Source organism: Apus apus, chromosome 3, assembly GCF_020740795.1.
Source record: "Apus apus isolate bApuApu2 chromosome 3, bApuApu2.pri.cur, whole genome shotgun sequence".
NCBI classification, from domain to species: domain Eukaryota; kingdom Metazoa; phylum Chordata; class Aves; order Apodiformes; family Apodidae; genus Apus; species Apus apus.
This window is the reverse complement of record NC_067284.1, coordinates 72936107-73080285: the sequence shown is the minus strand read 5'-3', so window position 1 is coordinate 73080285 and position 144179 is coordinate 72936107. Positions and strand designations below refer to the sequence as shown.

The following is a 144179-nucleotide window of genomic DNA, read 5'->3' as shown; positions in this document are numbered from 1 at the left end:
TTTTTCACTGTCAAGCTATAAATTTAACTTAAGAAACAATACAGAAACAGAGAGCTTTAAATATAAACATTTCCTTCCCTTAGGAGTTGTACAGAGGACATCAACACGTGACTTCTGAAGATTTAGTGACATCTGGCTTCACATTTTTACCACATATGAAATTATATTTGGCATATAAAGTTCTCCTGTGATACTGTTCCTCTTGCTAAGCCTTTGGCCTGGTTTCTGTCAAAAGGACTTCAGTCCTGTCTGCTCTCTTGTGTGTGCTTTGGCTTTTTTTTTCTATTTGCCTCTTACCCTCAGGACAGAACCAGTCTAATCTGTCCCTTCCTTCCTGGATGATCCTGAGCATGGAATCAAGCAACAAAGTAGAGAACCTGCTCTTTCCAAAGAGTAGGGACCTCCTCTCTCTCCACTCTCCTGAATGAATGAAGGTAACTAACCGTTGACTTCTGTATTGAGCATGTCTTTTTCCCAGTAAGAGTCACATCATGGGTGCGTGCACATGTGCATGTGAAAGGTCAAAACATACTGTTACAGAAGATGCTTGTTTTGGATGTTAGAACTAGATGCAGGGGGGCACTGAGTTTTAAGGAGGTAAAGAAGGGAAGGAGCAACTGTGTAGGAACATGGTAAGTCAGGCCGTAGAAAGGAAGGTTAAGAGTGAAAACCAGGATGGGCAGGTAGAGTGAAGAGCGGGTGAATAAACTAAAGGAGAAGCAGCAAAAAACAGCAGTGAGCTGGGCAAATAGACACTTGGGCAGAAATAGCAGACACCCAGATTTTGGAGTTCAAGGCATGGTTGTGTCCAGGAGGATGAGGCCTTTCCCAGCTGCTGTTGTGCATCTCTTTAGATGATGGGATAAAGGAAGGACTTTGAAGGCTGCAGCTGTTCCTTGCTGATTTCAGCCTTAAATGGCTGCTTTGAGGAGGAATAAGAGTTTAAATTGCTGAGGGAGAGAAAAAAGAACAACAAGGGAGAGGGAAATAGCTGAGCTTCAATGTGACTATTTTATTTCAGGCTGCTTGCCAACACATACTTTATTTATTTTTCTGGTTACTATTGGATAACATTAAGCCGTGTGTCAAGTTGTGACCTGTTAAAGATGTTCAGAAGGCTTTCAGTCCTTAGCAGGGAAAAGATTTTGCCACTCCCCAGGTTAAATATTTAAAATGGTCACAAGCTATATGTGAATGCAGTAGAGGATCCAACTGGAGGCTGATAAAGAGAGGTGAGAAAAAACTGGAAACTGAGCTGTGCAGAAACCTGCCAAGTGTGAATGTCATCACAGCCTAACATCACTTTGAAATAAAACACATTTATAATGAACTCTTCTGGCCTTAAGAAAGATTTGGATGTCTTGATGCCCTAGAGCGTGGCAGATCAGTGCCTGGGATCCTCTTCTCAGCTGCTGCCACTGTTTCCCAGTGGTAGGGAGGCTGTCTGACCTGCACTACCTGGCCAGCTGAGGCACAGAAGTTCATAAACCCTGTGAAGCGCCTGGGACCTTGACTATGACTAATCTTGACAGGGAGCCCCTTTCAAACTGTCTCACCCCAGATATTTTCTTTATCCCTTAACCCATCACCTTTAAGAGTGAAGAGGAAACTGATGAATGCTCACTGGATACTGTCACTAAGCTTCAGGGACTAAGGGCTCCAGTGTAAAGGTGCTGCAGCACCCATATGCCTGAGGCATGGGGTCTTCTGTCAGCTTTCACTACTACAGCAGGAGGATCCCTGAACCAGTACTTCAAAACTGCTCTGCTGGGCAGCCTGTGGAGCAAGGGATGGATGGGGGAAGTGTGTTATCCATTCTTTGTTCCCCATTGTCAAGTAATAGGGCACAGGCAAGTCAGCTTTCATAACTCACTACAGATGATCTGATATTTAATAAGAGTTGCTGGGTTTGCTTTGAAAAAAATTAACATGTTGCAGGATTGTCATCTCTGGAGCCAATCACTTGCAAAGAGTATCCCATTTCAGTTGCTGACTAACACACCCATCTCTCAGTGGCACTGCTTCCTGTCCCCTCTGTTTAATAGTCAGATTCATTTTCATTATTACTATTCCTTTAGCTTTACACAGTTCACTGCTGAAACTTCAAATAATCACCATCTGGAATATCACTTTGGCTCTCTTTTTTTTTTTTTTTCATAATACTGGGAACACATTTAGTTTTGTGTTTCATTTTAACTCTGCCTTCAATTTATTTTATTTTTTTATTATTTTTATTTTGGTGGTGAGTTGCTGGAAGATTGTCAGCTGAGTTTCTCGGTCAATTGCATTAGCTTCTCATTCTGATTTAAAGGTACCAAATGCTAAAAGTTAACAGGTTGTGTCACAGCAGAGATGTTGCAGTTATTTCAACAACCAGCAATAATAAAGACCTTTTTTTTGTCTTCCTAATGCTTGCAGTATGCTTGTGATGGACACTATCAAGATAGCAAGATTAGATATGATCTTTCAAAGCTGTTCAGTTTTGTTTCCAGATCTCTGTAACTTCGTCTCAATAATGAAATGCCTTTTCCTGTGCCACCCCCCTGAGAAGATAATGTAGTTTCATGTCTCAGCAATTCTAAAAAAATATTTTTACTTAATAGTAATAATGTGGACATCTGTATAACTTGTCTTTCTATAAGACTGGTTTCATTCTATGATTCTTTTATCCCTACAAACACAAGAAGTGCATTAGAACAGACTTGCCTCTTCACCAAAGTGCTTGATTAAAATCAGCTAAATCTTTCTTCTCTTTATGATTTCTGTGCATGCAGAGCAGAAAGCTACACACTCATTCAGGACCAGGCTCTGTCTTCCTTTTCACAGTAGTAAATCCAGATATCTCTACTTATTGCCCTGGATTTGTGGTTGAGGTATCTCAGGTCAAATGAGACCAGAATTTTTGCTTTAATGTGTAGCCAGCAGTGCAGTTCTCTCATTGCCAGAAAGATAATAATTTTGTGTTTAAACTATATTTTGAGAATGGCTACAAAGATGGCCTTATCTTTTTTCAGTGTGCTCTGTACTGACATTGATAGTTAAGCACATTTTACCAAGTATTGCAGAAACTCATACACTATGACTAAAGACAACTTATTTTTTTACTTTCTTTTCAAAATTGCATTTGAATGCATTTCAAATATCTTTGACTTTTTTGGCCATCTTTCATACAGTATAGAATTATGGTGTTATGGCAGCAGGTTGGTACCTCCTGGTGCAGCCGTACAGCTCTCTCTGATCTCAGGGATTATCTGTAGATCTCTCTCAACATTTTTTCCCCTTCCTTGGGCCTAAAATTTGGCAGATTCATACTCTGCTCAGTGGGCTTTCTGTAATATGTCTGAAATGTGTTTTTTATGAAGAAGTGAGCCAAGAAAGGGACTTAGAAAATACTGGTTTTCTTTTCTATTCATTTAACACTGCTGTGTTTGAGATTCGCTGGCAAAAAAAAAAAGCAAAAACCTAGTTTGCTGATGTGAATTCTGTGATCTGCACTAAATATGGTCAAAATGGAAAAGTCTGAAAAGGAATTTTCATTCTCCTTGGATTTTCAATAGTCTATCCTTATTCAACACTGTAGATATCGTTCTGGGCTTCTGCGTATAACTTAAGGAGATTCTGCCCCAATAAATGGAGCTTTCCTTCATCAAGAGGGCCTCCAAAGGAATCTTTCCTACTTCCCTGTGCTTTTGCAGGTCACTCACTCCACACAGGTAAGCTCCCTCTTTTGGAGGGCCAGAGTTCTTTGGCTTACATGGAGGGTGGCAGGGAAGTTGGAGAAGGCTGGCTTGTGGACCCCTTGGCATTTGCCATTTCAAAAGCCAGGCTGGATATCTTTCTACTGGAAGTGGTGAGCTTGCTTTGTGAAATCCAACTGCTTCTGTTATGTCAGAGGAAGATAATATGACCTGCCATGACTCTTTCTGCATGCAGGGCTTATGAATAAATGAAGAGATACAGAGAAAGAGCCCGTGCTCTTGGGGAGTCCTCTCACACATGAGGAACAGTAAATACGTTCAAATGCACAAGAAGCACAGTTAAGAGAGGCACAAATGACCTTCAAATTATTATTTCCCAAGATCCTTGCTTTCTACTTTTTTAAGGTAAGGGTTTTCCATAGAATTCATCTGTAATTTGAACACATCTGACACCTCTATAGCTACATTTAGGAAATCTGAAAAGATTTATTGGTTTTGTATAATAATTGCCTTCTGCTCCTGACAAAACAGTACTGACACAGCACTGACACTGTGGCTGCGGGATTCCTGTGTTTCATTCATTCTGTCACAACACATTTTTCTAACTCTGAAATTTTCTTCAAAGTTTCACTGACTGATCTCTTCAATATGCTACAATATAGAGACACTGAAAAACAGTCGTAGATTCTAGTATGATATGTTGGCTTGCTAGAAAGATTTATTCTTTCTGTCAGATATTTACTAAAATTAACATATGAGTTGCATTATTTAAAAAAAAAAAAATTGCAATAATTTCAAGAAAGCCTCTTTTTATAGCTTCCAGGCTCCTAAAGAACATAAGTTTTCAATAAAATAATGCTTTATTTTTCTAAATGAGTTGGTTTTGCTCTAAATGCCAAAAGCTAAGACATGAGAATGTGAAAATCTTTTTCTGTTTTGACTGGCAAAGAATTCCCATTTCTTATGATACATGATTTTACAGCTTTGTAAGGTGATATGAGCCACTATTATTGCTAACATTTCTTTTGCTTCAGAGGAAAAATCAGCAGGGAAGAATATGGGGCTTTGCAACAGAGAGCATTATAAGTATATTAATTATCCTGGCACTTCTAATATTTCTTCAGATAAATTTGTCTTATTGTTACAGCTCCATGGCAATTAAATGCTAGTCAGCTTTTCAGTGTTCTAACATGATTTTTAGGATTTAGAATGGCACCACATAAAATTGTCTCTCAGCCCAGTGTATATTTTTGCAATAAAGCTCCTTGTGTAGCTAATTGTTTACCTTGTCTGTTATTTCAATTTTCATAGCATAGCAGTACATCTATCCTTTCAGCTCCTACCCTGAGGATCAGTTCTGTGTAACATTTTTCAGTTCTTACATATAATAAGCCTGACTATTTTTTTGTATTAGTATTATTATTATTTCCCTCAACAGTTTCATCTTCTTCTAGGACAAAGCTTGTCGTAGGGTACACCACAGTTTAAAGAATGTCTGATTATGCATGCTGTCTCTCCTAATGCTTTGCTTTTTACTCCCTCAAGGCCAGCTGAAGTAGAAGGTTCTCAGTCTACCCAGGCTGTAGGAAGGAAACCGGAAGAGATCGGGACCCCAGGGGGAAGGTGCTACAGCAAGTACAAGGGGGTAACAAATTGACATGTTCCCAAGGCAGGATTTGTCAAGTGTGACAAGACTCAGCAAGCACAGCAGATGCCCTGTGTCACACAGGACATGCAATCCTTGATGGAAAGCACAGAAGAGGTTGCAAAAGAACTGACCAGGCCTTTGGATAATTGGTGCCTCCCTGTGTCCATTTTTTCTAGTCCCTACAGCAGAGAACCAAGATAGATAAACTTGCTAGCTGGCCAGTTTAAAACAGACAAACAAACAAACAAACAAACAAACAACTCACAACAGAAAACAAACAAAAAAATCCCCACAAAGATGCAAAAACCAGACACTCTTATAATTGACTCCTGCACATGCAGTAGCTTTGGTCAGAGTTACTGTGCAAACTGATTTGCCTGCGAAGATGCAGAGCCCAAGTGGCTGTGTGTCACAGATCAACTCCTAGGTTAGTCACAGTAGTGGTACTACTGCTGGCAGCTCCAGCAAATTAGGTTGCCTTGCCAGCAACCAGTATGGCGATGGCCAAAATGAGCAGAAAGTTGATGGAGCTGTAGCCCTAAGCCAGGCAGAAAGGAAACAGCCAGGATGTTGCTGATGACAAAAGGTGGGCATTTGGCACAGCTGTCATAGTAGTTGCTTTCTTGGTAGTCTGTGGAGAGCTCTGACATATAATGTGCACCAGCCATGCTGAAGCCCTCTGGCAGGGCATGTGCTTCAGGTGATTCTTGTGGCATGAGGGGAAGTTCCCTCTGAGGGAGTTCCCACAAGGAAAGAGACACCCCCAGATAGGCACTGGATTTCATGTTGGGGCAGTCTGATTACCACCAGCAGATGATCTCTGCAGGACTAGCCCATGACGTCACATGCCCATATGTCATCATCAGAGATGACTAGGGTATGTAACAGAGTGACTTCAAAGGGAAAGCAGGGACTGTCAGGGAAAGACTGAAGGGTGATTGCTCCTCTAACAGAGTTAGACAGGGCAGTGAAAGATTGTGTAAGTGGACAAAATGCCACAAGCTGCACTTGGGGCATGCCCATGTGAGCATGGCATTGCAGTCACACAATCCTTTCCCTGCAGCTGCTTTTCCTTCAGTCTGGATGTCTGGGCAAGCAAATCTTGCAATTACTTGCCTTTACAGATTCAGTCTTGGTGTAGGGGATTCCTGTTGAGCTCAAAGAAGTTTTGAAGTACAGAGCAAGTGAGGTATGTGGGATTGCTGGCTCAGTGAACCATCACCTTCACTATTGCTGAACTGCAGCCTGGAGCTACTGGAAAAACTGAGCTTTTCGGTATAGAGCAGTGTAGTAAGACACAGGATGTGCTGTGCCTGAACAGCTGTAACAACCTGAAGACCCTGGCAAGTTAAAGCCAAACATCTTATTTTGGCATTGCTAATAACAAGTATTCAAAATTAATGAGGCAGCACCCCAAAATCATAAGTGTGTGGGGGAGATCTGTTAACATTTTTAGGGGTTTAGAATTCATCATTTCTCTTTCCCATTACACATGACATAACATTCCAGGACTTAGATTTAGTAACTCCACATCATCTTAATATTGGAAGATACATAATAAAATTATGTGCTTCTAGAGCAATGATTAATATTTCAGGTTATTTCAATTTCATTTCATTTTACTTCACTTCTTTCATGAAATTGCTTGAGTCATATGTCATGAAGCATATTTAAATAATTTCTGGAAAGAAATCCATAAATACAGAAAATTGCATTGAGGCACACCAGTCATATAACTAGTACATTCTTCTTATCACACAATGGCTTGAGTTCTTACAGGAGTCTACTCAAGTTAAAATAGTGACAGCCTTTGGTGCCACTGAAATCTCATAAATTCTTAATCAAATGACCCCACAGCCTTTGATTGAGTGAAAGTAGTCAGGTGACATCAAAACTGGCACTTTTCACTGTGGTTTACATACAGATGATAGACACACTATATACTTACAGTTTTCCATTGCATGTGACAGCTCATGACCTCCTGGGTTTCCTTTCAAGTGCAAAAAAACATGAAGGGCTGGTAGTTCTCCTAGTGATCTATTTAACTGAGACAAAATAAACCCTTTTATTCCATACAGAAAATATGAGCTTTGAACTTCACATGTATCCCATTTTCCCAGCTACACAGACATCTTGGGAGTGATCAGGACTGAAAAGAGCTAGGGATCTATGCCATTGTAGCTGACCTAGGCAGTCCAAGACATCTGCATTGGGCTGGCAGGTGTGATAAAGACTTACAGGAGATCTAAGCCTTGTTGCAGTAGCAGCTGGAGGCTGGTCAGGATCTAAGAAGAGACTAGATGCTCCTGATTAGGCAACTGAATCTCCTAGTGTCTAACATTCAAAGCTGCACCTAAACAGGATAGTTGACAAAATCCATACAGTGTGTTGCCCACCAACTGCTGTGTCTGTATATGCAAGTGATCATTTTTAGAAGAGTTGTCAATTTTGCACTTCTGCATTTCAGGGACTGTGCCTTATTCAGCAGCTAGTGTTGATCAGTTGCCTCTCTGGCCTTTACATTGTTCCCATTAATCATTCATGAAATCTTGCAAAGATGATAGAAGGCACAAACAGGAGACAGATACTGAGCAGACACCAGAACTGGTATGTAGCTGAACAGGATTAGTTAGCAGACACAAGCAGCGATACAGTAGTAAGTCCTCAGACAAGATGCTCACTTTTCCCCTGTAATGTCCCATGCCAGTGGGCCTGGTGCTTAGCATGGTCATGAAGATGAAAGAGAAGTAGCTGCTCAGCCAGCCTTTGGCGTGTTCCTGCAGCAAGCTACCACACACCTCCAAAGAAGCTGTCCTGTTTTCAGCTGGGATGCAGTGAATTTTCTTCCTAGTAGCTGTTATAATTCTGTATTTTGGATTTAAGATGAGAATAATGTTGATGGTACACTGATGTTTTAGTTGTTGCTGAGCAGTGCTTACACTAAGCCAAGGACTTCTCAGTTTCTCATACTGCCCTGCCAGTGAGGAGGCTGGGGGTGTGCAAGAAGCTGGGAGGGGACACAGCCAGGACAGCTGACACAAACTGGCCAAAGGGATATTCCATACCCTAGGATGTCACACTGAACATGCTGAACAATAAAATGAGGAGGAGTTGGCCAGGGGGCAGATGCTGTTCAAGGATTGTCTAGGCATTGGTCAGTGGGTGGTGAGTAATTGCATTTTGCATCCCTTGTTTCATATATTGTTTTATCATTATTGTTGCTTTTCCTTCCTTTTATGTCCTATAAACTTTTCTTTGTCCAAAAGAGCAGCAAAACTCCTTTTGACTTAGCAGAACAAGAGTTTCATCCATGGGGAAACCAAGGAGTAGCTTTGCATTTCCATCCTGAGTATCTCTTATCGCAAGAAACTGGAAAACACTCCAGTTCCTCAGTTGTTCAGCAGAGGCTGCCCAGGAAGCAGTCTCTTTTTTCCCTGCAATGATTGATGAAATTGGCCAGAAACTGACCTATTAAAGCTGGAAAGTTACTCCTGAACTTTGAATATGTCCCTCTTGTTCCTAACTAATTTCTGCCAGCTATAATCTTTTTGCCAGCTATAAGCCATGCACGTTTAAGCCATGTGTGTCTAAGTACACATGGCCAGTACAGTGAAACTGCAAATGGCTCATTAAATCAGTTATGGGTCCTTTGGTCGCTCAAGAGATCTGGGGCTTTTCAGTCTAGAGAGGAGAAGACTGAGGGGGGATCTAATTGATGTCTATAAATACACAAGGGCTGGGCATCAAGAAGGCAGGGACAACCTCTTTTCACTTGTGCCCTGTGATAGGGTGAGGGGCAATAGACTCAAACTTGAGCACAGGAAGTTCCACCTCAACGTGATGAAGAACTTCTTTACTGTGAGGGTTACAGAGCACTGGAACAGGGTCTCCAGAGAGGTTGTGGAGTCTCCTTCTTTGGAGACTTTCAAGACCTGTCCGGATGCCTTTCTGAGTGATCTGCCCTAGTTTTTTGGTCCTGCTCTGGCAGGGGGCTTGGCCTTGATGATCTTTGGAGGTCCCTTCCAACCCCTAATATTCTGTGATTCTGTGAATCTTGTTGAGTTGATAACTTGAAATAAAGTACATAGAAGGTAACATGAAGCTACAATCAACCCTTTGTAATACTTCTATATTCTTTTCATTTCACTCATGACCATTTAGGTTGCCTGAATCAGTCCACACACACCTATCCTAAAGTGCTAAATTCACTGAATGTAAACACTTGCCAAACAATCTGGGGGTATGAGGGCAGGTGGGGCAAATGCTACAGACATCTGTGGTTGTGATAACAGGAGTTAAGTACTTCGCTCCATCTTCAGTTTCCTGATGACAGGCGTGGAAAACAATTATCAGTTTCCCGACTTAATTCTGAGTTTATTGTCTTGGGAACATTCCTTGCAGATGACAGGAAGAGAAGAAAGTATCCTACCAGATGTACGTCTAGCTCTTCCACTATTTATCTCTCCTGCCAATTTGGAAATCAGTTTAGTTGGTTTATTAAATAGTACAGCTTGGTATTTAAAATACCATACAGCAGGACTGGAAGAACTACACGCTTAACTACAACTATGTTACCCTCCTTTGTTCAGCTTTTATCTGACAAGGTCATTATTTAAAGAGTGTAGGCACATATAATCTTCAAGACATGATATGGCAGTAAACTGTTCTCTTTTTAGTATCAGCTGTAAAATCTGCAGGGTGGCTGACAATTATAAATATCTTAGGAACTGAGGTAAAAGATCCCTTTTAATACTGGATTCAGATATCTATATTCTGTGTTGGAGGTTTGGTCTTTCAAGCAGGAGCTGAGTAAGCAAACAAGTGGGAGCACACAAAATGTTTCATTCTTAAGGCTCCAATGCATCTTCCTCTTACCAAAGAATAATCACCACTGGTAACTCCCACCCCCTTCTGCTTCTGTGTCAGTCAGAAAAAGCTAATCACTGTCTCTCAGATATCTGGGCAGCTGGAGAACTTCTTAAGCATTTTACAATAAAACACAAACTCCTGCCCCTGTGGTCCCTACATAGCACAATTCAGTGAGGAATGTATTTTTCACAGGACCTGACATCCTGTATTGGTCTGTGCTTTAAAAATACCTTTGATACAAGCATTTAAATAGGTTCATTACATTTATTTTTTACTGGCTCTTTACTGAGACAAGGCATTGCATTAATTAAAACTCATGCTATGCCATTATCTGTATATGATACAAAACAGAGTACAGGTGCACACTTCTGAATTAGCTCAGATTACCTTTATTCTGACGAGAATGAGTGCAGTGATCCAGGATGGAAGTGAGAAATGCACCAAGAAAGGCAGTATAGTCCTTGTCCAAGACAGGTACTTACAGGTTGGTAGTCAGGCACAAAGGGGTTCCTGCCTCCGCTGCAATTTGCACATCCAGGGGCAGCCAAGAAATGCAAGCTGTAGGGGGGAAAGGGAGAAAAAAAAGGTAGGAATATCATTAAATTAATGGGAAAAGTCATATATATCTGTCACTCTATCTGAGCAAAATAAATACAAGTTTTCCTGAATTTTGACAGCATTAACAAGACTTAGACATCTATAGCTGGAAGGGATTTCTTGGTATCATTTACTTCATTCCCCAGCACCAGCACAGAATGACATATATCAAGCTGTTCCTGACAGATGCTTATTTTTTTACAGCTTCCAATGCAGGTGACTCCACAATGACTGCAAGCAGCATCCCCTCATGTTATTTCATTGCCCTTCTCCCTAGAAATCTTTTCTAATATCGAATCAAAACGTCTCTTGTTACAAATTAAGGTAATCAATTCTTTGTACCTGCACTGGACATAGCCAACAGTTGAATCAGCTTCATGACAATCAAAAACATACTCAGCAGACTGCTATATTTCCCCTTCCCTGAGTTTCCTCTTTTCTTTTTCAGTGTAACTTCCTTCTGCCCTTTCTGTGAGCTTAGGATTTCTGAGCTGCCTATCATCTCCATTGCACTTCTCTCAGCTCTCTCTAGTTGTTTTTTTTTTCTTTTAAAACCCAGTGCCCAAAACGGGACTGTCCATTCCAGCTGTGCAAGAAAAATCCAGTGGCCAACAAACTCCAGAAATAATCATCTTTGGCTGATGTATGGCCCTATTATTAACATTTCCCAGAACATCCTTTGTCTGTTTTGCAATCCCGCCACATAGCTGACTCACGCTCAACTTGTGACCCTGTGACCACAAGTTCTTATCTGCAGAAAAGACTGCAGCAAGCCCTGTGTAAGGGTCTTGAGCTGACTCTGAGGGACAGACGAGGGTAGATCACATCATGTTATGACAGTTGTGAGGACATAGAGCCTCAGGGTTTGTATCCACCAGCCACAACCAGACACAGGCCAAGTGAAGCACTATCATTTAGTTTGCACCAAGACCTGGGTACAATTAGTCTCAAACAAAGGCTTGATCCTGGCACTGGTTTTGAGTAGATCCTTGCATTCATCAGATCATTTAATTAATCAAAAACAGACTGAAACAAACATAAATGGAGTCCACGGGCAGAAGGCAGCAGAGAACAGAGATGTCAAGTGCATGCAAATCAGTTTATAAATTTACAGGGCATGGGTCTCAAGACCTTTACCCTATTACCTTTACCCTCAGTATGCTGCAAGAAGAACAGAGAAGGGAGTTCACAACACTCATGGTGTGCATTTCTTCAGGTGTCTATTTCCTGCCTTGCTTCTACCTTCATTCACCCCATCTAACTGGTATCGTGTCTAAGCCCCTTCTGGTCTCCTCTGCAGTCTGGGAAAGGGTGAACTACCTTCTGAGCTCCAGATTCACCCCATCCCAAAAGAAATGTCTTAGAGACAAGGCATGAATCATCTCTCAAAAGGGCTGCCTCTCTCTCTCTGTTGACCAGCAAGGAAGTGACCAAGACAGCTTTAGGCCAAGTGTCCAACACTTTGACAGCCATGGAAAGGCAATCACAATTATTTCCTTAATGATGGGCCAGGCTTTCTAGTCTAGCTGATTACTTTTCCAGGAAAGCACTCATAATCTCTTCCATGCATAGCCAAATGCAGTGTATGTATGAGAATCCATAAAGTTTCATTTAAATGCTGAATATCCTCTCTGTTCTCTGTCTTCCACACATCTCTGCCTCTAGCTCCACTTATCTATAGCAGATTGTCTTTTCCCAGCCATTCCTGGCAATATCTCAATAACCAGCAGCTGAGTCACATTCATGGAGTCACAAGGACAAGACAAAGCCATCAGTTAAAATTGTATCTCCTCTCCCTGGCTTTCATTCAGCCTAGCAGAAACTGACAAAGGGTTGTCATTTTTTTGCCTGACCACATTTCTGGTAGCACGTAGAAGGAAGCACAATTCGCTATCGCAGCAATTTTTCCCTTTCACACTTGGCTAACCACACTGTACATTTCACACAGATCTTTTCACTCAGCTGCAGCAAGTAATGGTCCCGAGGTACCAGAAGTCAGAGAGTACAGTGTCTCAGCTTTGTTACAAGCCATTGAATTCTATGCTAAAACTATACACACTTCACTTATTCAAACAAAAGTTTTGGTAGCAAAATCATGAAATGCAAACTGTTAACAGAAAGGCTTTGCTGGTAGATTTTGGCAGAGTAGCATATGTAATTATACAGTACACAAATATGTAATTTTGGTTCCTTTTCTGCAGAAGTTCATGCAACAACTGGAAGGCCAACATCATTCCCTAGAAAGAGGGATAATCAGCAGCTAAATTTGGCATGCAGAAGGCTGCTGCTATGGTTAGAAGCTGCATCTAATCTAGAATAGGAGAAGAAAAGAATTTTCTCCATCCAAGCTGTGCTTGGAAGATTTATCTAACCCCATACTTGTTTCCATGAAAAGCACTGTGCATTTGCCATGAGTGGATACACAGATGTCCACTTCCTGACATGGAACTGATCTATCAGTTCCATTGTAACATCACAGGAGAGACTAGGAATTGGCAATCACGAGAATGGAAAGTCTTTCCGTATCCTGGTCCAGTATATTTGTAATTTGTAACTGGAAAAACGCAGTGGTGTGATATTAATTAGGTGACGGTTCAGAGCACCACTAGCTTTTATTACGGCTGAAACTTCTTTGTAGTGACGTTTTGTGCTCAGTGGTCTAGTGTTGGTCTACGTTTTCAAACACTAGATGGTGCCAAGGGTCCACACATGAAGAAAAGCTTACTAAAAGAAACAAAAACGTTCCATTTAGTGGCAATACTGGCTTAGTTTGGTCTATGTGTAGTTCTGTGGATTAGTTCAAAATCTGCTGTTAAAAATGTTTCCTTACCTAAGAAGTGACAGAAAATAATTCTGTACAAGATGATAGTAACCCAAGTAAACTCAGAGGTAGTTTAATGCAGGAGTTCACAGCAATTCAGAAATGAAGTTTCATTACAACAATGTTATCAGCATGGGCAGGTTCAGATGAATCTAGTTCAAAACCTTTTCTCTGACAGTGACTGGTACAAAGTTGCTTCAAAAAAGTCTGTAAGAGCCCCGTGACAAGCAGATTGTCAGAGTCCTACTCGCGGTCTTAGCCTGGTACCTAACACTTACAGGTTGGCTTAAGCTCTAGTATATGAAGCCAAACTTTGCAAAAAAGTGTTTCTAATTAAAAAATCAGTTGTTCTTTATAGACATAAAAAAACCTAGTTGACCTATCTCAGAACTTAACTACAGACACTGATTGCAAGATTATAAAGATGCAAATGGCTGAAATCGTATCTGCCCACATAATAACAAAGATGATAAAAATAGTTCAACTTTTTCTAGATGTAGTGCTTTCTAGAATAGTAAATTTCATATTTGCTCATCTGATAGTCTTACTGATCTCACTATGTGACCGAAGTCTAGGAAATTAGAAACAAATTACTGTAACTTTAAATCAGAAATGCATGATTTCCACTGCATGCTGCTTTGCAGCAATATTTGGGAAAAAAAATCTGTAGCCATTCTGCAAGCATCATACTTCCCTGAGGCAGTTTGCATGAGACTGTCTGTGAGATAATAATAATGATAGTTTGCAGGAAGACTGTTATTAAATTACTAGCAATAAAGGACAGAAAGAGAATGAATATTTGACACCTCATTAGCATTTCTATTCTGATACTCTATTGTTTCAAGTTATTAATGCTGTTCTCTTTTCCCAGTCCAGATTTTTGTGTTTGTACACTGTTGGAGTTCTGTGGGAAGAGGAATTTCTGTCTGCCAAGGATATGCTAGAGGGTGCATCTTAGGGGACGGGCTCACTCAGTTCATGTAGTTATTTGTCAGAACAGATGCTAGATCCTGGTCCTGCAATCAGACGGATTATCATAAGGAACCTCTCATAGTTATTAATGTAGCTGGACAGAGAGTATTTTCTCAGTGGAGAAGGTCCTTCAGACCCAAGTATTTAAGAAAGATCCTTGGATCTGTGATTCTATGATTTTATGAATCTATGATCCACTCCTGATGTAAAATTGTTCCCTGGAAACTGATCTGTGATCATACACAGTGCTGTGTCTCTGTGTCTTTTATGGAAGCATCATGGATGTAAATAAATGAAGTTACTTTTAGATCACTGGTCTGCAGACTACAGACTACAATCTCTTACAAGTAGGCTGACAGGCTTACAAAGTGAGGCCCAGTCCATAGACAATAGAACTGATGTGATACAGCACACCATAAAGCCAACTGAGCAAACAGAAGGCACCATATCAAAATTGCTGGTACATCTTGCCTTTACCAGAACTATCCTGCCTCAGCAAACTTGTGTACAGAGGCTGGGGGAGCTGGGGTTGTGCGTGCATTGGACAAACATAGTGAAGGGAAAACAACAGCATATTTATGCCTAACTGGTGATGATGTTTAGAGACACAACAAAGATTATGGGAGTTGTGATGAATTAAGACAGATCGAAAATACGGAGTAATCTGGGTGGCGTCATCAGCTGGATACAAGAGGAAGAGATGATCAAATATAAAGTTACAGATGTAGGATGTTAAGCATGCAGGTCATACTCAGACTGCAGGTGAAAGCTGGAAGATCTATCCTCTGAAGATGTGACATTGGAAAGGATTTGGCAATGACTGAGGCAGATTGTCTGCTGAGCATTAAGCTTCTGATCTGATTCTGTAGCCAAGAGCACTAATGCAATCCATAAATGTACCTATAAATCAAAAGTGAAGGGGCCTATTTGACATTTGTGTGACTGATCTCCACTAAATTCAGTGCTAAGACACTGAAAAGGTTTAGAGAAGACTCACAATTGCCATTACAAATTGGAAAACATTTTGTAGTGAAATATTTCAGGAATGTGCTTTTCTTTACTTATGAAACAAACTGAAGTCCATAACCCCCTGTCAGTTCCTGTGTAGATCAGGTTCTGAGGATGGGGCCATTTTCAATCTCATTTTGACAGTTACGTTTTGTAAAATTAGGTTAAATATTCTTAGAAAGGACCATGACAGGAGATTAATTTTGTGATACAGACTACATCAGCATTTTCAACCTACAATACAGAACTACTATAGAGTATTAACATGGCTATAGGTGTCAGAACTGTGTTCCATAACTTTTTTTCCCATCTTAAAACTAAACTTGTTATGTGATACAGATCATGCCAGAATTTTCACCTCCAAAAATGTGAATTTTATGCACATATTCACCTAGGAAACTCTGCTTATGTATCAAGTAAGTAGGAGTTAAGCTCAGGCTATGGAATAATGAGATACTGAATCAGATCACAGCTCATTTACCAGTTTATAAACATTAACAAATTTTATAAGTTATCCATATCTGAATTTTTCACGTGGAAAACAAAACAAAACAAACAATCAAAAAAACCCCAAACAAACCAACAAATCTTAGTAATTACATATTTCATAGTGAAGTAATAAGGTCTAATCTACTAAACTGTACAGTGAGATGAGATCCTCAGCTAGAAGATGTTAGGAACAAGCAAGATTTATTTGAAAGTACAGAAAATTATTTGAACAGAAAACAGATTTGGGTAAATTAATAGGAGGAAAATATACTCTGTTTCACTCCATTAGGAGGAATGGCATTTTGCCTGGAATATGAGTCATGGGGAACATTATATTCTGAGTGTAAAACATGGCTAGGCAAGAAGGAAAGGGGAATAGCAATCAGGAGGACAAACTGCAGGAAGAACTAAGTAGGAAAATACTGAAGTGTTAGCAAGACTGCATGAAAAACTACTTTAAGACTAAAAGCTAAATTAAATCTTATTAGTTTGAAAGCCATTCAAGTTCAAAGTCTCAAGGATTCTGCTAAGGGAACGAATCAGGTCTCAAAGCATTCTCAGTCTGAGAGACCTGGCTCTGGAAAGAATTTTCAGTAGAGGTCTGAGCTCTCATGAGTCATTGCAAAACATTCATTAACACTTGTAAACCCAAATAAACACAATACTAACAGAAACTTCCAGCTCTCCCACAGAGCAATGAAGGATTAGCAGAAGGAGCCTGGTCCAAAACAAAGCTTTCAAGAAAGTGAAATGTGAGAAAAGCCAGAGATGCAAAATTAAAACAATATTAATTGATTTTACAAAGAATCCCTCAGAATTAGTGATGCCATTTCCATCCTCTCTGGTCACTTGTAGACAGTTTATTGGTACTTAGACATTTTGGCAAAATGATAGTAGCAATGCTGGCATCTCTTCCCCTTACCCCTTTGACACAGAGTAGTGTCTCAGCTTGTGGTGGCAGCATTTTCCATTTGCTCTTTTTTCGTGGACTAGAGTCACTCAGACCTCATCTACACTGGACCCACAGAGAATTGCTGTAATCATCACCAGTAACTCTGTTCAAAAGTATGGACACGAGAAACACAAAAGCATGCCAGGACTGAAATGGGGAAAATGGTGGGCATATCTGTGTGACAGCAGGACAAAGCAGACAAACTGCCAGTGCACAATTACTACATTTTATCTGCACTGCTTGGCAAGTGAAGTCCTATGCAGTGTCATTAACAGAATCCAGTCTTAATAAATGTCATTTGTGTAGAGTATTCGCAGGCCCTGGTTTAACACATCTGTTACTGACATAACACAAGTCCTGCTTTGAGTCATTTTTTATTGAATGTGCTGATACAGACTGCAGCTAGAGCTGCAGATATTACTTCCACGGGACTTTTGGAAAAACATTTATTGCAGTGATAACCTGGTGAAATGATGCACCTAATATTTTTCACACATTGCATAGCCTAAAATATGTTTGATAATTCAAGTTTGCTTTGCTACTATAGTTAAATCTACTCACTTATGCTTTCAGCAACAAAATAATTCACTCTTACACTTCTACGCATTCTGCCTACAATTTTTTTATGGCTGTGCACATGCCCTCTGAATTTTGCCTGGACAATATAAGAAGATTATTACCGAGGACCTCTCTTGAGGCTATCAGTTTTATTTAGATTCCATTCAGACTTCAAATCTATGTCTAGGCTTTGGTTTCTCTGGCTTGATTCAATGCCCACTGAAGCTAATGGAAAGTTCCTACTGACCTGAGAGGAAGTTGATGGAGACCTTTTCATGTGTCTGGTTTGATATGACATTAAGGTTCTTTTCTGCCATTACATTCCTCATATTCAAAGTGGGTTAGGAACTGTCATAAAGTACAGGACTGTTTTCTGAATGCAGAGATGTGGGGGAAACAACCAACCAACCAACCCAAAAAAAACACAAAAAAACCCCCATTGCTTGTGAGGGTCTGTCCCAGCTCTCACTGAAATCAGCAGAAGCTGATTCATTTACTGCAGTGGAAGCTACGTTAGAGCTGAACATCAGAACTACATTTATTCCAGGATTTATTCCAGAAAGTGAAAACCTAATATAAAAAACCAGATGTTTTTGCACTTTCTGGGTCTTTATTGAGTTGCAGAGAAGGTAGGATCCCAGTGCGATTCACAATTACATGAATTTCATTAAATGCAATCCCTTGACTTAAGTTTCCAGGGTCCTATGAAACTCTCAGCTTTCATCTCAAATTAAAAAAAAAGGACAAAAGGAAAAAAGTGAGCGAACTACCTTTAAGACTACAGAGAAAAGTAGAAAACCATAAATCCTAAGAGCTCAAACATAAGAAGGCCAAGTCTCTCCTCCCAAAATTACTTGTGGTAAAATGCTATGATTTCTAAATCAGTTTCATAGTTTGAAGGTCTGATTCACTTTGAAATGCTTATTGTTAATGCTTCTGTCTCATTGTGCTGGATAATTATTCTCTGTGCCATGACATTTCCCAGAGACTCTCAACAGAGCCAGCTCTCCCATCATGCCAGAGGCCATCCAAAAAGTCAAAATTTAAGAAGTCATGTAGCATGCCAGCAAAATTTAAAAATGCTGTTCAAACTACAGCATTATAGTCTGCCTCAATCCTTGTAGAAAATCAAACTGGAAGAGAAGTTAGAAGAATTTCCACAAAAATATCTAAGAACACATCTGGTATTTTTTTTTCTAGAGAGAAGCCTGTGTCATATACAGAATATAGCATAGCTTTGGCAAATATTCATACATGCAAATGCGTATGCATATACAAATAGCTAATGCCAAGGCTCTGTTACTGCCATGAAAATGATTACTAAAAGCCCCATCTAACTCTGTATATGGTCTACTGCTCATCCACTGTACCCAAATTTCTTCAACACAGACACTTTTGCAAGAGCAATTGCATAACATACTGGCCCTAAAACATCCAAGTACTTTATTATCTCTGCATACCTAGTTATCTTATGCTACTCTGGTGTTCATAAGAAAACTGCTTAGTGTTTTCACAGGAACAAATTTGTGGTATCACCTGTGAATTTTCAGTGAATTCTGATCCATAAGGGGCATGCAGACCCTCTGGCTCCTCCTTTCCCCCCCCCCGCCTCCAGATCAGGGGACCATAGAAGAAATTTCAAGGAACTTTCTGTGTGTTAATTATTTTTCTTTATCTGTCCGACGAACACTTAAGTCTACAAGGCATAATGTAATGTTTTAGGTTCATCTTTGCCGGCAAACCTTGATACAACACTAGTGGGAAAAGGAACTTCTGTTTATGACACCTAGTTTGTTTTGTAACAGTCAAGGTACTAGAAATCCACTCCTACAGCCCCCTTCCAGCTCATTTCACTGGCTGACAACTGATGCATGCACAAAGCTTAGCAGGACTATCTAAATATCCATTCATGCCTTACTTTTATTTTCTGTACATCTCTCTCTGCCATCTATAGTCTAAAAGGTATCTGATTTTATTTCTCAGGCAAGGCAGGGAACGAGAAGGGAACATGAACTAAATCCACAGACGGTGTAAAAGTTCAGTTTGAATGTTCCACTGAGACCCCAAGAGCCTCATTTCATTCTGCAGTGGGTGTCTGTGTTTCAGCCATGCACAAAGCTATCTCCTGAGCCAGGTAGAGAAGGGCATTCACACTGTGTGCTTCCAGCCTGCAGAAGCCATGCCAGGGGAAGATGTGTAAGATGCCCATATAAGATGGGATGAATCACACTCTGGAAATACATATTTCTCTCCACTGACAGTATGAAGAACACAAGGTTATTAGCTCAGACCAGACATCCAACTTCCAGGTAACGCGTGATGAATCACTCTATTTGGTTTGTATGGCCAGGCTTTGGTAGTGGAAGGGCTAGAAGGGTAGCTTCTTTGAGTAGCTGCTAGAAGTTTCCCCCATGTCCAACAGAGCCAATGCCAGATAGATCCAAGATGGACCCACTGCTGGCCAAGGCTGAGCCCATCAAGTCGAGTCTGTTTTGCCCTTGACAGTAACTGATGAGTGATCTCCCTGTCCTTACCTCAACTCACGAGACTTTTGTTCATATTTTCTCTCCCTTGTCCAGGTGAGGAGGTGAGTGATAGAGCAGCTTGGTGGCACATGGTGTCCAGCCAAGGTCAACCCACCAGAATCACCACAAAAGAAAAGGGAAAACGACAGCAGAGCAGCAGTCTAGTGAATACACAGGGAGACCAGGCTAGATAGCTCATGTGTATACCCCTGTTGATATCTAGATTTTGACATTTAGATGTTGACATCTAGATTTACTCAGATGCATCCCACTTTTCTAAACAGGCAACTCCCTCTCCAATTTACTTGCCAGTCTGCAACTCTGAGTGCAGGCTCTGTCTTAGCTCTGTTTCTGGCTGGAGGTATACATCTGCCTCTCAGAGCAGCTTCCACCTCTTGAATGAGGCAGTCCAGTCTTCATGATCAGTCTTCAGGATTCATGTCTGTCATAGTGGCAAGGTTTGTGTCAATAGTTTTTGGTGTAGGCCCAGGACTTTACACACCCTCTGCAAGTATCCAACGAATCTAGCTCTTTGTGTGACTTTTGCAGCTCCTTCCATTTCTGAATTTGGAAACACCCACACCTCTGCTTCACTCTGTGACATAAGCCTGCACTAAAACAGGGATTTAGCAGAAACAGTAACAAGAAAGCAAGAAAACTTTTCTAAAACAAATTAGTATCTAGTAATCCAGATTCGTAAGGCCAAAATCCCCAGGTTAGCAAGACTAGTAGGCCATGCTTACTTTCAGCAGCTAAATGTGAGTTCTTGATGGATTGCTCTTCTCCTTGTGGGCTGCTACATTGTCCCCATCTGTCTTTCCAACTGCTTTGCTCTAAGCACTTTCATGCATTCTTATTCATAAGGCGAAGGTGACAGGAGGCTTGTTATTTTAAGAGTACATGGATCTTCAATGTCCTAATCTGATTAAAGTAAAGTGGGCATCCATACCCAAGTACTCCTCACCCAAGAATCAGGAAGCTGCTTGAGTATTGGGAAGGGTCCCCCTGTATGAGGACCTTCCTGTAGGACTAAGGGTGCTCATAATTAGTTGGTTAGTTGGTTTGGGGTTTAATTTTATGGAAAACTGTGAAAGCTGGTGAAAGTTCCTCACTGTGTAAGAACACTGTTCTTGTTTTGTAAGTTTTATGAAACAGGAAAATTTTCTGTACCCAGCTTTAATCTTATATGGGTGGATCAAAGGTTGTAGAGAAACTCTGAGGGAATTAGAACAACTTCATTTTCCATAGCATGCCAACAAATTAAAACTAGTCCTCTGTAAAAACACAGAATGTCTTGGGTTGGAAGGGGCCTCTAAAGGTCATCTAGTTCAACCCCCCTAAAATAAGCAGAGACATCTCCAACTAGAACAGATTGCTTAGAGCCCCATCAAGCCTGACCTTGAATGTCTCCAGGGATGGGGCTGCCACCACCTCTCTAGGCAACCTGTTCTGGTGATCCACCACTCTCACGTTAAAGAACTTTTTCCTAATGTCCAACCTAAATCTACCCTTCTCTAGCCTAAAACCAGTACCCTTTGTCCTGTCATTACTTGCCCTTGTGAACAGGTCTTCCCCAACCTTCTTATAGGCTGCTTTCAGGTATTGGAAGGTCACTCTAAGGTCTCCCCAGAGTCTTCTCTTCTTCAGGTTGAACAACCTTTCTCTCAGCCTGTCTTAATAAGAGAGGTACTCCAGCCTTCTGAAAATTTTCATTCACTAATAGTGTTATGTTAGCTAAATGAAGAAAAAGCATCACATGCTGGGAGGTTAAAAAAAAAAAAAAAAAAGTTTAGAGCTTAAGATATTGAAATCTAGAGAAGAACTGTAAAATATAAACAAATAAACATAAACCATCCTGGGTATATTTACCTTATCTCTTCCAGTGTATTACTTGTCAGGACATTAGCTTTTGTGATCTGCAGCATTAATTCTAGACTACTCTCTAGGTAATTATGCAGACAGATGTACTAAAGGCCATAATTGTTTCAGACACTGTGCAAACACAATGGTGACACACCCTGCCCCAAAGAGTTTTCTGTCTAAAAGATGTACCAGAATGGAATTATTGAATTGTCTGCAGAGACAGAAAGGACTTCAGGAGACAGTACAGTCCAACTCCATGCATTAAAGCCAGCTGAAGTGTGTGTAGGCCAACCACTAAGGTATTCATCCATTTTCTTGAAAAGCTGCAATGAAGGCAATTATACAGCATCCTTATACAACCTATTTTAACGTTTTCTATAATCAAATGATGAAAATAAACCATTCTAATTTGCAACAAGGAAGATACAGTTTTGACATAAAATGCATTGCTGCTGTAAGGATGAAGAACAGCTGAGCACGACATTTTTATAACATCCATTAATGCACTGGAAAATTGTTAAAATCTCTACCTGTAACCTTCTCTTTCTTAAGTGAACAAACTAATTCCTTAAGCTTTGCTTTAAGTTGTGTTTTCTAAAATATGACATCAGAACAAAGTTTTCCAACTCAGTCTTTAAAAGGACAAAGTAGAGCAGAATAATTACTTTCTGTGCTTAAAATATGACAGCCCTATTCATTCATCCCAGAATGACACTGTTTAGTTGACTCATTTGTAAAATACTGTAAAATACTTTTGTTCCCACATACTTTTCTGCTGTACTGCTACATTTCTATATATACATCTACAATTTCTCCCTTCTGTGCTAGGCTAGTTATCCTCTTAAAGAAGAAAATTAGACTTGTTTGTTTAATGACAGTTTGGGGGTGGGGAAGGTTGTGGGTGGACACTTACCTGTTCCTTATCTCAGCTCTCACATATTCATTCTTCAGTGTTTTATGTCAGAATTCTCCAGGGCATGAAGTTAGGCTGATGAGTCTATAATTTCTGACTTGTCTTTGGAGCTGAATGCACGCCATTTCTCATTCACAGACCTTGTAGATATCTATGAGATGACTGCCAATGGTTCAGAGATTAATTTCAGGTAATTGCTTGAGTAAAAGGAAAATCAATAATGTCATACTTCATATGAGTGGCAAAATCAGAGAGCGATTTCAGATTATTGTACTGTTTGATCCAGAACAGCCACTGCTATACATAAAGATGTTGTCTCAAATTAATAGATATGAACAGATTCTACCTTGTTCTGATTTGGCCAGTACAGAGGCTCACAGTTCCCTCTGCATACCAAGTGGGGCAAGCCTGCTGTGTGCTCACTGTGGTGTGCACAGCTCATGCTGGTACTGGGAACCCTACATCAGTTTTGCTAGCTTTAGAATTTTCTTTGCAATTAACATTTTCCAAACACAATACAAGATGGATTTCATAATCACGTGGGTAAAGTGCATATGTGTAACTAGGGAAAGCCTGGATGGTTGGAGTGGGAAGATACATGAACCAAGACTCAGGAAAATAGGCTGTTTAGCAGTGCTCAGAGGCAGTGGGGAATTAGTTGAGGAGATAAAGGTGTTTGGATTTTTCCGGCTCAAATTGCTGCAAATACATGAAGCCAGGCTTCACTCAGTAAGGTCTGCACCTTCTGATGGCAAGTTTTGAGAGAGTTGTGTACAGTCTCTCCACAAAAGAGATAAACTTCAATATCAGTCAACCAAGGGAAAGTTGTGATAATAGGATTCTTCCCTACCTGCTCCCTTGCTACTCAAGTTCCTGTAAAAAGAGGTAATTTTCCCTGTCAGAAGTTCCTAAACCTAAGGACATTCTGTTCTAGCAGGGCTGCAGAGGAGGACTCTCAGAGCCTCCTCTTGCATTGGTTTTAATGTCAGATATAAAAAAGGAGTGAGCCATCTGGGGCTGCTGATGCCACCATCCTGGGGACACGCCAGGGCTCAGCAGGACATTCAGACTGGAGGGCCCCTAGGAAGTAACTGTCATTTCCTAGCTATGAACCTCTTCAGGACCTTCTCCGCCCATTGTCTCCTGCATTACATAAAATACGCCTTATAGGTCTGACCTCTAAGATTTTAGCACATGCCTGCCAAGGCCAGGAATAACAGCCATTCCTGATCCAAAGGATTGAGCCAGGGGCTGGCTGATTTCTTCTTTTCTGAACAGCACCATATTCCCACTCCTTGAGAAATTATATTGACTTAATGAGATATCAGCTTGCTACAATGGCCTATTTTAACTCATGGGTCTTCCACATCAGATGCAAAAAGAATCTTTTTAATTGAAAAAATGGCTTTCTTTTTTCAAAAGGTCCTGCTTCTAAAACCGCTTAGGGTTTTTATTTCCTTTTCTCCATGTTTAATATCATGGATTATGAACAATCTGAACTTTACTCCCACATATTATACTTATATGCTTTAAAATCTTAATTTTCCTTTGGAAATCCATTTCACACATTAGTTCTACCATTGCTATTGTTATTTTTTTTATTCTGGATATTCACCTAGCGGTAGGTTAGAAAGTCCTCCTATTACTTCTTTCATTGAAAGTATGCCAAGAACAAGTGTTGTAGTAGGGGTCCTTAATGAGTCAGTATTTAAAGACCAACTAAAAAAGCTACCTCCATGCAAAATCAGCAAGTAGTTACAAACATACTTGTCATTAATGAAACTAAAATCATAGAATCACAGAATGGTTAAGGATGGAAGGGACCTGAAAGATCATCAGGTTCCAGCCTCCCTACTATGAGCAGGGACACCTCACACTAGACCAGGCTGCACAAAGCCTCATCCAGCCTGGCCTCCAGGCCTCCAACACCTCCAGGCAGGGGACATCCACAGCCCCTCTGGGCAACCTATTCCAGTGCCTTACTACCCTCATGGTGAAGAATTTCTGCCTAATACCTAACGAAAATCTACCCTCTCTCAGTTTAAAATCATTACCCCTTGTCCTATTGCTACACTCTCGGGAAAAGTTTCTCCCCATCTTGCCTGTAGGCCCCCTTTCGGTACTGGAAGGCTGCTATAAGGTCTTCCCAAACATACACAATTTTCCTTATCCTCCACTCAGAGAATCTATTCCAGAGCCAGCTTTTAAGATGCTTACCCTTCAATTATGTGTAAGTTGATATTAAAAACAAAGGCCAAATCTTGAAAGTGTTTACATGTATGTATTATCTCTGTTCACATGGAATTTACCTGGGCTAACATGATTATAGCAATGCTGGTGCCAGAGTATTCGCTAAACCAGGTAATACATCAGGTCAGAAAGTATTCACAGACAGTGCTCTTGTGACCAAAAAAGAACCTAGGAAGAGTTTAAAAAGATGAACATTTAGTGTGTGATGAGAAGAGATTTGCAGAGCTCCTCCTTTGTACTTAGTCTGACTGTGCTTTCCCTTCCTTTTGCTAAGGTTCATCTGGCATTTACCTCTGTTTTTCCCCTGGCAAGCTGCTCAGTTCTTTAGCCAGTATAAGGCTATGATAATCCTGTAACAATGTTAATAATTGGTAAAGGCATTTTCTAGTCAGTACTGCAGCGATGACTTAAGGGAAGAATTTAAATGAGGAAAATGGGAGATCAGCTGCAGGGAAGAAGTGCATTCAAAAGAAAGGTGTATTATGGAAAATGAGAACTGCTTTATTCAAAAAATCTTCTTCAATAAATTGCATCTTCTTTTGCTCTGTTTCTCTAATACTGGAAAATTCCTTCCTCTCAAATAAATGTTCATTCTTTTTTATCATTGCTTTCTGGGCTGCAGCCTCTTATTTATGAAACTGAAAATAATAATTTATCCAGTGCTTTTGCTGTGACTCTCACTTCATTCAGGGACCATGGCTTCTGCATGTCAACTTGATTTTGCTCTCATTCTAATTCATATGTTTGGGAAAAGGTTCCTCTGCTGCTGTGTTGTGTATGGGAGGCCTATTTTCTCATCCCCTCACCTCAGCACACTCAGTACTTGTAAACTTGGGACTCCAATTTGATTTTTCAGACTTTGTTTTGTTTTTTTTCTGTATAACAAATCCATCTCATTTGTCAAAATATTTTAAAATTCCCTTATGAGTACTGCAAGATTTCACATTTAGAAGGGCATGTCACTGTGCCTTGAGTTGCAATCTGTAAAACAAATAGTTAAACAAATCAAGCCTAATCCCAGAAATTTATCAGATTTCAACCAGGACTGAAATGGGTCAGAACCCAAACTTAGTGAAATCTCAGCAAGACTCAGATCCAGGTGAACAGTTCAAGATGGAAAACGTATCTGAGGCACAGATCTGAGCCCAGAACAGAATCCTCACTTTCTTGAATGGATGGGAAAAGGGCAGGTCTGGATGCAAACCCCCACTTCCTCTTAGACCTACTGAGTCTTCAGAATAAGCCCATAGGTTAACTGCAGGGTTTTTTGTTAAAGCCATTTTCAAGGTCTGGATTGTACACCTGCATTTCCCATTTGGCAAATTTCAGCTCTTTGGGCTGTATGGCTCATTTGCTGCATGACAACTGTAAATTCCTTTGGAGCAGAGTTTTCTGCTCTAAAGTCAGATATTTCCTTTCCAGTAAAAGCTCATTTCTGTCCTTTTGAGTACACTTAGTAAAGCTGTCTTGATGAAGGTCACAATGAGAAGATGATCATCAAGGATATTGGCAGGTTTTATAAGCACCACTTACTATCCTTTTTCTTCTAAGTTATTTTCCAACTGTTTTATGGAAAAGATCTGTTTTTCACTCTTGGATGCTGTGTTGAATAAAAGGATATAAAACTGGAGACAAAAGTAAACAGAATAAAGGAGGAGTGAGTTCTTAATGTCCAGAGAGGTTAAGAAGAATAGAAAATACTTATCCTTAAAGGGATATGTAAAACAGTAGCTTCTTAAGAAGATAGTCTGAGGAGCACGAAATATGAAAGCAATTGTATCTGTGGCATAAAGAAGTCCAGAACTAGTCACTTGAGATATCCACCAAAAGTGGCAAGAGTTACATTTATTTCTGTAGCTAGGTAGCTGGAAGCTGATGGTCAATGAAGGGGTAAAGCTGCTGCTCTCCTTTAGGAATTTTTAATTTCCACTGAAGTGAATTACTACAGCAGGAGTAATGCTTGTGTAAACGCTATCCAAGCTACACCAAGGAAGTATCTCTACCAGAAACTTAATCCAAATTTTACATTCACCGGCTTAATCTTGAGATCCTTCCACAACTGAAATTCCCACTGCATTTTTTTTGCTAAAATGACATTTAAACAAATCAGACTGTTACTTTCTCTTCAGTCAAACTTCCCTTTTTTTTTTTTCCCTCAGCCGTACACTTTATCTATATACACACTGTTTAGCTAAAACTTTCTCTATTATGACCCCAGTACTTACTCCATGCGAATCTTTGGCAGCTTGAATCATTTGTCATGTGCGAAATTGTACCTGCCTGCTTTCCTCCTTACCAAAAAACCTGCTGTGATTCAGACATGCATAAACTGTGCCTGAAAGCAGACTGATTAACAATTTGAATCACTGTTTTTATAATGATTTAATTTGGCAAATGGAAATTCCTGATTTGAATAGTTTATAATTTTCAATTCCCATGTTTTTATTACTTCCAAAAAAAATGTGGTATTCTCGTTGATTAGCAATCTAGTGCTCATTTGCAGCAGAATGTAGCCTTTACATTAAAATGAGTCATCTTTTTGCTAATCAGTAAGACACATTCCCTACATACACAAGCACTTACTTAACATGACATATATTTATTCAGATTTCTAATGCTTATATTTTATGATGCTAGAAAAACGTAGCTGCTATTTCTTAGAGTCAATTTCTTTTTGATTCTTGATTATGTTTAGCAATGTTTAAGTGCCAATTGGAACTCAAATATAGTAAAAAGATTCAGAATACTAGTGTCTTATTAACTGAATAAAATTAGGTTAAATTCATAGCAGAATAAAAAGGCTTGTCAAAACAAAATTTCCATTTAAAGTCTAACCTTATCTTCATTAACTAAACGATTGTTCTGGGGAATTCCACCCTTCACAATGTTGCAGATATTTTTATTCTGCAACTGGAGGGAACTGAGTTTCTCAACTTCGTAGCATCTCAGCTGTAAAGCATCTCTACTTGTGCACTGTTGACCTCAACAACTACCATGCTTTGTGTGTCTGACTTATTAACAACCTTTTCAGAATTTCAGATGCAGTATTGCATCTCCTATTGGTATTAATAGGAATATATGCAGGCTAGAAGACCACAGTTCAAGAGCTCAGTGTTTACACTTTCTGACTTCCACCTATACTGCTGTAACCATGGTCAGTCCCATATGCCTGACACAGAAATCGTCTTCAGTTCTTTCTTTATTCAGACCTCAGCTTTCCTTCTAGGACCATTCCTACGGGTCATTCAGAACTTATACCCTTTCTTTTTGCAGGTACACATCAGATACTTATGAAGAAAGTGGCTGCACTACCCAAGTGTGCAAGGTAACTGGACGCATAGAGACAACCAAATCTATGGAATACTATAGTTAAGGTGCAAGAGACAAGTCTTATTTTCAGAACTGAGACTGCATGGTGGTAAATCACTCAAACAGACAGATTCACAGCTAGGCCTGAAGTCTTGATACTGTGGTCATGCCATGCCTCCTTTGAGCCATGAAAAAACTGACAAGAGTGGAAAGACCTTCAGGGAGCAGCTGCAAGGTACAGGTGAAACTCCATCTCAACCCCAAGCTCTGGGAATACCTTCTCCTTCTCATAGAATCACCTTGGTTGGAAAAGACCATCAAGATCAGAGTCCAACCATTAACCTAGCACTGACAAGTCCTTAACCAAACCATATCCCTAAGTACTAGGTCTATGAGACTCTTAAATACCTCCATGAATGGCGACTCCAGCACTGCTCTGGGCAGCCTGTTCCAATACCCAATAACCCTTTCAGTGAAGAAATTCTTCCTAACATCCAATCTAAACCTCCCCTGGTGCCACTTGAGGCCATTACCTCTTGTCTTATCACTTGTAATTTCATCAAACTGACTGCCCCCACCTCTTTACAACCTCCTTTCAGGTAGTTGTAGAGAGTGATAAGGTCTCCTCTCAGCCTGCTTGTCTCTAGGCTTAACAGCCCCAGATCCCTCAGCTGCTCCTTGTGAGACATATGCTCCAAACCCTTCATCTGCTTAATTGCCCTTCTTTGGACACGCTCCAGTAGCTCAATGTCCTTTCTGGAGCGAGAGGCCCCAAACTGCCAGGATGCTGTTGGCCTTCTTGGCCACCTGACCACACTCCTGGCTCATGTTCAGCCAGCTGTCTGTCAACACCCCCAGGTCCCTCTCTGCTGGTCAGTTCTCCAGCCACTCTTCCGCAAGCCTGCAGCTCTGCCAGGGGTTGTTGTGGCCCAAGTGCAGTAGCTGACATCTGGCCTTATTGAAACTCATGCCATTGGCCTTGGCTCATCGATCAAACCTGTTTAGATCCCTCTGTAGAGCCTCCCTATCCACAGGCAGATCAACACGTCCGCCCAGCTTAGTGTCATCTGCAAATTTAGTAAGGGTGTGCTCGATTCCCTCATCTAGATCATTGATAAGATGTTAAACAGCAGTGGCTCTGCTACTCGTGACTGGCCGCCAAGTGAAGGCGAATGTCTTTTACAGGCAACAGGAACAGTGCCAATGATAGATTGTCTGTGGTTTGTTTATACCAGTTTTGAAGATTATGACACTGATCTCAAAATAATATTTTTTAATTAGGAAATTAGGGTTTAGATAATATGACTTTATTATAGTTTATAAAGTTATTTGCAGCTTTTTCATGGCAGGACTGTTTCATAACGTGGAAATGCTATCTTTTCTGACAGTATTTCCCAATCCAGCTTCTTGAAAGCTTGTACACAAAACATTTGCCATCATCTGCAAGCAGAAGGAGATTGGCAGGAGAGTGTTTTCTGTGAGAGGTACTTAATTGAGGAGTTGGCACCTCACCCTGAACTGAAATAGCCTCAGGGGCATGCTGCAAATATTTTCCTATTGCCCAGACCTCTCAGTGGGGAGGGACTTGGCAGGAAACTAAGGTCTGTACTAAGAGTAGATTCTGTGATCTCTTTTGTTAAGATCTAACCACCAAGTGTACATATCTTACTGGCAGCTGATGATGACCCTGCTGGTCATCTGCTAGGTTTCCCCGACTAGTTTTGTAAGGAAATCAGGGATACATGTGACTTTCAGACTGGTGTCTCTTTCTGGATAGAAAAAAAAGATTTCTCACAAGAGGCAGAGGCTATCAAATAATAAGCATATTCCCTACATTTGAAAAAATGGTCCATATATCAAAAAGCCAAAAGTAATGTTTGCCAATGACACTACTATATTCCTACTGTACTCTGAACTGCTATGAACACACTGTGATATTGGAGGTTACTTTATAATTGTGATAGCAAGGCTGATAATGCACTGGAAATAGATCACGCTGGTAAAATCACACTTTGCTTTGGCTGACAGATGGCTCACAGAAAAAGCAGAGGTTTTAATTTGCTGACCTTAGAAGATTCCCACTACATTTATAAACTACATGGATTAAAGTAAGTGGGTGCTGGTGGAAATCTGACCTGACAAAGACTGCGCTGGAGGGAAGAAGCAAATAGGTTCAACTATAGCTGAACTGCAGAATGTGAGGTATGTACTTCACTGACTTACCCTAATAGGCATGGGAGTCCCTCGTGCCTTCTTTGAATGCACCCCAGAATTGCCAGAACAGTCGCATAATCTAAACTGCAGTAACAGCTGAGTATTAAAAAAAACAACAAACAGAACAAAACCAAAAAACAAAAACCTCCAAAATATATTGAGAGAGAATTCTACCAAGAATAATATAGTATATGGTAGCTAGTATATAGGATATTATAAATAGGTGTGGATGTCTAAATAATTTTAAATCAGTTTCCATATGGTGTTGTATTATTATTTATATTCACTTAAATACTCAGAGCTTTAGAGCTGCCAGCACAGTACTCCTCATTAGCACTACACTTACTGACTTCTCAAAGCATTAAAGCAATGCTTCTAGCACAAGAGCTCACTTAGTAACTTGAGGTACCTGGAGTGCAGTAGGACCATCTCAGTGTTAGTTCACAGACACGGGCAGTAACAGCAAGGTTTACAAGATCTTACTTTTCTCCCTCTAATTTAAGAGCAGCTTATGAAACCTGCTGGGGTGCCCACAATTGTAGAAGTAAAATAATTGCTGATATTTAGACATGATGCCTGCTGTTACAAAGTCAGCAACAGCTACACACTCCATGTGTATCACAGTCTTCTCCCTTTTCAGAGATTTTAGGGGATATTTTGAGCCAGCTCCCAAAGCTGATTTTGCTAGTGACCCAGATACCATGACCTTGGTGAAATAATTTGCAGCTAGCTCTACAAAAGAGACAGCAGAGTTCCACTGCTTCATTGTTAGGCCAACCCACATGCAAAGGAATCTTCAGCCTTGAGATGGGCACTGCAGCTTCCTGCACAAAAGCCTTTTGTTGTTGGGGGCTGAAGAATTATATCCTCAAAAAGCAACAACCTGAGTAAGAAGCTACCTAAGCTGTGTTAAGCTCTTAGCACCTAAAGGTTGCTAGGTATCAAATTCTCAAGATGAAGAAGAGGCACATGTCTTCAGTCAGACTTTCATAATGTACTCTATTTTAGAGATAAAAGGCAGATCATTCTTACAGGAAAAAGGAATACACAGTGGGTGATATATGGGTTTTCTCATTAACTAAAACACGTTTAAATATTGACTGCTGAAAACCAGCAGTTCATTTCCGAGCTGTTCTCAGAAGTTAAGAATGATAGTCCTCTGAAATTTTATCATTATTTATCATATTTTAAACTAAGGTTGAACATTTAATAAATCATGTTGTGGACACATATGGATGGTATTGCTCATTCGACAAACAGCATGACAGTCACCAGCATCAGTCTTGCAAGGAAATCCAAAATCTAAGAAAGAATTTCCCCATACTGATCAAGAATTAAATGGAAACAGATTTTCAATCAGTTTGATGGCACTAACAGTAAAAACAATTGCCAGACACTGATTACCATATGTGGTATGTTTCTGTTGTGTTTGTAAAATTGTAGAAGAGAAACAGCTATTTCACAGTTTGTTCTCACTTCTCGCTTGCACCCTGCAGTCTCCTAAAATACTTGCTAAAGTATTTCATTCATAGCTACCCAACAAAAAACAGACAAGGTGTTCTCTCACTGTTCGCAGCATAATGCCACTGTAACATTTTACTAGCTGGAATCTGAAATGACCTACTCATCCCCACACAAGAAATCAAAACCAAACCAACTCATCCCAACTACTACAGAAGACTAACTTAGCTACATATGCCTGAAGACACTCAGGCATTATCCAGATTTCAGTAAGAGCTGGATGATCACACCCCTTGGAAGACCCAGATCCCTAATCCTTGCTCCTGAGGATTCTGTGCCATTTCAAAGAATTCTATGGGTTATTTTCCAAAACAAGCTTTGGTCAAAAAAAATTCCAACAAACAAAAAAAGGTCTCCACAGCCAGCATTCCCCTCTAAACAGACAGAAGATACAGGACTGATGTAATCATCTTCTTCACTGCCCTCTGTCCTTTCTGGCTGTCAGAATTAAGATGCAAGCTAAAATTCCCATCTGGTATGGGAAGACAAGCATGCCACAGTGCTTCAGAAACTTCTTCCCTTTGGAAGGCATAGCTTACTGGAAAAATAGTGAGGCAATTATGTGCCATTTCTAAGTCACTAGCAGAAATTTTGTTCAGTGGACTGCAATGATACATGGGATAGGTGGCTGCAGAAAGCCATTCTCCTCCAGAACTGCCCCTTTCCTCCACACAAATGCTTCTATATCCTGAAATTAGGACTCTTAAATACATAGAAATGTTACAGGGGCTCCTGTGGGATTCAAATAAGAGGACAAAGCTATTTGTTTAACCCCCAAAAAATACTTTTAATCCTTTTCCTCAACCTAAAGCAATTTCCTAGAAGAGACTGGGAAAGGGCTGAATGGGGTGCTCCTGGGGTGTATTAGAAAGGGTGTGGTTAGTAGGTCAAGAGAGGTTCTCCTCCCCCTCTATTCTGCATTGGTGAGGCCACATCTGGAATATTGTGTCCAGTTCTGGGCCCCTCAGTTCAAGAAGGACAGGGAACTGCTTGAAAGAGTCCAGCGCAGAGCCACAAGGATGATTAAGGGAGTGGAACATCTCCCTTATGAGGAAAGGCTGAGGGAGCTGGGTCTCTTTAGTTTGGAGAAAAGGAGACTGAGGGGGGACCTCATCAATGTTTACAAATATGTAAAGGGTGAGTGTCAAGAAGATGGAGTTAAGCTTTTTTCGGTGATGACCAGTGATAGGACAAGGAGTAATGGATACAAGTTGGAGCATAGGAGGTTTAAGATGAATATCAGGAAAAACTTTTTTACTGTAAGAGTGACAGAGCACTGGAACAGGCTGCCCAGAGAGGTTGTGGAGTCTCCTTCGCTGGAGACATTCAAAACCCGCCTGGACGCCTTCCTGTGTGATGTACTCTAGGTGACCCTGCTCTGGCAGGGGGGTTGGACTAGATGATCTTTCGAGGTCCCTTCCAACCCCTAGGATTCTATGATTCTATGATTCTATGATATACTGTACCATGCAACGATATACCATGCAGTGCAAACATTATAGTAAGTCAGTATTGCACTATCAGCCTGTTTTGATATATGGCAAATAATGAGTCCTCAGTTAAATGGATGCTGCGTTCCTCGTGTGAAGGTAATTTATTTATCACTACCTGGAAATTCCAGCTCAGAACTCTGGTCTGCCACTTTCTGAGGAGAATACAGAACCAAAAAGATAACACAATGCTGTTTCTTAAGATCTCTGGGATCACTCTTTACAGATCCTTATGCACAGGGAAAAAATAAGCTGCTATTGTATTGCTATTTACCTGCTAGTGGCAAGCTGATTTTTCATTAAAGCTTTATTGGAAATAAACTTGCAGTAACACTAATCAGAACAAGTGGCATCTTTTTATATACTATCACCAAGATGCCACATTTTGTACCTTATTCTTACTGTGAAGTACCTTATTACAGACACTGATGTGAGCACCTGTTCTCAACAAAACCAGCTCAATGGGAATTAGGGCCTACCATTATATATTTGCACCTCTGAACCAAACTAGGAGCAATACCTGGAGAAAGAGGTACTATTCTACATCAAGAAGAGTAGCAAAATCTGACTGCTAACCTGAATTTTAATAAAACATTCATCTTTTCTAGATGCTTGTGGTTTTTCCTATAATTTTTTTTTTAATACCTGCCCTTTCTTCAGGGGTTTTCTCTAAGTTTTACCACTCCAATAAACACAACATTTTTCACAAGCAAATGTACTTTGAGATATAGTTGTGTTTTTCTCAATCCACTGTGATCCAGTTGACTGATTTCATAGAATCATAGAATAGTTTGGGTTGGAAGGGATCTTTTAGTCATCTAGTTCCAAAACCCCTGCATGGGCAGGACACCTTCCACTAGATCAGGTTGCTCCAAGCCCCATCCAACCTGACCTTGAATGCTTCCAGGGAAGGGCATCTACAACTTGCCTGGGCAACCTGTTTCAGTATCTCACCACCCTCACACTAAAGAATTTCCTCCCAGTGTCTAACCTAAATCTCCCCTCTTCCAATTTTGGTCCATTACCTCTTGTCCTCTCACTACAAGCCCTTGTAAAAAGCCCCTCCACAGCTTTCTTGTAGCCCCTTCAGGTACTGGAAGGCTGCTATAAGATCCCCTGGAGCTTTCTCTTCTCCAGGCTGAACAGCCCCAACCCTCTTAGCCTGTCCTCATAGCAGAGGTGCTCCAGGCCTTTGATCATCTTCGTGGCCTTTCCATGAGCTCCGTGTCCTTATTATGTTGGGGGCTCCAGAATTGGACACAGTACTCTAGGCAGTGTCTCATGAGAGCCGTTTGGCTTCTCATCAACCAACACTCTCAAGCCCTTCTCCTCAACGCTGCTCTCAATCCATTCTCCACCCAACCTGTAATTGTGCTTGGGAATGCCCTGACCCAGGTGCAGGACCCTGCATTTCACAGAATCACAGAATCCTAGGGGTTGGAAGGGACCTTGAAAGATCATCTAGTCCAACCCCCCTGCCAGAGCAGGGTCACCTAAAGTACATCACACAGGAATATGTCTGGGTGGGTTTTGAATGTCTCCAGCAAAGGAGACTCCACAACCTCTCTGGGCAGTCTGTCCCAGGGCTCTGTCACTCTGACGGTAAAGAAGTTCTTCCTGATATTCACATGGAACCTCCTATGCTCCAGTTTGCATCCCTTGCCCCTTGTCCTATCACTGGTCATCACTGAAAAAAGCTTGGCTTCATCATCCTGGCACTTCCCCTTAACATATTTGTAAACACTGATGAGGTCGCCCCTCAGTCTCCTTTTCTCCAAACTAAAGAGACCCAGCTCCCTCAGCCTTTCCTCATAAGGGAGATGCTCCACTCCCTTAATCACCTTTGTGGCTCTGCGCTGGACTCCTTCAAGCAGTTCCCTGTCCTTCTTGAACTGAGGGGCCCAGAACTGGACACAGTATTCCAGATGCGGCCTCAACAAGGCAGAACAGAGGGGGAGGAGAACCTCTCTTGACCTACTAACCACACCTTTTCTAATGCACCCCAGGATGCCACTGGCCTTCTTGGCTACAAGGGCACATTGCTGGCTCATGGTCATCCTCCTGTCCACAAGGACCCCCAGGTCCCTTTCTCCTACACTGCTCTCCAGCAGGGCAACCCCCAACCTGTACTGGTACATGGAGCTGTTCTTCCCCAGATGCAAGACTCTACACTTGCCCTTGTTGAATTTCATCAAGTTTCTCCCTGCCCAACTCTCCAGCCTGTCTAGGTATCTCTGAATGGCAGCACAGCCTTCTGGTGTGTCAGCCACTCCTCCCAATTTAGCGTCATCAGCAAACTTGCTGAGGGCACACTCTGTTCCCTCATCCAGGTCGCTGATGAAGATATTGAACAGTACTGGTCCCAGTACCGACCCCTGAGGGACTCCATTAGTCACAGACCTCCAACTAGATTCTGTCCCATTTACTACAACTCTCTGATTTCTTCCTTTCAACCAGTTCTTGATCCACCTCACTACCTGATCATCAAGCCCATACTTCCTCAGCTCATCTACAAGGATGCTGTGGGAGACAGTGTCAAATGCTTTACTGAAATCAAGATAAACCACATCTACCGCCCTACCATCATCTATCCACCTAGTTACTTCCTCATAGAAGGCTATAAGGTTGGTCAAACATGACTTTCCCTTGGTAAAACCATGCTGACTGCTCTTAATGACCCCCTCATCCTTGATATGAGTTTGGTCTGTTGAATTTCATGAGGTTGGCATGGGCCCATCTCTCAAGCCTGTCAAGGTTCCTCTGGATAGCCTCCTTTCCCTCCAGCATGTCAGCTATACCACACAGCTTGCTGTCACTGGCCAACTTACACAGAGTGCACTCAATCCCACCACACACATCACCAAGAAAGACGTTAAACAGCATGAGTCCCAACACTGACCCCTGAGGAACACTACTTGTCACTGATCTACACTTGGACATTGAGCCATTGACTGCAACTCTTTGAGTGTGACCATCCAGCCAATTGCTTATCCACCAAGTGGCCCATCCATCAAGTCTGTGTCTCTCCAATTTAGAGACAAGGATGGTAGTGTCAAATGCTTTGTGCATGTCCAAGTAGATGACATCAGTTCCTCTTCCCTCATCCACCAACTCTGTAACCCCATCATAGAAGGTGACCAAACTCGTCAGGCATGATTTGTCCCTAGTGAAGTCATGTTAGCTGTCATCAATCATCTCTTTATTTTCCATGCACCTCAGTGTATCTTCCAGGACGATCTGCTCCATGATCTTACTGTATGAGACTGACTGGCTTGTAGTTCCCTGGGTCTTCCTTTTTTCCCTTTTAAAAAATGGGGGTTATGTGATGGTGAAACTTACATACACACAAGTGTGCACATAAACACATATAAAATGTTAAGGAAAATTGTTTGAATGGATCTTGAGGGAAAAAATCCCATATGAAAACGATGTTCTACTTGTTTTCCAAATAAACTGATTCCTTCATTAAAGGGGTTCCAGTGTTAAACTCTTGTCTTAGTCTGCCCTGGTCATACAGGTATGAAATGTATTACACACACAAAAGACACACAGAGACAAGCCACCTTCTAGCAAAATACATATGCTGTTTTTTTAAAATTACTTCTAACCCCAGCCTGACACCAACTTCCTCATCAGCCTTAGACAAATCAGCTGAATAGTTCTTATTTATCTACCTTACATGGCATTGTGAGGGAAAATCAATGTTTACTGAGTGCTCAATGACAAAACTGTGTGCTTGTGCCCCACACATTTACTGTTGCTAGTACTGCAATTTCCACCCTCAATCTAAGCATTGATTATTCATTACAAATATAAAGGGAGGAATAAAGTCAGTGCATATGGCACTTCATGGAAGAGCATTCTTTATAAAATTGCATTTCACAGCTACCATGCGACAGATGCACTTGTCAAACTTGGCTAGTCTATATATTCACCTCCAAACAATCTTCATGACCTTGCCATATATAGTCTTATATTGGAAAGGATTTTAAGCTCTCATTATTTGCTTAAATAAACATGACCTGCTGTTACTGAAAAAACCCCAATCTTGACAAGCAAAAAGGCATGGAAATTGCAAGCTAGTTTATATTCTTAATATTTGTATGATCATTTGTTTTTAACTTAGCTAAGATAAATAATTGTTAAAGTTTTCTCTTTTATAATTAATGTATGTGACAGTCTTTAAAATATTTTTTCTTCATGTACCATAATACCTGGTTGTCCATTTTTTTCGTCAGTGCAACTAGCAATGCTGCACTTACTCAAAGTTCAGCAGTATGTGTGCTAGCCAGGAGCAGAGAGGTTGTTATAAAAGGAAATCTGGATAAAACAAGAAGAAATGAGGGTGAGTATTATCAGCAATAATACTCTGCAGGCTGCAGGATGCCATACAGAGCAAGTGCACAATTTCTCCATCTTCCTCTTCACTGCAGTCCTATCAAATCTATGTAAATCTACTTACCTGCCCATTATTCCTAACCTAGGCTGGGAAATATGCCAGTTTGGTGAGTTTCTGAATTTAGATTTTACATGTTCTGATGAGAACAGCAGCAATTAATGTCACAAATAGCTCTTTATCCAAACAAGAACTGATTTTAAGTTTAGAATAACTATTCTCTCAGTCACTGCTTCAGGTTCTTTTCAAATTCAGGCTGACACTCTGCATACACAAAATATGCCTGCCCTTTTAAAGATTTATGTGAAAACCTAGTAAGTAGGGACTAACTGAAAACAAAATAAAATAAAACACAAAAAATCTGAAAATCAGTATAATAACTCCTCGCTTAGATCACTTTTGCTAATTTCCCACCCTTTAGGAAACAATTATTTTGGATCAATGAAATGTCACATCATCACTTATTCAAAAGGAAGACAGAGATTTAAGATGGCAGAATCTTTGCTTAATCCAATTAGTATTTAAATATTTTAATCAATAAAAGATGACAATTGGACTGTGTTAGATGCCAACTCCCTTTCATCACACATAGTCTCCGTTGTACTGATGTGTTACTGAACATTAGTAAACATATCAGAATACTAAACGTCCACGACACAATCTGGGAGCTGTATGAACATAAAATCTTTACCTTCTGTGGCAGCAAAAGGCGTAAGAGAAAACTAATAGCAAGGAATGCTTTCCTGAGGACTGGTCTGACAATGATATATTTAAGATGCTGGTAGTAAGACCTACTAGCCAGCAGCAAATGGCAACTATGCATTCTGTGCATTTGCATGTGACCTGGAACAGTTAACAATACTGATATTTAATCATCATAACCATGATGAGGCAAAACACCCAAACCAACCTCAACATTTGTTTTCCCAATACCACTTGGCAGACAAGCATATAGTAAGTCCATTTGCTGGAAGTGCTTATGCTTAATGAATTGCTAAAATTGCTAAGTTCAGTCTGCATCTTTCAGTGCAAAGGGAGAGAGAGAAAATAAGTAGTTTCTAGAGGTTTTCTACTAGAAAGCCAATCTGGAAATGTCTGCTTAATTAGTTATTTGGCCATCAACTCAGTGGTGCCTGAAAAATATCTACTTGCTCTTTCTCACAAACAAATGGCAGCCAGACGAAAAACTGTTGCAAGTATCTTTGTGAACTATGTAAGAGTAATCTTTATCAGCAATACCCAAATGGAGAATATTCCACTCAGATCTTTCTTCAGCTTCTTGGCAAGGTTTCAAACAAATTCTTCTAGGTCCCTGTTCCTCTTGCCCTTAAGCGGGTGAAGTAAGCACACCTCGTCAACAGAGAACACGTTTTCCACAGGCATTGTCCAGACACCATGAACATGTGTACACCTCATGCACACTCTGCAAAGTGAGCTATGGCCCTGACCCATAAAAGTCTGTAAAACCACAAGTCTGGGAGGAAGACAAGCAGTTCAAAACCAACTGGTCTTCACATAAGGCATATTCATAATCCTCATTAAAAGAAACATTTGGCTGTGTTATTTCTAAGGGTTGTCAGCACACCTTATCAGATTGTCCAAACAGTTCCCCTAACCAGGAGAGCAAAAATATTTTTGCTTAATAGTAAACCTCAGCTGTGACGTAGTAATATCTTCATGCTCTCATGATATTCAGGGCGAGTTTTCCTGCCACTAGTACCTTGCCAGTTTTTTTTTCTAAACCAGTGATCTGATAAAATACCGTAAGCAAAACAGATACCTGCATGATCCCTTGCTGAACCAGTGATCACAGAGATCATTCTATTAAGTAACTGGCGAATCAGTGACTGGGCAGCAATATCCCAAAAAACGCTCTTGGATCCTCCAGCATCCAAAGCAAATGACAGAAGGGGGCCCATCTTGAGACCATAGATACTTACAGGAGATCAGAAAGCCCAATTTCAAATCAGGAAAAACAATTACTTGGTAGAGGGTTTTGGTTTTTTTAAGATTCTATGGGCCCCAGAATCTTATTCTCAGTGTAGAGGCCCTATCACAAACCAAGTTTTGCCGTATCAGATTTAAAGAGCCATAGCTCCTGCCCTTGGCTTACTGTTTTTCAATGAATGATGAATCTCTCTTGCTGGGGATTCTTCCTGTGTCTGGCAAACTCAAAGCTTTGTATTAGGAAAATATAGCAACATGGTTTTTTGCACTGCTTCAAGCAGCTGCTTAATTCTAATTTTTACTTTATTTTTATTTTTGCTCATACTTCGCAGGTCCACTGACAATGCAAAGGCACCAGTCATCCTTGCCCAGAATTTATGATGGTGAGGCTGGCAGAGGGTCCTGGCCTAAGTGTCGCTGGGTAAAGCAATGCTCAGCTCATACCTAACTGGAATATTTGTACAATCTGAGGCACCGTGGTGAGATGGACTGATAGTGATACCAGAGCAAACACATACATGCAACAGACTTGCCATCTGAAACCTGTACATCTACTTGGCTAAATAAGAGACTTTGGTTCAAGTCTGGGCCATTCTCAAGAAAACCTGAATGCAAAGTGGTAACTGACATCCCTGTGCATAAGACAAAGTCTTTCTTGATATCCTTCTGATAATGAGGGAAAAGAATAAACCTAAGAGGGGAAAAAACATGACACATTTCTAAAAGTAAATGTTTAAAATAGTCCTAATGCCTTGGAACAGTATTGCCAAATTACTGTCCTGGATGGTCCTTTCTCCAGCTTCTAGAGCAGAAGAAATAGGGCTAAGAAACAAAAAACCCAACAAAACTAAACCCCCTCCCCCAAACAAACCCCAAACAGTATGGAGAAGAATGTGAGAACACCCTGACACAAAATGGATCCTTCAACAGTTCCTGTTCAATTTTCATCTGACTGGCCGCTACAGGCACAGTAACATTTGTATAGCTAATCTGTTCTTTTATCTCCATAATCTGCATAAAAATGTTGCTTACACTTAGCTGTGGAATAGCTCTCTGGCCAATGAGCATGCACAACTAGTAAGGACAGTGCAGGACTTCAGCAGTACTGAGGAAAACTCTAATCCTACTAAGTCAGGCAGCACAAATCTCTTATGTAACTTGTGATTTAGAGGGCAGTCTGATCATCTGGGAACATTAATGTGTTCTTCTCAGTACATTACACAAAAATGGCAACTTTCCATTACAGATTTTTTTTCCCCACTGCATATCATCTCAGGAAAGGCAACCCATGCTAATAAGACATTTTTAGTTATCAACAAAAATGCTTTTATATGACAACACAATTACACTGAAGGTATATAAGGTTAAAATCTAACTTGAAGTGCTTCTTTGTCAAGATTGCCTGGTACAGTGGTGCACTTCAGAGATGTAGGAAAGGGCTTGTAATCTAAAGCAACAGGTCTCCAAAACAGTGCTTAGAAAATGGGCTTTTCTGAAAGTTGACTGTTACATCAGCAAATTTTACAGGTGTCAGAACTGAACCTGTCATGAGGCTAAGAAGGTTTGAGAACTACAGATGGAAGACCCCAAGCATGTACAAAACCTTTAGAACAACGAATCACTGCTTGTACCCATGATTCTTTAAAAAATCACAAAACCAAAAGCTGCCTTCCTTTTTCAATAAAAATACATTCTAACATGCAAAAGCAGCTGCCCCTTAATAGGAAACAGGTGCATACAAGCTCTATTCACAAAATAACTATGAACAAAAGATTATATTATTTAAATCCCTGTTATTCTTAAAACAGTTACAAAATTATGTAACGGTACAATTCAGTGCCAGTATTTACAGAGTGCAACAAACATTCAATTCATACCATGTATTCAAGAATTATCCAGTCATGCTTTTGAAATGAAGATACCGGTGAGATTTAGGAAGGCAAGAAAACAAGTTTTATTTACAGAATAGCAAAAATTAATCAGTCTTGTAGAACACACCCAACAAAGGGTGAAGCCTTCAGAGTACCGGAAAATCTGCCACCTGAAATCACTACACATTGCTGACAACCACCTGCTGCAAAACTTGTAGCCAATTACAGACATTTTCTTTCATCAACACAAAGGATGTGCCATAGAGTTGTACACTCATAATATAATTCCTTGATGTGCTTGGAAACAAGTGGCCACCACCATAAGGAAAAAAATGTGCAGGCTGCCACCTATCACCAGCTAGCTAATCCACATTGCTCCATCCAATCATTAAGGTAGGTGAAGCTCTTAACACAAAAAGCAGCAGCATTTCTCTCTTCTTTTGGGGTATCCAGCTCATTCCACTATCTTGACACAGGTTCTTAGTAAATAAAACATGCTGGAAATAACTAGTTTTAGCACCTGCAAGATGTTAGCACATCTGGAAAAAGAAATTTTTGTGACAAATGCTTAATAACGGATATTTAAGGGCGACAGGAAAGGTCAGGCAACCCCTTTTAGAGGGCTACTTAGAGTGCAACCACAGCATGGAGGAGCTAAGAGATTAACTATATTCCCAGAAAGAACAGCCATTTTTCTGGACTCCATTAGTTATGCAGTTGTCTCAGTAAGAGATCTGAGAACAAAAGGAAACCTAAAAGAGAGCATCTATTCACAGGGAAATTCCCATTGATAAGTTTTTCTGTTACAGTTGAAATAAAGTTGCAAAGGCATAAGAGATGCTAGGAGGAGTAAACATCTAAATAGGTCTAGTTAAACCCCACCATGAATTAAGAGTACAGTTCGTTTCCCTTAAAATGTACAGTGAACACTTACACTCTCCATAACAGAAACTGCTTTCCTGTGCAGAAACTAACCAAAGGACCAAAGAAATGCAGAGCTGTGATCAGCCTCTCATATTCAGAGAGGCTCACTTCAAGTCTCATATCAAACCAACGCTTAAGGTAACCTGTTTTGATCTTTCAGACTTGACACGCATATAAGCAATATATATAATAGAATTCAAGAACCAGTTTCAAACCAAGTATTTAAAAGCCAGACTAACTTAGGGACTTACGAGATTGAGACATGGCATTAGAAATTGATGCTCATTATTTTATTCCCTTAGGCCACCAGATGACATACAAAAAACCTCCTTAGAGGCTAATAAGGAAATAGCTAGTCAGTCTTACTGCCACAATAAGAACAGGCAGAGTAATATACTAATTCCAGTACTTGAACAATTTGTGATTTAAACAACTGTACTGTAGGCAGAAACAAAATTCAACAGGATAATTGCATTAAAAGCTGAAGAGCTGAATTCTTAGAGGGGACAAAGTAATAGTTTTTGGTTAGCATAATTATAAATACCTAAAAAGCATAGAACTAAATGAAGATACTACTTTAATGAGGCGATACAAGATCATATTTTATACATTTATAAAATATTACTATCATACAAGCAGGAGACTCAAGATACAGCAAAAGAATACAGAATTAATCTCAAAGATCCATGTTATGATGGTGTGGAGAACGGCATGGATGGTAACATAGCTTCAACCTATCCACTAGGATCTCCTCATTCACTTCGAACTTTATCAGTTCCTGCAAACCATTTTCTTTAAATATCAGTTAACATCAGTGCTAAAACAACAAAAATCAAATATTCTGTACATTTCTAGGCAAACAATAAGGCTGTCTTTACCTCTTATCTCATTCCAAGTAAATCTACTATCTTCCATGAAGTAATATTCACAATTTATTTTAGAGAAAAGCTACTGTACAAAGACACAGAAGTTCATAAGATTAGTCAATACAATTAGACAGAAGTTTGCTTGTAGTTCTTCGTATCCAAGACCTTCTTGCCACACATTGAGCAGATGCCTATAAGCACACAAAAGGTGTGTAAATTATTTTTAAATCGTTAAAGTTTTTATTCTAAAAATAGTTGCTATACCTTTGTAAAGATCATTTTTAAAAAACTACTTAAGTGAGCTCTCACTGACACTCTATCTGTGCATTTTCTCACCAGGCATTGCAAATTCAGAAGTAATACTATGACTTCTAATGCAAATTAGTTTTTGCAGCATATGCATAATACTGCCACTTAAAAAAAACACAACCAGCCTATATTTTGAGAGCATTATGATTGACAACACCACCCAAAGGCTCTCCAATTTTCTAGAATACTGGAAGAGAGCCAGTAAAGGCTCCCATCTGGCAAACAGATAAAAATGGTGTATTATTAAACTTTGTCAGCCCTGTGTCCAAATTGGGGCCCGAAATGGACAGAAAGTAGCTAGGCTAGGAGAATATAGTCACCAACAAATTGACTACTAAATATAAAATTACAACGTGGGGAGCTTCAGATCATTGAGAAAGTTGAGAATAGTATGGTTTTACGAATTAAGCCATTTACAGAGTAACAGAAGTGAGAAACAATGGATACCAAGAATACTTGAGAGTTGAAGTGAAGATGACCACTGATGTCCCAGAGGACTCTGACCTAAACCCTAAGAGTGGTAAATCAGAAGATGAGAGCAGCAAAAATTACACAGCCTCTGAAGGGGCAGAGGGGCAGGTTGTCTCAACATTTCCCCTCTTCTTCTAAAGCATAAAGGCACCAAATATTTTGCCTGGTAGGTCTACATCTCATTTTTCAAGACCATTCATCAGCAGACAGAAAAAAAAAAAAGGACTGTGGCAACTATTCCTATTAACTCTCTCCAAATTGTGTGCTTTTGTATACTGACATCATGTGACTGGACACATATCTAGGACTCCCTTAGGAAAGAGAACAGCAGGAAACATGCAACACGATTTACTTTGGAGAGCAAAATCCAGCCCACAGGCTGTTCACTTCCGATCTAAATTGAGGAGAAATTAACTCTAGGATTGCTTCGCCATTTCAGATATGCAACAATTGAAGCACTAAGCCATATAACTGCATTTGCTTCAAGAAACACACCACAACCACATCCTTGGTGGTCAGAACTAGAACCTAATACACCTAGAGTTCTGAATTCTATGAAGAAACCATTCTAGAATGATACACAGGCAGAAAAAGAAGAAATCCTGAAGCCCACCCAAAAAAGTCGTAAGTTTAAGAGAGTAACGTTCTACCATATAGGATTCAGGCAGGCATCTGGTGAGCAGCTAGGAACTAGAAAAGGCAACCCTCTTGCAGCAGGCTGCTAGACACTGACTCAGGGGCACAGTACACATTCATAGAACAATTAAAGTAACTTCATAAGCAAAACTTACTACTGGTTACCTGTAGCTCTACATGCAACAATTGGTTCACCCCATGTCTTTGTGCTATGTGGGTTCCTCAGTATTAATAATGTAACTGAGTTCATGTTGCTGTTTTGCCCCTCCAGGGATTATATATTTGAGCCCTTTTGTTTACCTAGTCAAAATCACAAGACTAGTAGAAGTTTTATATCCTTAAGTCTCTCCACTTTAAATTGATATTTTTTTTCCCCCTCAGGAATCTCTGAACAGTTTGTAACAATATTGGAGACTTATGAATACAGGAGATAGAAGTTTCCAGGTACAAGCAGAATTTCTGTGCAGAAATCCACACATAGCTCAAAAGTACAGATTTTATGTATTAGGACAGTGCAATATCCTTCTTTCTAGGTATGATGATTATATTTTACTTTTTCATTTATCCATTTCATCTTAAACCAAGCTTGACACAGAATGCATCAAGCATGTTCACAGTTGGACCACAGAAATGACCTTTAAATGACTTAGGATATTGAGTGCTTAAGAATACATGGAGGCACAAAGACAACTATGAGCACAATTTTCAGAGACATTTTCTTAATTGCTTTTACAACTCAACCTCTTTTCTTCTCTTTGTCTTTTATGCCCTAGGTATTCTACTTTTAATAACCTAGCCTATCACTTCACCAAGATCAGAAGTTGGACTTCTGGTTGTTTGTGTGGGGTTTTCTTGGAGGTGTGGGGAAGGGGGTGGGGCAGAGGAGTCTGGGGTGTTTGGTTTCAGTACTTTTGTTTGGTTGGTTGTTGTGTTTTTTGTGGTGGTTTGTTCATTGTTTGGTTCTTTTTGAGGCCACTATTTAGAGTTTTAGCTATTACAAAAAGGGGAGAGGGAAGAAGGGCATAGAAAAGGGACTGCAACGAGCGAGTTTTGCAAAATCTCATTTTTTTAAAACTAAGAAAATTCAAACTTGCTAGATGACAGTTGTCTGTGCAGTTGCACAGATAAGCTTACAGTTATTATTCCAGTTCTACTGCTTTAGATACCAGACACATTCTAAAAGAAGTAGAACCATAGAATTACTTGGGTGGGAAAGGAACTCTGGCAGTCTCTAGTCCTGCCCCACTCAAAACACAGCCAACTCAGCTGAGACAGGCTCACAGCTTTAAGTCAAGCTCTGCATACCTCCATCAGAGATTGCACAACCACTGCAGGGGCCCTGTTATTTCAATATTTGACTACCCTCACAGTGAAAATTGCTTTCGTGGTACAAAATTAAAATTTTCCATATTCTAACCTGGGTACATTGTCTCTTATTCTATTACTGCATCTCTCAGAAAAGTCTGACTCCATCTTCTCTATACTTTCCTATCAGTAGTACCAGGTAGCAATTAAATCTCATCTTAACATTCTTTTCTGTATGGTGAAACAAATTTAACAGTTCCACTTTCTAATTTCAAACCAACCTGAGGCAATTTGGTACTCAGTGCAACTCACCTTTTTTATAGGCACATCCTTGACAATAGTGAGACCCTGGCTGATGGACAGAACTCTTACAAATCCGACATATTGCAAATTTGTTCTTTCCATAAGGATCAAACCTGGGAAAAAGGAAAAGCGTCTTATTTACATACCTTGAAATAAAGTATTTCCTTTACCTCATCCTAAAAAGTCTGAGCCAGAGGGCATAGACAAGAAACTCCAGCAAAACTTTTAATTTAGTAAAGGAACATACAAGGATTATTTCTAATAATGATGACAAAGGGAAGACTTGTTAAGGAATACCAGGAGCCGGTAAAGGACTCACAAGATCGTTGAAGAGTTACAGATGTAACAAGAACTGAGGTAAGAGGACTCTGTTTTGGGACAACAGGCTGCATAAAATATACAGAAAGGCTCCCACTTTCCCCATGAAGAGAGATTTCTTGCATTACAGACAAAAACTTAACTTTATTAAGACACAAGACTATGTTGAACTTCAACACCTTCCAGCAGTGCCTTGCCCCACTGCGTAACAGAACATCCTCCGAACTTTACAGAAATGCTGAAGTGATTGTACCAGCAATCATACCAGAGAAAACAACTCTTCCCAGCTCCTCTCCTAACAAAATAACCGAACTCTGGCAATTTCAGTGAGAACTGCAGTAAAACAGTTGCCCATGCCTTATCATTCAGCAGAAAGCACACAAGAAACATGTATGGACATACTTTCACCAACTAATCAAATGTCATAATCCACATAATTATTCTTTTTTTTCGAGTGTATTTTGGGTAAATTTTGGCAGTTGCCCAGGAATGCAGGGCATAGGCCTCAGTTACAGCAAACTGACTTTTTTTGGCAAAATCAGAATTAAACACTCACCTTGCCTTCTTTGAGGTCAATGCCTTGTTTTCATTTAACTTGCGGCCACCGCTTTCTAGAAAAAGAATAAAGAAAACACAACCCAATAAACTTCCCAGTTCCAAGCATACTTCAAAAAGCTCAGTTTACAGCTTTTAACACACGTGCAAATTAAGTGACAACGAGATAAAATATACAGCACAGCACCGAAGTGCAAGACAACGGAATACTTTATGCTGAGTTCTCTTTGAGTCTTAAGATTTCATATAAGGAGAAAAATAGGGGGGTGAAAAAGACAACCAAACGAATTCAGGGTAAAATTAATTATATTAGCATGGGAGGAAAACTACAGGAGTTAAAAATTAATCTGATTAACTACTTCAAACGTTAGCCTTAAGATCGTAAGACAGCTCAGGTGGCCCACGGGCTCTAAGATACTTGAAAAATAAGTGCTAAACATCCCAAAAATACCTGTAGTGTTTCTCGCGCCATCTTTCCACGTATCGGGAGTGATCACCGTACCGAGCTTCTTCTCACCTACGTAAGAAAACATCAGAAAGGAAGAAAATAAAAGCTACGCTGCGTTACTACCCGCAACAAGCGGTGCCTGCGGGAGAGTGACAGCTCGCAGACGAGACGCTCCCGGAACCCCCCCCCGCCCCACCACAGCCCGGGGACCCTGAGCAGCTGCCGCTCGGCTCTGCCCGGCCCCAGGGCCGCCCGGGACCACCGAGGGCCGGACCCAGCGCCGGGGCAGGAACCCCAACCCCTTCACCCTCCCGAGACTCACACTTCTCGCACACCATGGCGGGCCCCCGACGCCACCAACCGCCACTTCCGGCCTCCGCCCCGGAGCTGACCAGACGGTTTCCGTTGCCGGGCGGCCGCGCGTGCGCGCCGCGGCGCTGGCGTCGCTGCGGTGAGTGGGGGGTGGGCTCGGTGCGGCCCCTCCGGGCCTCGGGACGCGGCCCCGCCCGCCCCGCCCGCCCCTCCCGGCCCCTCCGCGCCTCGGGACCCGGCACCGAGCGCGGCCCGCCAGGCAGGCGGCCCTGCTGCTGCCTCCCGGCTGGAGAGGCAGCGGCGCGGAGGGGCCCGGCCCGGCCCGGCCCGGCCCGGCCCGGCCCGGCGGCAGGAAAGCCCGGGCCCCTGTGTCGGGAGGAGCCCTCGGCGTGTGCGGGGCTCGGGGCCGGCTGCCCGCCCTGCGCCGCGCGGTGCTGCTGGCTGTGCCCGTGGGCTCGGGGTTCGGAGGAGCGGCGTTCGTCTGCCCCCAAAGAACCGGTTTCGCCCCCGGAGCGAGCTGAGGGCTCTGCCGGGTGTATGGCGAGGAGGAGCCGCGCGTTCCGTCCCGCTGCTGCGGCGTGTCGGTGACGGGGTGCGGGTTCGCTGTCTTGCAGGCGGCGGGGCGGTAGGGAACGCGATGAGAGAAGCAGGAATCGGGAGGCTCCTGGCTGCCAACCTCCTCCGTGGCTTTTCAGTTATTCTGACAGCGGTTGTGCCGGCTTTCTTCTGGGAAGGATTCACGGTTTTGGGAACACACCTCACGTGGCTGTGTGTTTGTTCTGTTTCTGTTAGTACCCTTAATATAATCTTGCACTTAGTCCTTAAACCAAATCAGTCTTCTAAGAGAAGTTCATTTGCTCATAAGGTAAGATTTTTATTCTTAAATTGCCACCAGACAATACAGAGAGGAGGCAAATTCTTTAGTGGAAATAATAACATGAAAAAGAAATAAGATAATTTTTATTGGTGAATGCTTGTTTTCCATGACTGGGCTGAGTGTAGCACCTTTCGAAACAAGTTATCCAGTATTTTCATGATGTTAAACTTTCTCTACCTGTAAATAACCTCTTCAGGTGAGCGATTCTTGTCAATATATTGTTGTTCTTAGTTCCAGCCACTGATCTTCCAGGCAAAAGTTGGCAGAATTGAATGGGCACAGAACTCATTTCATAATCCAGCCTTATGAGGAAACACTTTTCTCATATGCTATAAGTAGTTGTAAGTTTCTAATAACTTTGAAGGAAGATAAATAGTTTTTAGAATTTGTGACCAAAAAAGAGACTAGCTCATTAGAATTTAAACAAAGTTGCTGGGTTTTTAAAAAAATGGCATGGAAAAGTATAACAATGGCTACTTTTCCTTGATCGATGGAGTTTGCCTACAGAAGAATCTAAATCTGGAAGAAATTTTTGTAGGTAGAGTTTGCAACGGGACCATTTAAGGTCCTGATCCCAATGCAGCGGGTTTGAACAGAGCGAATTTGGAGCAGCACACAGCTTGTTCAGGAGTGGTGGAATACAGCAGCATTTGGAAGTCAGGTGGATAGTCCTGTGCTCCCAGCTGAGTCAGATGATGTGGTGGTTCTTGGAACAGTTAAACAAACATCACTTGGAAGTAGTATCTGTGTATGCAAAGCTTCTGTCTAGTTTTGCTGACTGAACAGGTTATGAAATACACATCATCGTTATGAAAAACAAGTATTTAAACCACCTGTGAATTAAAAATGAAGCAGTCTTAATTTCTGTTATAGGTGAGATTTCATCCCAGTCTAGCATAAGTAATAAATATTGTTTAAAAAGTGTTCAAGTGAAATTATAGATTTCTATTAGTGACCTGATCAGAACAGACCTACCCAGAACTGTATCAAGTTGGCTGTGCTTCTTTGTCACATAGTGAGTACCCAGAAACTGTTGTTCAACTGGATAAAAAAATTATGTGTTTTGGAGATTGATATAAAGTCATGGACATTTCTCAAATGGATTTAGAATTCAGGATACCAAATTCAAAATGCAGTAGTTTTAATTTCATGTAATTTTAAGTATTGCATTTGATTCTGAGTGTCCTCTTTTCATTTTTTTTCATATCGCATATTTTCTTGCTTTTAAATATTTTTTCACTATCTGTGAAATATGTCTTTTAATGAATGGACATTACACGCAGATGTAAAACTAAAACATAAAAACATCCAATAAAATTATCAGTCTAATTTGTAATTTCCAGTTATATTTTTTGTATGTTTGCCTTACTATAATAGGGTACATGAAAAAAGTTTAGATGGTGTGTGATACTTTTCAGTTAATTATTTAAAGTATTAAACATAGGGAAAAGTGTTTTGAAATAGGCTATTATCATGCTGTGCTGTAGCTGAAATGAAGGTAATAGGTAGAGTACAATGCTGTTGGTAAGATAGAATATATCTATGCTACTTATATTCTCTTTTCTTTTGAAATATTATTCTGATATATTATTGCTCTTTTTTAGATATCCAGATTTCTAAAATGCTGTATGTACTTTTTCATGTCTTGCATACTATTTCATGCGATTATTGTTCTTTATGGAGCACCTCTCATAGAGTAAGTCAGAAGAACCTATCTTTCTCTACACATTTTAAGGGGCAGTTCTTGCAGATATTGGTATAAGTACTTGTATATTTCCTGGTACCTTGGAAGTTAAAGGATAAGCTCCTGGCTGGGGAAAAAAGGGTGGGATTTTGGGTTTGTTTTTGGGTTGTTTGGTTTGATTTTTTTAAAAACTGGTTCTTAAAATTTCTGTATATTTGAAGATGTGGTGTTCCAGACAGCTACAAACAACTCTTTTTACTTTAATATTTATGTTAAACTTAAAGGTACAAACATTTTTCCAAGTTCCATGTAGTCATTTTCCCCATAAGATTCTAAAATACGCATCTTGCATATCTTTCATCCTCTTGCTATTAATGTTTTAACCTTTAGGAATGATTAAAAAAGGGGAAGAAAAAAAAGAGGCATGAAGCAGCCTGATTTCAGAGAGAGAGACCAAATTAGTGACTACCAGTGGCATTGTGTAGTTTTGTTTCGTGGTTGCTTCCACAGCATCAAACTAGAAAAAATAAGCAGAATAATGAAGTAAAAATCCAATCAGAACTAATGTTCTTTATGAGGTACACTTGTGTTTTTTAAAATGTGGCAGATTATCAGGTATTTAATATCACTATTGCATTTCAGTCTGTGTTGAGGTAACAAACAGCAGAATTCTTTCCAACATTCTTTACTATTCTACAGAGTAAGAAGAAAGTACTTTTTTTCTTCTACATAAGGTTTAAGAAAGCATGCATCCTTTCACAAGTTGATTTATAGGGGTGGTTTTTCTCTAAATCTTGGAGCTATTAGAAAATCAGTAACCACCTCACTTAATTTTGTAATATTCCTTCTTTGTAGGTCAGTGACTGAGACGTTTTTGTTTGCTGTTCTTCTGTCTACCTTTACTACTTTACAATGCTTGTGTATGCTGGGACCAAACATACAAGCGTGGATACGGGTATTTAGTAAAAATGGGTAAGTGCTATTCTGAAGTGTCTGACTTTACCCAGAACTATTTCTGTTCTGGATAAAATGTATTTCTGACAGAATTGATGTAAACAATAGGTCCTGGGGTTGTTTGTAAAGAAAGGAAAACTTCCGGAGTTATGTGTGTTTTTCATTACTTGTGATTACAGGCTTAAGAAAGCTTTTCTAACAAAATTATTAATTATTTTTAAGACATTGATCCAGACACTAAATCTCACTTTCAGATTGAGTAATGTTTCAAATACACATTTCACTGGTGTGAAATTGTTATGCAGTCCAGTATAATGGTTGTCAAATAAAGACCTGAGACTGAGCTATGCAGGGAGGATCTTGTACACAGTTCAGTAGTACCTTTGTACATACAGCTTTTAAAGTAGGAACAACCAAAACAAACATTATTTCAACAGTAAAAATTTTTAACTTGAATATAGTGGTAAAGATGATACATCATTTGCTGTGGTCTTAAGTATGTCATCTTCACCTATGCTCTTCTTCAAATTTCAAAGAAAGCTGTTTTCAGTGTCAGACATTTCAAGCAATTTTTTTCAAGAGAATCTTTTAAATGAGTTTTTTTTACCTCATTCTCACCTCAGTGACAGCCATGACATTATTCAACCCTGCCCTTGATAAGTGCTAGACTTTAATAAAAGCATGGAGTTGTTAAGCCAAAACAAATAATTGCTGATTCATTTTGTCATCTTTGGAAGTTTTGCAACTGGAAATAATAGTTGAATCGAAGTGACAGATGTTTGACAACAGTCTGTCTTTGTGCCAGGTTAGATTTTGAATGCTTGTCAATTTATTTCTTTAATAGTCTAGATCTTAATCTTATTTCAGCACAATTAAGGCTTAGGAAACAGAGTTTTCTTGTTTTGACATTTTTGCTGTGACAATTTGTACATACTTCTTACTAGTGAGTCATGTGACATTACATGAATAAAATACCCATTTAATAATGATGTTCATTTAGACCGGCCTTTGAATGAAAGTAGACTACAAATAAATGTAGTAACAAATATTTTAAGGATTGTAGCAAGCTGCTCTTTAAAAAATAATCTTGTGGGTTTTGATTTGACACCATGAATGAGTTGCAGCATCATGCATTTAGGAATGAGCTGAGTGTAGATGTGATGTATTAAAAGGTTATCTCTTACTTACCCGTGTGGGATGAAGTGGGACTGGTTGAACAGAGAAAATGGATGGTTAGGTTAGGTCAACACAGCCCTTTGCCTTGAAAGAAAGAGTTCAGCTAATTGAATTGCAGTGAAACAGCAAGCTGGAAAGTCTGATTACATGTATGCTTAGTATGAGAAAGGAACGTGTTTAAAAATATCTGAATACCATTTAGACTTCAGTAACCAGTGACATTTATTTTTGTTACTCTTCTTTGCCTGTGCAGTATTTAAAGATCAAAATGTGCTTGTGCTATTGCCTTTGCAGTTAAACAGAGAAAGACTTCTAGAAAAAAGAAGTTTATCTTGATATATCAAGTATAAATAAGTAACATGTATTCCCTAGCTGTTGCTCTCAATAGGTCTCTTCAGCGTTTTAGGGGGTCTACTGTGAAAATAGAGAGGCATGTCATGTCTTGTTATAGGTCTGTTCATAAAGTCACATTCAACTAATTTGTATGTAATCTGTCGCATCATCATAGCTATGGTACAACTGAGTCAGTCCAACTGTAATATTTTGGGGATAATCTCACAAGTGCTTATTTTTGCTGCAGAGATACTTAGCTTTCTCTGTTTCTGCTTGCAGCGCTTGGAAGTGCAGTCACTGCTAGTAAAATCATTTCTAATAAGGTTACTACAAGGTCAGTCTTCAGGTGCCCATGCCTTTAGGGGGTGGATACTATGTGCTGTCTCATGATAACATGTAATCTGTGACACTGCAGGTTTGTTGTTTGCATTATAAAGTGATGGGGTTTTGCCAGAGTGGAGGGGAGATGTTGGCTGGATGGTTGGGGTTCTTTTGTATACAGGAAACAATGGCAGAAGATAGAGTTCAGGCTCAGACAGAAAATTGCACGTGCTCCACGTTTCAGACTGAGTAGTATACTTTTGAATTGGAAATGTTGATTTGATGGACAAAATAGATTTCTTTAAGTACTTTATTTAAAAAAAAAATGAACAATTCTTTCTTACCCACATATTTATGTACACATAGAATGTATGAGAAAAGTAAGTTTATGTATTTTACATCATAAAAACTTCAATTCTAAGTAGGCTGTAGATAGGGGTCTTTTCACTAATTCTGTGTTTGGGAAGGGGTAGGCCCATGCCAGCTATCTCTGGACTCTTGTGTTCTGACATCTACTGTTGTGACCAATATAATGACATGGATCACATGCTATCATGTGTTGCTGTAAGCAGATAGAGGGAAACTAAAGCTATAGAAAGGGTTGTCAGCACCAACAGAAGTAGGTGACTATTTTTAAAATGGCTTTTTCAGTGACTGTTAGCCAAAATAGCCTCCTGCATAAAAGCCTTTAAGAAATCAGCTTTCAATTGCTGATTTTTATTGTTCCTTCTGGAGACTGTTTATTTCAATCCCTGGTCTGAGTAGCTGTGTTGAAATTATAATTGCTATAATAGCAATTATAAGATATCACCTGGGTAGATGAGAGATTAATGGGTTAAAGAATACCTGCAAAAATCCCAATAGGTGACATTCCATAAAGAAAAGAGAATAATTAAACCATTGTTCCTCTGGGATAATATTGGAGGACAAGTCAGGTTATATTTGATTAGCCACTGTCCATACTGCAGAGTGGTTGAATTAGCAGCTCAAATGGTTGCCAAACTACCACTGGCTGTTTTTCACTTGGGCGCTGTGCCTTGCTAATTCTGTTGATCTGCTTTTGGACGCAGTCTGATATCTCCATATGGTGCAGCAGTATGTGTGTAGATTTACCAGATAAGATGTCTTGTGGGGTATAAACATACCTCAGTTGGTGTGTTTGCTGGCCCTTTTACTGCTTTAAGGCTGAGGTGAATGTTCTTTTCCCCGTGCTGCCTAACAGCTCTCTGCTCATTTATTCAGCTTCTGAAAGTTAACTTACAAGATTTTCTATGTGCAGACTCCCAGACAGTTTTATAGTTAAATCAGAACCTTTCCCATAAAAAATATCTCGAGTTGATAGGATTGTGAATTGAAATGAAATGTTAAAAGTTGAAGAGATGGGGTTATTGTAGAAGAAACATTTATGCTCAAAATGTCGGTGTCGCATCATAATTATTATAATCTGTGTGACCTTTATTTTGCAACCTATTAAAAATGTTTGTTTTACATTTGTGAGCTGTTTGGTCAATAGCAAATGCAGCAGTGAGTTATGTGTCCTTAGAAGCAAAGTCAGAAATTTTAGAGTCTTAAAAACACAGTGAAGGGTTAAAGCTTTCACATCATGCAACCTAAATAGCACATACAAAGTTCAGAGTTTACGATCCATCTAGGCTTCTAGCCATAAAAATGCACATCTTTTTTCTTCTGTTAGCTAAAGCTTTGTGTTTATAATCTGAAATGCAGCAAATTAAGATTCAGATCTCTTACTGCTGTGGTGCAGGGATTTCAGCCAAGTTCTCCTGTCTCAGAACCGCACCCTACTGTGTTCTGAATTTGTGTTCAGAATTGGTTTCTTAATTGGTACCAAGTACTCAAAAGTTCCTGGCTTGAGGAAAGCAAAGCAATCACTTGGTAGACTGATGATGGACAGTAAGTGCTTCTCTATTAATTAGAAAACCAACTTTTCCAGAACTTTTGAAGTCAGTAGTGTCAGAAGGTTATAAATCAAGAACTGAAGTCATTAATATGTCTTGTGATATGTGCCATGGTTGGCAACGCAAGAATTAGTTCTTCAGGATGTGATAACGTTATCCTGGAGCCAGTGTATTTGGACCTCCTGGATGCAAGGTTGCAACATGCAGGTTACATTTATTTGCAATGTTTCTTTCTAGCTGATGGAAATTTGCTTTGGAATATTGACATAATGCACTTCTCTTTTAAATTTCAAATGGTCATAGTCATCAAATAATAACAACATGATTACACCATAGAGTACTATGGGACTGTGCTTGTGCTTTGCTGTAGTCCCATGCTACCCTTTCATGTCTGCTTTTCCTTGCAATGCACACAGTATCATTGTGATATTTTCATTTGCTCAGCCAAGCAGTGTTTCAAGCTCAACAGGAGTATTTCCAGATTAAATAAGTTGGCTTTTGCACTAAGGATCTCGGGGGGGGGGGGGGGGGGGGGGGGGGAAGTCTCCTGAATATTTGGTATGGAAAGATTGTGATTATAGCTTAAATATGCAACTTACTTTTTTACATATAGTTTGTATCTTTTTGAAGAAACCTGTGTGCTATTTATCAAATATGCTTTTTTATATCTGTTTGTAGTCTTAAAAATCTTGGGAGAAATCAGATCTAATATTCTGACATAATTTCTGCTGATGTTGAAATCTTGTAACACTTTTTTTACAGAGCTACATCCATCTGGGAAAGCAGTCTACAGATTACTACCATATGCAGTATACTGGGAGCTTGGTTTGGAGCATTTCCTATTCCTCTTGATTGGGATCGGCCTTGGCAGGTTAGTATGTGCACCTTTATCCTAAGTATAAAAACTAATTTTCTGAATATGCACACAATTCTGAATATGCAGACAATTTCTCTAAAACTGTACAGGTATATTTGACTTACTAGAAGCTACTCCTACAGTGCTATGCCAAACGTGTCATTGGAAGCATCTGTGCTTACAGTGTAAGGAATTAAAATGCAAATTTTTTACCTTCATTTTAATAGGTTCTTTCTTTCAGATTTATGAATGTCTGTTGCATGCAGATTTAATAATGAAATTGAGCTGTAGAGAGTATTTTGGTAAGAAGAAGCAAGACAAGGAATTATGAAGATGGCTCCAAGTTTGCCTGCCTTCAAGTCTGGTAGCTTTTATTGTTTATGGGTAGGGCCAGAAAGATGCTTTCCTAGTTGTTTTAGTTCCTCTCTGTCTTCCATAAAAGCACTTAACAGAATGCACTTCAAGTAGATTTGGATTGATTTGTGGAAATGGTGTGGCCAAAGCACTGTACTGAAAACCTACCTTCTGATTTCAAAGGAAGGCAAGCATTAGCTTTGTAGATGCACAATAAAGAATGTGCAGCTGGCATTGCAGATTGTGTCTTTACAAATTCAAATGTCTGTTCTATTTTCTTAATATTTTTGTTGGCATGGAGAAATTTTTCCACTAAACATACCTGAAGCCTGTAATTGCCATAAAATGATGACACTAGTAACACTTTTTTTTAAATATCCTCAATGGACATTCTCTTTCCTCAGATTACCAAACTTACACACTCTCAGCTGAGTAGTGTCTACCAGGCTTGTTCTTAAGCAGCTGGTTTCAGAGATTTGTTTCAGAAATTGGTATCAACAGGCAACACAATTTTCTCTCTGGTATTATAGAGCCATTGTGGCTTACAGCTGCAATGAAAATTTGTCTTCCATAAGGAGCTAACAGCCTGCTTTTATGCCACCAGTCTTTCTTTACAACAGTGTAATGAGATATTAAATTTTCTATTAAAAAACAGTGATTTTAAGTAAAACCATCAAGTTTTCTTCCCTAAAAACCACTTGGTTTTACTCTTGCAAGATGTTTCACCATAAATCTGACATAGGCATTTGTCAGCACTAGTTGATTGTTGGTAGACTTGAATGTAACCCAAAAATCAAGGGATTAATTGAAATCCAATCTCATATCTTCTTGCAAAGTCTTATTTACTCTCCTGTTGCAATGAGAGGCAAGCAATTCTATCTTGCTCAGCTAGGATTTTAAAATGACATGTCACATCTGGCAGGTTTTATTCCCAAAAATCTCAGATTTTGCTAATATGTGTATAAAAAATTTATGCACCAGTGATACAAGCTTATAGATACAACTGTTAAGTCAGTAGGCTCTGATTAACAAAACAAAGACACTAGTAGATTAAGACAGATACTTTTAAGTACAGTTAATGTTTTTTACTTTATTTGTCCATTCCTGTATCTTCCCATAGCAGGAAACACAAGTTTAGTAATGAATGATCTGGCAGCTTTTTGTGTTTGAAAACTCTTCCAAGTCAACAAAAGCCAAACATGACTGATGAAAAGTTAAGCTCTGTAGTCTGTACTTAGACATCTAAAAAGATATTATATGGCTCCTCAAAGAGGAAAGCATCTGCAGAAACCTCAGATACCATAACTTGTCACTAGCTGTTTCTGGGCATGAACGCACTCCAGAGAATTTAAGCAGCAGCAGAAACTTTGTCTGCATTTCTCTTTTCCTTCACCATCTCTACCCTCATTTCTGACATACTCTTGATACTACAGTTGGCTGTGGAGAGTTTCTGACTATCAGCTCCTACATCAAACCAATTTTCCTGTGCCTAGATCTAGAACATTTGGTACTGTGTTCTTTCCCTTAAGTTCCCCTTATTTTCCCCCATCCCCACTTCTCCAGACCTTTTACCTTATAGGATTTGAAACACTGGGGTGGGGGAAGAAATCTTGCTTTCCATGTTGAGTCTGAACTGTTTGATCATTACTATATTAATCATGTGAGCAAATCAAGAGCAGCCACAGAGAAGTTTCCTTCTCAGTCCTGCAGACTGCCCCTTCAGCAGTCGTTGAAAACGGCAGTTCTAAGTACTCATTTTTTAAGATCTGCTGTTTAAGGGCTAATGAAAGAAGCTCTTGATAATTTGAATTTTAAAACTGCATTACATTTTATCTCAGCAAAGCAACACAGTGAAGCACCAAAATGGTAACAGATCTTCAAGGCAGAAATTAACCTCTTTAAAGTAGCTTCTTAGAGATCCTGTTTGCAACATTCAGAAGTTTTCAATCACCTACTGATAATATTTTTGTGAAGTATTTTTGTCAAGTGATTACAGAAACTCTTAGTAGATTCTTTAGTTGTAGCAATGAAAGAGGAGAGGTACGTTCTATGTTGCCTTCAGCCTAAGGCAGGGGAAAGAATGGCCCTCATAAAGGATTCTGCTGCTGTTGCAGATCTGTTTAGTTTGGGAAGAAAACCTTTAGTGCAGATTGCCTGTCTCCTGAGTGACTGATCTGTCTACTGATTTATTGAACATAAAAATACCTGTACATAGTGCAATTGCACGGAGAGGTCCTTTATTTAAAAAACAAACAAACAAAACCACAAAAAAAAAAATCTCCCCAAAATACATAGATTGTCAGTGTTTTGTATAGAACCTAATCAAGCTGGTATGCTTACGAACACCTACAGATTAAGTCTCAAGCAAGATCTGAGAAAAATAACGTAGACCTTAATGTAGGCTTAAAAGTAATCAGAGCACAGTCAAAACCAAATTACTGCTAGACATCTGCATGAAGTATTAAGCTGTCATGATGTTGACATCAGCTGTTTCTCATATTAGCCTAAAAGCAGAGAGTTTTAGGATTACAGTTTTGGATTTACCCTTCTCAGATCCAAAGAGGGACTGAAATGGAATAGCTTAGTCTTTGGACTCAGACCAGCTTTTGAGATAAGAACAGGTTTCATTAGTGATTGTTTTCATTTTCATATTTCAGACTTTTTGTTATATAAAAATTAAAAAAAATATATATATAGCAGTGGTAGTGGAAATGGTTCTGCTCTAGAACAGAAAATGTGTTTTAAATCTTATTTATATGGGCAAGACTAAAGTGGCATTATTTTAGAGTGCAGCAGTAAGGCCTTTAAGCCTACTTGTTGCAAAGTCTGGTTCTGCTGTTCCTATTGCTTTTTCTGGTGCTTGTGGTGTAACTGTGTTAGGGAAACACAGCTGCATTTGTATCTTTAGCTTCAGACAATTCATTATTTAAGGAGTGTTGCAGACAAGGAGAAGAATTAGAGAAGTACTACAAGAATTGGATGGGTCAACAATAGTTGAAATGTCATATGATAAAGCAAGCCAAAGTGTTGCTGCTGCTGCCCTTGTGCTGTTTGTAGCCCTGAAATGTCAGAAGTTGGCAAAAACATCTGACATCCAGAAGGTGCAGAAATACACAATGAGTTTGTAATGAAAAATGCTACTGCTATTGATTTACCTTCCTTAGAACAACCTGAGGCTCACACAAAACATTAAGCACTGCGTCTTGAATTTGTGTATTTTTCCACTCAATCAGGATTGAGCACTTTATCAAATCCACTTTAAACTGTAGACAATTTCAAAGTGTCAACAGTCTACTTTTAAATTAACTGCAGTCCTGTTCAGAGAGTGGAGTATGTAAAGCCACTTCTATGAAGTCAGTTTTGTTCATAGGAATGGCTTCAAATGCAAATGGCCTGTAGTCACCCACCTGAAACAAATGAGTTTGAAGGAAAGAAAGAAAGCACCAAGGATGCTATGATTCCAGTAGAGTATTGAATAAAGCTGCCTGCACTTTTCCGTGAGGCACCTGTAGTCTGTATTGCCACACTGATAGATAAGGCAATTCTTGTGATGTCACTTTGTTGCTGTTTTGCAGCCTTAAAAGAAAAAACAACTAAGTTCATTTTTTGCTAATGTTTCCCAGCCCTTAGCTGTCTGTATTGGGACTAGCATCTTTTTCCTGTGATCTTAACAGTAGAACTGAAAAATTATATGGTAGTCACCCCATTACATAATGGTTGATTTGCATCAGTAGAAGCTAAGAATTTTGTAGTACCATTATCTGTATCTTACCTGATCAGATTTTTGTGGACTTGGTATGAAGTTCATCATCAGGAGTTCCAATTCATAACATTTGGCTAAAACCAAAATCCTACTTCATCCCGAGTTACTCCTACACCAAAGGAGACATACTGGTTCTTTACGCATACCTCTTGTCACACACAACAAAACCAAGACAATACAAGTGTCCTGAAAATCTTAAGTTTATTTTCTATGTTTACGTTTGAAAAATAATGCATACAGGGGGTATTCAGATTAGTGGGCCTGTCTACATTTTAAAATATTAATGTAAAATGCTTTTTTTTTTTTAGCGTACAACAACTTTTACACTAAATATTAATAGGAACAGAATATTGGTTAGAAATAAAATTACATGAAATATCTGAATATTGTTTCCGAAAGGAAATTAAAAATATGTAAAGCATATTGTTAAAAGTCAGTTTGTATCCTGATCATTCATTTTTTTTCATTGTTCTGTTATTGTTCTTTCAGTAACTTTTTAGCATAATTTGGCTATCCCTATTGCCCCTCTGCTAGTTTTCAGAAAAAATTATTTTGTAACTATGAAAAACACTTGGTCAGGGACGCCTGCTCTATATTTGTTCCTGGTTATAGTTCTGCAGAATTAAGTCAAAGGTGAAGATACTTGCCTTGCAGGGACGCAGGTTAGTCCCTACAGTAAGTTACATTTCTGTTCTTAGAGCAAAACAAAAACCCACTAAAAAGCCCCAAACTTCTCAAGACTTACTTGTGCAAGATGTATTTCAGTTTATTACAAGTGTCCGGCTGGTAGAATAATTTTCTAATGTTTTGAGATTACTATCTAATTCTTAAACAATTTTAAAAATAGTTTGCAACACTTTACTGTGATTATTTAAATAAGGCTATTCTAGACGATGTTCAAAATGTTTAAAGAGTGGTACTCCCATCCCTAGCTGCCTCTGGCCCCCTGATGCACGGTGGGTATTTAAGTGTTCTGGTTAGTTGGGACAATTCTAACAAAGCAATAGAAAATAACTTCTGTTGCAGTTGCTTGGATTTTTCAGACTGCCTATTTCAAGTTGATGGTGTGCTTTTAAGAACCACATGTGATTAGGATCCTGGGTTTATGTGTCATCTGAGAAGTGGCACCTTCCAGCACACCACCACTGAAACTGAAGGGGATCGGTTTAGGTGTTGCTAGACACATTGTGACACAACCTTTCTCTGCTCAGCCCGAGGTCATTTAATTGCAGAACAAGATGGCATAACCAAAGCCCCAAACCTTATCAGCATACTTCATAAGCGGTGGAACTAGTATTCCAGGTACCCTATTTGTCATTGACAAGAATTGGATTTTTGAAATCGTGCAGTTCCTGGGTTTACTGTGTATATTGATAACAGACTTTTAAAACATTATTCCTGGGTTTACTGTGTACATGCCCCCCCATCCACCTGTTTTTCTGTAGCATAATTTTGATCTGTAGTATTGTTACGGATGATAAAAAGTGAGTTTGAAACAATATTCTCCTTACAGTGTTTTCGTATCATTAGGTAAAAGTGAAAGTGTTGTATTCCCACTTTATACAGGATATTGCAAACAAAATAAGTAGTGCTCATGTTGATTGATTGCCATATAATTTAGCCAATGTGACTGCAAATATTAGCCTAGATACCTCTCACACATTTGTAACCTGAAAAATATTCTGGAGAATCTTGGGAACAGTTCTTGGTGGCTACTCAAGTAACCTGAAATAGGACTATAAACTTCCACACTACTTTGTTACTCTTAACACAGCTCAGAGCTTCCTTCTTGCATTCGCTTTTGGATCTACTACCTACTGTGAACGTTTTGTTGTAAAATAAATTGCTTTATGTGAGCTGAAGGGACAATATCCCGTGTTTCAGGGCTTTTCTTAAACAGAGGTAGAAGCTTGTTCCACTTCAGTGTGGTTATCATTTTTTATTTAATGATATGTTTTCTTAATGTAAACCTTAATGGTGAAATCAAAGGCAGTTGTTATAACTTCAGAACACAAACCAACAAAACCAACTTCTAGTTACAAATTCCAGCCTGAAAAAAGCCCTCACACTTTCTTCTCAACATGTGCTTGTCAACGCACACATTCTGTACAATGTGACAAGACGCTTTCAGTTAACATGTGCATGCAACCAAAATAGAATTAAAGGCATGTACTGAAATTTTAAAGACAGTACAAGCTAAACAATCAGGAATTTAAGGCATGTTAGAAACAGGGAGGGAAAGTAATTGTGCTCATTTATTAAGTTTTAAAATTAAATAAAAATTATTACAGAGCTTTCTAATTGACAGCCACAAATAGACCTTTTGAAATAATAAGCATACAAAAAAATTGAGTTTAGGAATATGGAAAAAGCAGTCATCTAAAGAATGGGACCAGTTTACTAAAAAAAACAAACAAACAAACAAACAAAAAAACCCAACAACAACAAAAAACCCAAAACTAAGTATAGCAGATTGCCCCACTCTGTTTGCATTTGTAGAATTAAAGTTCCAGCAGTCAGCTGCTTACTTGATAGTATCTTTAAAAACTTTATTAGGGTGTTGCTGCTCTGGACTTTTAAGAATCTGGCCTTTGTGTCTTTACCAATGTCTAGGTAATTCTCATCACATGGAATGCAAGTTACAGACTTGTAACTTGCATGACAAAACTGTCATGCAGCCAGAATTCTGGTTTAACTAGCTACATGCCTAGCACAGCAGAGCTTAGGTGCCTTGCTCGGATCCTGCAACATGCTCTGCTTTCCATGCAATATGCTAAGCATTCTCATTTCAGTTCATAGGTGTTTCCTAAGAGTGCTGAGGAAACAAGCTTATTTGTGTCCCGGAAGTTTGGCAATTCCTATTTTCAGTCCTTATTCTTAAAATGAGTTCTAATGTATACTAGAAACCTTGCAGTTCTGCAATGTCTGTTTAGCTAGCCAAGATAAATCTCTGTCAAGTCCTCTTGCTGCTGCCAGGTGAAAAGAAAAGGCAAAAAGAAAATTTATACAAATAGTAGAAGACAGGATTATTTTGTACTAACCACTGACTCATGCTCTGTCCCTTAAAATGCAGTTTTTGTTCTTGTTAAGCATGTAGGTGGAGATTGTTTTTGCCAAGCTGCTGTTCAGATTCCTAGTAATCCTATACAAGTTGTTAAAATGGCCCTTTTCCACATGCATTTGATATGTAAACTGACTTTTCTTGTATTAGGCTGTGGGGATGGTAGTTGATGCCTTCCAGCTGTTAGGACAGACAAGGTATTTCATGACAGTTTCCTGAAGAATGTTCTGTCCTGTCTCCTGTGTTCCCCACACTTTTCACTCTAGATCAACCTTATTGCCTCTCAAAAAAAAAAGTGCAGTTAGGCGATGTTGCTGACCATCTTATTCCCCTGCTCCTGATCCAGCCTAGACATGACATCAGTGCTGGGGTAGAATATGTGAGCTTTCTAATGGCAGAAGGGAGCATAAAGTAGGAGAAACTGAGCTGATTAGTTCTCAGGGGACGAGAGGGGTGTAGTACAAGTTGCATACTTTAAACAAGAGGAATGGAATATCTTAGAACAGGCAGACAGATACTAGCTGCTTAGTTTTTTTATCACTTAGAGGCAGTTCATACCAAGTCAGGGAAACTAAACCAAGTTTGAGATACTATAAAAGACAGGGCAAAATCAGACCAACTAAGCAAGTCAAATTCATTAAAAAAGGTCCAGCGGAAAGAAATTTGGTCTCAGAAAAACAAGGCCAGCAGCTAATGTAAAGTAAAGCAACCCACTTTCATAGACAGACAAAAGGCATACGTAAGGGTTGTTATTTTAGTGCACCTTAAGAGCCACATCTTAATCTGTCTTTGATAACTTGCTGCTTTAGATATATATACCCATGGGTGCATCTAGCCATATGTAGCCTGTAGGCCAGCAGTCAATAAAAGGTGCAGAACTAGTATCATTACCAGTTTTTAGGGATTTTTTTGCCCTGCCTTGAGGGTTAGAGAAAATAGCCTAAGTACAGCAATGCTCTCAAGTCCAGGCTTTTAAGTCCTGTGCCTAGGGAGTTTTCAAAAGGCCAATCAGACTGCCTTCAGAAATACTTTGGGCCATCTGACCAGCACAGTAAGAATGAGAACCTGTGCTAGTACCCTTCTGGAAGGGATGAGGTGGTGTTTTCTTTTGTATCTCATTCATAGACAGCGAGATGGAGTGGTTTATGGTTTCTCCCCTTTGCTCCCTGTCTTTGCCAGCTGCCATTGATGAGAGTCAGATTTGAGAGGTCAGAGATTCATGTGTTAACTGAGACAGCCTGAAACTTATCTAAGGTAACACTTATTTTTAAAAAGAAAAAATGAATGTTTTGGAAGACAGAGGCATATTTAACATTAAAAGTTATGTAACTATTTGAGAACCATGTTCCAAGTTGCAGTTAGGTAAAAGAATATACAACAATCATCAGAGATTCTTTTAATCGTACCAACAATCGTGTACTATACACAAAATACGAAAAGATACAGGGTCAGTGGGTCATTTGGGATATTGACTCTCTAGTTAAGAGAACATGAAAAAATTCAGAGTCCAGCATCTACCCATGTTTCTGAAAAGCAAACAGGCAACTACAGATTCACCTAATGTAGGTATCATTTAATGAAGGATCCTTGTTCACTCAGAGAATTGGATGTAAAAAGACCACTGTGTTATGAAGCCTCTGTCCATAGCTTTGTGGATACTGGAGTGGTATTTGACTTCGCTAGTGGATAAGAAAGTACAACTCCTGTTCCAACTGAACATTACTGACTGAGCAGCTGGGCTTGCACATGGTTTTTTTTTATTGTTTTGTCCTTTAGACATATGTAATAAGTAAAATGCTAGAAATAACTTAATTACATTTAATCTAAAAGTTGAAAAGATCCACCTGAAGCATAAGTTTAGCCAAGGCCACAATCTCATGTGAGTTTTAAATATACATAATATCTTACCATGCCAAAGCATCTCAAGGCTTTATATAGAAGATCTACAATACTGCTGTTGAATGAATGAAAACAAGCAGTCTTTGGTTTGAGAGGCAACAGCCAAAATATCCAGCAAGAAAACAAGTAGCAGAGACAGAATGTCCAGAATGGAAGAATGAAACAAGGTCAGTAAAGAGTACCTAAGGCACCTTGTTTATAGTCATCTTTGCTACACTCCTTAAGACCTCCAAATAATATATAAAACTGCAAATGCTAAGGAATGTGAGGATGAAACAGCAGAGGACAAAATACACTACTCTTATTCCTAGTTAAAATTCCCATGATCAAAGGATGTGAATAAATAAAATTTTCCAAGTGTGTAATGAAGTAATGCGAAGAATCCGAGCTAGGAAAACAAATGGAGGAACCAGTACCATTAAGAATAAGTTAATTTGATATTCATTAATTGCAAGTCAAAATGAAATAGAAAAGGCTGGACACTGAGATGTGGGTATTTTCTTTAACATCTAGTGCATTCTTCAGTCTCAAGTACTATAGAGAGTGGAAATACCCCTCTTAATTTAAAAACTAAAAAAATAGAAGTGCAGTCTGTACTTGCTTCAGAAATGTGCACTGTACAGCCAGAAGTGCAAAATTGTCCTTGCAAAAAAAGCCAACAAACCAACCATGCAAAGGAGAATTTTTAAGATGGATGAGAATTCAGTTTATTCTACAATAGTTTTTAATCACCAACTTAGTTGAGACTTTCATCAAACACAGTATGTAGTTGACTAGTAATATAAGGTCTATCTCTGGACAGACTTACTAAGTTTTATTTTGCCCACTCCTCTCCAAATCAATACCAATTTAAAAAAATTAAAAAGGGACTGGGGGGAGAATCCCATTACTCCTTTGCCTCAATACTACATGGTTTGTGAAAGTGAGTCAACTGCATTGAGTCTGTTCCCTGTTCTTATACTAGGAAATAGAGCTTACCATTAAAGTTCTCTTTAACATAACTGGCTTACTATATGTTTGCTGAACTGGGTGCAAGATATTCAGTAAGTTTCCGAATGTATTTTCCCTCCCTACTGCTAGACAGAGAGAAATTAATCCCTTTTCAAGACAAAAAGAGAAAGAAAACCCTCTATCCATCTCAGTCTCTGGCCTTATTTGAATATTATTTAATTTATGCACACCACTAAAAGTTTGAGAATGCTATAAAAGATTGGCAGGAGAGATCACAGAGGAATCTGTAGGTTTTCAAATGTGTGCAGCAGAACAAGAAGTTAGGTTAGCTGAACACATCAGGGGATATACAAACACTTGTACATTTTTTCACAAAGCTTTGGGAATATCAAACTAAAGTCTGCAACAGCCAGAAGCCTGGTTACATTTTAATGCATATTAATTAAAAACTGTACAACAGCATTTAGTGTTAATGAAATGATTGTTACACTTTTGGCATTTTTAGGAAAGCATGTCAAACTTTAGAGTAAGACTGTACTGTCTTTCAGTACCTAGATTACACTGAGAATTTGTGCTCACGAAGTACAAAAAAACCCACAAACATTTTCCTCATTGTCTGCTTTTACCTTATGTTCTCCCCTCAGGTATGGCCCATTTCCTGTTCCCTCGGAGCTACCTTTGGCTATGTGGCTGGTCTGGTTATTGCACCTCTGTGGATACACTGGAACCGGAAGCAGCTTACATACAAAAGCAGATAACTGGAGCAGAGAGAGACAAGGTATTTCTTTGTGCAGATTCCATACAGACTGTGCAAAAGTTGTTGTTTTTATAAGAGATATATATATATATATATATGTATGTATGTATAGTCAAAGCAGGAGACTATCCAAAACTATTTAGAGTATTTCAGGCCAAGCATCTCCTCTCAATAAAATCACTCAGATGCCATTTCAACATGGTGCAGTTTTTGCTTCCTCGAGACTATGTAACCCTGAGAGATTGTACCTTCCAGTCTGAATAAAATACTTGTAACAGACGTGTTGGCTTCTTATTTCAAGTTCGTTGAGTTTGATTTTAATCCTCTGGATTTCACTGGTTGCAGAAGGCAGAGTCATAGTTTTACCTTTCAAACCTGTAAGAAGTTCGCTGTGTACTTAATGCATTGCATTTAAATTCAGTAGAATTTCACAGTAAGCCTGGCCATTGTCAAATGTATCTCACGTGATCAGACAGCAGTTTATGCATCTTGAGCCTATTCTCTTCTTCACTGTGTGTTTCTTTGGAGTTAGAATGGCTATAATAGCTTCATCAAAAACGGTCTTCAGTCCTTTCTGTGTTAAAGCTGAACACTCCACATAGCAGTAGGCTCCTATCTGTCAAGAAAGTAAGTTAATAGAATAGCAATGTATTCAGCTGTTCAGTTCCATCTGCACACTTCTGCATATTTTTTCTGTAGTGACGTCACAGTGTTTGACTGTGATCTGGAATTTTATCTGAATGTGCTTCTCCTTCTAGGAGAAAAGATGTGTCTTTTGGCCAAAGATCTGGAATGTATTTAAGTTGTTTTCGTTTATAAAGGAGGCGTACTAAATAGGCTCTTTGGATTGGCAGTGGGGTTCTAAGGTAGTTTTGGTAATTAAACAGCAAAAAAGAATTATAGTTCCCCACCAATTTCTGTCTGAAAAATAAGCATCCTGACAAGCATTATCCATGCAGTGTGTTAAAATGGTAGTACAGCATTCTCAAATAATTTCTTAACGATGCTTGAGCAGATGTCCCTTGTAACCTTAACCACTCTGCAATTTTACTTCTCTCTGACTGATGCTTATGTAGCTTGTACAAGTGTCTGCACAGAAAGTTACAGCTATTCCTAACAGGGAAGTGTTATTACATAGGTCTGCTTGTTAGCAGTATTCAACAATGTATGTAAATATTGCTAACTGGTTATCAGTCATATGCTTTCATACTCTGACTCGTAAAAGAAATGGGTGGTAAGGGAAGAAAGACTCTATTTGAAATATATATTTTTTTTCTTCTTTGCTATGTGGTTTCATTTTAGGAGTATGTTTACCTCTTTTGCTAACTTCTGTCCTTGCTCCACAGATACCGGCTTCTCTTTCATATCATTCAGTCTTGACAGAGTTTTTGGGTCATCACGAAGATCAATCTAGCAAGAAAGATTGCAGTCATGTTGGAATACATTTTTAAACAAAAGTCAGCAGGCTATATGATACCCTCCTTTTAAAGCAGAATTATTTATTTAAATGAATATTACATGTATAAAAATGGACTTGTGTCATGAATCAGATTGTGGACCCTTCCTGATCCAAAAGCCCTGGAAACTTAAGCTGTGAAGGAACAAATGTTTATTCTGTAATTCATCACTTCAATTATCTCAAGAATACCAGAATGTATATTCAGCAGTGGCAGAAAGATTAACACAAACATAATACCACTTCTCCCCTTGCTCCTTTGCTTCAAATATCGGATATGAGCAATAGTTGTAGACCCAAGGAACTCCAGTAACATGGGTATGAACAGACAATTTTATTCCGTAAGTTCCATGACTTTCTCGAAAGTCATGGAGAGGTGCAGCCAATCTTGCCACCCTGTTTACAATACACATTTTAACAAAATGCATGTTGCTTATTAGAGAGCATCACAGACCTAGGTTTTCTGCCACTTTGTAGTGTCATTCCTCCAAAGCCAGCAGGAGATGCTGCTCAGGTCCTGTCGTGCCTGAACTTCTCAGCCCAAAGAAAAGGCACCATACAATGATCTGAATTGTTTAAATAAAGCAGAACAGAACCAGATATACCTGTGTTCCTACTAGTAAAAAGGGAACATTAGGTGCATATTCCTTCAACTCCGGTACCCACTCTTCCTTCACATTTTGAAATGAAGCAGGATTTACCACTGAGAAGCAGATAAGGAAGACATCGGTCATAGGATAAGATAAAGGTCTCAGACGATCATAGTCTTCCTAAGAAAGAAAAATTCTGTTATCTGCAATATTAAATTGTTGCTTGTGTTTTGTTAATTTCAACAGTTATAGTCAGAAACTATTAATATTTCAGGAATTTTGTTGAAGCAAACTTTCTGAATGTTTGCAACTATTCCAGGTTAGTTAGTGTGGCTGTCAAAGCAGTATCTGCATAGGAGGGTAATTATATGTCAATACAAATATTAAAAAACCTCTGAGTTAATACTGGTAGAAACTTACATATAAAAATACACAGACTATCCTTTTAAAGGTTTTCACTTAAAAGAAAAAAAAAAAGAAAGGCTTATGGTTGAAACATACTTGCAGATACAAGGTTAGCATTTGTTTGACCAAAGCATGTATGAGTGCTGTAGAGCTATCCAGGTTATAAAAAGCTAGGCTAGATTTAGGCTATTGAGCACACTGAAGTTAAATGTTCTCTTATGGATCATATGTAGAGGTGATATTCAAGTCCCTCTTTAGAATTTTCTTTCCATCTCCTAGAAATCTTGCTGTCTTCTTGCTAATGATCAGGGCAGACAAAGTAAGCATCAGATACGACATCTTTTGTCCAGACTTTTCTGTAAGCAGAAATTCTGTTCTGTGGGAAGGTACAAAAATGAAAGATCAAGAAAACCCCCAGGGGAATATTAATGTCTTTTTTTTTTTTTTTTTTTTTTGAGGGTAGGTGTGGTGGTAGAGAGAGGAGCTAGTGTGAAAAGATTATTATTTTGGTCATTCAGAATCATAGTACTGCCAGGGTATACAATGCCCTGGCAACAGAGGTCCCCAGGAATATTGTCCCTATTGTAAACCAGAGTTCTCTCTAGCAAGAGAGAAAGTGCATTTTGCCATATATTTTAGCTACAAGCAGGAGGCAAGATGCCCCAGCTGTCTCTGCAAGGCTTCCTTTGGCCTAGGACAGTGAACTAATGCCCTACCATTCCTACTTTAGATTTTTGTTTAGCTTTTTTTTTTTTTTTTACGTATGTGTTTTAACTAAGACTGAGCCCAGGCACTGCAGAGACAGCAAAGAATGCTTGGCTTTAGGCATCCCCTTCTGCAATAAATACCAGCTTATTATGGCTGTTGCAGCAGCCTCCCTCTTCCTCATGTGAGCTCCCCATCTTAATTAAATCTCACAAATATTGGAATGATTTGTTCATTAAATGTAGAGACAGAAATGTAATTCAACTCCATGTTTGAAATGAGCCAGAAAATTAAATTTTTGTTTCTGTGGCAACAGTCACATTACCAGATTATAAACCTACAGTTGCACCCTCAAAAAAGCCCTTCATTGATTAGTTGTTGAGTTTGAATGATGATGTCACTAGGATTTCAGGAAACTTGAGAACTTCCTCAGAACAATTTCTGCTAGACCCATCTTTTCATTTGGAAGTCAACAGGAATAGACTCACTATCCTCATTGTGAAATGGAAATGAGACAAGCACTGGACAAGGTTCTGCACTAGCAAGGAGGCCAGTTGGCCAGTACTCTTCAGTATCTACATGCACAACATTCTTATTTGTAATCAGTATTCTCATATGTCATTTTGATTATATGCTCTACTGCCAGTCTTGTGTGCTCCACAGTTTTGTCAATAAGCTAGAGCATGCTTAGCTGCAAACATGGGTTTCCAGTTTCACAACCACAATAACTGAAGCTACTGTGAAACTACATTTGACGGGCCTTTTGAAGATCAGTTAGTTCCCTGCTGATGTCAGGCTCCTATCCTGTTTCAAAAGGAAAAAAAACAAACTAGTAACCATGTCTTTTCCACATCTGTGGACATTCATCATGGAAAGCATAAATAACTCTAAAAAAAAATCACAGCAGCATCTTGAAGCTGTTTAGCATTCAGTTTTGTTTTTTTTCAGCATGTATTTTATGTTTCACTTCTCGTACTGAATATATTTAGATCCTGCTCAGGGTTGCAACTCTGTTTTCTAGGGTGGAGATCAAAATCCTAAAAGAAGCTTCCCAACTGCATATTACACTGGTCCCTGGAGTACAAAATCTGCATGCAAGAACACGCAGGCAGATCTGTCAGTAGCTCTCAAATTCAGCTCTTCTGAATCATATGCAGGGTATCACTGAAGAGGTTTTCTTAAAAAAGTAAAAAAATTTTAAAAAATTAGTTTAAAGTCATTTTTTATTTTTAGTGTCAAAGAGTTGCCTTCACTACACTTAACATTTTCTAAAAATCTCACACCTGGGTTACAATAATTAAAATAATTTCTGCATGCAGTGCTGGAATGGAGAAAACCTTTCATTGTCACCAGAAATTGCAGTTAGTCCATTGGCCTTAAAATACCTCGTGGTTAATCCATTTCAGATGGCAGACAGACCTTTTATTCATAGCAAATACTAATCATTTGGTGATCTGAGAGCCTAGTTACATTTGCATGGTTTACTTCCAAAATCATATTTAGTATATTTTCAATCCTGTTAGATATAAATTTAGCCACGTCTTGGCTTGGCACCTTACTTCCCACGTATTCATGCGCAGTCATCTGGGAGTGAGCAATGTTACCACTTTTTAAGGTGTGTGTGTGTGTGTTGCTGAACTCTTTCCTTTCCTGTCCCCACACCTATTTATATACCTTTTGATTTATACACTGTCCCATCTGCACTGGGCAAGCTGTGGGTCCATCCTGTGTAATTTAAGAAGTTGAACTGAAGACAACAAGTACAGTGTGATTGGATACATCATGTACCACGGCCAAAGATGTATGTGGTGTTCACTACAGTGACTTCACTGCGTTTACGCTTACTTAAATTAACAGGGAACTTGGCTACACCCACCAATCCTGCCCCTTGGAACAAATCAGTGCTGTCAGGCTCTAATTTGAACCTTGCCTGTGCTAGAAAAACTAGGTTTGTATCGATGCTAATAATAGCAGGTAGTTCTAATAAAGCCTCATTGTTAAACTGGTCCTGCATCCTCCTGAAGAGACCCTGGCTGAAATGTTACCAGCATCTGTGCTTAAAGACTCCTTCTACTCCCCAACAGCCCCCTTAGAAAAAGCAATCAAACCTGCAAACTTTCTCTGATGTTTTGGGCCCTAAATAACTGCTGTACTCAGTAGACCAAATGAATTTAGACTGAGAATTAGAGAAGCCTGGAAGAATCTGATTGCTTCAACTCTAATTTATTTCCGGAAGCTAGTGTAAGGGAAATAAATGTGGTTTATTCTAAAATTAAATGCAATGGCAAAATCTAATTATATGAGCCAGTCAACATAAATTCCTATTTGACTGCATGTACACACCACACTGTACAGCAATTAGACTTCCAATCTAATTGGGGGAGGCACTGCATGTATATTTAGGCATTAAAAATATTCAAAGAATTGAACTGGAATATTTTAAGAATGTGACTAAGATGGGTAAGAAAGTCACTAAGGATCAAAATATGCCATACAAGTATCAAAACTCCAGGCTAAAATAGTGAAATGTCTCATTATCCAACATATGCTGGACTTTAAATTGTTTGCTGTTTGCTGAAGCAGATAAATACAGATAGAAAAATATGATGAAAATATGAGTTGTAATAACTTTAGACAAATTGGACACAAATACGTTGGCTTAATTACTGTTATATGGAGCTGTGATCCCTATAAAAGATACTACATTGCAGCAGGACCATTCATCATTTACCGGCATCTCCCTGATAACAGAACATACACAGAAAAAGAGAAGAAATTGATGACTTGATTTGGCCTCTCACCTACAAACTGGGAAGGAATGAGATACTTTGTTTTGTTTTTTTAAGAGGGGAGGATGGAAATTCATACTTTGAAATTTTTGTTTCACCCCAGTTTTAATATTCTGCATCTAAGTTTAACACTACTGTTGTCTTAGCACCTTAAAATCTCTGCTTATGTCCCTTTTTCCATGTTGCAGTACCTAACAATCCTGCCTCTCTGAGATTTTCTGCTGCCTTGTACTTGAATACTGAATCACTGATTTTCACTGTATTTTGGATGTTCAAGTGGATATTTTTTAAGATGTCCAGAATTTGGCTATTTCTTTTCCTGACATTTACCTGCTCAAAAACAGAGATCTTGAAGAACTTTTTATACGCAGTCTGAAGAATGGTATTGCAGTTGTGCAGCATTATACTCTTCCTCATTTCAAGGGTTTATTCAGACTAAAAGCAGCATGGCAGCATGCAGTGCCATACGTTAAGCTGTACAATTGATTTTTATCTAATCCTTTCGCCATGGATATCAGCTGAGAGACATAATTAAAAACACATTAATTGTACGCCTAACTCTGCCACTGACACAGACTGTAGCCCTGAGAATGTTACTATCCTCACTTACATCTTCCCAACCACAGGGATCTCCTAGCTTAATAATGCACTAGTCTTTGCAAGGGGCTCCAAAAGCCTTTGATGTGCATAGTTTATGTGCGGTGGGATATCTGTAAAAAAATAAACTAAGTCAAAGTGAAATCTGGACAACATTTTGACCCACAGAAAACATTCTTTTCTTGTAGAAAACTGAAGTAAAGGGTGCAGGTCTACTGAGATCCCACAATACTAGAGCCCCTCCAGCTCTTATGTTCTGTCGTGTTGTTCTCCTCCCTGCCCAAGTTAAAGTGATGGGGACAAAGGCCCTTACCCATCTCTCAGTGATGTGAGACCACTTTCTCTTCTCTAATGGTATTAGGGTCTCTATCCAATTTGGAGAGATGAAAGGCAGTTAGAGGAATCCCCTTTGCAGTTGGTTCCTTCCCATGCCTTGACCAGGACCTTTGGGGAAATAGATACCTCTCAGGCCGCGTGTTACAAGTAGTGAAGAAGACATCACCCTAGATCTGTTTGTTTGGGTTTTTTCCCTTGCAAAACTGAGGGGTACTGTCTTTAAGCAAACAGGAGAAATGAAATTCTGGTATGTCATTAACATTGTGGCAGAGGCCCTGAGCAAGGAGTGTCATGCTTAAGTTTTAATCCAGGCCCAGTGTTCTATACTTTGATGGAACCAAAGCAGTTAATGATTTTCTATGTTTTTCAGCTTAGGAACAAAGTTTTAGCAATACATCTCCAGTTCCATCATACTGACATACTCTTATAAACAAAAGGATAAGCCTATTTATTTTCTATTCTGAGAAGGTATAAAGTGAATGGGAGGGAACAAAATACAGCTTGCACTGCTGGAAGAAAAGCTAGAGCTCAACAACTCTAGGTTTGTGATCTCTGTGCTAGCAACCATCTGTTGCTTTCACAGCTTACAACAGCAATCGTAAGAGGAGGCTCTCACTCCACACCATCTGTTTTTAGAGAGGAAGCCAAAAATAGACATCAGGCAGAGTTGCTAGAGGAATCCAACCTTCACGCAGTGAAGGGTAATCACTACTGCTGCTCAGAGGGTCTCAGTGAGGTGCACATATGTAACAAGCTGGTTTCTGCTGAGCCAAATCCCATCTAAAACTCCAAGTTTTAAGCCATTTCCTAGTAGGGACTAGCAACAATAGTCAAAAGTCTTCTCTCAATATGAATTGCCATGCTTTAATTTTTTAAGTGCATTTCAAAGCTATCCTTCAAGACTGCATTTTTAATAGTTTTCCTCCCTGAAAATAAATTTCCATTTCAGAAGGACCCCAGTAATATTTTGGAAAACATCACAAAGGAATCATAACAATTGTTGTATCTAACATGTGCCCCGGGGACTTAGTAACAGCTCATAGTTACCCCCGTGGAAACATCCTGCCATCTCCCCCAGATTATTTGGAATTAAAAGCTGGTCTGCAGCTTTGCCACAGGCAAAGCCTCCAAGATCAACTGCCTACTCCAGGACCACACCTGGGAAACAGCCTTTACGCTGCTGAATCACCCTGTGGTTTCTGATTCTATGAGATGTTTGGGTGGGGGAGGAGAGAGAGGGAATTGGTCTGTCCTGCCCCATGCCAAGAACAAATTACTTCCCTGGCTAAAAAAGCTCTCTGATTTTTTTAATTGTGGGCTGTATAAATAATGCTGTAAACCCTCTGCAAGGAAGGAGGGTGGAGCGTCCCCGGGATGCTGGTTTCCTGGCACTGCCACTCACAAGGCACCACTAATGCAGGGCCATTTGGCAAGCTGCAATTTGGACAGAGCAGTGCCATAACATTTTTGCTCGTCCCATTCTGCAACCCAAGCCCTGTTATGCTGATCCATCCATTTGATTTTTCAGTCACCTACATTTGTAGCCACTGACTTCTGAACATGCAAAATCAGATGTGGTGATTTTTCCCTGGCTGCTGGAGAGAAGGGCACTACAGCCCCTCTGTCTCTTCACAGGCTTCTGGGGGATACAGCTTGCATGGCTAAAGAAAGCAGAATTGTCTGGTTGTGTCTTGTTTGCACAGGTTCCCCAGGGAGTGCAAGAAGCTGCCGATTTGGGCCCAGCATCTATTTTTAATTTATAGAAAAAGTTACAAGAATGCAAGCTAAGTGCTCTTCCATTGTATTCTAAAAATGAAGTAAGCTGATCTAAATCCATCTCTTAATTCCTGTGAGGAGGACTACTCAAAGGAGGTACGAATTATACAGTGAAAAAGCCCAGAGTTTGTGAATTATGATTTTTTTTTTTTTTTTCCACGAAACTTTCCTTCTGGCATATTTGAGGACTGTGCAGTTGCTCGCACGTCTGAAAAGCTTTTCTGTAAAAAACTAGCTGGAAGATAGAGCCTAGTAAGATGGATTTTAGACCATTAGAGACAAGACGGATAGAGCATTCCTTTAATTATACACAAATTTGCCTCTAAGTTATCAACACTGATCCCAATCCTAATGTGGGATTAAATACTGTCCAAATGCTGCATCTTCCCATGTGGTGATGCTAAACTATTTTCCTAGACAGTCTCGACAGAAGACTCCTTCTTTCCTCTCCTCTCCATCACCACAAGAACTTCAAATTTACTGGCATCTTCATGGTTTTCTAAAAGTGGAAATCCCTGCATCTTCTCTATAAGACCTATTATTTCAGCATCTGTAACAAGAGAACATGGATTCAGCTGACTGCAAACAGTATCATCACGCACAGTGTCACTGGAACACCTTATACTAGTTGCTATCCACTACGGAGCTCCTAAGAAGTGGAAGAGTAACTGACATGGACAAGCCCTTTCACTCCTTACCCGTGAGAAATCACAAGGCTGCCATGTGCTCCTGCACTGGTTGTTCCCTTCTCACCATCAGTGACCTTATGAACAGCACTCTTCCCACACAAGATCTCCACTTTCTCCAGGAAAGGAATTCACCCCAGTTTTGGTGACTGTAAGCATGAACAGTAAGGATTATCTATTATTTCAGATGTGAATAATCAAAGGAAAAAAATAAGATTTACCCTGGCACAGGGGATCTGGTCAGATCCTCTGCAGAACCTGCTCTTTGGAAAGATGGGTTCTTTCACTTTATAGAAGACTATGATCATCAATACATTTATTTTCACAGGGAAAACAAACTATGGAATAGAGATGGTTTAATATAGTTATCACATCAGACAAGTCTTTTCATTTAATAACTATAGAAATCCTGCCCAGACATGAAAAACTGATCAGTTAGATGTCCCGTTCTCTTTCACTTTTTACAAATGAACCGCAAAAGCTCTGTCAGATAGAAGACCAAGCCTTCATACTGACTCCTCAAGATTCATTCCCATCATACAACGTCTCAGAAGACAAAGAGCCAGAGTACTGGTGTCATCATGTACCCACTGAATAAACACGTCATGGTGAAAGAGCTTCTGGAATCAAAAGAGTTTCTAAAAGTCTTCTGCCCTTTATTTTATGTCAAGTACTGATCTGTCAGAACATGGTAAAACACTTAACAATTTCACTGCAGCAGATGTTAAGACAGTTGAAAAACTGCCTATGTTTTTTCTCTCTTAAGTGAGGAATATGTAAGCCATCTCAATGCCCGTGGCTGGGCCATTTGTTGATTATAATTAAAGATGCAGTTCGGGTCTGCCTGGTATCCACCCCTTACTGACTCCACCATTGGATCCCAACTGGAAACCATGCCAGCAAGGAACTACCATTAAATCCTATGGATGATCTTTTAGCATTCACAGCTGTATCTAATTTAGAGCAAGAGCTCCCTGCAGCACTTTCAGTCTGTTTTATTCATCTAAAGCAACAAGCTCACCTAGGATGCTGATAGATGTTCCTTTGCTCTGGAGAATAATGCTGCCACCTGCATTTTTACACACAGACCAGTGAGTGCCAGCCATCGCAAAGAATTACTGCACATGTGCCACAACATGGATGCAGCACAGAGCAGCATTAAAACAGACTGAGGAGAGTAGCCACTAACACATCAAATGACACAACCTCTTCAGAACTGTGAATAGTGTCACGTAGCGTTCAGACACATTTTTCTTAACACAAATCATTCAGTCACCAATCCAAACCAATAGACCACTTATAAAACCACAGAAGAGAGCAGTAAAATGATACAGTTCCCCTCCTCTATGCCCTCATTTTGCTTTTTTCTTTTTTTTTTTTCTAAATAAGAGGAGGGGCGGTTTTGTTAGAAATATAACTGCCTATTGGAGGCTTAAAAAAAACATCCTGAAACTCTGTCCCAAAGCATGCTTAATTATTAGTAATGCTGATTTTTATAATTCACAATAAAACTGCAGGATTTGGAACTACTGTACTTTATAGTAAAGCCTGGGTTCCTTGAATATCATGGTTATATAAAGAAAAATCACGTTATTTTTACCTTTAAATGAAAAATAAATTTCTAGTACTCCACAGATACAGAGAAAACTGGAATATATGAAGCTCAGAGGCTTAAAGAAAACTGATGCTCAGCAAAGGGTAAAGGTCTTAAACCATTTTGATTCCCTAGGTTTTTTAGGTAGTGGTGTCTGCAGGTAGGAATAGCTGACTCATAATTTTAAATGCCTGGGACTGACAAAATGTCAGTATTGCTGAAGTAAGTTTTATGACCACTTTGTCCTCTGTTTTCAACAAAGGTACTAAAATCAGCAATAAGGGGGCCTGCTCACAAAGAGCTTTGGATCAGACCCTAACACACATTGTTAAGTTCTTTTGCACTGCAGGTCTGTGCTACAAAGGTGTACTCCAGTCTAAATAGCATTTAGGTTGTTTTAATATGTAGTTTGGAGGCTGAATCAGGAGTTAAGCTATACAAGAAAAATAAACTTTTTATATACTTTTCATATTTACCAAAATATGAAGAGTTCTTTGCCAAGAAAATGGATTTCAATCAAGAAGTCTGACTCTGGACCTGCCGAAAATTCCTAGTCTTGTATGTTCTCTATCAGAAAAACTCTGCCAGCTCATGCCAGCTGTCCCATTCCCTCACTCTCGCCTCCTGCAGTACAGCTGTATATTATAGGATACTCAAATGAGTGCAGGTGTACACCCCATCTTAAAATGAAGTCAGGAAGTAAGAGGATATGCAATAACACTGTGCTAGAAGGGCAATAATTAGTGCTTGTCGTCAGTGTTGCCTTTTTAGCTGGACATGTTTGGATAGCACTGAAAAGTGTCCCTGTACTTTGAAGAAATTAGAAATGAGTAAAATACAGACAGAACTGTGTCACAAACTAAAGGTTATCTACTGACTCTTAATCCAGGAAAAAGGGATTTTTACTTGACCACATAACTGATGTTTAACAAGAGTCTCTCTGGATCAGTAGTCTTCACAAAAATATGCTTTTAGCATATCAAAAACTGAAGTTTCAGAGAACCTCTCAAACTTCATTTGGGTTCTTTACCTTGGTCTGCCATTAACTTAATTTGGCAAAGACATCCTGAATCCACATTTTCAAACATGTCCCTTACATTTTATTTTAACATAATTCAGTGCCGCTATTCAGAATTGCTGTGAGGTTTTTGACACTCTGAAAATGAAACATAACTGTCTTGAGTTTGCCACGTATACTTAGTGAATGCTTTTGGGAACACAGGAGCTGCATCTCCCATCTGGAGACTCCCCATCTGGCGATAACAATACTTATCTGCCTTTCTAGGAAAGAAACAATGCTTTCAAAGTGTGAGTCACAGTGTCAGCATTTGAATTGAAGCTTTGCACAGGTTTTATTATTATTATTGGAAGGCCATTTTTTTTAAGTCCCTTTTCTTTCAAGGGGAAAGCCTGTCTTTACTTAAATACTTGGCTAGAGAACTCTCAACACAGAGATCATAAGCTCTGGCACTTCACTGCCTTATTTTGCTTGAAAAACTTAAATTTCAGAGGTAGATTTTAGGCACGTTTTTCTTTTATCTGCATACATCCAGTTGTTGCTGCAGAGCCATTAAATCTATGTGGCTGGCAACGTCCTGAGGCACAGAAAAGCTTCAGTGGAGGCTGAGCTATTCATAGACCAAGAGCAAACTCATGAGCTCACAGCTTCCCAGTGCCAGCTGCCAGCTCGGCTGGGACGATGTAAAGGGAGAGAGGGAAAATGCATGTGGGAAGAGGGAGGTGCAAGGGGGGGACAGAAAGGGGACAGGATGTTAATTGCCAACATTCCATTTTTAGATCTGCCAAAATCGTGCTGTAGGTTTCAGTGTTTATAACTCTGCAGTAAAGGGTGACAGGCTCTGCACTGTTTGAGACCAATCCTGCATATTCCAGGCTTGCATTTGGCACTATGGCTGCGTGGTGGGTGCAGCTCGGAGGGAGTAACATGGTCTGAGGAAGGACATTTCTCTGTCATGACAGACCAGCTAAAATGACCAGCAGCTGCCCCTCCTTCTAGCAGGATAAAGAAGTGGTACCTGCTAGACCAAGGCTACCTGCTAAAGCTGAGACAAATAGGCAGCAAGAAGTATAAAAATTGCTAATTCTTCTATTCTTTATAGCACCCCCTGCAAGTTTGGTGACCATCTATTTTAATAACCACACCTCCACCCCTCTCTTTCCCACAGGCGCATTCACAGTTATAACCATTTGTTTTTACACCTGGCCTTAACGCAGGCACTGATCTTGCTACTATGTGGGTTAGCTTTACACACCTCTGGAGCCCAACCAACTTATGTATAAAATTGCTTTTAAAATCAGGGCTTCCGTTACAACAAAATAAGTGTATCTGAATTAAGATGCCTGCAGCTGCAACCAGAGTAACCATCAGTTTCTGAACTGCGAAGAACCAAGAATTGGCTTGTTCTGCTCTTATGCTTAGTGTGTTTTGTGGCTACTCTTTTGGTGTCAGTTGAGAAGGCACTGAGAGCTTTACTGTATCCCACCTACAGCTTGTCCTGCATGTCTTAGGACCTTTAAAGCAGAGAAGTAGAAGTGGAAAGCCAAGGAACAGAGTTTATCTCAGCTTTGTCCAACCAGGCCACACTAGTATCACAACAGTAAGTGATGCTGAGGGACGTAAATGTTATTATTAGGTACTGCACCACGAAAAAGATTCACTCTGCTCCTTCTGTACCCCACTCTGCACTGCCCAGATGCTGGCTTGGTGCCAAACCTGAACCAGACAGCCAGGCTATGCCTCAGCATCTCTCTTCCCAGGGCAGCAGGAGCAGCACAGGCTCTAGTCCTGCATCCCCCCCCCCATCCTCTCTCTAGGTCCTGACAGGTCTTCACAGCAAAGACAAAGGAGCAGAGCAAGGCTTTCACCTGTATGTAGTCACCACATTTTGAAGGAAAAGGACACTGTGAATGAAAACACGCAACAAAAGGGACTGACAGGAGGATGGCCCCCAACTGCCATTTTGAGCAGCAGCCTTCGATATGGAGCAAAATCCCCAAGAGATAACTGCTGTGTGTCCTCCCACTAATTCCAACAATTTGGGATGTGGCAAGGACACACACAGCACACCTCTTTGATAGTGCTTAAAGACATTTTTCCAAGTTTTAGTGACGTGAGAGTTGGCAGTATTATATTTTTTGTATTATGGAAGATCAAAATGATAATCACTTGTCACTAATTCAAAAGCACTCCAACACAGTGAAGTTAATAGACCCCTGATGAAGCCACGGTTCTCTTCCCAGGCTCCTTTTGCCACGTATCCCTGCTCAAATCAAGAGGGGTACTGACGTGCAGTTGAGTCTCCCAGAGCAAGAGGCTACTGCAAAGCCAAAGGCATCCAAGCATCAGTATCATAAGAACCTCACATTTAAACTTCAGTGTATTAACGCTCTCAGCTCCAAGCAACACAGGTTCCACAGCTCTCATCTTCCTGGGGAATCCAGGACCCACTCTAAGCCCACCCAGTCTCAGCCCATGGCAATGTGCAGCAGCAAGGCTGAAACGAACTGCCGGCTCCACCTCTAGGAGAAATTGCTGGAGGAATGTCCCCTCAGAAACCACCAGCACCAAATTCCCACCTGCCTTCCTGGTGTGGGAGCCTGCCTCCGCAGCTGCAAACCCAAACGGGCTCTGAGATCCTCCACTGCCCAGGAGCTGTACTGGCTATTTTCTGCTGAACCAGGGCATCAATATTTTCAGCCAGAGAAAAACCTGCTTGAACCCACACACACACAAAGGGGAGGGGAAGGTCTGTCTTTGTATAGACTGCAGTTTGTGAACCACTAGTGGCATCTTCAACCAGGAAAAATAATGGGATTTTAATAAATTTATTCTCAATCTACTTTAAACTCGCAAAAATATGAGGCATTATGTCATCAGTTTAGTTACTACATGTGATCTTGTGTGCATGGTGAAGAAGCAAGCTAGAAATAAGTACTGAATGCCAAGAACTCCAAAGCTTGCAACTCCTCTGCCAGAGAGAAGTCTGTCACAAGCTGCTAAATACAAAACCACCCAAGTTAAAGAGACCCACAGGCTAAGTCAGTATTTCAGGGTAATGAGCCTGCTGTGCACCAGCTAGAAACCAAAAAGTCTTTAATCCTTGCTCTGCTACAGGCTTTCTGCATGGATATGGAGTAGGTCTCTGTCTGAATTTCCATTTACCCCCTCACTCTTTTTCCCCCCAAAACGAGATGTGTAGATAGTACTTATGTACTCTGTCCCAAGCTGGGAATATAAACACGCTTAGATACCATAGTGATCACGCTCTGCCAAGTTTTGATAAAATGATACTATGAAGCCAGTATTTTACTGTAAAACTTTTTGGGATGACAGTATTAGAAATAAATGCATGGATGCATGCTGGCACAGAAATCCCAGCTTTGAGCAGCTAAGAATCGAGCCATACAGAAGTCTGTGCAAGCAGCAGGCGTCACATGCAGCATGCTGTTTCCTCAAGGCAGAGAAGGTACCATCAACTCATGTCTTTTCTGCTCTTTCCTACATAGACTTCAGCTTTAAAGTAAGTTTTCTGTTATCGCATAGCACTGGGAAGACAGGCTTGTCAGCACACTCTCTGATAAAGCAGCTGAAAGAATGAAACTGCTGCACTGGCATCTTCACACAGACTCCCCTCATCAGCTGTGCTGAATGTTGACATGGGGCTCCTGTGCGCAGCCCTAGGTGTCCATCAATTCCCTAAACATGCTGAAGTGGGATGGGGATAACGGTAAAGATTTTATTAGCACCACAGGGCTGACTATAAGGGGAGATTTGCCAAGACCAGATATATTTGTAAAGGTAGCCTCATTAAAACACCCTGCATGAGCTGAGGCTCCTCTGAATTAAAGCCAGCAAGATCTGGTCCTGGGTACATCAGAAACAGCTTTGTAATTTAAGCTCAAGATTTCAGCTTCTCATTGGGGGGAAAAAAAGAAAAAAAAGCTTATCTCAACTTTTTACACATCTGGATATAAAATTTCACACCAAAAAGCTTTCCTTAGCATAACAGGAATACCTTTGCTTGCTGTTTGCTGCACACTGGCCAGTTTACTCTATTAGCTTAAGAGGAGGCCAAAGGTTACTCAGTTTTGTACTCAGCACATTTGGGAAAAGTGGGACACCACAAAGCCACCTTAGCTAAGGTTACATAGAGCTAACAACACACACTCCCATTAATAGCAACAAGCCAGCACAAGCAGTTTGAGAAGACAGCCACAAATAAGCTACGCATATGCACAGTAGTGCTAGAGTCACTTTCACATTTTCCAATGCTCATTCTAAAACAAGAGGAAAATAGTTGCATATTAACCAAAAGCTTCACTTGCCTGAGCTCTAGATCCTAATTTTGTAAGCTACTTAAGCAGTATCTAGAAGCTGTGTTTTGAATCAGTTGCTACTGAAAAACAGAACTATGACAGTAGTAAGAAATGCATTTAGTCGGCATAAATTTGACTAGTTTGTGTTATGTCAGTGAGATGACAATCATTAATTAAATTGTTTTTGCAAAGAATCTCACTCAGATACCAGCTTTCTGGAAATTTGGCTGTTTCCTACAACTCTCATGGATTTAATTTTATAACTGATTTCAGGCCTCACAAAGATATAAACCACCGTGCTACCTCCCTTACTTAAGGCTGTAGGCAGATCTCAAAAGGTACACTAATTTAGGCAGCAGCTGTTCGATTAAGTATAGAAATAACATGGTTAAAAAACCCGACTTTGGTCTATGCAAGTCCAGTGAGATTATCTTACTGGCTGCTCTTTAAAACGAGGAAGCACGCCTGAGGTCATGTGAGATCAAAATGCACGCTCACACCGCGAGAAGTTTTAATACAAGGAATACAGAACTTTTAAAAAAACCCACATAGCATTTCCGTACACGCTCCCCGCCTCCCGGGGAGATGCCAGCACCTCCCGGGGTCAGGCCCTTCCTAAACGAGTTTGTTTCCGACCAGGCAGCCCCAGAGAGCTGGGAGCCCCTGAACCCAGGGCTCCGTCCTAGGCCGGCAGCTGGTGCCGTGCGAGTTCCGCGGCCCAAGAAGGGATGGAGCTCTCCAGCTGCCGCTGCACCAGTCACCCCTCCAAACTAACATCAAGCATTTTATCCATCGTTGAAGTTACTGAAGATACGCGCTGACGTCGCATCTTTCACAACAGGCTGTAATAATCCTGACCGAATAAATCACTTGAGTTGTTCGGGCTCGCAGAAGAAACCCAGGCTATCTGAAAGACAGCGGCTGAGAATGACATTTTATTACCCTCCACCTTGAAGCTGAACAACTCTTTCCAGCTACTGAGAAGCTGGAAAAGCGTCGGCCAGGCAAACTGCGGCAATCTGGGTCTCTGTTCGACCCGAGGCGTTCGAGGCAGCAAGTTCCCTCCGTGCTCACCCAGACACGTTCTCCCTCCTGCCCCTCTCCCTGCCCCCGAGGGCGCTCCAGGGGGGCTGCCCCGGGGCGATGCCCGGCCTGGGCACGCTGCCCCCCGGCGCCGGGCGATGCCCTGGGGCCCCGGGCGCAGCTCCCTCGGAGCCGGCCACACACCGCTAAAAATAAAGCCCATCTCCGCCCGCCCGCCCGCCCTTGGATCGATGGTTTTCTTTCAAAGCCGTTTTTTATCAATCGTGTGCACCCCCCACTCCGCTAACCCGCCCTCTGAATCACCCGGCCCGGACCGCAGCCCTGCAAAATAACTTCAGCGCTGGGAGCCCCGCGGGGCCGGGATGGGGATGGGGATGGGGGCCGGGATGGGGGGGTCCGCGGGCAGCGCTCGGCACTCACCTGCCCGGCGGTGTCATACAGCCCCAGCAGGTACTGCTTGCCCCCGACGGTAACGCTGACTGCCGGGGTGGGGGGGGGGAAAAACACACAGTGGTGAGAGGGGAGAAACACAGCGGGTTGAAGGGCGGCAAAACCCCGGCTTCACCGCCCCTCCCTTCCCCCCCGAGCCCCGGCAGGGTGAGGACGGCAGCCCCCGCCGCCCCGCCGGGCTCCCCCCATCCCCCCAGCCCGCCCGCTCACCTGCGTAGTGGTCGAAGACGGTGGGCACGTACTCCTCGGGGAAGGCGTCGTTGGCGTAGCTCATCAGCAGGCACGTCTTGCCCACGGCGCCGTCCCCCACCACCACGCACTTCAGCATGACCGCCGCGCTGCCATGGGCCATGGCCGGAGCCCGCCCTCATGGCCCCGCGGGCGCGCCCCGCCGCGCCGGGCCCCCCGGCATCGCCGCCGCTCAGCGGGCCCCCCCGCCGGCCCCCGCCGGGCGCGGCCCCCCCCGCCATCCGCCGCCGCGCTGGGCCCGGCGGGAGCCGCCTTCCCCCGGCCGCGCCGCGCACGGGGAAGCGCCCGACGCTGCGCGGGGCCCGGGGTGCGGGGCCGGCCGGCGGCGGCAGCGGGCGAGGCGGGCAGGGGGCTGCGGGGCGGGCTGGAGCCGGCGTGCGGGAGCGGCTGCTGGCCCCGGCCCGCTGCCCGCACACGCATGCACAGCAGCAGCCGGCTCCTCCCGGGGAGCGGGCACCCTCCGCAAGTTCCTGGGGCGCCGCGGAATAATCCTGCCCCGCCAAGCAGCGGGGGCTCATTCCTTCTCCTGTGCTGACCCCCCCTCCCCTTCCCTGCCCTCCTCCCGTCATCGCCCCGTGCGTACAAAGGAATCTCGGTTGCACCCTCCGGCGTTAACCCGCAACTGAGTCGGTAAGTACGAAAATAATCAATGGGCCGAGAAAAGATTTTTATCTGCACTGAGGTTATTGTCTCTGAGGCTGAAATTGAGGAGTGGGTGCATATTTAAGGACATTAAAGTGCGTGGTTTAAACAGCCGTGAGTGCCCATCCGAAAGGCTAAAGGACCAGAGGGCAAGAGCTGAAGAGAGTGGATGCTGCATGAAAAACGAGTGGAATCACGCTCCCACTGATGTCATGGCAAAAACCCCACCACTCAGTGACCCCAGGCTTTCACCCCGGCAAGCTGGATGCAACTACATGTTTTCGAATGGTGTGAAATACACTTAAAATCAGACAGAAACCAACTGCCGTTTCTAGCCCAATTATTTCTACAGATTGGTGCTGTAAGCCCTATCCAATTATGACAAAAGATGGCACACAACAGCACAAACCACGAGGAGACCCCTGTGTCATCCAGTTTGTGTTTCTGTTTCATCTGGCATGCTTGAGGGAGAAAATAAATGCAAATCCCACACTGCACAAAGCTTATCTGAATATTCAATAAAACATGTCTTCAAATCAGGGCAAAATAGAAAAGTTATCACTTTGCAAGTTTTCCAGCTTAGCCAATCAAATTTTCTTGCCTTCAGACCACAGAGGGGGAAAGCAGGACATCCAAGACTGCTTTGCTGTGATCTCCCCCTGATTGATCCAGAGAGCATCAACTCAAACCCACAAGCAGAGAGAGGCTGCCCCAAGGAGGTATTTCCTCGGCCCTTTGGAAAATACCAGCTATAAAAGAAAGCTGGATTTACTGAGAAGTCAGTTGGCAGCCAGCACACACCTCAGCACATTGGTCTCCCAGAGAGCAACGTTGCTTAATGAGCAGGTACGTCCTGCACAAGCAGCTATTTCAGCATGGGTTTTGGGACTAGGTCCAGGAAAACTGCTTTACAGTGATCTGTCTCATGCTACTTGAGGTTCCCAGGTACCCAGGAGGGAGTTCAAAGCATGCAAATACTCAGTGGCCCAGGTGGCATCCGCTTCCTTTTCTCCACTGCTTGCCAATGTGTAATTTTAGGAGCCCCCAACACCTGCATGCCTGGGTAACAGCTCCCCAAGACCGCTGCCTGTGCAGCCAGGGGGAAGTGCACTTCCCCCAGTCTGCTGCTTGCTTAATTGCTCGTGTGGCTTCTCAAATGCTATAATCATCATACTGGACTTGCACGATCTCAGCCAAATTATTCTCATCCAGTCCCTCATCTCTCTCAGACAATGGATGGCCAATTAGTCTGCACTAAATATTTAGAGAAAATGAAGATACGGAACTGGTAACCCAAAACACTTGCCTTGGCTCTCCTCACTGGCTTGGCTGGTTGCACAGCCATAGAGAGTCACATCGCTGCAGGAGTGGGACCTCATAAAACCTCACGCAATCCCCATGGCAGATATAGCTCTATAGAATCACTCATAGAGGAATAGGACTGTAAGTGCTCAGGTAGTTTCAGCCACAGCATATTTCTTGTGCTTGTTTTTCACCCTTTGCGGATATCATTTTCAAGCAAGCACCTACAGCAGCATGATAAGGAGGGAGCAACAATAAGACAAATATACTCACTGAGAGATCCTGGAAAGTGATTTCTTCTCTTAAACTTTTCTGAATTTCAGCAGCTCCCTAAGAATGTGTTAGAGCCTCTGCTGGTATCAACTGACATGGCTCCATGGAGGAATTCAACTCAGCTCTTGGCACAACAAATCCCTTACCAGGAATCACATCCTTCTTCCAGGTTAACAATCTGTTCTGTGTAATACACTTCCATTTTTCAGCAGCACAAATATAAAAAAAAGTGTTAAAATAATTACTTGTTATTTATTACCTACAAATGTTATCTTAAATATCTTTATGAAAGACACTAAATATAAACATTTTTCCCTAATTTCTTTCATAACATATTAAAATAAACCAGTATGAAATGTTAAAAGGAAACTTATCATCTTAGTGATATCTAAAATACTTTTGTTTCTCATTATTTAATAAAAAGTTGTTAGGAAATGAAAAACATCTCAAAGAAATACAATTTTTTCACCAAAAAAAATTTCTAAAGACAGTCTGTGACTAGTTCTAGTGTACAGTTGTAACTGAACAGTTACTTCAGCAACATGTACGGGTGCTAAACAGTCCATTTTTGTCATTTTAGGAATTAAAATTTTGCTTTGTAGGACTTCTGTAAGACCTCTCTATATATGTGAGGCTGAGCCCTTACTGGGAGGAAGAAACACAGCTACATTACCCTTAGAAATAAGGGCTGTTCCAATTAATTCAAATCAGTAATGGGAGGAAAGTGTGGAGAGGAGAAGGTCTAATAAATGACGGAAAGCCTATGACTGATGAAACCCATGAAACCCAGATGACCATGCAGCTGGATGACAGAAGAGAAACATTTATTGGAAGCAATTTCTGGGGTATACTGAGTTCTGCAAGCGAGAACACAGTGGGACTGTGAAGTAGAATCACAAAGTCCTTCATGTGAGTTACCAGCAGTAGGAAAAAATAGAAGAGGAAGTGATGGGGCCAGGCCTTAGTAAGCAGCAAAAGACTTTTTTGGTCTATGGAACCAGGCAGTAAGTGTTGTTAGGCATCTAAATCCAACACATTTTGAAAAGATAAATCTGTCCATCTCAATTATTAACACATCTCTAAATTCATCCTCAAAATTGGCACATTGTGGGTTTTTTCACCAGTTGTGCTGCCACTCTGTCTTGGGAGTACACTCCAGCATGTCTCTGTCCAAATCCTCTTGTTCCCACTGCCAGAGAAGCCACAGTGCCTCACTTTGTCACCAATTTGATGTGGCTGTGCATCTCACTACAGAGGTGGACACCTTCTCATGTTGGGTGAAATTGGTGGATTTAGGTTACGGTTGGACTTGATGATCTTCAAGGGCCTTTCCAACCAGGATGATTCTGTGATTCTGTAGAGATTACTTCACGGGAGCAGGCAGTATTTGAGAAAACACCCCTAAAAATGCTAAGTCACAAACAAAGCTCAAAATTATGCGTGGAAAACATTCAAGTTTGTCCCACAAATGTCCATCAGAGGATTCTGTGTTTTAGGCATCCCTGTCTGTGAAGGACTGGAGCCATGGTTTATGACTGTCTAAAAAAAAACTTTTAGACTGACAAGGAATGTGAAGTCTTCAGGAAAGTCAGTGAAAAGCGCAATGTCATCTGAATGTCCCGTTTGAAGTATATCGTCTTTCCAACCAATCAATCTCTCATTTTTGAGCAGAGCTGTCCCTAAGCAGCAGAAGGTAACACCTGAATGGACATAACTCAAGCCTGGCTTTCAGTCAGAATGATTTATTCTTGCCATACATGGCAAAACCACTATTTTTACAATTTATGAATCCCATCACTACAGTTTTTCTTCTCTACCCAAGATTATGTAACCCAGAGTGTTCATGTATCCCAGCTAATGTAGAGGAAACACATCATATCTTTCTAATATGCCAAAAATGGATAGGCAATTCAATAGTTGCTGATCCAGCCTTCTGAATGTCAGTTTCTACTGTATCCCATTTTAAAAAAATAATTTACAAGAGCACTTGTACTAATTTCTTCTCAATTTAAAGGGTTCTGACTGTGTGCTTGCTTCCCTCCTGTTGTGTTTCATTAACACAGTGATGTCTCCAAGCAAAGGCATGCAGTTTGTAAAATCAGAATAAACCAGGATGACACATTTTAGGTGATCTGCTGTAGTCCTCTGTTTGCTAGAGCACACTGGCAGCTCTCTACTGTACCTAGGGTGGTCTTCTTTTCAGAATGGGACTGAATGTCACAAGCAGGAGAAACATCACTTTTTCCCTTCAGGGAGCAACTGGTGTGGGCCACTATATGGAAAGCTCCCACAAAGGTCTTATTCTGTTATGGTATTAACAGCTTGTGATACTTTATTAACCACCCTAAATAATTTCCTTCCTTTTTGCATGGCTATAACAGAAATGGGAGTCTTTAGTTGACTAAAGCGAAGCAGTGGCACCAGGATCAAAACTAGAGCCCATTGCTGAGAATGAGATACAATGATTGAAAAATAAATTTGGCACTAGCCACTGGTAAGTGTCACAATCACTACTCTCTGTGCTTCTTCTTAGCAACTGTAGTGCAGGAGCTTTAAAGATGGTCAACGAAAATACATCAGTGGAACCCTTTTCTCTGAAAAGGCAGCTCCTTTGAGGAAAATACTTTTTGAAATCATGTGAATTCCATGAAGATGTTTTAAGAAAGGCAGAAAAATGTTCTGGCAGCTTCAAAGCATCCAATTTTTATATTTTCAGAGCAAAACATTTTCATTTCTAAATTACTGTGGTTTCAATTTAAGTTAGCACAGTGCTGGAGTACAGTGTAACGTAAGTGAAAAGTGACATCATTAAACATTTAAATCAGCTTCATTTTTCTTCTAGAAGATTTTTTTTATGGATTTCAACATTTTCAGGTTGCATTCCTAATTAGGACAAAGAGAAATCTCAAAAAGTGTTCATAAAAGTGAAATTTTATCCTCCGCACAGCTTATGCATTCTCTCATGTTCATGGCATGTTAACCTATGGTAAGATAGCATGTTTCCTTCTCACTCATAATACCTTTTTTTCCTTGAAATCTCTTTGTCAGTGTTTTCAGTAATGAAGTGCCCAGTTTTCAACATCATGATTGAAGTATAACAATTCAAAAAGTCCAATTCTGAGCTGTGATTCTTTTAGGTATACATTCCAAGAATACAACTGATTTTGTAGCAATGCTGTATTGCCAGATTATTATTTAATAATTATTGTACTGAATCACAGGTCTCATGTCCTTAATTAAGCTAAGTATTTGGGTTGAAGAGGAACTGCTCAGATATAGACTGAAAAACAGTTTGTCCTCTGCAAATGCATGGTCCAGTCCCTGAAGAAGTTCAGTCAGTGCACAACATATAAAAAGGAAAGTGAGTGAAGTCAGGGTTAAAATTGACAGGATCAAGCTGATACAAACCATGGGTACGTGCCCCGTTTCCAGGTTTCTCTGTCCTAAGAAATAGCTGTGAATTGGATTGGTTTCCCCCAAATATATTTCTTAAGATCTTACTAATCAATCTTTTGCTTGATTTCTCTAGAGTTACTTTTGCCATGCTGACCCCTGTTAATGCCTCCCAAATGAGTGTTTTCTGCCAAATTCATTAGTGTGCTATGTACCAGGTCCTCTTAGGAAAGTAAAGAAGAAATGAAATATAATGATACTTTGCTACAGTTGGAAAAGAAGATTCCCTAGAGAGAAAGGAAGCAAAAAAAGAGAGGGAAAGCCAAAGCAGGGTGAAGGATGCTGCAGGAAATGAAGGAAGAATGACAAAATTATGGACAGGAAAGAAGGAGTAGAAGAGATATTACAAAAGGAAAGAAGGAAGGAAGGAAGGAAGGAAGGAAGGAAGGAAGGAAGGAAGGAAGGAAGGAAGGAAGGAAGGAAGGAAGGAAGGAAGGAAGGAAGGAAGGAAGGAAGGAAGGAAGGAAGGAAGGAAGGAAGGAAGGAAGGAAGGAAGGAAGGAAGGAAGGAAGGAAGGAAGGAAGGAAGGAAGGAAGGAAGGAAGGAAGGAAGGAAGGAAAGGAAGGAAGGAAGGAAGGAAGGAAGGAAGGAAGGAAGGAAGGAAGGAAGGAAGGAAGGAAGGAAGGAAGGAAGGAAGGAAGGAAGGAAGGAAGGAAGGAAGGAAGGAAGGAAGGAAGGAAGGAAGGAAGGAAGGAAGGAAGGAAGGAAGGAAGGAAGGAAGGAAGGAAGGAAGGAAGGAAGGAAGAGCCAACCAAAAAAAGAACAGAAGTGTCTGATTCCATTAATCTCTGAGAGGTTATACTTAATTTCAAACATGAGGAATCAACAGACCCAGGCACATGCCTAAAATTAAGCTTGTTTTCTTCAGGACAACATAAACTGCAGTTTTATACACAAGGATTTAAAGCACCAGAGAGAATAGATCCTTTGGAAACTTGGTAAGATTAGAGCACCTACCTACTACAGGTTCCTTGAAAAATCTGGGATCTCAAGATCGAGCATTATACTTTGCAATAAATGATGCTAGAGCTCTTTTGGTGCTATTCCCTACTCAGGGAAGGAGCTGGAACAGAATAAATCTCTACTCAGCTATTTAGCAGTGAGCTAAGTGTCAAAAAAGAAGCAATCCTCTTCCTCAGGCCAACTTGGTGACAATTACTTGCAGTTCACCACACATTTTGTTGGAAATAAAATCTGTATCACAGTGGGGCTTTTGGTACAGCTAGAGCCACCACCATTCCCAGGCACAGAAGAGAGGACTCAGCAAGCCAACACTTTCTCTAAGCATTAAAGATCTTCTGTTGATGCTGCCTATACGGCTCCATACATCACCATAGTATCAGAACATCCCTTCTGTGGTTGCTAAGAAATATACACCTCTGACTCATTCCAGCACTCAAGACTGTACAGTCTGACGTGGCTATTGTGTACCACGGTGTACCAAAAGGGGAATGAAATAAAATCTTGAACCTTGGCTCACTACCAGAGACCAGACGAGGTATTCTTGCCACACAAATGGGGCAGGATTTGCATAGGGAATACTGACTCCTTCCTGATACCACGTATGTTGGAACAAAATTAAGTCCCTGAAAGATCTAGCTCTGGAAAGTGAAAACTGAGCACCTTTTGTATGTTACAAATAATCCCCCAATTCTACTGGCCTTACTAGAAGTTAAGGGCATTGCATGATGAATTCATAATATAACATGTTTCCTCTTTTGTACATCACTGTACACTAGAATTCCACCAGGAATCACTGCCATGTTGTGTCTCAGTTTGCTGCTTATGCCCGTGATTATCCCAGATGGGGCTCTTGGAGGGCAAAATCGAAGCTTTAGCAATCTTTCATGTTAGCTACATGAAAACAATTTTTGAGGAGTTAAAAAGGCCACAAGCTATAACCCTACAACTAAACTAAATTGTGCCTGAGCCTGTTCTATCTCTCTGGGACCAGCAGGCATGATCCAGCCATGCCCAGGACACTGATGTCTCATACCCTGTTTGGAATGATGCCTTGTCAAAGCTGACTCCTGCATGGTGTTGGTGAGTTTCCTGGGAGAGTCCTGGTTTTGCTTCATGCCAAACTACCCCCAAAAATGTCCTAGGGATGTCCCAGTGCTGACAACTGAGTCTTAGAATTCAAGAATGTTGCTTTGTGTTATTTGCTAGATTAGATGTCATCATTGCAAGGCCTATGTGTTCCAAATCTCATTTTTGCTGAGCTGTACTAATTCCAGTGCAAATTTTGGCCTTTGGTTCTTACCAGTATTTATTATTGATTATTTCTGGTAAATCTGGTAATATTTCCCTCTGAGCAAATACCTACTAACCAACCAGCAAATCCTCCAGCTCTAGACATACATACATGAAAAAATACCTTTTTTAATTCCACATTATTACAAATAAATCTGTGCCTAAAGCTAGCCTCTGTATTTGTACAGCCAACCAGGTGAGGGAAGTGATTCTGCCTCTCTACTCTGCTCTGGTGAGGCCACACCTGGAGTACTGTGTCCAGCTCTGGAGCCCTCATCACAGGAGAGACATGGAGTTGTTGGAGAGGGTCCATAGAAGGGTGACAAAGATGATCAGAGGACTGGAGCACCTCTGCTCTGAAGACAGGCTGAGAGAGTTGGGGCTGTTCAGCCTGGAGAAGGGAAGGCTCCGGGGAGACCTTATAACAGCCTTCCAGTACCTGAAGGGGCTACAGGAAAGCTGGGGAGGGGCTTTTCATCAGAGAAGACAGTGATAGGACAAGGGGTAATGGTTTTAAACTGAGAAAGGGGAGATTTAGGTTAGGCTTCAGGAAGAAATTATTCACCATGAGGGCAGTAAGGTGCTGGAATAGGTTGCCTAGGGAGGTTGTGGAAGCCCCCTCCCTGGAGGTGTTAAGGCCAGTTTGAGGCTTTGTGCAGCCTGGTCTAGTGTGAGGTGTCCCTGCTCATAGCAGGGAGGCTGGAACCTGATGATCTTTAAGGTCCCTTCCAACCTTAATCATTCTATGATTCCATGATTTTTCCCAATGTTTGGTAAATTCTGAATTTGGGGTTGAATTTTCATGAAGTCTGGACTTCTTTGAAGCTGATTCTTGATCTGCTTGATAGACAAAAGTTATCCCCTAAAACTTAATCTTCTGTACACCAGTAAAATTCTTTAAAGCCAAATGATGACAAAAAAATCTTTCCTGATTTGAGCAGGCAGAAAACTATAGTCATATTTTAACACATGCCAGTTATCAGCTTCCTAGTGAAGTAAAGTCTAGTGTCATAGGGAGGGAAAGAATGGTGACAGATGGGATACTGGTTAATGGAAGTGGATAGTAGGGAAAGGGATGAGTGAACAGGAAAGCAAAGAACCCTGCAGTACCCCTACTCAGTCCTGTTTTGGGACCTGAGCACACCCTGCACTAGAAGGGAAAGGAGAAGTTTTTTTTTGGCTGTCCTCTTCAACTCGTCATGTAATTTGGAATGTGGAAAACTCTGGAGGGCTTTAAAAAACAGACCCAAGGACAGAAACCCAGATGTGGGGAATCTAACACATGCAGGGGAGCACAGGCTGTGAGCAGCTCTCTGTGACACAAGAAAAACTCCTTAAGTGCTAATAGCTTCTAAAAAGCTAATGGCTTAACAGGGCTGGAAGAGAAGAGTGTGCTGGGAATTTTATCAGGCAGGGTTATGTATATCCTGATAGGAAATGGAGGGGAAGGAGAAGTGGAGGGACCCATAGTTTTCTTCTTAAGTGTTTATTATAATCAACGTGGAGCCATAATTTCTGAGGATTCTCTCATCATACTGTCAATAACTTCATCTTCCAAATATTTCAGTGTGGTGACAAACCCCCTCCATATAAAAATGGAAAGAACAGGGCTTCAGAGTCACCGGGTTCCCTTTACTTCATTTCAGTAGTGCTGTCATTGCAATAGTGACAAGCACCTAAATAACCTCTAAGTTCTACAAAAATATTTCCCTATTAAAAAAATTCCTTTGCTGAAAAGATTTGCTAATGTATGGTTAAGATTGCTCACTTGCTTCCATTAAGTCAATCTCAGCATAACTCAAACCTTTGAGAAACCAGGAAATACAGAGGGTAATAAAGCAATATTCACTCCAACCTTTATAGCAATGCCTCAACATATCTGTAATGGAAATACTTCACCCTTTCAGTGAATGTCTCTCAGAGAACATAGTATGTAGCTACTGAAACACCGGGACACCTTCTCTTTGGAAAAGTGGGCTGTATTGACAAGGACACTTCCTTTATATGCATCCTCTGGCCCATTTCCTAGAAACAATTCCATAATAGTTTAATCATTGCCATTACTCACCAGGTCATGATATTTAGTCACATATATATTACTAAGTCCACAGAATATTTTCCCTACTTTGTTTTGCACAAGTGCTAGTGGCTAAAATGGCTCTGTTTCCCAGTGCTGACTCAATGTACAGAGCTCAGTTGTGACAAGAGGCATGCAGCTTATCTTGGGGCATGTATGTATATGTTATTCTTTTGATCCCATCCACAGGACTGATGAGCACTGTGGGGCTGAGGCCCCACCTGAGTTACGGCCTCCCATCTTTTTTACTATCATAGTTTGCCAAGTTTGCTACCATTTGACACAGCAATACTCAACTCAGCAAATACTGCCAGTTCCCTGTTCCAATTGCCAGCTCCCAGGAGAAAAAAATAAAGGTTGCTTGAATATTGACCTAAACTCTGTAATTCCTGGCTTCCAAAAGTCTGAATTTTGCTGAGGTTGATATTATATAAGGGCTCCAGCTACTGCAAGGAAATCCCAACTCTGCATTAATTAAGGGGTTTTGTCAGTCAGTAAGAATGAAAGATGCTTTAAGGACCTGAAATTCAGTTTCTCCTTCATCCTCAAAATATGGCTTGAGAGACAATCTTTGCAATGTGCTGGTGCATGATTTAGGATGAGAAGAAAAGTCTGCAGCTACTGGAGTCCTGAAGTGTCTAGTAAGGACCAGCGGCATGAGGAAATGATAGGCTGGGTTGGTTTGTTTTTACTGTGTGGGGTGTGGTGGATTGGTTTTGAACATTTTCCTGCTGACTGGCTCTTTTATACGGGTAGCAGAGTTCACCAACCATTTTGCTATTTTCTTTATTGCTTTCATGGGTTCTGTTTTTAATGGCAGTCAGAAAGCACTGAGCTAAGGATGAGCAGGCTTATTCTAGCTTTTAAAAATGTATGTGTAACCATTTGAAACTGCAAGCACTGTGCCAGTTTTGAACAGAGCTTGGCTTCTACGTTTTTGGGGGAAAAAAAAAAAAGAAAGAAAGAAAAAAAAAGGAAAAAAGGGTCGTTATCTCAAAATACTCAGTGGATCTCACTGTCACATTTTACAGCTGAATTTTCTGAAGCACCTGAGTCAGCTCTTTGTGTGGTACATGAACACCTTTTAAAACTCTGCATCTGCATATGGATGAAAGAGAGAGAGAAGCTCAAGTTTTGATCTAGGACTACTGGTAAGCTAAACCTCTAGTCCAAAGTCTGTCAAAACTCAGCCATGAACTCATCACTTGATTTTTAAATTCTACATCACTAAAATAGCATGGAAATGCTGTGGCATGTCAGTAATGTTGACAGTATAATGCAAGTGAAGGATCAGTGGTGTCAATGGAGACAGGGGAGGCACACCTCTCACCCCCTCCATCTTCTGATGTAAACTGTGTATCACAGTGATCTCTTAAAGGTGGCTGCAACCTTCTTGACCTTCCGTTTGTATAACCTGAAAAATCTCCTCCCAGGATGACTGGAAAAAGCTGTGGTGATGAGGGAAAATAAAAAATGTTTTAAAGACAAGTTCAAGCATTTAAAATTATTTTTAAAAATAACACGAAGACACATTTTCCATCGGAAAACTACTATTATCATGCCACCTTAGGAATGACGATACACATCAGCAGTTCATGTATTCATGAATATGCGTGAGTGCACTGCTACCAAATTCACTGCTCCTTCCACCCATTAAACCATCATCAGAAACTGACAGTTGATGATGGGCAACAGCAAGAGCTTAAGGAGATAAAACTGATGTAGACTTTACCTTACAATAATAGACTTCAAAAATAATACAGTAGTGGCATAAGTCAGCCCAGTTGCATCAGCTTCTGTGATGTCTGAATTTGGCTAGTGGATGAATCCAAACAAAGCAGATCTTGATTTAGAAATAAATTTTACATGGCCTTTGTGCTGTTGAGCAGTATGAATGAGGAACAAAAGAATTTCAGGCACAGACAACTCCAACACTGCTCCTGAGGAAAATTTCTGTGGCAACCAGTGATTAAGTATCAATGGAAGCAGGCAAAGTATTTTCAGAGAGCTGCCTCTTCCCAAGTCAAAATGGGTTTTGTTTTGAATTCACAAATTCTGAAATGAAACTAGACATCTTCTTATATGTTCTAATTTGTGCCCCCTTCCTCTCCCAGAAATAAGTAACATGTCATTCACTAGAATGACTCCTAAATTGGTGGGAGTAAAGATTGTAAATCTTTCAAGCTTGATTAATTGTTCTAGATTGGCCTGCTGTCTTCAGAAAAATCCCAGTTCCCTTACTGGTCATTCAACCTGGTCAGGTTATCCAAAAAGCCAGTAGAAAATCCTGCTGAATGTTTTCAGACAGGCAGCTGCACTCTTTGTATTGTCCTCTAGCTAGAAAAGATAAAGAAGTTGCTGCTTCCTGTGTGTGGATCTCTAGTATCTTACTGACCACAATAAACTCAAAGAGACAGACGGGAACTTAGGGATATGAGCACTTGCAGAAGTAACTCTGCATATAGTAAAGACATCAGAGGAAAGTAATATAGGTTGCTTTCCCCCTGAGATAGTAACACTGCACACTTAGGAATGACCTTACAGAGTACTTCAAAATCACAGACAACTTCAACTGAGTTAAAATCCTCAAGTCCTTTCCTGGCAATAGAGATGGACGTAGCATAGTTATGTGGAAGCCAGTGTTGTGTGTTTGCATGCAGTGGTGCTACAGAAGGACTGCAAAATTATTGCTGTCTTCATTAATTTACTTCACTTGTAGTCATGGTGAATCAGTCCTGTTGGCTACATCATGTGTATCCCAAATTATAATCTGCAGTAATCAAAAACACCTTAAGTCTCATTTGTATCACCTATACAAACATGAACTCACCTCCCAGACAGCTCCCAGGTTAGGGGGCTGATCCATCCATCATTTCAAAAGAGGATAGAAAAGAGTTAGGTGCAAAAAGCACTAGCAGAACCAGAAGAAGAGTGCTTATGCTAATGACAGCTTTTATGCTAGTGCCCTGCCACCTGACTGACTGACTGACTGACTGACTGTGGGATAACAGCATTTGTGATCTGCTAGGGTATGCCTGGAAACATCTTAATGGGAAGTGGCCTGGTTTTTTAAGAGCCATCACTAAGGGGAAAATTAAAAAGTATTTTAATACAAATATTAAAAAAAAATAAAATTTAGTATTTCCAAATACAAAGTATTTCCAAATGTAGCTCATTCTGTAGGTGTATCCTTTTCTTATATATGCACAGCAAGCTCTTTTTTTTTTTTTCAAGAATAGTATTTTTCTACCATATTATTTTTATTAAGAGCCTAGAGAGGTTTACTTTTCCTCAAAATCTGTGCTCTAGGATCATAATTTCCTAAGTTCTAACTTAGTTTGGTTTCATTAAAATTTTTGCCCTCCTGATGATGAAGAATAGGCAGAAAGGTCAACTATAAAGTTTCAAAGACATGAGGAATTTTCAGCAGGTCTGGGGATGGAAGTTCGGGGTCTGACTCTCAATTTCTGATTGTTTGGGTTAGCAGCACTATTGGCCTCAAGACTGTAAGGCTTAGAAAATTGGCTTAATGCTCATATAAGTGTTTGAGCAGGATATTTTCTTTTACTCTTCCTTCCCCACCCCTAAACTAGTACCAAATTACATACATTGCTTCAGATTTCAAGCATTTCCCAATCTGGATTAATTTACATTTGGAGAGAGAGTGTGAATTAAACTGTTATAAAAGGCTTAGATGCAGTGCCAACTTGTTACTATGCTCTTTCAAGCAGCAAATGCATTTTCTATTAAGGAAGCTCTCAGAGAATTTCTTGCATCTGGAAATGTCTCTCATTGCACAGCTTATTTATCAAATGCAAAAGAAGACACATACAAATGGAGGCATCCATAGTAATACAACTCCTGGAGATCTTGCTGCAGTTGGAGGTTTTTTCGTATTACAGCCTAGAGGAAGGTCTTACCTTCTTCACGGAGATTTCAGCCTGAGAAAAACCTAGGTGCTGCAGGGCTGCAGAATGCAAGAGAAGAGTCAGAAGCAACAAGGAGAAAAGCAGAGGGACAGAAGAGTGCACACTAAAAACTGTTACAGCTGACACAATCAGAACTCAGCCTGCAGCCTGAATTGCACTCAACAGTGCAAAGAGAGATGTGCTTGACACCACCTCTTAATTCACTAACTACTGCAGGGATTACTTCATCTTTCATACCCCATAGCAGACAGCTATACCTAGGAGTGATCATGAAGCCCTTTCTTGGTTTCCACTCTTTTTTTCTTGAATTTTTTTGTGTACCAAGTACCTGCAGATGTACAATTCCATTTTCTGCCAACGGATGTGATGTAACTCCTGTTTCCTGTTGATTGCAAATATCACATCCATACCACATATTCTAACTAAAACACCAAAGCATTGGATGAGGCTGATTCAAATTTGGCTACGTAAAGGATGGTCTCATTCTTTCTGTTAATGATACTTGTATCAGAGCTGCGTTAGTCACTAAGGATTTTGCTATCAAATTGTATTCAAGGCCTGTTCAAATTCTCCCTTGCCAGCATTCACAGAAATCTCTCACGTATACATTACCTTAATCAATTAGCCTCTGACAATTTTTTGTTGGCTCTGTAAAATTGATTCAGGGATCACAAATTTCCCAGCGATGAATTGCCAGCGATGTCAATTTCCATCCTGAAGCATTATTCCCCAACACATCCTCTAGACACTTTAGTATAGTCATCTACTTGTGATCTTCAGCCTGCCCTAACCTTCATCTCACTGCCACCTGGGTAAGCTCCTTCAAGCTAGAGAAATATGGGAAGGAGCTTAGAGCTTAGTATCTTTAGTTTCTCCCCAGTGGGCCCTCGGAAGAAGAAGGACACAGAGCTTTGAGGGGAACTGTTGGTGATCTTTTTTTCTTCCTCATTCACACCTTCTAATATACAGCTAAATGAGCCTTAGAGGTTCTGCATTTCCGCTCCACTGGATTTTTTCTGTCATTCCCCCTCTACTGGATTTCTTCTGTTCTTTGGGTGTATGTGATTAACATTTTTGGCATAGCTACAGAGTACAGTTCATCACCCATATCACCAATACCAGTGTCAGAGACAGCCCAAATGCCGTCAGCAAAGATCCTAGTCCTTCTTCCCACCAATTCAAACTCCCCTTTCTGACTCTCTGCTGAGTGGGGACAGAGTCAAGTAAATGCATCAGATTATAACTCATCAAATGTGACTAATAGTGTTATGGTACTTAACATACGAGATAAATGTGAACCAATATGAACTACAATGTAAGGAAATTACCAGGCAGCAGGTTTTAAACAATCTGAAAACAATTGCTTTAGCACAGTGCTTAATACTGTTGTGGGATGTGTAGCCATCAGCTGTTGTTGCAGCAAAAATGTATAAATGGGCTTAAAAAGATTGGAAAGATTTGTGGAGGATGATTTCATCCTTGGCTATTAAATATGATGATTCAAATGCAACCTCTGACTCAGGAAACTGTTAAGCTTTGCCAAAAGGTATCACAATGTTCTAGGAGAAGAAATACTCTTCAGAGAGAAACATTCCCCGAGCATCGACCTTGGCCCCTGTTGATAAAATGCTGAGCTAGCTGAACTTAAGTATGGCATTAATGTTCTTATATTTTCCCTAAAATTCTGCATTTGGCTAACATGTTTTTTATCGTGATTAATCTGTGTCATACAGGGGCTCTTCTATAAGGACTCTTACATTTCTGGTGAATTTACTACTTGCAACCAATAGGATATTGTGAGACCCTATGCAATCAAATACACATATGGTTCTAATACTTGGAGGTTTACCTAGTATGCAGTCAGTACCCATTCTTCTCTGCCATGGCTCACCAAATAAAAATGGAAACTCATTAGCAATGGGAATCTGTCCCCACTGTGCTTGCAATGCTTCTGAATCTGTAATACAGAAGGCAGGCTACAAAGAGAGAGAAAACACTGGTGTGCTGCTGCACCTCCTGACAAAACCCACAACAGATCTGGCTATTCTTGTAGCCACAAAACAGTCACAAAAAAAAAATTTTAAAAACCCCAAACAACACTACTTTATCCAGTGATTGCATATCCCACACAGCCATACTGCACCTGAGGTGAGAATCATGCAGTCAGATAGTTTGGAAAAAGAGTCTCAAACCCCAGCTCCCGTGGGCAGAAGTCACGTTTGCTCCTGCTCAGCCTAGATGGCTCAGAGCTCTCCAGAAACACAGAGGTTAAATTTGCTACTCCAAACAGTCCCACCCAAGAGACTGCCCTGAAGCTTTTTACAGGGAAAGGATTTAATTAGAATGTGATTTTCCTGGTACATTGCAATACTCAGTGTAACAGATGACTGCCAAAATGTATGCCTTGTCATTCGTGGTATGGGTTTGCTTAGGCAACTTTTAAGATGATCCCTAAGCACAGAAAGGGCGAAGGCATGAGAGGCAGAGGAGAGGCTTTTCTGAGCAGGTCTGAATGTCATAAATGCACAGTTATGGCTTAGTAATTGTATCACAGTTGACAGATGCTGCAGCACTCACGTGACTAGAACATGACCTCATGTTTCGGCTTTCTCCTCCCCCAGTGATGAGGGCAGCGCTGGTATTTAAATAAGCAGAAGGCATTTACAGAAGGTCAGTTTGTAAGTTACTTAAAAGAGAAGCCTGAATCTGGACACAGAGATACACTTTTTATGGACTCTGAAGTAGCTGCTCAACAGTGGCAGTGAAGCAAAGCTCTTTTTCCACTTGGGATGCACACTATAGTTGCTATTAGGGTAAAAATATTGACTCACAAGTCACAAGGGCTTAGATCATCCTTTTCCAAGGGAAGATCTGCAGGAGGGGCGGTAGAGGAAAGAAATGTTTCCATGATCCCTTCACAGGATTACTTTGCAGACAATGGGGCTGCTGCAAGCTCAGATGTCCTCCAGGGATCTGTGGGAGGATGCTGCAGCAATGAGGAGGTCATCTCTGCTCTGACACTGCCCCAGAAGCCACTCTGGATGTTTTGGCAGGAGGATGGAACAGCCTGGAATAGTATTTAATTTTCTGGAGATTTTCCAGGGGTACCGAGTGTCTTCCTAAGCCTGTCCAGTCCTTTTTGCATAGATTTTGGATCATGCAAGTTCCAGGAGGGTCCTGGAAGGAAGACACAGGAAGACACTGCTCTCTCAACAGCTGAACATCAGTTCAGCATGAAGGGGAACCCCACTCTGGAAATTTCCAAAGGCACAACTGGCCCCATGGGGATAATTTTCTGTCACAGCAGTGCTACAGAGGGACCAAAGCAGGGGCTAGCTGAGAGTTAAAAGTTCTAAATTGAAATCCTGGCTTTGGCATAGACCCTCACGGCAAGTTATGTCTTGCATGAAATGACAATAGCAATTACTTGCTGAGTTATCTGAACCAAAATTGTTCTAAAGGTGCAGAGATTTGTGTTATTTTTAGAGTTTTCTCACTAATACACCTGCAGCTATTTGTAGACTACTGACCGGAAACCTTTCGATACAGCTTCAGTGTTGTTCAAAAGATAAAAACTGAGACCTTTCTGTGCAATCACTCTTCTCTAAACCTTCTTCTGCCTAATGTTGCATATCTTCTCTTTGGATTGAAATGCAGCACAGCTATTCATAGAATCATAGAGTGGCTTGAGTTGGAAGGGACCTTAAAGATCATCTCATTCCTGCATGGGCAGACACCTCCCACTAGATCAGGTTGCTCAGAGCCCCATCCAGCCTGGCCTTGCACACTTCCAGGGATAGGGCTTCTACAGCTTTCCTGGGCAACCTGTGCCAGTGTCTCACCACTCTCACACTAAAGAATTTCCTCCTAATGTCTAACCTAAATCTCCCCTCTTCCAGTTTTGATCCATTACCTTTTGTCCTCTCACTACAAGCCCTTTCTAGAAGTCCCTCTCCAGCTTTCCTTCAGCTGTAGCTGTAGCCCCTTCAGGTATTGGAAGGCTACTGTAAGGTTCCCCAGAGCCTTCTTTTCTCCAGACTGAACAGCTCCAACTCTCTCAGCCTGTTCTCATAGAAGAGGGGCTCCAGCCCTCAGGTCACCTTCATGGCCCTTCTCTGGACTTTCTCCATGAGCTCCACGTCCTTCAAATCTACCAGTGGCAGTGGTAATACTTTGGAGTGGTAAGATCCTAGTTAGCCCTGTTAATGTTGACAGCATATCAGAATAGGATGGGATTTCTTTGCTTTTTGATGCACCGGCTTTCAGTCATGTTTGGGTTTCAGCTCCAGCAAAGCCATTGTTTGAAAAGCTCTGACTAGATACAGCAGGTATTATTTTCATTATTCCAGCTGAAGCATGTTTTTTCCCCAGAAGAGTCAGCAGCGCAGCGGTCTGCTGCATGTGCCCTGCTTTGCTGCTGACCTGCCGCTTTGCTGAAGACCTCCGTTCGATGATTTAGTTTCTTACATGTAAGGAAATGAAAACTGAAAATCTGGGGAGAAGAAGAGCTCCGTGCATGTGTGTTGGGTATTATTGCTAGACCATAAGCAGGGGTCTTCTAGTCTGGTGCGCTGGTGGGTGACTGAGGCTGCACCCCAGCGCACAGGGCCTCCCCCCGGCACCTGAGGCCGCCGCCAGGCACTCAGGCTCTGCCCGGGCGCAGGAGATCACCCTATTCCGGTAGCGTTCGCCGCGTCCTTTTCCTTTTCCCTCTTTCTAAGCTTCTAGGGCAGAAAGCCAGCTTGTTCCTTGCTGCTTTCTGTGTCGGCAGGCGACAGACGCTGCGGGAGAGGCACCAGCTGCCAGGGCAGGTGGGAGGGGGCTGCGTCTGGCTCCCAGTTGTGCCTCGGGGCCCGAGGAGCAGCCGCGGCTGCGAAGCCCGCGCACCCCTCAGCCCCGCGGCACTGCCCGGCCCGGCCCGGCCCATCCCGGCCTCGGGGTTGCTTCCCGCCAGCCCTTCCAGTCAGGAGGCCACGACGAGGCGGAGGGGCAGCCTGTCCGTAGAGAAAGGTGCCTGCCCCGGGGCCCGCCCCGCGGCGGCCATGGCGGGCCCGCGCGGCCCGCACGGCGCCATCTTGCGGTGTCGGGGGGGGGCGGCGGGCGCCCGTCCTGTCGTGGGGGGGAACAGCAGCATTTCGAAAGCGTGTTAGGGCCACCTGCTTCCCGGCACAGCAAGCGAGAGCACAGCGGCTTCAGCAGCCCCCCCCTGCGAGGCCTCCCAGGCGCCGGGTGTGCGGCTGGCTGCCCGCGGCCCAGCTGCCAGCCCTGTGCGGGGGGTCTTGGGGTGTCTCCGTCAGCCCCGGCTTCTTCCCAGGGCACCGGAAGGTTCCTGCTTCCTGCAAACCGCAGCCACAGCAAAGGACTGCTTTTTCGCGCTGCAGCACGCCAGCTGCTGAGCAGGTAAAACACCACGGTGATAGGCATGACTCCTTGTCAGGGCGAGCCTGCACTTAACTAAGAGTGCACAGCTGAAAATACAGTACCCAGCATTTCACCAGCCAAGGCTGTTTTGGTTTTTTTTTTTTCACCTAGAGCCTGGCCTGTGTTAATGTGTTTTCTGGTAGGACACGGAATTATAAGCGAGTATTTGGGGAAAATAATCTGTCGGCCTCTTCCATCGTTCCTCACATGGTTTCGGTGGGGGGTGATGTCACCTGGAGGCGGGTGGAGAAAGTTGATTGACCCCTGGTTTTGCAGGAGCCTCCCCCTCTGCTGGTTTCCACTGACAGATGGCAGGCACAGAGCAGGTCAGGTAGCGCTGGAGAGAAAGCTCCTGCATCACCTGAGGGCTTGAGTAGCCCTCGGAGCTGGATTTTAACGGAAAGAGATTGGTCTGGGGTAAAGTGGGATCAGTCACGGTTTCAAGTATTGACCTGTTTGTCATAGCATCATCCCTTGGGGAGTCTCACTTTATCCACCTTCTTGCTAAAGCCTTCTAAAAAGTGCTATTTAGGCCTTTTTGCAATCTGCTGTCCTGTATCATTGAATGAAAAGTTTTCAGAGACAGTCTGTATTCACAGTGTTATGAACATTGGTCAAAACATCCAGGTTTCTACAGATTCATGTTGTACACTTAAGTGTCTGTAAACACTTGAAAATCTAGCTCCTAGTGTTTAGCTCATTTTTCCCTTAATTTTCTTATTACTGGTAAATGAAGTAGATATAAAATTACTGTTGCTACTTAATAAAATGCTGTGAAGGTGAAAGCATCAAACAATCTAACACATATTTTGTTGTATTCACTTGGGACTTTTAACTTAAAAGTAGTTAAAATCACTTTTATGAGGTACAAGGTCTCTGTGAGGCTCCCCGCCTAAGCCATGAACATTGAGGAATGAAGAAAGGTTATTTTTACAATTTTCCAGTAAGCCTACATGGCTTGAGCATAGACCATCCATGGCTGTATAACACTTGCACTCCAGACCCCCTTCAGCCTCTCTAGGTGAGGAGCTTAAATTATTGGTGGAGGGCCTCAGGATATGCCCCCTTACAAATGTTATGTGTCACTGTAACTGAAGTTTTATTCTGGGAGTAGATTAAATGATAGTATAATTGACAATTCATCTAGGTCTTTACAATTTTCTATTTTGCCTTGAACCAGGCATTAAATTAATTTTCTAAACTCTACTTTTCTGCTTACAATCTGCCTAATCAAAGCAGGAGATCCTTCTGAACGTTTCAATGCCCAAATTGCTGGTAGGAGTCCCTGATAGATTTCTCTTTTAAATTTAGCACAGCCCAGAATAGTAACTCTTACATAACATATACACAGTAAATATGAGACTTGCTGTAGTTTCAGTGAGAGACTGCAGTCTTCCTGCCTTGCAGAATAACTAACGCAGACAGCATTAGAGTCATCCCTCATATAAAAAGCTTGAGCAAGTAAACTCATTCTTACAAAGCAAGGGATAATATTTCCTCTAGGTATCAATATAGTTGACAACCAAATGGTCTGTGACAGATCCTCACTTCTTTCATGTGCCTGTGAGTGGCATTGTGGCTCCTGTTCACCTCAAAACATACAGGTGTGCTGGACCCCTTGATGCTGAGGGTACAGAGAGACAGCAAGGCAAAAATTATTCTTCATTGTGGATAGGCCATTGGGGCTACTTGGGAAGGAGACCTCACAGATAAATCCAATCTCTGCATATTCACAGCTAGCCAGCTATCTGTGGAGCATATACTCCTCCATGCAGCCTGTGCCACAGAGGGGGGATCTTGAGGAAGTAAAGAACAGAGATTAGACCTTTCTGGCATATTATGTTTGTCAGCAGATCTGGCAGAAGAAATGAAATAGATCTTCAATCCATTTTCACTCCCTCCATCCTACTGTTTTCCATAGCTTGACATTTCCCGTAATAGTGAGCCACAGAGCAATTGCAGAGCCTGCATGTTATATGCATGTATCACAGCTGGAGTCTGATCCCTGCCATGTTTCAGAGGTGAAACCATGAAATACTGCATCCTCTGAGTGCTCTCTGTCTTGTAGGCTGACGGCATTTGAGGGCTGTATCTTACTGAGATGGGTAGGTGTCAACTGTTTAGCTGGGCAGGACACCAGGGTACTACAGCTTCCCAGAGTCACTCCAGTGCTGTTATACTGGAGGAAGCTGCAAGGACTTTCACTGTACTTCATCAGATGGTAGTAGTCATGTGGACTCTTGGACAAGATTTCATTTCACTGGGAGCCACATATTCGGTGTCCTAGAACTGCTGGCACCTTGCAACAGGGTACAGGCTGGACAGTATTTGGCCTTGTGTCGTTTGATGAGATTATTTCCACAGAGGTATTTGCGTCGCCAAGAAACCTGGATGGAAACAGAAACATGTCAAATAAGCAATTACTCCCATACTCAGAGGCTTATGGAGATCAGTCATACTGACCTATAGTCCCTGTCACTTCCCGAATGGCTTTGAAAATAAGAAACCTACCAGGAAAGGCATTAAGGCATTATTAGATTAGCCTTGATTTTGCAGAGTTGCCTTGGAAACTTTTGAACTCATACAAAGTAACCCCTCTGCTGATTTTGTAAGGTACTCTTTTATTGTAGGTGTAAATGATGATGCAGACAAGGCAGTGGGATCTCAAAAGCAGTTCATTACATGGAGCAGATGTATCAGTTTCATTAGAAGGATGATGTTGCACCAATTTAACTGTGCGTCCCTTTAAATGCTGCTTGTCCTGGTGAAGTTTTCCCCAGAAATTTCCCACAGAATATGCACATGCACACACAGCTGCACTGGTTGAACTAAAGCAGTGTGATGTTGTAATTTTAGCTAAATCAATACAGCTCCTCAATGAATATTTAGGATTGGCATTTATCTGTCCCTCAGAGCCTTACCAACACACTGATCCTGCTTTCTTGTCTCTGTTAGAAACTAGTCTATGACTGTTTTCTGTGCTGATACAAAAGGTTGGTGATTGAACATACATGGGGTCTTGCTTCCTGCTTGCTTCCCTCTGTATCCTGGGTCTTCTGGACCCACAGAAGTAGAGGGCAGTGGTCACTGGAGAGGTAGCTTGAATACCAAGCATTGCCAGTCATAGCCATGAATTTACTCTTTCTGGTCCCACAGAGTCCCAGGAGTCACAGCCATCCACAGCTCCTAGATTCTGTGCTCTCATTCACTGTTATGATTGCTGGTCAAATGAAAACTTCCCTAAAGGGTAAAAAGAAAAAGAGGAGCTTGCCTTCCTGTAGGCAATAGACTCGCAATAAACCCCACAGTAAGGCAGGGAGGAAGACTAAAAAAATTAGAAGTGAGAGATCTAGCCTATTAGGGTTATCTGAAACTCTTGCTACAGTTCAGTCTGTAGCTGCTTGTTTTTAACAGTGAAGGATTGTTTGGTATTGGGTGTACCAAATTCCCTGTTGTCCATAGTCTCTATGTCAGGAGAGGATGCCTTTCTACAAGCTCAACTGCTTTTCAAAGGAGAGCTATGCTACTTTACTTGGTCAGTCCTGTGGAATAAGTCAAATTAGAGGATCACATTTGATATAGCTGAATTGATACTATTTGAGACAGAGATTTTGTTTTGCTAATAAGAGGGGAACAGTGCTATTGACCTTATGGCGAGTTTAACCTGCATGTGTCCAGTGAAGCCTGCTGTACATCTGCTGGTGTGCAGGCTTGAGCAAATACTCCAGCATGCCAGTCTCCTGCAGTCTGGGTCATATCCTGGAAGACTACAGAAAGCCAGTGATTTAGGATATAAATCAGCAATAAACTGTATAATCCTAATGTAGAGGTTTAATTTAAAATAGAGGAAGCATGATTAAAAGGGTTAGATTAGAAGCAAGATTTATAAATAGTCATGTGGAAGACATTTAAATAATACAAACACCTTTTATGAAGGACCGTACTGGAGTTCAAGAAGTATTTAAATAAAATACTTGGATTTAATGTTTTGGCAAACAAACCTTGAAGAATTCTTGGAGAGTTTAATAAGTTCTTGCTGGTGCTATAAATCTGTCCTTAGAAAAACTTTCAGTTTGCTTACATGTCTTGATAAGGGCCTGATAAACACCTGGGGGTACTCCTGCTGGGATATGCAAAGAGAAATCACAATGCTCTACTTAGCAGCATTAGAACAGGAATTAAATGATGCATAAATCTTGAGCTCTCCAAGAGTTATTTTCACCCTCTCAGCATGAGAAGAATAGCAAATAATTCCTTTAATCCTGTGTGGCTTCTGTATTAAAATAAGCCTTGATACTAATCCCTGGCTATCTGGATTTAAACTGACATATATCCTACAGTTTCAAATACCAGAACATCTGAGTTACCAATGTGCCCTTAAACCCAGAGTGTTTATGCGCTTAATCACACCAAAGGACAGAAAAGTCATTATCCTCCCAGTGTTTCCCTAATACTGCAATGGGTTCCTTCAAAAACCCAGGCAGTTTTCCTCACATTATTTCCTTTTGCTGCAGTGTTCACACTGTTTGCAACTCTGACTTGAAAGAACATTGATAAGCAAGGTAAATATCACAGAGCGACACATCAAGGCTGTGTTAGCAACTTGTGTAACTTCCACTATACGACTTACAAACTGTAAGTCTGCACTTATATTTCACAAAAGGCAGGTGGTTTCCCTTGCATATGAACAGACTTTCTTCCTGATGGATTCCTAGGCCTTGATCTTAATACAATGGTGAAGCTTGATCAAAAAGAAATATCAGTAAATAATAAAGCATCTATGTTTCTGTTTTAAAAAAAATACATATGATGGCAATGTGTCAGAACAACACCCCTGTAGTGACAACTTCAGCAACGTCACTTCTGTGCACATTATGTATATCCTAGTGTTCCTGAAAGTGCAAGGTACTGTATAAGATCTGCTGCTCTGTTTAAGTGTAAATGACCAAACTAAGTTTTGCCTTCTATGCTATACAGGGTAATGGGGTGAATGCTGAACAGAGCCAGAGCCGCTACGCTATGACTTGAAGTTGCTTGTGGCTGCCAAGGCTCAGCAATGAAAACTGGTGCTGGCAGATGACTTCATTACCTGAAGTCTGTGCTTCATAGGCCTCACAGATGAACTTCACTGGAGTTAACCAGTGAGGAAGAGCACAGAGCTGAAGTTGCTGAAGGGATCACCAAGGGTCAAGGACTAGGGTCCACAAAGAACAGAGGTGATGCAAGAGGATTATGTCAGCTCTCTTTGTCAAGGTCCAGGACTTCCTCCAGGCTGTGCTCAAAGTATTTATCAGCTCCTTTTTTAGGTATTACAGTAGGCTTCAGCCCTGCATTCTTTAGTCACGGGAAAATAAATATTAACTATGCAGGAGATGGTGTCCCACTTATGCCCTGTGGTGTGTTTTGTCATGACAGAAGGAGATGATCCTGGAATTTCAAAAGCCATTGCAATTATTCTTAGGTTGAGGTGTAAAAACTTTCTCGAAAAAAGATGTCCATTTCTTCCAAAGGTAATTTTGGAAACTTTCATTTGTTCTCTTTGCAGCTCAAGGATTTTTGCTTTTGGAATATTGGAAAACTTTAAAAGGATTCAAAACAAATCATGGTTAGAGAAAATGCAATTCTTGTCTGAAATGAGAGGATTTTTACTAGAAGTCGTTTGTCCTCACCTAGTATCTTATATTAGTGGCTGGCTGTGACTGAGAGCCACAAAGTAGCCAAATTTTTGTCCTTGTTACCTTACAAATGCAAGTAACTGCATTTGAAAGGCACATGTCAGAGGGAAAAAATACAGGAAAATCAAAGACAATCTGTTACTATGTCAATTTCAAGAGTGTTTCTATTTCTTGGGAAATACTATGATGATATGTCACTTTTCTGTAAGATGGAAAGTGACTGATCTCTAAGACTGTACTTCTACTCCTCAGGAATTTCTGGTTAGATACTCATGTGAGATTTACTTCTGCTTTTCTGATATCATTAACTGATTATTTGATCCAGTTGCCTGAAAAAAAAATAAAAAAATTATCTGCAACAGATATGCCATATGTGAATGGTCTCTGCACCACAGCATTTTGATAATTGTTACAGAGAAGTGTGAAAGCAGATGGAGCACTCACTCCTTCAGGCTTTGTTCTATGAGTTTTCTCTCAAAAAAATGAATTTAAAAAAATTGGTTTTAACTGTAGTACTTGACCACTTGTCTCTTTAGCATCTGCTGAAATTATCCCAAACTATCCAGTCTTCTGACCCAGTATTGCCACTGTTTAAGCCCTTCTGATTGAACAGTTATTACTAAGAAAAGGACCAAACCTGTGTTTCTAAGTATAACACAAGAGCTGGAGAGAAAATAGTGACTTTAACCGTCACATGTGCCTTTGTAGAAACAGTCTGTTTGGCAGCATTTATAGAATTTCTCCAGTTTCACCTCTGTCAAAAACCACAGCCCAATAAGCACTTCAGTGATAGTCAAGAGATGTCCCTTACTCTAAAGCTGAAGCAGGCTGAGGTAAAGAACGTAAGTTTTAGAAGTTGTGGGCAGTTTGTCAATGTACCCACAGAAGCGAAACTGGGTATTTTTGGTCAACTGTGACTCAAGTTTTATTGAACCACCTTATTTGTACAGAAGTGATCTCCTTTTTGTTGGGATTCTGAGGCTCTGCAGTGCTGCAGACATAGTAGGACAGAAGAAGGGAATCAAGCAAAAACTGAGCCATAAAGAATATATAATCAAATGAAAGAAAAGTATAGACTTTGACAAACTCTCATACAAAGATAATATTTCAGTCTTAGTGCCTTCCCAAGACTTTTTACAGCTTTTACAGTGATAAGTGCTATTGTTATAACACGTTCCACAAAATTTAGTTTTAAAAAGGGCAGCTGCCATAAAAAACACTGCACAAAGTTTGTTTGTTCTTCCTCTCCCTTATACAGGGTGCTTCTCAAAGAACAGTGTATGCACCAAAACTGTAACCACACCATTTTTAGTGCTACAAAATCAGTAGTTTCCCCACCTTTGCTAAGCCCAAGTATCCAGAAATTATAATGCAGATTTCAAAATCATGATTGGCTTAAAACTCATGAAAATTTTCTCTTTAAACAAATAAGAGCCTTAGAGCTCTTTAAAATTGTCATCTGGTTTCTGGGCTGCAAGTCTTGTTCTAGAGTTTTCATAATTATGAAAGTTGGAAACTTGAAAGTGTTTATTGCGTAATTGTGAAATCACATGACTAGTGCCTGTGATTTACAATAAAATCTTGAAGAGCCAGCAGTACTGTTTTTGATTTGTATATCCAACGTTCAAAGCGGGAAAAAAATGAAAGCAATTTGGCTTCTAGCACTTCAGTGCTGAAGAAGGACCTAATGGATCTCATGCTCAGTTACACAGTTCCTGCACTTCAGAGAGGAAATGACTGCAGGCAGGGAAAGAAATGTATCTGAAGTTACCTTTGGATTCCTCCTCTGGAGCCCTGCAGGGGCCGCAACAACTCTTAGTGTGAGCCAGAGTCTCCCCAGGGCCGGTGTAATTTGTGTTGTGCCTGTTAAGGTCCTGTGAAGCAGAGACTACCCGGGGCACAGCGCCTACCAGCTGTCCTCCTGATCTCTTTATGCTGGAGCTGGGAGAAAAGCCAATGTGGAGCTCCTAAACCAGTTTTTCATAGCCCAGAGGAGCCCTTGGAGCAGAGGGTACTCTCAGCAGATTACTTATCACTGTGTGATGGTGCCAGAACAGATTTCAAGGCAGGAAATACGCAAATAAAAGCTGCCGTGTTCTTAGATGAGCTGGATGAAATATGCCAATCATTTTGCATTTTTAAAAATATACTTTCTAATGCGAGTTTATTTTTTAAATAGAAATAGGAAAAAAAAGTTTTCCTGAAAGACAGAAGTTACTGTAACAGTGAAAAAAATTGCTGAAGGAACATTTTATTTTAAATTTTGCAAACAAGAGCTCAGATTTTTCAGCCGATATAAACTTTTCACACACACACATGCACATAGTCTATATTTAAAATGACATTACCTTTTTTTAAAAAAAATAAATGTAATGAATCCAAAATATACTGATATTTCACTGTATTTTGAGATAAATGAGCTTTGAATCAGGATCTGTTCTATAAATGAACAGATTTGGACATGGTATTTAAACTACTTGATTAAGGTTTACAGAAGGAGCCCATCATACTTTAAGGAGTGATGCCTCAGAGCCTTGCTTGTTAGCTTCCTCACACTGCAGGCAGTCTTCACCATTGGCTGCTGCTGTGAGGCAAGTGCAAAAAAAAAACAGAACAACAACAGAAAAAACACCTCTGGACTCCACAAAAGGTTTGGGTTTGCTGTTCTAAAGCAACAGGAGGTGCTGAGTCATTGTGGTCTGATGTAAGAGCAGTGATGTAGGGCAGCAACATCTAAGGCACAGATTAGCCCCCAGAAGTTTGAAGTTTCCTGGAAGAGTATGTTTTCCCTGGGAAGGTGCTATGTCTTGCCATCCAGGTAGGGGTCCCATTAACAGTCGCATCTGACGAAAGAGTCTCAGCAAAATAATTACTTTAATGGTGATGGATAATTTTAGATTTTCTAATATTTATCCTGATACACGTTCTTTGCCTTATACATAGGCTCTCTGATTTGAGAGTCTGCTCCTGAATAATGCCACCAAGCTCTCCCGCAGCACAAAAATGGGCTCTCTCTGAGCATGAGCGCTCTGCTTAGGCAAAGCTGAATTAGAGCTTGTGATTTTGGATCAAAGGTCACAAAGGGGGATCTGAGCACTAATGACATTGCAATACCACTGTTAGGCTGATGATTTTGAAACTTTGGCTTAGATGACTTGTCTGTGGACAGGTAAAGCAGCCAGTGGAATAAGCAAAATCCAAACTCAAGTATTCTAGTTCTGAGGCCTGTCTACTACCCACCATAACAAATCTGGCATTCAGCAGTTATGAATGGGGTTAAATAGAAATGCTGAGAGGGTATATGTCAGTTCTGTTGTTAAACCGCATTTTAAGGTCAGAAGAAGACTATGGTGTAATAACCAGTCCCTGTGCAATCCTCACTGGTGCAATCCTCACTGCCACTACAGGCTGGGGCATGATGTGATAGAGAGCAACCCTGCAGAAAGGGACTTGGAGGTACTAGTGGACGAAAAGTTGGACACGAGCAAATAATGTGCACTCCCAGCCCAGAGAGCCAATGGCATCCTGGGCTGCATCAAAAGAAGCGTGGCCAGTGGGGCAAGGGAGGTGATTCTGCCCCTCTACTCTGCTCTTGTGAGACCCCACCTGGAGTACTGTGTCCAGTTTGGGAGTCCTCAACACAAGAGGGACATGGAGCTCCTGGAATGAGTCCAGAGGAGGGCCACAAAGATGATCCAAGGGCTGGAGCACTAGCTCCAGCACTCACTCAAATGTCCACAACGAAAAACCCACACTGATGATCCAGGTTTGAGTAAGAGAGTTTGACATTAATTTAAGCCACAATAATGCACACAGCACCGGTCAGTTTTGTTTTGTAGTCCACAAGTCTCACTTTTCGCTCAGCAAACTGTATTCTGCACCTTCTTGGTGGCCCCAGATCTTTCTCTGCTCAGTGACTCAATTTGCATTAATTCTTATTATCCGATTGGATAGCTGTAAGACTTGGCATCACCCAGGGGGATTGCCTATGTGTTGTCTAAACCAGTGGCTGTAAACGAAACTAATGAACAAACTTCCTCTTTTACACTCTATAAATATCAATCACTTTGTGAACTCAGACAAACACACCAAAAATAAATTCTGACCATAAAAGACCATAAAGCCATGTGATCTAAATTTCAGAAATACTCAGTGTAGGAAATTTTGCAACACTGTATTAACAGTGTAGGAAATCTCAGTGCCAGACCTGATAGGAGTGGAAAGTGATTTGATTGTAAAAGCAAAACCTGAAACAAAACAGATGTCATTCATTCATATAAGCACTCTCACAACCACATCCAAGCACCAGGACGTGTGCATCCAAGCAATCTGCTGAGCAGTCAGGCACTTGGGGTGTGTGCCAAGTGTTCAAGCAGTCTGTCCAGCACTCTGGCACCAAAACACATGGATTCAGGCAGTCTGGCCAGGATTCCTTGCAATGATGCAGAGGACAAGGACATCAGCTACTGAGCCCTCTCATCTGTGTCCTTTGCAAGGGTGTCATCATGTGCTGGTTTTGCATATGCCTTTTTATGCACTTTTGAAGCTGACTCTGATCACTCTGTCCATCCTGTGCCACCCCTGTGAGTAATCAGGATTTACTGTCCTCAATATGGGTGTTCTCAGAAGTTGCACTTACGTGTGTGCCAGGACCCTGATGACTTGCTAATCTAGGTGCCATCAACACTGGCCATTCCTGTAGTCCTTTTCCAACATTGTGTCCCAGACCCAGACATTTTCCATTCATACCATTCAATTCTCTTAGCATTTCTATTACAGTTCTCTACAACAGCACTACAGCTGTAAATAAATTGTTGATTTTGTTGCTTTAGCTTCATGGTTTTCTCTCCTGCCACTTTTCCTGCCAAGAGGGAGTCTGCAACAGACTGTTATATACTCCAAAACTGCTCTCCTCCCAGAACAAGTTATCTTTTCCTTCTCCCAATACAACGGTCAAAAGTTGGTCTCTTGGTCAAAGTGTGCTCCTTTGAGTTGCCTACACTCTTAACATCCGTGTTTTCAAAAGCCACTTCCTGCTCTTTGTTCTTTCTTTTTTCTGGGATTTTTCCATTACACACCCCCAGCTCTTACAGACCACTGGGTGCCAGAGCAGCCATACATTTCTTCTAAGGTAGTTCTATTGAAATGGAATACTATTAATGTCATTGCTCACTTAGTTTTTTTCCTCTTTTCAGGGAATTATATAGGACAACAGCATGGTAGAAAATTGCTGATTCACTATAACCTTAACCTTTCTATGATACAGCTGTTTTATAACTTTGCCCAGCATTCATAAATGCCAGATAAATGGACTTTCCTACCTGTCATTCTTATTTAAGACAAGCTTTGGCTTCACATGAGTTTATGAAATTGTTTGATGCAGGCCTAAAGAAAAAAAATGACTACTGCCCAGAAATATGGGGAAATTATACTGTATGTGCCAAAATGTGAAGCCTAGAAAATGTGAGAAAGTACACCATTATACAATGCTCTGGTGCTTTGCATTTGGCATATTTTATAAAGGTCCAGGGAAGAGGTTTACAGAATCATTTCACTTGGTGACTGCTAGCGATGGTGTATATGACTCAACATCAATGGTACAGAGGCAGCCCAGAATTTTTTGCTGCCTTATGTGCTATAGGAACATTATGAATACCTCACTGAAAGGAAAAATGGTAACACAGAAAAGCCATGTTGTTATCTGCTGTAGAAAACAGTTTGCTTAAAGCCACTTTTTAAATTTCTTCCATTTCATTTCTGAGGTGAAGGACTGAAATGTGGAGATTTGTTTGCAGAAACATAAATAGATAGTATCAAAAGTTATAGGATAAAGCTGTCCAATAACGCACCTGTAAGAAAACTGCATCTAAACAGAATGGGACTTCTCTATGTTAGATTAATAGCCTTTCATGACTCAAGAGGCATTCATACATCATGAGACTAAACTGAACTATTATTTTTGGAGTGGGGAAAACTGTCACTTAGGAAATCGCTTGTACAAACCCCGTAGCAAATATGTATGTTTAGGTTTGTGCTGAGAACACGGGCAAGTATCTGGAAAGTATGGGTCAGTGAACAAAGGTGGATACAAAGTAATGGGCTTTTTCAATTTTGCTGCTGGTTGAACATAAATGAAAAGTTGGATTCACTGTGGTAGAAGTGAATTTAGGGTAACTGTTGTTCTTTTTTTGTTCTGCCACTTATTCACATGGTCTGTTCTTCTGTCACACTGTTCTTTCACTCACAGTTAGAACTCTTGCATTGTTGTGATGTCCTCAAGTGGAGTATGGAGCCACTTCAAGGCTCTACTTGTCAGAGATGCTGATGATTATTTTCTATTGTCCCCAGGATAGAAATAATACTGTACTACAGTACAACATAGGCCAGTCCCTAGAAACTTTGACTGGGCCCTCATCCAGTGTTAAGCAGTGGACAGTTCTTAAAACAGGCAGGTAAAGACCTCTTGTTGCTCTAGGAAAGCTTGCTACATGGTGTTAGCATTCCAGAGCTTCTGCCTGCTGCCAGTTCAGCCCACCACCCTGGATAAGAGGATTAGAAATGTCATTACTATTTATGTATTTACTCATCTGCATGATTTATCTTTGTGGTATCTAGACATTCCTGATCCATTTAAGTAAAGAAGATGGAAAAGGACACTATGCTCCAGTCCAGTTCCCCTGCTACTGCATATATATATATATATATATACACGTATATATATATATATATATAAAATTTATGTCATGAACAGACAGAGCTCTAGCTAGCTAAATATTCAGTACTCTTCCCCCTCCTACTTCCATAGAAAGGCTGTTGCAGACTATCTCTCTACAGAAAAAAAAATAATTTCCTGTTTTCCAACGAACATTTGCAACCCATTTACACCTTGACTGCTTTTGTGCAAACACTTAACCTTTAGCTTACATAGTTCTTGTCCCTTCTCCGCTCTAAGTCACCCGAAGTATTTATGCAAAGTGATAGTTTCTGCTCTCAGTCTTTGTTCTGCAGAGGTTTAGAGGTTGTACATTATCTCCCTTTTAAGACTTCTCAGCAGGTATCCCAGTCCCGGTTCACCTGTGTTTGAATGTGAGGGACCAGAATCACTTCACTGAACCAGAACTGCATGTAGCATCTCAGCCGTGGCCTCCTGAATGCACTTCTACAATGCACATCTCAGGATTTCATACCGCGAATACCTAGGATCACACTTCCTTTTCTCACAGCTGCGTCGGCACGGCCTGGATCCTTCCTTCTGGGTCACTTCCAAATAGATGATGCCCCACTTTACAGCCTGAACCGTGATTATTCATCCCTTTTAAACGCCTGGATCATCCTGGCAGGGACTCATCCCATTTCTACTGTCTGGGTCTCCACGGACACATTTCGTCCGCGGGGTCCGACCGCTTGTGCCGGGGCTGCCACCCGGGGCCGGGGCCGCTGCCCTTCCCCCCCTGCCCGCCGCGCCCTGCCGGCGCCCCGGGCAGCGAGGCTCAGGAGGGGCAGCAGAGCTGCCGGCGCTCACGTCGGCCCGGCCCGGGGCGGCGCGGCGGCCCCAGGAAGCGGCGGCGGCGGCTGCACGTAGCGGGGTGGCCCGCGGGGCCGCGCCGCCGCCCGGGTCACGTCTGCCGGGCCGGGCGGGGCCGCTTCCTGCCGCCCCCCGCCCTGCGGTGCGGGCTCTGCGTGCCTCCCTTGTCGTCCCGGCTGCCCGCAGCCTCCGCCGGTCCCGTCTGCTCTCGGGGTACGTGTGCCGTGTCCGGCGCTGCCCCCCAGCCCCCAGTCGGGGCCTGGCCGCTCCGTCCAGCCACTCCCTCGGCTCCTGGAAGGAGGGAAAACGCCTCCGCGTTTCACCGGGAAACCGGAGCCGCGGCTGAACCGACTCTGCTGTTAGCCAGTGCCCTTAGAAAACGCACAGGAATTTCAGATCAGAACAGGATCGTTTTCGCCCAGAAGGTCCTGTAATCCAGGGGAGCATTTTGAGCAGAGTAAAGCCCGTTTCTAATGCATCCTAATATAGAACACGGGTTCTGAAACTGATTTTATATCGGATGCATTTAGTAACTAGCCATTATGTGGTTGGTTGGGTTTTTTAGCAGGTATCTGTGTCTCCTTATACCAAGTAAGCGCTCAAAAAAGTGGCATCTGGGAAACAGAAAATAATTTGACTTGAAATGGTGCGAAGTATTAAAAAAATAGTGCCAAGTTACTTCTCCTCCTTTGTTATCCTTATATCCCGTAAGGATTGCGTTGCCTCATAGGCATTCTAGTGAAGGCTGTTTCAGTATTTTCATGGTTATGCATTACTTAGGCTGAACAGCATGTCGTTTCCTCTTGTAGCATCATCATGTCTGTCACCCTAAATCTGCCGCTTCTTTCCTGTTGAATGGCGCTGCTCCTTTTAATTTCTCTTCTCCTTTATTGTAGCAGCTTTCATTAACTTTTCCTGTTACTACACACGCTTCCCCTCCGCAATCCCGCACCTGCCACTCAGCTCATTTCATCACCCAGGAAAGTGAATTAACAATGGAGGAGTAGCAAGCTGGTTTCCTGTCCTGAAAGGAATCCTTAAAATAGTGTGTAGGATCTGACTCTCGGGTCTGCTTCAGCTGCCATCACTCTGCAGCTATAAAGCTTGGATAATTAACAGGGTTCCCTAAGAAAAAAATGTGCTTTATTGAGGGGAGATAATCAAGCCTTATTCACCCACAAAGGTGATGTCCCTTAGAGTACGGAAGGACAGGAGAGAGTTCCACAGAGGCCACAAGCTTAGTGAAGTCTAATTTTAAGCAAATCTGGCTGCTGTGAATCATGCCAGAGATCAGACTAGATCCTTTCTGCCCCCAATATTTGAAGAATATAGGAAGGCATAGAATGACCTGTGCCTAACCCCGGCTCTGCAACTAGTGTTTATTGCAGCATCTAAGTTTAGCTTTTAATGGCTTGATACTGTGCAAGTAGTCATCTCAGAGCTCAGTCTAAGTGGCTGGACAATGTTCTGTGTTTGAAAACAATTATAAAACTGTCACAGTTCAACAGTACTTTAGGGCATGACGATAAGGGGCTCAAGGAAAACCTGTCTGGAGAGACTAAATTTTTTTTTTCTGCATGTTTTTCACATGTTCTGACTTTAGCTCTCAAACAGTTAATGTTCTTCTTGCCTCTGAATTGCCAAGGTGCTTACAGAAATCTGTTGGTTTAAGTATGGTCAGGTCCTCTCAATCTTTTACCATGCAAAGAGAAAGGAAGTAGTCTCTGTACATCTCACCATGCAAGAAGTTCTTCTAATGGCCAGGGTTTTTGTTTGGTAACAGGCAGGTAACAAGTCCAGAAACAAGTTTGTCTTTCTGTTATGACAAAATATGTAGGCTTTTGCCAGTGTCTTCACTCTACTGTGTCCCCAAAAGTTTGTGGTCTTGAAAACAGCTAAGCATTCTTGCTGCTGCATGCTGTTCAGTGCAAGATGCCTATCCTTTATTCCACCATAGCCGTGTTTCAGCTGCAACTTAGTGAGAAGTCATAGGACTGGACTACAAAAAAAACTGGTAGCTGTTCGTAACTGTACATGATACTATGATTATTGTCTCCACGGAGAAGTGTATGCATGTATGAAACTTTTCACAGAATAGCTCTGATCGTAGTTTCTGTGTCAAAACCTATTTTTTTTTCAGTGAGATAATAAGACAAACCCTCATAAGTGGTGTTGTTCCATGAGAAGTCTGCAGGACAACACGTTTGTAAAAAGGACTAAGATGGAGATAAGACCACACCCCATACCAGCAACGGGCAGCATATTTCCTCACAATTTAATGGCAGAGCTCTTTCCCTGCCGTCCACAGTCTTCTACATGTTAGAGTTACTTCTTATGCCTCGTAAGAAATCCTTTCAGGACACAGATCTTCAATACAATTAGGAATCTTCTTTATGGCCTTCTGTTGAAACCAGGGTTATTCTCTCAGTAAATAATCTGTTTGGGTTTGGTGTTTTTTTTTAAAAAAAAACGAACCAACCTGTGTGGGGAGACTAGAGTCTGTCAAGGAAACCATGCCTACCATTCCTATTTCTTTTAGGATTTTAAGAGATCTGCAGATTATTAAATATTTGTCTTTATCCTCAGCCCCTGAAGAGAGAGGGAGAGATTTATAGCAGACATTGAAAGTCATGGAGAGGATGGAAAGAGAGAGAGATTGTAGAGATCTTAGAAGCCACAAAGACTCTCATAAGGGGAGTGACAGAGACAGTTGAAGGTGCAAAGGGATGATACACTTGAACAGTGGATATTTAGCAGTAGCAAATTAGTGTATTGGAACTGCAGCATGGTGGTAACTTTCTTCTTCCTGAAGTGAAGAATGCCAACCTAGCTGCAAAGCATAAGCATCCAGCCTGTAATGCAATGTAAAATCTGTTTCTTCTGCATCAAACTCTAAATCAAGCATAATGTTTCTAATTCACATTCTAGCTGCTGTAAGAGTTCTTCCTCTTTATTAGTGTGTGTGTCTAGTTGATAACACAGACTTACACGGGCAATAAAGTTTAATAAAAAAGAACCAGTCAAGAACATTTTCAGGATTTATGGCTGGTTCTGTTTACCAAATTGAGTTTAGGAGAAGGGACAAAATTGAATTTGGGAGAAGGGAATGAGGCTTTGATATATGATTCTGCTTTTTGCTTTCTCATTTTAAGCCAAAGACTAAACTTGCATAGTATAAATAAGTTTACAATGGTGCCAAGCTGAAGCTCATAGAGAACTTTTAAAAATTAACGGTGTGGTTTATGACTGGAGAGAGGTATGAATATTCTCTTTCTAAATGGTTTCTAGGCTCCCAGTGGGGCTTTTGTCTAGTGCAGGCTAAATTGGAAAGAAGAGACTAGATAGAGCTGACTTCCTTAGTTTTATGTTCAGTTACTGTAGGCAGGCGTGCCATTTTGTACTCTTCAATTGGCTCTACTCTGTACAAAAATAATGAAGAAAGTCTCAGTGGTCTGGTTCAGCTTCCAGGAAAACCTCTTGCGTGCTCCGTTGATCCCAGCAGCGCATTAAGGCTTTACCTAGGAACTTCAATCTCCCTTTGATCAGATCTTTCCTAGTATTTTCTTCCCTGATCTATACTTTGCTCCCCTGATCTTTCATTAATTCATCTTTCTCTGCTTGTTTTGCTTAGTAGTTGCTTTTTTTCTGCTGCTTAGCAGTTGTCTAGAACCAAGGAGTCTGACGGAAATCTCTTTAATCTAGAGTCTAACTGGTCAGTGCTAAAAGTAATGGCCTTCTCTTTCCTAGGTGGTGGTTTCCTTTAAGACTAATACCTGGAAAAGAAAACATGAAGGTATGGTGAGAGAAATGTACAATGTCAGATGTTCCTGGCAATAGCTGTTATACTCTAGAATAACCTCCCATGGTAAGGTCAGATCCTTTGGTTTGGGATGTTTAGGAGGGCATTGCACATAGCATTGCAGAAGACAGTTTGTTAGCTCCCAAGAAGCTGACAAAATGTTCTTGTACATATTTGCTTCATCCATTCTTACACCATACTCAATTAGTTGAATTATTTTCTTAATAAAGGAAATAGTTTATTATTAGTGAAATAGTTTACAGGGCTGATAGGGCATCAGGATGGTAGGATGAGTTTTCCAAAAGTGAAGTACTAGAAAAAAAACACCACTGTCTAATCCTTCATGTAAGGTGCCTTTCATCCATTCATCTGAGTGATGTGGATGATGGTAAGGAATTTCAGGGATGGCTGATAAGGGAGAGAAAGAACTAAAAGCAGGCAAATAATTCCAGAGATTTTTAATTAGATGTAATAGTGTCAGTGCAGTAACAAACAACTGATGCTTCTCAATGGAAAAGAACAGCAGTTCCTTTCCTATGTGGATAAGGAGCATAATGATGAAACAGTAAAAAAACAAAGCAATCTGGTCTTAGGGCACATAGATGTCTTCTAATGATTCAATAGGCTGCAGGAAAACCAGCAAAATTCTTTCCGCCTTCCCCATGACTGCTTATACAGTGGTGGACAGTTGATGTCCCGTGTGAATTACAGCCTGATCCAGCCATTAATATTTCAAGGACAAGTACTTGTCACAGACACTTGTCAGGATCCACTGAAAACCACAAGAACTGCAAGGGAGAGTGCCAATGAATTGCAGACTGATAGCATTGCTTTGCTAGACAAACCATTCAGCTAGTGTTTGATGGTGTGCATCAAAATTTCTCTGAATTTCTGAATATTCTGGCACTGAATTTTGCCTTTTTTATGCTTGAAGCTATTTTTCTTCTTTAGTAGTAGCATGGGCAGGAACAGCAATATTCCAGACATTTTTATATCAGCTGCAGAATTTTTCTTTAAATCCCAGATGCTTAGTCAAATAGTATACAGTCTCTAGGAGCTTGCATGCATAGTCTCATGAGGTCATTGCTACTACTCATTTTTCACTATTTTGGAGACTTGTTCTTGGTTCATAGCCCCAGTCACCCAAAGGAGACTTCTGGGAATTCCGCTCAGCACAATGTTGCAAGGATAAATGCAGCTCCCTGTAACCATTGTAAGAACAGCATCATGCTGTATATTAGGTAGCTAGTAGCTGATTTAAAATCTAGCATGAGAGCTAGGAACCTAACCCGAGAGAAGAATTATTCTGATTCATCTGAAAATTTAATTAGACTAGCATTTGGTCATTGCCACTGGTAGACTACAAGTGTTCATGAAATATATCACAGAAATTCCATCCTGCTACATATTCAAACTATTTCACAACACTACTTTGTGGATTTATTTTCCTATTTTCGTACTGAGTCATCCACAAAGGTACTACATGACCTCAAGAGACTTCCTGGAACTAACATCAACTGGATAATCCTGTACAGAGTACAGTTATTAGCTGTTCTGTTACTTAAGGTTTAAGTTATAACTCTACTTTCTAAAGGATCTCTAAATATGTGCTATTGGAAGAAAGAGAGTCTATGGGCGTCCTTGTACAGCTCTTCATCAGACGTGCTGTAGTAGATTTCCTAGCATCACCTGCTGAACTTTGCTCACAATTGGGTAATTGTTAACAAACTGCCACTTCCTTGAGACAACCAGAGCTTTTTTCCCAGTCAGTGGCTCGGATCTGCAGTCAGTCTGAGTAACTGAAGACTCATTTCAGAGCTAGCTGAGTTTCCCCACAGCTGTACTGCCATCTGGCCTGTTTCTTTTACATCATGCTCCATGTCTCATTATTCTTTTCCTATGAGCTGTCCTTGTGTCTATTAACCATCACAACTGCTTGTTTTCCCTTGCCTGGGATTTGGTCCTCTAGTCTCCTCTTCAGTTTCTTCAGAATTTATTCAGTCGCAGAGTATTTTTTGAGCTGGCTGAATGAGTATTTCCTGGCCTCAGAAAAAAATGTGACCTCTGTAATATAGGTTCAAACTTCAGCTATGCATTGATCATACACCATGCCAACCAAAGAAATTTGGGGCTATACACTCCAGGCCAGCAGTTGCAGCAAGGAATTCTGGAAAGATGAGTGGCTGTATGTGAACACACCAGAAGTAGTAAAGGAAAGAATGGGCTCTGAGCCTATGCTCCTCCTTGCAGAGGGTATGGCAGTATGTTCAAGGTTACAGAAAGGAAAATAGATTTTTATGTAGTGAAGCTGCTTGTTGGAGGACACTGATGAGCCAGCAGGTATCTGGTAAGAAGGACAGTTTTGTACGAGGAAAGGAAAAGATGTTTGCTTCCTTTAGTCGAATCTCAGAGTTGGAGATTGTGAAGGGTAAGAGGAAGCTTCCTCCAGCTCTGCTAGGCTAGAGGGAAAAGGGAGTCACTGCTTGTCAGGAGGAAGCCATGCTGAGGATTGAGAGAGGAGCTTCTGCTAGTTTCTCTGCTGCTTTATGTTTTATCCATTCTGTTACTAATAAGGATAAAATAAGGATAACTAAACTGAAAACACAGATTCCTGGCGTCAGGATAGAAAAGGCAGAGGGGTCACAGTGAACGAAACAGAATGAGATAAAAGTCCAGTTTGTCGTCAGTACAAATCTATTGAATGCAGGATGCAGATTTAACCCAAGACCTTCCCTTTACAATCCTAATACTGCTGAAGTCAGACTTGTTAATACGTCTGCCGCCTTGATATAAGAACATTTTAGCTTATTAATGCTACAACATTTTTACCTGGAGTTATGAAGTATTTTACGTTCTTACATGTATTTATTTTTGCATTTTTGTGAATATTTTAGCATCTCTTACCTGCATGGAGTAGAGCTTGTCAATGTTAACCAGTTTATTAACTATACTTTTCACAAGCTTTAAGATGCTCTTCCCTTGCTTGAAATGTCTTCCCCTGTCATCTGTGCCAAATGGCAAACCAGCGATGTGGGATTGAGCTCTAAGTAATGCTGCAATAGCCTGGCGGGATGACTGTGGTATGCTTACCTTCCTTTTCTCAAATCAAAGATCACTTGTTGTTATAAGCAGAAAAAAAAAAAAAAAAAAAAAAAGCTAGAGAAAATGAAACTGTTTCTCTCCCATCTATTTTTTTAATCTTATCTCACTGCTGGGTCCTGTTATATCAAATGGACTTTTCTGCTTTGCATCTTCTTTTGTCTTCCAGGTCCTGAATCCTCATGAATAAATCTTTGAAGTCTCTTGTTTTCAGAAGAGAACCATTTCATATTGACTATAACTGTAGGTATTTAGTTAGAGCTCTGTATAAAATTTTAAAGGAGGGACTGCTGGGTAGTTTCATCATCATATGTAAACTTGCATAATTCTGTGGCCTTTCAAAGTGATGTCAGTTAAGGTGAGCTGATGGATACTGTCTGAAAATCTGTTTAGCAAGTAAACGTGGGAAACCTGGACAAGAGCTTTAATTTAGAAAAAGATCAAACAAAAGAGGTAAACTCTCCCTGTCACAGGTGTTAAATTCTGTTGTAGTTCAGAGTCTACATAAAAAAGAATGAGCTAACATGAAACTAGACTAGAGTACTACTCTTACCATTGAGAAGTTAGATACAAAATCAGATAAACTAATGCTGGGCTCATAAATAATAGCCTCTGTCCCTCAAGCCTCTCATGCTCCCTGCAGAGGACTCTGTGAAGCCTGTCTGAGGTCAGCTCAGTGCCCTGAATCCAAGCCTGAGGTGCAGGGAGCAGCCACGCTGCCCTCACTAGCCACTGTGCTGCCCTCTCCACCTGCTGGCTGCACCAGGGTTGTCCCCATGGGGTTGCAAAGTCCTTTGTCTCTCCAGCCTGGAAAATTAGATGAGTTTGAATTTCCCTGGTACGAGAAGTCTGGAGTAGAGCTAGGTCATGATGCAGTTTACCTGAGCCTTGGTTTAAAGCTGTAATTACCAAGGCATTCTTTCTGTTTTGTCTCCTGCCTGCTTTCTGTTTCCTGGCTTCTGTGGTGGATGAGATGCAGTTTCATCCTTGGGATTCTGTGTGGTACAGAGTGGTCTTGGTTCACCCTGCAAAAAACTTATGATTAACCAGAAGTCCTGGAGAGGAAAAGACATAAGAAGGATGTTGAAGAATTTGCTGGTGAAGTCTTCCTGAGCTCTAATAGTGATTTTTATATCTTGTTACATATCAATCATGAGAGACCAGGAAAGTCACTCACAGAGGTGTTTGTTAGCAGAATAACATGGAGTGGTGTTACCATTTTTGAATCAAAGGAGATCTAATTATTGTAGTGTTGTTAACTTGTCACAGTCTTTAAAGCTTTAAGAAAGAAACTTATGTTTAAATTCATATGATGGTTAAAATAAAGCAGGGTGGAGCTGGAGACATAAGCAAAAGTCAAAGTAGAAAATAACAGTAGTATTTGGCATGGATGTGAGTGGCAAAAGGGCTGGGGGCAACAGAGCTGGAAAGGTGGACATGACAGTAGTCAAGCAAGAAGATTATCAGCCCATTGACAAACACTTTGGCAGTCTCTCAGGCAAAACATGATAGTCTTTGCAAAGCTGTGGAGGAAGAAATGATAAGATTTAGACACAGCCAAAGTACAAGGCAATCTGGGAGGAGAAATAAGGAAAAATGTTGCTCTGCTTATGCTTAGTGAGTAGGAAGATGATGCTGTCATCCCTGATGAGAGGAGGAGAGAGAAATGAAAACAGGAAGAAGTTTGAGTCTTAGTCAGATTAAAATAACAGACCTGCAGCAAACACTGAAATGTTGTCATGGTTAGATAGATGGTGAATATTTTTAAGTGAGTTTCACAAAGTATTTCTAAGGTGTTGATTCCTTCTTGCCATTTCTCTCCTCCTTCTGAACAGAACAGCTAAGCACAAATGTACTTCTGAAATATTTGGTTATTTCACCCCATCCTTGCATTTCCATTTCTTATGAACAGTTTTAATCAAGAAAAGAGTGAATATCAAAAGAAAATATGATCTGTGCTCCCTTTTGCAGAACATTAAGTGAAATAGACTTTGTCAACTGAACAAAGAGGACGTAATTATGAGAACTGATCTTCACAGGAACTTAGGCAGGAAATTTTCTTTTAGAAACAGATGTTTGGCAAAAAGAAATCCTGGAAGAGCATGAGTCTACACTGGTAAGCACACGGAAGCAGATAGAAAAAACTGATGTGGGTGGTCGAACTACTTAAAGCCCTTTTATTTTTTTACACAGAAAAAGCTATAAGTCTGTGATAGATGTAGTTGTTGTTGGATAACTTTGTGGATGTCCAAAAGAAATATAGAGAAAAATATTGAGAGTGGAACAAAAATAAAGTCAAAGCCAATTCAGAAGAGCAGATGAAAGTACTCAGTAGCTCCATCACAATGTGCATACAATAGAAATGTGAATATAATCAGCAATCAGATGCACCATGAGGAAAGGAGTAAGGGAAAACTGGTAGATGCCAGCCATATCCATAATTGTAAGATAAAATCATGTTAGGGCACAGAGACAGAAGGCTTACAGTAGATGTGAGTTGCATCATGCACAACAGCAGGAATGCCATGCACAAGAGTAAATATGGAAAATATCTATGGAGTGCAAAATGGTTTTCACTGTTTCACAAATACACCTCACAAGTATGCAGAAAAACACAAGACATAGCGTGTGTCTAACTGGAGAGCAGTTCAAGGAATAGCACCTCAGCAACAAGGATACTGTCATATTTTTATCCAACAGTGACAAATTTTGTGGAATTCTTTTAATGGATGCAGAAGTACCACCATAGTAAGGCAGAAATAAAGTGAGATAGCATTTAAGGAAGCATGGCCTGTTCTAAAACATTAACATTAGCAGTATCAGCCAGACTCACAGGATACAGAACATATCCATTCCATAGAGCTGGGGGATGCAAAGATAAAACCACCAAAACTTAGGTTTCCATGTAATTAATATGTGCTAGCCAAAAACATGGTACAGAAAACCCTTGAGTCTCTAAAGCAGGTTAGCTCTAAATGACAGTGGAGTTGTTTGAAGCATCCCGCAGTGGTAGTAATTTTTGGACCATTCCCTTAATGATCTCCTGTGAAATTGCATCACTGAAATCTCTAAATGCAGAGCCTGCCATGCATGCACTGCAGTAATCACTGTTGAGGAAGAAACCTGAGAAGGTATCAATTACGGAATCTGGCATGTTTTAGAATTTAAAAAAATGTGAAGGAACCATTGCAGGGCAAAATAGGACAACCTTTTTATCCATAAGTGAAGGCTGTAGGCCAGACGTAATGGAATCAAATGAAATTAAAAGGGAGGGATAATTTATACTGTCAGTTTACTTAAAGAAGCTGGTACTAGAAAAGCCTGTGTGTGGGAGGTGTCCAGAACAGCAGACAGAAACAATCATGTGGGGTTGCTGCTACCCACTCAGTTTGGGTGACTCTGGTTTGCACACTACACAGCAGGTGTGTAGATGCTCAGTGCAGATGACTCGTGTCCCAAGCCAGACAAAGAGTCTGTTTTCATTACTCAGATGGAAAATAATGTTTCCAAGAAATGTCCTATTGATCTATCGTCTACATTAGAGCTATGCATAACAAGAATGTGACATCTTAGCAGAACTGATGACTTCCTTATAGACTTCAGCTGAATTAATAGGGCAAAGTTCACGGACAAAATTATGACAATTATGTAAGTGAATCTCTGCCAAAATACACTGCTTTCAGTGGAAACCTTTTTCTTTACTTCAGTAGTCACTGGATCAGGCTTTCAACTGCTGACTCATCCTTTTCAAAGCAGTGTGTATCAATCTTTGTGGAAAAATACCTCAGTATTAAAAAAAACACCAAAAACCAAGAATGGGCCAAGCTCTTTTCAGTGGTGCCCTGTGATAGGACGAGGTGAAATGGCACCAAGCTACAACACAGGAAGTTCCACCTCAACATGAGGAAAAACTTCTTTACTGTGAAGGTGATGGAGCACTGGAACAGGCTACCCAGGGAGATTGTGGAGTCTCCATCTCAGGAGACTTTGAAGACTGTCTGGATGCATTTCTCTGTGATCTGCCCTAGGTGTTCCTGCTGCAGCAAGGAGGTTGGACTCGATGATCTTCAGAGTTCGCTTCCAACCCCAATTATTCTATGATTCAATGAAAAAAAAAAACCTGGTAATGCTTTTTAGAATGTCCAAATGCTTCACTAGTGGATTGAGTCCAGGCAAGAAACATTTCAATTGGAAAGAGGCAGTTTCAATTGAGTTTGTGTGACAAATACAAATAAAAACAAGGGACTGCAGACATCTCCCAGTTCTAACAATGACACTGAAAGCTATTCATATTAAAATGTCATGAGCAATGATGAAAGAAAGCCCAGATACAATTTCTCAAAATGTATATCTATATGAAAGTCATGCAATACTATATTGGAACAGAAAAAAAAAATTCCCTATAACCTTCACTCCCTGAAAAGAAGGGGCAGCAGAGAATCTGACAAATGACATGAAAGCATTTAAAAGAATTTTCTACAGAATTCACTGTGGAGAAAGAAGAATGTGGGGGGAATAACCTACTGTAAGTGAATCATTCTCAAAAGCTTTAAAAATAAATCTTATTTGCCTCTTCTCCATGTGTTACATTTTTGACTGACAGTAAGTTACATAGGGCTACTAAATACAGCAGTGGTATTGTATGAAGTTTTTAAAACTTCTTAAAAATTGAACTAAATGTCTGCTCAGTTGTGGATCTCATTAGATGATCTTGTGGCTAAAAATCAGAATAGACTCAATTGTTCTGGTTTCACTGTCCAGACCTCCACAGACCTTCCCTTCAGCTTGGACAGCTTAAGGTCAACCCTAACAACCCACAAGAAGAAACTGAATTCTGAGTGCTTTGTGTCAGATTTTCATCTGTTAAACATGGAGTTAATACTATTTCTTCTTTATCTTGCCTTCTAGCTCTACAGGATCCATGTTTTTTGTCATCTTGATGCAAATACCCAGTTAATGACTTTGGCACTTCTATTTTTTTATCTACTGAGTGCCAAGCACCTAAGCTATTTAATTGCTCTTTAATAATTATGACTAAATCTTCACATGAACATGGAGATGTCATTAGGTGCCTTGACACTTTTAGAAACCTGTCCCCTAAGTTTTTGAGACAGATGTATAAAGGACAAAACCCATAGGGAGACCTAGGAATTATAGCATTCAACAATATGGAATTTGAAATATAAATTAAATGGAATTTAAAAGTTGTTGAAATAGCCTCACGCTTCAAGATAGCCATCTGGAGATGCTGAGGTGAGGAACAGACTTCATCTTGTGTTTCTTCAGAGGTAGCTTTTCACTCTCTCCTGAGGATTCACATTTGCAAGAGATAGGATCTTCAAGCTGTGAAATGTTTCAGAAAATTGAAAAGTAGAATTCAAATTTGTTTGACTCCATCTGCTTTCAAGTGGAGATACAGTTTTAGATCTACACATCTCACCAAGTGAGGAGTCTAATCACTAGTAGATATTAGGATTGTCAGAGGGAGGCAACTCTTACGGCTCTGTTTTGTGCAAAATAGGGAAAATATGCACTATGCCTGTGTCAACAGGAGTTAGAGTTTGGATGCTTGAACATGATAACATCCTGGAGGGTAGAGGGGCCCATGAAAGTTGGCTGATATTTAAGGATCACCTTCTCCAGGCCCAAGAACGTTGCATCCCAACTAAGAGGAAGTAGAAACTCCAAGAGGCCAGCATGGATGAGTAAGCAGCTCCTAGAAAAGCTCAAACTTAAGAAGGAAGCATACAGGGGGTGGAAGCTAGGGCAGGTATCCTGGGAGGATTGCAGAGAGGTTGTCCGAGCAGCTAGGGATCAGGTTAGGAGAGCCAAATCCCTGCTAGAATTAAATCTGAGAGAGGGGAGATTTAGGTTAGATATTAGGAAGAGATTCTTCACTATAAGGGTGGTGAGGAACTGGAATGGGTTGCCCAGGGAGGTTGTTCATGCCCCATCCCTGGAGGTTTTTAAGGCCAGGTTGGACGAGGTTTTGTGCAACCTGGTCTAGTGGTAGGGGTCCCTGCTCATGGCAGGGGGGTTGGAACTTGATGATCTTTAAGGTCCCTTCCAACCTTAATGATTCTATGGTTCTATAATTCTATGATTCTATGAACAGTCCCTGTCAGGTATCAGGTGATGGCTTTGGTGAGTTAACTTTCCTTAGGAGGTAGGTAAAAGTACTGAAGCCATCCACCAAGTGAATTATTCTCAGCAGTCTGAACGTATTTTTTTCAGTTTTAATTTATTTTTCTTCTGAACTTTTTACCTTCCTTCTTCAGGGCAGCAGTCATAATACTTTCATAGCCTACCTTGTCTATCTGAGCTTCCCAAGAAGGCGTGCTTTGGCATTGTCTGTGGATACATTTGCACAATCTCTGGTCTAATTTAAAACAGGCCAAGAGGAATTCTGAACAGTATTTTCTGAAGGAAGGAGACATTAGCAAAATGCTGAAGCATATAACAACTAAGACAGGTATGATACTTACTTCTGTGTCCTGCCCAATTTGTCAGCTGACTATTGATATACCTCCTTCATTTCCTCCTCAAACACCTTCTACTTTCGATTACTTGTCTTTTTTCTTTGTTTGTTGGTTTGGTTTGTTTCTGAATCACACCACATCCTTGCCAGCTTTGTATCATCTTCTGTGATCTTCATGCTACAAAGCTGTTCCAGGCCTTCCAGAGCGTTTGGCAGTGAAAGCTCTCTATTTAGCTTTGGAAAATTTTCATTCAAGACATATTTTTTAATACGTTATCCTTATGGGCTACCTAGAGGTTAATCCATTGACCTAGTCAGGTTGCTTTTTCCTCTTTTTGGAAAATATTAGGCCATAAAGATAAAGACTAAAAGGATTCTTTTCATAGCAACAAGCTTATTTGAGCTCAGAGAGAACCTACCATCATTTTAAGAGCTGGCACACGTTCCTTTCTTTTTGATAGGCATTTCCTTCTGAGCATCACATTTTCTATTTCAACATCCTTCATCTCTTTAGTGTGAAACAGCTGTGACTTCATTTCAAAATCTCTCCCTTCTATTTTCATTTTTAACTCCTGTTACAACTGCCAGCATAGAACCTGCTAGTCATTTGCTAATAGACATTATATCTCCTTGTTCTCGTATGTATTGATTTGAAACCTTTAACCTCATCTCTGCTTTCTGAAAACTCAAGTATAATGCTAACACATCATGTGTCTATGATTTGATCTGGCATTTGTCATGAAACTGGCGCTAAGTCAAGTGCTGTTATGGGTGGGAAAGATTTCTTCTCATCCCCAGTTAGCTGATTTCTGGGGAATACCATGATTTACATAAAAGGAAGTGCATACCACTGATGGCTACGGTACTATTGATAAAGACATTTTTCTAAGATTTGTAAAATAATCTTTGGGTTCTCTGATTTTCACAACAACAGAAGTGTACTTTCTTTTTCCCCTTTCTCCACAATAAGTGGTTAAATAACATGAGATTTTCAAATCTGACTTAGGAGACACTGAGTTTCTGGGTCTGTTTGACTCCTTTAATGAGAAAAGGCATATACACAGAAAAGGACGGTCTTCTTTTATATGCTTCTACTGTGTTTCTTCACTCCTACAAATTGGCATCTCAGCTCGGTGTGCGAGCCCGCACCACCCCCAAATCTCACACCTCTCTCCCCCTCTCGTTCACACATCAACAACCCACAACCTCCCATGTCCTGAGCCAGAAGTGCAGCTCCCAGCACAGACTGAGTCTCTACAACAAGCACTGCAAGTGAAGCAGCTGATCAGCATGGAGCCACTGGCACACACTGAAACCAGCTGTCATTAATTGGTGGGCAGAGGATAACTCTTTTCATGGAGTGATGGTTAAAGCTCATCTCAGTTAAATCCTTCCACACATAAAGAGCTGGAAATTGCTCTTCCCACCTGAAAGTGAGTCTGAAACCATGTTCACAAGGGTCATTTGACCTCTCTGGTCAACTGCTCTAGTGCCAGACCATTCTCACTGTGAAGGATTTTGGTATGTGTCTGACCAGAACTTCCGTGGCTGTGATCCATGCCCATTGCCTCTCAGCCTTTCCCTCCGTGCCTCCAAGAAGGATCTGACTCGTTCTTTTTTTACCACTGCCTATTAGGTAGTTCATACAACAGGTAGATCCTCCCATAGACTTTTCTTCTATAGGTTGAACAAACCTAGGTCTCTCATTCATGTATTGCAGTCCCCTAGTCATCTTAGGATACCTCTGCTGGACTTCCTTCAGTTTGGCTGTGTCTTTTTTTACTGGGGAGCTCAGACTTGGTACAGTACTCCAGGTGTTATTTCAAAAAATGCTGGTTAGAGAGAATAAGCACTTCCCTTAACTTGCTGTCTATATTTTTGCTACTGCAGCCTGGTGTGCTGTTGGTGCTTACCCCCTATTAAGGCACATTGTTGACTCATGTTCAGCTTGTCTGCAAACACCAAATATCCTGTTCATGTAGTGAGTTGGTGGCTATGCAGCCTAGTGCTGCACCAGATGTTCTCTGCTCTCTCACCAAGACTGGTTTTTCTGGGTTTCCATTTCCTTTTCGTGCTCTAGATGAGACACTTCTTTAGCTTCTCCATTGAGGATTGGGCGAGGAGGAATAAATTGTGTCTAAGAATAACTTTATGAACTTCCCACATTTGTTGATGTTATTGCCTGGTTCTGGATACTGATAATATGTGGCCACCTAGACAATATAGGCTACTATTCATACACACAGAGCTCCAGACACAACCTTTTGAATATAGAGTGCTTTTGCAGAAAGCTCAGTAATGAAGAAGAGTCTCCTGTAGGCTGTTCCTGTCCAGTTACGTATGCACTCCAGAGCAGCCTAATTGCTATTTAACTGGAGACATGGAGCATGAGACTATTCAGTGTTGCATGTGCTCCATCTCTCAATACTACAAATATCGGTAACTGTATTGGTGATGGACACTTCCCTGAAGTTTTTATGTCTTTGTCTGTATAGCAAAATCTCTTCATGCTATTCCATCTGGCTGTTCAAGCCCATTCGCCATTCCTGGACTCACTCCAGAATGGTTTGCCAAGCCTTATGTCAGAATTATATGCTTTCTTTGCTGTTATTATGTGGTTACAGTAGTTTATCTGGCAGCAAGAATGACAACTACAGCAGGTAATTTTTGGTGCTATGGCATTTTTCTTCTTCTTCATTATATAAGACTGTCATTCCTTATAGTCTTGTCTCTAAAATGTGTGTGTGGGGGGGGGGTGTTGGTGTAAAGGAGGCTCGACAGTGTAATGATGGTCAGCATTGTTCCTAACTTGTGCTGTATAGTCTATGATAAGGCCTTCCCCTCTCCCCCTTCCCTCTATTACATGATGTCATTTGAAGAGATGGCTGCTTGGAGCAGCAGAGAGAAACTGGAGAATGGGGCCAAGAGCTTACCAGCTATGGGCCTTCCAGTTAGCACTAAAAGAACAGCTTTAGGTGCCTCTGAGAACGGGAAGCTCTGGGAATTGCTGCTTGAAAAAAGGGTGTGCTTAGGCACTTGCTCTACATTTTGCCTGGCAAAGAATCTGTAAGTATTTGCCTTCAGGGAACAGGAGGCTGATAGCCTGGATGATGATGATGAGTCATGCTGGTAGAAAACCTCAGCAGGAGTTAAATTAAGGACTAAGTATGAAGACCTGGAGCCAGCTGAGAAGGTTGGATGGATATTCTTGTGTTGCTTGTTAAGTTTTTTAGTAAAACCCCCAAAAGGAAAATGTTCTCTTGGACTTGCCTAACTTGCTGTGAGAATGTGAGGGGAGCAGACAGACATGGTGTTAGCAGGGTTACATGCTGCCAAAAGGATGCGTGCCCTGGGATGGTGCAATGTTGGCTTCCTCCCCAGGCAATACACACAAATACAGATTGAAGACAGAGACTGCTTTTCATGTCAAGAGTGTCTATGTTCAGTTAATATTTCTTTACTCTTTTGCTCCTCTCTGAGTCATCTATTGTTCTTTGTTCCTAGAGCTTCTCCATGAGGGAGTTCAGTCTTGGTGTTATTAATCTTCTTTGTTTTTCAGGAGCAATTGCCATTTAAAGCTATTTGTTAGCTTCCTTTCTTTATTCAGTCCATTTATTTGACTTGTTTCTTCTTTTTTATCGTTGTTCTATGAGGATTTTCTTGCCTTCTTTTTTTGCCTTCTCAAAAACAGCATCATCCCCCAAATCACTCTTTATATATGTGTGTCCTGCATTGTCAACTTCCACCCACCAGACTGAGAAGAACTGTTGTGCTTCCTTTGCTCTTACTATAATTCTACTTCCTTTTTGAGAGGAAAAAAAAAAAAAAAGAAGTCAGCTAGTATAAATAAGCAATGTGCTCCGTTTACAGAAGTAGAGCTGTGCCAGGAGCAACTTGAGCTTTTAACTGAATCATCTGACCTTGGTTTATATGGTAACGTCCTAGAAGAAAGGATTCATCTACATATTTATATCAAGGCAGTTGCATTATTAGTGTTCAGTAAAGTTAGTCATAGTAAAGTTAGTCATGAAGAGGAAAGCATCATCCCAAAAAGTTTATAGAAATGTCAGCTGTGTATTAAAAAAAAAAAAAAAAAAGAAGAAGAAATGTCCTCATGGCTTGAGAACTGTGTTGTTTTTTTTTCTCTCTTTGAAGTAGGAACTGTCTCCTTTTGGAGGAGGACTGCTAATAACGGAGAAACATATTTCAGATGCTAATGTGATACTGAAACGGTTCTGACCACCTAGTGTGAGATGGAGCAGGCTGAGTAACTAGTCTGACATTTAATGTGAGTGGTATTAGTGTGGGGGAACTTCTAAGTACAGCTGTCATCATGAGCCTGTTCCCAGCGTAGGAGGAGAGCAAGAACAGGTATCCAAATGAATCATGGTGTCATCTCAGTGATGGTGCCTCAGGCTCGAGCACAGGTCCAATTGCTAACAGCATGCGTGGTACCTCTCTGTTCCTAGAACACTGAAGTGGCTGTATTTTGATCTCCTTCCTTTCTCAGTGGATATGCTACATTTTCTAAGCAGTGATATGCCATGCTATAATTTTAGTGAATCATCTCATTTGAGCACAGATATCTTGAATATTCAAAAAAATTAGATTTGCCAGCTATTGAAAGTGCTGCTATCCTTGCAATGAATGTAGTAAATTGTGGTTATAAAGAGGAAAGCAGAACTACTTTGAATGCAAGACACCACCCAACCAACATCTACGTAGGAAACAATGACATTTTGACAGTTGATTGTCATTCTCTTGAAGGGTTGCTATATTCCAACAAGTCTGCAGAGAGTTGTGAAACTCATACAGGCATAAGCAATGGGAGGAACTATTTTCTATAGTGATAGCCCAAAGCCAACAGAAGAAAGACTGCATTTATCTTTCATGACTGTCCTTTTTCTTCACTCGGACTCCATCAATGATCCAGAACCTAACAAAAACTTTGAGTATAAGGCTTGGAAGCAACTCACTTGGAAGCAAAAACTTCGCTAGTTCTTCAGTGATCGATACGCTGACTGCTGTGAAACCAGCATCAAAAGTAGCTCAGGTTTTACAGATTTATTTATTATTTTTTATTCAGAGCTTAGTTGTAATACTACTTGGAATAGCTGCAGAAGTTCCTGTCAGGTGTTCAGAAAAGCCCTTTCCCATTTTAAACACGTTTGTGGTTTTTAAAGGTCCTATGCTAAAACCGAACCACCAGCTCCTTACTGAAACTCTGAATATCTTCTAGTTCCCATCTAATTATTTCAGACTAAAAGCTGCCTTTAAATACCGTGACAGCAATACTATGCTGTCTGGAGTCTTGTGGTGTCAATTACAGGTGTGAAAAATGAGTATAAAATGTCAGGAAAATCAAACTGGTGGTGCTTTCATGCTGGTTGTTGGTGCTTGGTGGTTTTCTCTGCTTACTCAAAGAAGTCAGGCACAACATGTACAGATTCCTACTCTCAGCTTTCAGGCTTAGAGAGTTTGACAGCATTGTTCTAATACCTGCCCTAGGCCAAATTCTAACATGATGAAAAATAGCAGGATGTCATGGAAGAAAATGAAGTTTGCTAACCTATTCTAGATGATAATCTGATCCTTGGAGGGTTTTCATATCTTCATAAATTACTGTAACACCCATATCCTTCAACCAAGCCATCACTCAGAAGATTAAATTTGCCCTAATGGGTCACAGAAATGTTTGTATTTCCTGTTCTGTCCTTCATGACTTATCAATATATTTTTTTAAAATTATATACATAGACATGTGTGCATGCATGTATGTCTGTATGTGGTAATTAACCTTACAGGCAAATAGTTCGATACCATTTTAACAAAATGGAAGAGCTCTTTTCTTGGTGTACAAAGAAAAGAAAACATGACAAACCAGCCCATGAAAATGAAGTATCCCAGCGCTGACACAGGAGGAGATCCTGAGTTTATTAGGCGAGCTGTAGAAAAAGCAAAAGTATGAGGTTTATGGTAAAATTAGGCCAGTTTCAGTACACCTTAAGTATTACTGTCTTTTTTAATCCAGTATGTACAGACCATGTGTTTTGTGCTTATCTTTGGGTAACTCAACAAGATAATTCTGAGTGGTTATCAAAATTCACTAAAAGGAACATTAAAGCAAAATTTGCTAGGATAATTTAAAAAGGTTCGTTGGGAATGATCAAACAATACACAAAGGAAGCAGTTTAGTCTTTAAAGAGCCTGGAAATGTTGATGATCATAATTTTTTGGCCATTTTATTTGACAAGGGTTAAATGTATTTTAATTTCACTAAAATGTGTACTCTTTTCTTGCATATAAGTTTTGTCCAACCAGAAAAACATTGGACGTTTGTCTGGACTTTCTAGTGATGTTACCACTGTACACAGATGGACTATTCAGTGCATGCACAAGACCTCCAGCCTGATCACAATGTGAGAATGATTGTGCAGGTGTTGGTTGTTGTACCTACCCAGGATTTTCCTGTGGTTGCTGTTCTTTCTGGTATCAATGCCTCTCTGCATCAGTAACTTTGTAACTATGTCTGTTTTCAAAAGGCAGCGTATGTACCAGAAATGTGATACCTTGTTTCCTTTCTAAGAAAAAAATTATCTCCTCTATTGCTGCGCAGTTGGAAGGAGGCGATGGAGCAAAGTAGGAGGATTGCACAGGTAACGCGCAAGACTCAAGATCAGGGGGAGGTGTATTATTTGTTTTAGCCAGTGACTCAATTCTCCATATGTAAAGAGGAGATAGCTCCTCTTACCATACCATTAATTCACAAGTTAACCCAATTGCATAGAAATCTACAGCAACAGTGTGTGCCACAGAGCAGGTACTCATTTATTTCCTAAGAGGCATCTCAGGAAGACAACCCGGCTGCTTTGACAGCCTAAAAGCTGCAGTCTAAGGAGACATTTTACCAGCTCGCTCCCGTTTTTCTGAACAACAGCACTGTGATCCAGTGTGTTGAAAAGTCATCTAAACTGAAGGAACTGAAGCAGCTGGTACATGTCTATATACAATTCCATTTGCTGATCATCCCACTTATTAAATATTATGTAGGAACTTGCAGTGCCTGACTACCAAAAAACCCAACTTTGGAATTCCTTTGGAATTCTTTGCACCTGCTCACAATCCATTATTACTAATATCCTGCTCTAAATTTGGCCTCCGACAGAGATGTCCATGTGAGATGTACTAGATTTAATAGAGAAATTCTTTTCAGATATTGAAATACATTGTGAAGAGATACTTCCTACTCAAGAATGAACATTCCTCACTCTCTAAATACATACTACATTCATCCTAACTGTTATATACCCTACTGTGTCTTTATAACTATGGAAAAATGATATCAAGACGGAAATTAAACTGAATTTTGCAATATATGGCAAGCACTGCAGCACAGATGATGGCAACAGTACACCTTCCTGCTATGTCTTAACTTGATGGCCCTAGCCAGCTCCACAGGTTATTGTAAAGTGAATGTCTGACAAATTCTCATCTTAAAAAGCCTACAAGTAATATTTTCAGATCTACCTACAAACCTGTATCCAGTGATTATTTTTTAAAAATTCATATCCAGGCAAGGAGCAGGATGGAACATAAATAAGAGTTAAGCCCCTAGTCACATTTGTATAGGCTGCAGTATGCCCTATATATATGTGCTTACATTATTCTCAGACTCACTCCTTCTCTTACGTATGGATGACCTGCTTCATTGTCAGCAGATACCTCCAGTCTGTTCCAGAACATCCCTGGAGATGCTTTAACAGCAGTGGAGGGCTCCAGTGTTGAGACAGGAGCTCTGCTTGTTAAAGACCAGGAAATACAAGGAGATTTGATACCAGGGAAGGTCATGGAGCAGATCATCTTGAGTGTTATTAGAAGACATATAGAGGATAACCAGGGGATCAGGCCCAGTCAGCATGGGTTTATGAAAGGCAGGTCCTGCCTGAAGAACCTGATCTCCTTTTATAACCTGATGACCTGACTATTGGATGAGGAAAAGGCTGTGGATATTGTCTATCTGGATCTCCAAAAAGCATTTGACACAGTTCCCATAGAACTCTCATAAAGAAACTGGCTGCTCATGGCCTGGGTGAGCACACGATCTGTTGGATCAAGCACTGGCTGGACAGTTGGGCCCAGAGGGTGGTGGTCAATGGAGTCAAATCCAGCTGGAGGCTGGTCACAAGTGGTGTTCGTCAGGGCTCAGTGTTGGGACTGTTTCTGTTTAATGTCTTTATTGATGATCTTGATACGGGCATAGAGTGTATCATCAGTAAGTTTGTAGATGTCACCAACCTAGGCAGGAGTGTTGATCTGCGTGAGGATAGGAAGGCTCTGCGGAGATACTTGGATAGATTGGATCATTGGGCTGATGTTAATGGTCTGGGCTTCAACAAGGCCAAGTGCTGGGTCCTGCACTTGGGCCACAACAACCCCATGCAATGCTACAGGCTTGGGGAAGTGTGGCTGGGAAGTTTTCTGGCAGAAAAGGACCTGGGGGTTCCAATTGACAAGCAGCTGAATATGAGCCAGCAGTGTGCCCAGGTGGCCAAGAAAGCCAATGGCATCCTGGCTTGTGCTAGAAATAGTGTGACCAGCAGAAGCAGAGAGGTGATTGTCCCCCTGTACTCAGCACTGGTGAGGCCACACCTGGAGTGTTGTGTCCAGTTTTGGGCACCTCAATTCAAGAGAGATATCGAGGTGCTGGAGCGAGTACAGAGGAGGGCAATGAAGCCGGTGAAGGGCCTAGAGAATAAATCTTATGAAGAATGCTTGAAGGAGCTGGAAATGTTTACTTTGAGGAAGAGGAGGCTGAGGGGAGACCTCATCAGTCTCTACAGCTACCTGAAAGGACATTGTAGAGAGGTTGGTGCTGGTCTCTTCTCACAGGTAAACAGTGACAGAACAAGAGGCAATGGCTTCAAGCTGCAACAGGGGAGGTTTAGACTGGACATTAGGAAAATTTTTTTCACAGAAAGAGTGGTTAGACACTGGAATAGGCTGCCCAGGGAGGTGGTTGAGTCACCATCCCTGGATGTGTTTAATGGTCATTTGGATGTGGTGTTGGTGGATATAGTTTAGGGGAGAACTTTGTAGAGTAAGGATGATGGTTGGACTCGGTGATCCCAAGGGTCTTTTCCAACCTGAATGGTTCTATGATTCTATGATTCTATGATAATGCAGTAATCTAGAGGGATCAGAATATTCACTCCAAACAACTATAGAGGATCTTGAGGAAAATCAGAAAGTTTTTCAGCTTACTTTACAGGAAGCCCAGAATAATGATAACAAGAAGCAGCAGCATGAAAAGATGGTGAGTGAAAAATTCTTCCAGATGTAAAATGACAATGCATCATGGAAGTTGTAGATCAGGGAACTGCTTGAAAGAGTCCAGCGCAGAGCTACAAAGATGATTAAGGGAGTGGATCATCTCCCTTATGAGGAAAGGCTGAGGGAGCTGGGTCTCTTGAGCTTGGAGAAAAGGAGACTGAGGGCTGACCTCATCAATGTTTACAAATATGTAAGGGGTGAGTGTCAGGGAGATGGAGTTAGGCTTTTCTCAGTGTTGACCAGTGATAGGACAAGGGGTAATGGGATCAAATTGGAGCATAGGAGGTTCAAGGTGAATATTCGAAAAAATTTTTTTACTGTGAGAGTGACAGAGCACTGGAACAGGCTGCCCAGAGAGGTTGTGGAGTCTCCTTTTCTGGAGACATTCAAAACCCACCTGGATGCGTTCCTGTGTGATGTGCTCTAGATGACCCTGCTCTGGCAGGGGGGTTGGACTAGATGATCTTTTGAGGTCCCTTCCAACCCCTAGGATTCTATGATTCTATGATTCTATGATCAGCCAGGAAATTGAGTCTATAAAGGAAAGTGAAGATTGTGAGACATATGAGTTACTTCTTAGACGTAAAGAACCTCAGTGGCTTCCAGTTTCACGGGTTAGCATCAAACCCCCAAGATGTGAAATCCTTCCATTTGGTCAGAAGAGCCATAGTGTTTGGTTTAGATCAACCAGGCCCTAATTAAGTATCTTTTAAAATTTCTTTACATTTTTCAAATCGGAAAATGTTTATATGGTGGATATTTCATATTTTGTAAGACAACATTTAATGGAAGATTTCCTTCCCAATTCTAGGAACAGACTTTTAAAAGGGAAATAATGACTATTAGAGAACTAGTGAGTCATTATACAAATGTGTGAATAATTGAACAAATATTCAGGTTAACTTAGATGAACATATTGTATTTTAATCTATCAGCTTAAGTATGAATGTATCCTCTCCCTCTCCAATTTATAGCAGGGACCCATCAGAGACAACATCATCTTTCATCTCAGACAGTAAGACTGAGAGCGTGGATGCTAAGTGTCATATGGCACATTTGGACATGAAGAGAGGAACCAGCACTTTGCAGTCAGGAGCATCCACCAGTGAAAGCAGCTGGAACAGCTCTGTGGCAAGCAGGTCACAGCAGTTGATACTGACCTCGAGAGAATGAGGTGGGATTTTGTGCTGGCTGAACTGAAATATGAACATGAGGATAATGGAAAGCAAAGGCTTCATGAAGAGAGAATGGAGCGGAAAAATCAAGTCAGTAAAAAGATTGGTAAGTTGGGAAGGGAAAAAAGGTTGAACACAATAGAGACCAGAACATTCACATTCTATGTTAAGCAATTTGTAAGGTTTCATTCCTTTTTGTGTTGAGTAGTACTGTGACTTCTTTTAAGGTTAGACTTAACTAGGTGATCTTTATGGCTTGTACACACTCTTAAGGAGAATGGAGTTGTTCTGCTCCCTAGAATAATAACTATGGTAACACTCATTGCTATAAAATATATTAAAGAATATTAAAGAACATTTAACTAAAAAATTAAGTTTATAATTTAAGGATTCAAGAACTTTCCCCTCTCCCCCTGAACATTAGAGGAACTGCTCTGAATGCCACTTTGATCAGATTCCTGCTTCTACATTGAGGTAAATTTCCTTGGTTACAGTTAGATGAATCAGATCATAAATGCATGACTAAATGAATAGATAAAATAATCTACCAAAGTAATGCAAATTTTCTAGACAAATAGTCAGATTTTGCAAGTCTGTTTTTTAGAGAAGTAGTTGGAGGTACTGTGTGTTCAAGCATATGAGTCTGCTGTTAACAGCAGAAGAGAGAATTCTGTTTGGCAGAGTTAAGCAAATGGGACAGCTCTAAGACTTGGTTGTCTGGGATCTTCCTGATCACATTGGCTGTCTGTGGGCCTAACTCTTCTCCAAGTTATCACAGTTTGTCATTGGAATTAGAGAGTAAGCAGAGTATCTGAATCTAAATCATCAATGTTTTAGAAGTACTTGCACATTTGTCTTCTCTTCTATGTTCTGTGCTCTAAATTAGGACAGGATAGAAGGATGTGTTTTACACAGTATTTGTAGCACTTGTGTTGTGGTTGTGCATGAGCTCAGATCATGCACAAGAATGGCACTTGGCTAAGCACCATATAGTCCCTGGAGTTTTCCATGTGTGTTTATTTAACTTTTTTTTTCTTTTTTCTTCCCATATTCTATAGACCTGGATAGGATCTCATATGAACTAAATGCAGTTCCAATGTAATCAATGAAGTTATGTCAGAGGAGAACAGATGAGGATCAGATACGAAATGTTATATTTGGCTAAATTACTGACAAGCATCTGGACTAAATAAATTAACTACCAATTATTTAAAATTAAATTAAGCCGTGAAAGTTTGCCCATGAACATGTGTAAATGTGTGAAAATGACCATTCAGTGAAAAAACATAGGCAACAGTTTGTGCCACAGATATAGAGATGGATACACAAAAGCCTTACCGTGTGTGTGCGCTTACTTCACATGAACTGCTTTGTGTACCTGCATGTATGTTCTTGCAGTAAAAATGAGGTCCCTTACCTTCATTTTGGAGAAAGGAAACTTAGCTTGTGTTATGGATATTGAATCATAGAATCACAGAATCATTGAGGTTGGAAAAGACCTTCAAGGTCAAGTCCAGCTGTCAGCCCTACAAGCCCGAGCCACTTACCCATCTCCCAAAACACCTCGTCAACTTGTTTTTGAACACCGCCAGGGACAGTGTCTCTACCACCTAGGTCCATTCCCACATAGGTGGGAATGTGACACCTATCATTTAACACAACATAGCTGATTTGCTGTCATTTCATATGCTGGCTTATCTCACAGCAACTTTTCATGAGCTAGGTGTGCCCGAGGCCCAGGTGTGCTCAGAGAAGCACATGGACTGGGCACAAGTGGAACACATTCATGTGACATAATGTATATCTTTTCCTTTTCTGCAGCTCAGCCAAGGACTCCATGACCTGCTCCATCCCCCAAACCAGTATGCCTTGTTCATAGACTGCTTCACTGACATCCATATTATTTGTACCACGAAGGAGCTGGCCACCTATGTTTTCCAAACCCATCACCTGTTCTGTTTTGCTATTGTGCTCTTGTGCATTCTCAAAAAGGTTTTTCAAGATAACAACAACAAAAAGTTCTTAAAAAAGGCAGCACATTGTGCTCTCTTTGCCCCTGTGTCAGCTGCTTTATTATCTCTTCCTCACTACACCAATCTTGCAATCTTGCAGGCAGGGTTTCAGCTATTGTTATATGCACTGTAGCCTAATTATGGAAAATGGATTTCCTCAATAAAACTGTGACTGAATGGCATCACTTGACATCATCCTGTCTCACCAGCTTTTGGCATCATTCAGGGCCATTGGTCTATACAAAAAGAATTACACACAATAAAAGATTTCTATTTTATCTCACCTCCATGGATTAACAGAGTGATTTGGGCTTACCTGTAACAAATTATCACAGAAAGGTTTCAGAGTTGGGTTTATTACCATGGAAGGAGGCCAACTCTGTCCTGGGCTGTATCAAAAGAAGTGTGGCCAGCAGGTCAAGGGAGGTGATTCTCCCCTCTCTCATGAGACCCCACCTGGAA

The 144179-nt window shown here is 40.9% G+C and overlaps 3 protein-coding genes and 1 long non-coding RNA gene across 10 annotated transcripts; 2 read left to right on the top strand and 2 right to left on the bottom strand.

Annotated features, from left to right (window-relative positions):
* Window positions 1-41970: 41970 nt before the first annotated feature.
* On the bottom strand, window positions 41971-48427 carry CRIPT (CXXC repeat containing interactor of PDZ3 domain). Its single transcript, XM_051616060.1, has 5 exons — window positions 48369-48427; window positions 48050-48115; window positions 47600-47654; window positions 46735-46838; window positions 41971-43892 (listed from the first exon to the last, which is right to left on the bottom strand). The coding sequence occupies exons 1-5, from the start codon at window positions 48382-48384 to the stop codon at window positions 43828-43830; spliced, it is 306 nt and encodes a 101-aa protein (XP_051472020.1). The 5' UTR covers window positions 48385-48427; the 3' UTR covers window positions 41971-43827.
* Window positions 48383-68793, top strand: PIGF (phosphatidylinositol glycan anchor biosynthesis class F). 2 transcript variants are annotated; one of them, XM_051616048.1, is made up of 7 exons: window positions 48383-48497; window positions 48973-49223; window positions 50840-50931; window positions 51775-51891; window positions 56382-56490; window positions 67148-67281; window positions 68607-68793. In XM_051616048.1, exons 1-6 carry the CDS (start codon window positions 48383-48385, stop codon window positions 67259-67261), a joined length of 798 nt encoding a protein of 265 aa, XP_051472008.1. In that variant the 3' UTR covers window positions 67262-67281; window positions 68607-68793. The 2 variants fall into 2 exon arrangements, with proteins under 2 accessions (XP_051472008.1, XP_051472009.1); XM_051616049.1 differs by lacking the exons at window positions 67148-67281; window positions 68607-68793 and adding an exon at window positions 64833-66827.
* RHOQ (ras homolog family member Q) lies at window positions 67544-85411 on the bottom strand. 2 transcript variants are annotated; one of them, XM_051616057.1, is made up of 5 exons: window positions 85236-85411; window positions 84996-85054; window positions 69322-69486; window positions 68575-68670; window positions 67544-67876 (listed from the first exon to the last, which is right to left on the bottom strand). In XM_051616057.1, the coding sequence occupies exons 1-5, from the start codon at window positions 85375-85377 to the stop codon at window positions 67721-67723; spliced, it is 618 nt and encodes a 205-aa protein (XP_051472017.1). In that variant the 5' UTR covers window positions 85378-85411; the 3' UTR covers window positions 67544-67720. The 2 variants fall into 2 exon arrangements, with proteins under 2 accessions (XP_051472017.1, XP_051472018.1); XM_051616058.1 differs by having other exon boundaries at window positions 67544-67872.
* A 399-nt stretch (window positions 85412-85810) lies between these two features.
* On the top strand, window positions 85811-143979 carry LOC127383337 (uncharacterized). Of its 5 annotated transcripts, none has more exons than XR_007889157.1 (8): window positions 85811-85904; window positions 86524-86762; window positions 87545-87660; window positions 92902-92987; window positions 96306-96425; window positions 124892-124965; window positions 141505-141811; window positions 143527-143979. It is a non-coding gene; the product is annotated as an uncharacterized LOC127383337 (long non-coding RNA). The 5 variants fall into 5 exon arrangements; XR_007889156.1 differs by having other exon boundaries at window positions 87542-87660; XR_007889159.1 differs by lacking the exon at window positions 87545-87660.
* Window positions 143980-144179: the final 200 nt, after the last annotated feature.

What these genes read in the sequence shown, in the direction of transcription:
- PIGF (XM_051616048.1), top strand. Translation starts at nt 48,383, where the DNA reads ATGGCGGGCCCCCGACGCCACCAACCGCCACTTCCGGCCTCCGCCCCG. An exon ending in GCGGCGCTGGCGTCGCTGCG is followed by an intron (nt 48,498 to 48,972) that starts GTGAGTGGGGGG and finishes GCTGTCTTGCAG; the next exon opens with GCGGCGGGGCGGTAGGGAAC. An exon ending in TATGGAGCACCTCTCATAGA is followed by an intron (nt 50,932 to 51,774) that starts GTAAGTCAGAAG and finishes CCTTCTTTGTAG; the next exon opens with GTCAGTGACTGAGACGTTTT.
- CRIPT (XM_051616060.1), bottom strand. An exon ending in TTGACCTCAAAGAAGGCAAG is followed by an intron (nt 46,839 to 47,599) that starts GTGAGTGTTTAA and finishes CCTTTTTCCCAG; the next exon opens with GTTTGATCCTTATGGAAAGA. An exon ending in AGGATGTGCCTATAAAAAAG is followed by an intron (nt 43,893 to 46,734) that starts GTGAGTTGCACT and finishes GTGTGCTTATAG; the next exon opens with GCATCTGCTCAATGTGTGGC.
- RHOQ (XM_051616057.1), bottom strand. Translation starts at nt 85,377, where the DNA reads ATGGCCCATGGCAGCGCGGCGGTCATGCTGAAGTGCGTGGTGGTGGGG. An exon ending in TGTATGACACCGCCGGGCAG is followed by an intron (nt 69,487 to 84,995) that starts GTGAGTGCCGAG and finishes TTTCTTTCTTAG; the next exon opens with GAAGACTATGATCGTCTGAG. An exon ending in GACAGAAGTTAGCAAAAGAG is followed by an intron (nt 67,877 to 68,574) that starts GTAAACATACTC and finishes CTTTCTTGACAG; the next exon opens with ATAGGAGCCTACTGCTATGT.